The sequence below is a fragment of the Mesoplodon bidens genome (assembly GCF_964165515.1).
Source record: "Mesoplodon bidens genome assembly, chromosome: 10".
NCBI classification, from domain to species: domain Eukaryota; kingdom Metazoa; phylum Chordata; class Mammalia; order Artiodactyla; family Ziphiidae; genus Mesoplodon; species Mesoplodon bidens.
Genome location: NC_138172.1, coordinates 20,523,306 through 20,667,484, shown reverse-complemented (window position 1 = coordinate 20,667,484; position 144,179 = coordinate 20,523,306). Strand labels below are relative to the sequence as shown.

General features: G+C 38.5%; 1 protein-coding gene across 2 annotated transcripts; it reads right to left on the bottom strand.

Moving 5' to 3' along the window:
• Positions 1–24,187: 24,187 nt before the first annotated feature.
• MDFIC2 (MyoD family inhibitor domain containing 2) lies at positions 24,188–123,894 on the bottom strand (the record flags this gene model as incomplete). 2 transcript variants are annotated; one of them, XM_081246997.1, is made up of 4 exons in its annotated part: positions 24,188–24,579; positions 36,816–37,037; positions 67,627–67,665; positions 123,807–123,894. In XM_081246997.1, the coding sequence occupies 4 exons, from the start codon at positions 123,892–123,894 to the stop codon at positions 24,320–24,322; spliced, it is 609 nt and encodes a 202-aa protein (XP_081103123.1). In that variant the 3' UTR covers positions 24,188–24,319. The 2 variants fall into 2 exon arrangements, with proteins under 2 accessions (XP_081103123.1, XP_081103124.1); XM_081246998.1 differs by lacking the exon at positions 67,627–67,665.
• Positions 123,895–144,179: the final 20,285 nt, after the last annotated feature.

Genomic DNA, 144,179 nt, shown 5'->3' with positions numbered 1-144,179 from the left:
TAGACCTTGAAATGCAATGAAGCAAATTCAGCTTTTAGAAACATATGGACTCAAGTAAGTTTAAGAAAAATCATTTGAGGGCAGAATTTGGCTCTGTGATATTTTAATGCAGTGAAAGAGTTCCAGAAATAACTGCTTGCTTGCCTGCTGTCCAGAAAACACATGTTAAAAAAAATTCCCTTGTTACCTTTTCTCTCTTCTCTACTTCTCAGAAATGAAAAAGTCTTTTCTTTCAGGCAGCTCTATGAACATCGTAATTTTAGAAGTGGAATTTGTATATCAAAGTGTCAAAGACTATCCTAGGTTTTTCACAAGTGTGCAGAATTGATCACTAGTAAATCTGGGAGTACCTAAGAGTTATGTCTAGAAGGTTAGCTGAAGTTTAACTTCATTGCCATATATTTCTCCTGGAAGATATTGTGAATATAAGTTAAAAAAAAAAACTTTCAGACATATCAAACCCATACTGTTCAGAGCATTTATAGGTTTTGTGTATAATGCTATAAATAAAAATACATTTTCAAAATGTGCACTGTGGAAAATGGAAAATCTGAGTATTATTTTTGGCTGAAATAATTTTGAAAAAGCACCAAAAAACCGGACATTGGTGTAGGTTAAAAGGCACAGTCTTTTGGAAGAGTTTTACTCCCAGGTTTTTACTCAAATATGAATGATCTTCATTAAAAAAAAAAAAAGTATGAGGGATGTTTATATTCCTCTACTGTAACCTCATGTAGTGTGTTTAGAAATTTGTTCCGTAGTCCTTTAAACCTTATCTACTTTTTTCAAAGTACATAATCATTATCCCAGAAAATCAAAATACTAATGAATGGATATTCAAAATGAACAAATCCTCTAATGCCCACCATGGATTCAGGAAGACACCTGGCAGATTAGACAAAGAGAGATACAGAATTAAGTTGAAGAAGCTTCAAGTTGCAGGTTTCTGTATTTTAAGGCTGTGTTGGAAGTGATTTAGTTGTGCTCATAAGTGTTTTGAAAAGAAAGCAGTGACTTAGTTATTTTGTCGCTGGAATGTCATCTGACAAGGAGATACTATCTAAATGACAATAATTTAATCTAGACAGCTGATCTAATCCATTAGACATACGCTTCCCATTACAGAAAACTTTCTATTAAGCTTTGTTCAATTGTTTCATTTTTAAACATATTTTGCCTTTATCCAATAAGTAACCACAGGCCAGGTAAAATATTTTTAAATTCCCTACAGGCTGGTTAGTTATTGGAAACCAGACATATACCCCACCTCCCCAAGTTGTTAGTTTGCTTCATGAGTAGTCTTTTTTTCTTTCTTTCATTTTTTTTTTTTTTTTTTTAGGTGATAGTCTTGTTTTGGCTAGGGGAGTTCTCTGCATCAGACTAGAAAGAGGTTATGGTCCCACCTGCATCTGTGAGAAAGAGAAAACAAAGCTTCATTTTTAAGTCCTTGGAAATTCTGTGTCATTAAGATACTGCTACTGCCAGTTTTTTCGTGTTATTTAAAGGGGTAAAAAGTTTATTGCACTAGTTTGCTTATACGTGCTGGTTTATTTTCATGTAATTTGAAGAGACATCCTATTTCATAATAATAAATTACTTTTAATATGTCAGACCCCTGTTTGGGTTTGGGATGGCTTTTGGCTGCAGGTAAGAAAACTCAAAAAAGAATGGCTTGAACACAGTGGAGGGCTCAGGGCAAAGGCAGTACCTGTAAGACCTGCTCCTTTTAAAGATAACCATATTTTCCCCAAAAGCTCATTGAACAGAACGATTTCTCATGGCCCATTACAGCCAAATGTGAGGCTGGGAAATTCAGGATTTTAGCTGGGCACAAAATCTGAGTTCTTTATTTAAAATGGGAACAATATTAGGGAGATATATTTTCCATAATAGTTATTTGTTTAATAAACATCAGTTCAGGTCACATCTGAGATTTACAACTAAATTATTTTTTCTTTATTAGAAATTTTATTCTCTACGAATGTTCTACCTTAGTTAAGTTTGTCTTATAGCATCTTTATAAATTAATCTCATATTGGTCCTTTCCTACGTAGGGTGTTGAAACCGTCCCCATAAGATGATCCAGTTCTTTGCTGGGATTAGGAATACGTATGAATTATTGCTTGCAAACTTAACCACCAACAGCCTACTGCACTTTTCTTCTCAGATAAATATAAGAGGCCTAAATTTGTACTGATAGACATGTTATTACCCTATCGTATTAATACATTTAATAGATTGTAATACAAGCTACTGTTTCTTCAACTGTTTATTTTTCAGCATGAATTACCTTTCAAATAGCCTCTGTTCTCTTTGTTACCTGGCCTGTGTAGTGCTGCATTGATCAATTCAGTTTAGTTCTTAAAAACATTTATTGAATGCCTACTCTTTGCTGTGGTTTTTCAGAATCCATTTTTGAAAATGGTTTTTGAATATTTTGAGAAATGGTGTAAAATTTGCCCCAATTTTTCACAGCAGTAAAAAGCAAAATCCACTTTAACTAAAAAAGCAAGTGTGTGTCATAACTTGTAAGTCACCTGTTTAGGCATTATATTATCCTGGACACTCCTCCCTCCACCACTACTGTTATATGTGCTTTTAATAAATACTAACATTTGTATATGCTCACACTGGATTATTCTTGCAAAAACTTTAAAAAATACTTTTCTCTGCAATGATTACTTGCAGTGACCATCCATCAAGATGACAAAACTTGATACTTCTTAAAATTTTGCCTACTTTGTTTTCACTATCTTGTTAATCACATTAGCCAAGTTAAAAACTGTATCTCTGTTTAATTTTGTTCTCTGAGGATAATAAAAGGTGTGTTCCCCCCACCCCAATACTCATAAAATTTTCTCCTGGAAGTGGTATTTTCTTTTCAGTATAAAAATAATTTTATACATTGAAATTTATAGGGGAATGATCCAGCTGTATCATAACATGTTATCAAGTTTCACATTTCTGTATCTGGGGAATGCAGAATGGCTGGCAATCAGAATGGCTGATTAAAAAAAAAAAAAAAGACAAAAAGTACGAAACAAAAACAAACTGCCCAGGAAAGTGACTCAGTGTGGGGACTCCTAAATTATACCCTCTCTTTAGTTATTTGGGTGTCTTTTTGAAGAGGCATCCTGTCCCGTTTAATTTCTTACACCTTAACTAGGTGCTGAATGAGGTGCTCTTTTTTTGACTGATTTTCCTATTTTTTGGATGATTGTATTGGTTTGTATTTGTTCTCAGGCTTAAACCCAGGACCCCTACACCCAAGTGTTTAATAAGATGGTTTGGAGCACAGTGAGAATAGAAATTGTTTATGCTAGGAAACTACTGTTTCACCTTTTGGAAAAACTCTAAATGGTACATGTAATCATGTTTTGATCTCTTTTTAAGTCTGTTTTAAAGAGCTTAAGTAGCTGAGTAGAGAAAGAAAGGTGTCAGTTGCTTTATGAAGTGGTTGTATCTGAAACTCAGGCTCAGAGTTGAGCCAAAATAGAATAAACATGAAGGCATGTAGAGGAGAGGCACTGAACAAGATATAATAGTGGAGATAGAGGATCCTGGAAGTGGCCAAAGATATTTATTAGCTCTAGATTTAGGTAAATAGCCTAAATCTAAATAGCCATTAATTATAAGAAGAACAATTATGTGAGTTAGAAGTATTCATGATATCTAAAAAGAATTTTCTTTTCAACTCTTCTCAGTAGTCTATTTTTCTTAAAGGATCTAGTTTTATTGTGTTCATATGCGTACAAATGAAAAATCTAGAAAAGGTTAATCTTCTATCCTTTCAATTATCTACTCAATTAATATCAACACGGTCTAAGATCTTTTAGGCTGCTGTCTATGAAGGGGTCGCCACTGTCCTGGAACCACTTCTAATTATAGACCATAAAGTGGACATTCTAATTTCAGAATCATGAATCAAGCCAATTCCAACATATTTTTGTCTTATAGCTTGTCTCCAAAATTTTAATAAGTACTGCCCCTCACACTCCCATACATATTTTAATGTTTTCAAATTGAACTACATCTTAAAATCAATATGGACAGTCGATGCAGTAGTTTTCCTTTTATATCACAAAAGCGGGTATTTAATTGGCTTAAGTGTAAGGAAATTTATCACACTTAACAGAAGGTCTAGAGTTGAACAGGTTTGCTTTCTAATTGTCATAGTGGTTTAACAATATTAGGGAGCTTAGTTCTTTTCATCTCTTCTCTGCCAGTGATATGAATATAGATACAGCCTTGATTTAATCATGGCCATCAGTTGGCCATCAATAGCAACCAAGACACTTTAGTTCCTTATTTATGCCAAATGAGAATGACAAAGGGCACCTCTCCCCTTAGCCTAATATTTAAGTCTTCCTTTCAATCAGATTGGGTCAGTTTAGGTCACCTGGCCATCCTTGGACCAGTCAGATTCGTTTATTCTCATCAGGCTCTACCCGTGAAGCTTCACCTGTGTCCCATGAATTACATGAGCTATATGAGAGACAGGAGGTGCATGACTAAAATTAGAGGGGTTTTTTTGGTGAGAGAAAGAATAGATCTGGGTAGACAATTCATAGTGTCCGTCTTAGGGAAGTGGATATGTATGAGCTGAGCCCAGTCCAGAAATCTGTGCTAAAAAAAGAAAAAAATAATGATGATGGTCTGTATTGAGACTTCATAGATATCATCCAAGGATTTGGATTTATCCTTCCCATTCCCTCTGCAGTCTCCTCCAGAAACTCTGCCAAATGACTGGATAATAAATTCCTGATGAGATGATAATGGCTTAGAATAACTTCATTTGGTCAGCTTCTCAGGAGTATTGCATTATAACAAGGAACTCTTAGATAAAACTCTCTTTTGATGATGGTAAAAAGTTGGGCTCTGTGACTCCCTAAGAGAAAGCTAGCGGAAAGGTGGGGTATCCTGACCATTCATGGTTGCTCTTTTCACTGGGCCACCAAAACACTTTTCCACATAGTCATTACACTTAATTTTTTATTGTTTGCCATTCAAGAGCACATTTCATCCAGAGATATTTCTGTCCATGCTCCAAGACTTAAATTTACCACACACATAGTATCTCCATGCATTCGGGATTCACAGGTTAGATAAGAATTTGAATTCACCAAATTTACTAAGATACAAGATATAATGTCTGGAAGAGTTCTTCACACAGGTTTTTAAAGAGAGTCTATATGATCTTCGCTTTAAGATCTAAGGCTGAAATTTTAGGCTGTGCATTAAGGAGGTGGTATATGCAAGAAAAATGATGCAGGTCTTTATCAAACATCCACTTGTCCTTCGGCGTTATCCGAAAAGATGAGAGAAAATATGTACATTCATGTATTCTCAGTGAAAGAAAATATCTGAAGAAAATAGTCTTTTTTTTTTTTTAACATTCCTTTGCTTTATCTGGACTTCTTTGTTTAAGAGATCAGCTTTTACTGTGATAATTTACATTTGTACATCTCCCTGATGGGCCAAATCTGACACTTCCCAGTTGCAGATCTTTCTGCATAGGATGTGTCATCTATGAATAATAGTTTGTTCAATCAGTATTTATTGAGCACCTACCATGAACTGTCTCTGATCCACAGGCTGAGAAAACAAAGATGAAAAACACACAGTTCCTGATTTCAAGATGGCCATAGGCTAGTGAGGGGAGAGAGTTGCCATAGGGTAAGTACAATAACAGGCGCGTGCCTGGGATATAGTGAGAAACAGACAAGAGACGTCAAGTTGTTGAAGGCCCTAGATGGGCACTGTATAGTATCTTGCCCTTTGTTTTGACTTCTCTTGATTCTGAAAGAAGTTTGGTGAGCACAACCTGGCTTGGTATCTAGAAGTAATACTGCCAACCTTTGTTGAGAATTTACCTGACACTGGATGATGCGCTAAGTGTTTTACATGCATCATCTCGACTAGTCCTTACAGTTATCCTGTGGGGAAGATCCCAGTATTATTCCCATTTTATAGAAGAGGTCAGGTCACATACGTGGCGAAGGTCAGGCTGGAGTTCAAGTCCACTTTTTTCATCTCCAGAATACATGCTCCAAAGTGTTCACTGTGGTACCTTTTGCAACTTTTTGTGTAAAGAGATCTTTATTTGTTCATGATATAGCTTAAAAATTGTTTGAACATATGGACAATATATGTGCGTGTTTGTATATCTGCAAAATATACAGTTGGATGGTCTCTATATGTACTTGCTGTGAAAAATGTATGGTGTATGTATATATCTATAAACACTCCTGCCCCATATGCTGAGCGTTATAGTTAGCAAGATGAACCAGTTGGCCGTTACACATGCTGGCAGGGCCATCCTAGGAGCAGTTGCTGGGGATGGATAGCACCCCATTCTCCAGGCCGCTTGTCTTATTGTCTTATGAGGGCTCTTCAAAACGGTTCCAGCCTCTTCTCCAATGCCAGCATTTCTGTAGCCAGTGGATATTTTCTGCTCCTCTCTTATGCTGGAGACGTGTGGAGGGGAGGCAGGGGCATTAAAATAATTCTCTGCTCGAGGCTCTGATACACTTAAGACGGCCCTCTTCCTGGAATATATAAATGCCTGCAAATCAGCGTTTCTTAAGATGCAGGATCCTTCCTGGAAATCCTGTTAAAGGACATACCCTGGCTACTTGTCTCAGACTGAATGAGAATATAGTGAGGCTCATGATGTTCACTGCTGAGATATTAGCATAAATCTCCCACTAATGCCCCTCTGCCTGTTAGTGGACAAATTGCTGCAAGAAAATACGTTAAACTGAGAAGGGACGAACGTTTTGCAACTGGGGTGTGGTAGTGGGAAGCCAGCACGTGTGGGGCATTTGCAGCTCGGCAAATACCGCTGGGGAGGCACTGAGGGTCTTCCCGTGTGGGTTATGAGAAATGATTAGATGCTTCTTGAGGAAAAAGGGTTTTTTTTGTGGCTCATGGAGCAATCATAGGACCTTTATAATGGATAGAGCAGTTTTGTCTTATGTTTTTTTCTCTGACATCATACAGCACAACTATCTCATGAAGCCTGAGGCAGGGTAACTGTCCCCGTTTTAAAGATGGGGAAATTGAGACCCAAGAGGTTAAGTGAGTGTGAAACTTAGAATGCCAAGGCTGGAAGGACTGCCATGGTGCTCTGTCTTGTGGGTGCTGTCTGTCTTTTTTCCTTGTTCTTTCTCCTCCTCCCTGCTGAAGCCCCTGCTCCTCCTCTTTTTAGAAGTGAAATTTGTAGCCACTTAAACATTGACGAGAGCATAGTGCTCAATGAATGTATTTTTGGTGTGTGTTGAATGAATGTTCGATGGGTGTCAATGACATCATATCTAGGACCAAAATACCTAAGAGTTACAGTGGCTGCAGGGCAAGAGCAGGCCAGCATCTTGTCCAGTCATCTTCTCTTGGCTGCCACCCTGTCTCCATTGACCCCCCAAAGCAACATATCAAATATACCCATAATGGTGTCCAATATCTCATTTTACTGGGAGTCTTACTTGCTGAAGGCCAGTATCACTAGGATCTTTATTGACAAGCCCCGAGCTTTGCTTCTAAGCAGGTCTTTACTTGTTGATGAGAATGACTGTGTCTAGGGGTTGGAAGAAAACTTAGAGTTTACTTAAGCACCTACTGCGTGTTAGGATACTTCCTGTTATAGCTGAATGGAGCCAGTAAACTTCTCTGTGAGATCTTGGATTATAATGTCAGGCTTGCTATGTCCAGAAGTCTTTAGGGAAAAGTTCAACTCAAAAGGAAGATGTCCTTGTTGAGCAGGTGGATGGATGTGGTGGCAGGTTGTTCATGCACGGTTTCAACTATCCTGTGGCCTTCAGTTTCCTGCTGTTTCTTTTTTTCTCTTACCATGCGATGGGGTTTTGTTGTTCACTTAAGCTTGGGATGTGTGTGTTTGTGTGTGTGTGAAAAAAGAGAAAAATGGATAAAGGGGAGGGGGTTCTGATTTTTTTACTTTGAGTTTTCGAGTGATGAAATTATGAATTGGAAGTCGATTGTCCTTGAGGATAAATGGCTTTGAATAAACTTAGCTTTTAATCTTAGCTCTAAAAGAATCTTGGTCAGATGTCTTAACTGTTCTAAGCCGTAATTCTTCATATGTAAAATGAAGGTATTAATACCTTGGTATGGGTTTTTTTTATGAAGCTTGAACTAAATAATACATATAAATTGTTGAGGCCAGTATCTACCACATAGCAAGTTCTCGGGCCTGTGGGAGCTACTCTAGTAATAACAATAATAACAAAATTATAATAATGACAAAATAGTAATCATGTTGATAGTTACTAATATACATGTATATTATATGTAATATACATACAGTATATATAACACCCATATACATACTAGCATATACGTGTATGGGTGTAATATATATGTATATATAACAGCTAGGCATTAGAAAATAGATCTCTAAGACCTGAAACCTTTTTACAAAGCCAGTGTCTCTTTTATATACCTACGTAGGCAAGAATCTCCTTTAATTGCGTCAGTGTCCAATCAAGCACGTGTTCAAGTCCTTGGCTGAACTTTTAGCTGTGCTATTCCTCATAGAACAGTCAGGGAGTACCAAGGTAGATTGTGCTACCCTGTATCCATTCATTCTTCCACGAAATATTAAATCCGTGCCAACCGTGTACCAGGGAATATACTAGTTATGGGGTGTACAGGGGTATATAAAAGACATACTCCTCCTGTTCTTACTGTGGAGTTACAAATTTAATTATGTAGCATGAAGGAAAAGAAAAGTGCTAAGGGATGATGAAACAAAGGCCTCCTAATTTAAATCTAGGTTTCAGAGGGAAACGGTAAAAACCTGTGACCTGGAGGGCTGACTGAAGCTAGTCAGATGAAGGAACAGCCCACGCAAATGGCCTGAGGTAGAAAAGAGCCCCTTAAGTTGGGGAACTGACTGTTTTTCTGCTAAGGCTGGAAGCTTTGTGCAAGGATCGTGGTGGGGAGCTTGGAATTAATCAGAGAACAATGGGAGATCACTGGAGGAGCAAGGAAGTGACAAGTTTTAGTCCCCGTTCCATTTTTAAGAGACTTCTTTTCACTGTCTCCCTACCAGCAGCTGCCCTCTTCTTGCTCCTTTCCCATCTACAGCAGCCCAGTGATGTTTCTGCCCTCTCTATCTAGTAAAACATGCCCAGAGAAAAGGATCTAATTTTCTCACTCCTGATAAGTTAAAGTGGCTGATGAAGCTGTATATTTTGTCTTGAGAGAACACTTACATCTTAACAGAGATCCAAGTTTAAGCCAAAGGAATGAATCTCTGTGTGTGATTTTCTTTGCATCAACAACTCGATAAGCTGAAAGGGCTTCTTTTTCAGAGGAATGTGGCCTGCCTAACAGTGAGAGCTCAGAGATAAAGAGACCAGGGATCAAGTCCAAGCCCTGCTTCCTAGGAGTGTGACGGGTGACTTAATCTTCTTAACCCTCTGTTTCCTTAACTGTAAATGGGGAAAATAATTCATGGGGTTGTTGAATGAACTGAAAAAATGCATGGGAATCAGTACACCATTGTGGAACTTTTTATCTTTAACACTACTGTGCAGGGTCCGAGAAGCACCTCCCTTCCCCTGAATTCTCCTTCTTTTGAAAACATTATCACAACGTTTCAGGATAATTTCAAATTGACTTTCTCATGATCTGTATCATGTCATCTATGTTTAGACATTTTCACACTTTCATCCGAAAACATTTTGGGTGTTCTTCCTTTAAGAAACATATACTTTCTTCCACACACATTTTTGCATATTACAAACTGTCTCAACGTGTAAATTATTTCCTTGAAATAATTGGCAATTTGGTGTCGGTGATGGGCAGGGGTGATTCAACTGAGAGCTCAAGAGAGAGATTTCAGGGAGGGGGCTGGGGAGGAGGTGGTCTTCGGAGTCCATGGTGATATATGATAGGCTGAAATAAATGTCAAGTAGGCTCAAATGCTCAGAATTCCAGTACTAAGATTGGCTGGAGGTCCTCATTTTGCCTTCAGAGAAGGGACTGGGCAGGAAACAAGTGTCCAATGGTGGTAACAAGTTTTTCAATTCCCATGGCATATGCCCTCCGAAAGCTTGCTTATCTCCCCAACCCCGCCCCATTCCACCAGCCCCCCTTCCAAAGAAAGGGGTAGGGGAGCTGCAAAACACTTGGCACAGGTGCAAGAAAGCTGAAAACGCCTGGCAGAGCTCTCAGGCGTCTTTTTCCACTCCGCACCAAATGTTTTACAGTCTTCGGGAGCCCATATAGATCCTGGCTTCTGCCCAGTCGTTTGTTTGAAACTGTAGGCTCCGAGAAAAGGCTCCACACTGCAGCTGGCCTTTAAACTGTATTTTATGGGGGAGAGCGTTCAGGGTACAGTTGGAATGAGGAGAGCTCGCCTTTGACGTTGGACGTAAAACTAACAGATTGGAGTGGGGTGGAGCTAACGCCCAGGAATTGTTGGTCTGTTCATTTTCCCAGAGAGGACTAAGCTTTTGGAAATTTCACCTCAATCTCAGGGATTTCACGGGCTAATTTATAGGGAGGCCCCCCAAATGTGACTTGAGCCCAGTTTAGCTCAATTTTACCCAAACATGAATCTAATAGTTCCAAGTAATGGAGATGGCAGAATCATTCTTAGGGATGTAAATTTCTCGCTAATTTAGGGCAACTGTGGCTTCGCTCCCACCTACATACAAGTTCATTATGAATGAACAGTTACTAGTTAACGATTCGTCTTTCTCCTTCTCTGTAGCCTTTTTTGCCTCCTTATCATGCTTATGGCTCATGATTTCAAAGGATTAATGACTAATTAGATTTTTTGGTCACTTTATTTTAACGATGCAAAAGAAAAAGACTCCAACAGAAGGGTTAATCCAAAGTGAAATTTGAACATAAAAAGTCCCTCTTACTTAACAATTTAGGGAAAAGTAGGCATTTGCGTCCTCCTCAGACCTTTGGATTTACGTAACTATTCTTTGTTGAATACTGGCTGTGTCAACCACTCTCTTAAAGACAGGTAATGTACTTTTTCACTGTATCTTCACTCTGAGGTCTGAGTTTGATCTCCCTGTTCTAGGTGAGGAAACTGAGGCATAGGAAATTTAAGTGACTTGCCCAAAGAAATGACTATGAATGTACATTATGGACTTATTTGTCTGGTCCTTTTGAAAAGTTTTCAGTAACTATGACGAACAAAATATTCCCAGAATAAATGTTGCACCCACTTCGCTATTGTCAGTGGCTTGTGTGAAATGACTTACCCTGGAATGGAGTTAAAGAAAAATCCAATACTGCAGGAGCAGGGAGTTTCTCAGAGGTCATGACATTTCTTTCTCAAACAGAGGAATCATGGAGTATGCAGCTGAATCTCCGAGTTAACTAATTAGTTAATCTGGAAGTTACAGTTTCTTTATTTTTTGGGGAGCAGCTTTCTCTGAAAGCCAGCAGATACCCCATGTCCCCTGGGGTGCCAGAATTGTGACAAAAAGGTAGACCCTTCTTGAAATAAGCTAGTCATCACATACATGGCGTAATGTGAGTCAGGGCCCCTGACATTGTGATTCTATCCTGTTCTTATGAACGACATCAATAAATAAAGGAGTGTTTTCCCAGTTCTCAAACTGAGAGCAGGTAAAGAAAAAATAATAATAAGAGCATGGATATCTACTTAGAGGGATGGTTAGACAGGGAAGGAGAGAGCACATCGCATACCGTGAAACAAAGAGAAAGATAAGAAGAGAGAGTGTGTCACTGCTTCCCCGTGGCAGAATCAAAATCTTCTTTTGGATGTCATGTTGAAAAGAATCCCAAATCTCAGTTCTGTAAAGCAGATGGATATTCCATGTTGGTGCAGATTCCTGTTTGAAGCAGTGTGGTTACAAAGATGGGGTGGGTCATTTGATTTTCTCTGAAGAAGTCTTGTGCAGCTATCTAAAAGAATTATAATACCCCATGAAGTGCACCATCCATGATGCTTTTAAAAGTGTTAAATAAAGGCTTCAACCAATGTCTCAAATCTATTTGCCCTTATTAATAGACATGATTCTTTGGCTAATATATGTTTGGGAAATGCTGAGTCCAACACATATGTATAGGTGTTTTAACTGCAGGACTTCTCAGAGCCTTTAATCTGCCCTGTGAGTCTCCAAGAAGGAGTAATATTATACCCCTTGATCTTAGAATGCTTATTCCACAAAGTATCTGCTTGAAACCACCGTGGTGCCCAACAGCCTTAGGGAAATGCTGGGATACTGTCACTTTGCTAAAGAAGGGTCTGACCTTTTCATTTTTAGGGTAATTGAGGCTAAGCCCCCATCTACCTAGACATTCATTGTGAATGAGTTTTTCACAGTTAAGTCTTCTTTCTCCCTCTCTTTAGTCCTTTTTGGTTTCTTATCATGCTTGGAGCACATAATTCCTAAGGATTAATAACTAATTAGATTTTCGACAACCATAAATTGAAGATGTAAAAGAAATGAAAGCAGTAGGGTAAGTCAGAACTGAAATTTGGAGTCTTGGCTTTCACTGAATAATTTAGCTGTAAGCCCTTGCTGGAATAACTATGTGTGTTTATGTCAGCTTTGTGGGGAATCCTCGGGAAGAATCCTGAAACGGAGCCCGGGGTACCTCTTGGCACACTGTATTTTACTTCTCAAGTTGTCAGGTGAGACTAATGCATTGTGTACTGAGCTGAAGCATGATGGGCAGTTTGCTTTGCCCTTTTCCTCTAAGAAAGGACTGTCTACACCCAAAGAGAATGCTAGCGTATGCAAATCCCCTGCTGAGGCCCTTTCCCATTAGGTGTGAAGTTGCTTGCCCTGTTGATGTCTAGACCTCCATCGTAGATTGCAGAAACACTTATTCTATTGGATCCCAAACAGAAGCAAATTTTATCTTGAAGCTAATGAAACATACGCTTCCAGGGTCCTCTCTTGTGTGGAGCCCCTTTCAACACATGACTGTGTTTTTATAAAATTGCCCAAGCAAGATATGTTTGCAGTCTTGAGTCTTAAAATGATTCTCCCTAGTATTGAGCACCAAGCCACACAAAACGTGAATTTGCCTCCATTCCAAAGAAAGCCTTAATTGGATTTTCCCACACAAGGAAGGGCCGTATTAAAATTTCATCCATGGTCACATCTAACCTCAGGCATCATAATAAAAAGGCTCAAAACACCCCTTCCGTGTGCTGGAGTGTTCACCTGAAACTTTTGTGCAGGTGCTCAGCTGTAGCTGTGAGTGTCCATTCTGTCTTTTCTCCCCCCAGTTATGGGACTATAGCAGCTTCAGGGCCTAGAACTCTTCAGTGATCAAAGTTTCCCACCAACCTCTGGGCAGAGCGTTGAAAACCTTGCAGAGAATATCTGGACATTGTATAAACTTTACAGGACAGCAGAGAGCATGACTAACCCTTGAGTTGCCTCTGATACTTTTGGAAACTCGTTTTCATGATGAGTAAAAGAATCCAGTTTGCCAGATCCAGAACATACCACCTAAAGCCATCTAACTTCTATTTTAAACTCTTCTGTGGACATTCAAATAGGTCATGCTATAGTCCTGACCCAGCGCTGCCAGGAGCTTGCAGTGTGACCTGCAAGACCCCTTCACTCCATCAGCACCTCAATACTCCCACCTGAAACACAGAAAGATCATTTCCTCATCACATTGTATATTACCCAGAGCATGATAGGCTCTAATAACCAGAGGATTTCTTAAAAGTAGTTTCCCCTACCTTGTGTGACCATATATTCATCCATTGGAAGAGAAAATCAAAGCCTGAAAATGTTCTCCTCATATCCAATGATGGAATTTTTATTTTGGAAAATAATAACAGTGTTATTTTGGAAAAAATTAACAGTTTTGTAATAGTTGGAAGGGGTTTGATTGCAGTAGCGAGTTGGAGGGTGGTTATGCAGAGGATCAGAAACCTAACCGTGTAGACCTTTCTTGGGTGAAATATGACATGATCAACACAGAAGAGCCCCCAAGAAGCTATCATGTTGTGCCTCTATTCCATGGGGTGATGAGAAATAAATGTTAACAGTATGTGTTGACCAAGCAGTACTCATGGAGTGTAGTCATAAAGGCAACTTTATATTTGTCTCTTACCATCTTTATATTTATTCAGCAAACGGAGTCCTTCCCTGGCCCTTGGATGTGAACTTAGGGAGGCCCCATGACATTCTGTTTAGTCTTCAGCAATAGACAGTCTTTACATCATAAACACAACCTCAGTTCATAACTTAGCTTGAGCAATAATAGCCATAGTTCTGAATTTTATTCGGTCAATGTTTTCTTCTGCTCTAGTTGGTGACTGCCATGAGGACTGGCTGCTGGAGGAGAGGGTGTGTGGGTCTTTTCTCTTTCTCCAGCTGCCACTTTTCCTTCTCGACTCGCTTACTTGCTCAGGTTTCTGATCCTCCCAAGGTTGAGCAGGTTGAGGGGAGAGAAGAAGGGTTAGGAGGGTAAAAAACAACTAATTTGATTGATACCCTCATAAGATGGTGTCACCTTTTCTGAAACTGTCATATGTGTAAGATGCCAATTTCATTAATGCTGCCTTTTGTGGGTTCTTCAGAGAACCCATCATGGAGAACGTTCTCCCACTTGCAGTTCCTTTGACCTGGGAAAGTGAACCCTGTTTCCCCAGGTCTTGGTGCTATACACCTAATTGCCTTTCTGCTGAAGTCTCATAGACACTTTGGGTGGCCCTGTGACACAGGATGTGAGGCAGTTCTTGAACCAACTCTCTCCCAGGTACCTCACCAATATGTAATCCATCAGAGGCACCCACACAACTCCTTGCCCACACTCACTCATGTGGGGGGCTTTCTTGGGGTGAAGGCCACTCTCTCTCACTCTGTTGACAAAGCAGCTCACCCTTCTGATTTCCTGGGTGGGAGTCGACACTGTTCACCTCTTCCCAATAAAACAAGGGGAACGCATCAAGCTCTCTGAGTGGTGACTTTGAAGTCCCTCTCACCAGATTAAGGAGGAGGACAGACCCTCCCACTGTCTACCTTTTGAAATTGGCCAATCTGGACTTCAACCATGGTCTTCTTACAGCTTAAGTGGCTAACAACATGTGCTTTGGATTCAAACAGACTCCTGAGTTCAAATCTCCACTCTGCCATCATGTTCCCTTGGCGTGAGACAGTTATTTAAATACTGCAAGCCTCACTTTCCTCTTCAGTAAAATTCCTCAGAGTTCGTTGAGGAGATTCAATGAGATAATATATGAAAGGCCATTCATACAGTGCTTGGCACATAATAAGTGCTTATTAAAGTTATCTATTGTAATGAGTATTATCCTAATCTTGGGGGAAAAGGGTACTGTATCATAAGAGAAGGAAAAATAAAGAGATATGGGAATTAGATACTGTGCTCGTTTCCTGGATAAGTAACCAGGGAATAATGAAAAAGATGTCATATGGCTAAGTCTCAAAAGATTGGTGTGATGTGGGCTGTTACAGAAATAGAGCATAAACATCTCTCGTGTTATGGGAACAAGTGAGCTGCTAATAATAATTAGAGCTGAAAATTTTAATGAATGTACTCTACGTACTAAATCTACACTAAAGATTTTGCTGAATTATCTCTTTTTACCCCTTACAATGACCCATGGGGTAGGTGTTAATAGCCACATTTTACTGATGTGAGACTCAGAGAGGTTTAGTTACTGATTCAATACATTTAGCTAGTAAGCAGTGGAGACAGGGCTGGTACCCACGTCTATCTTTAGACTTCAACCTTCTTATCTACTGTTACATGGCTATTTGAAGTCATTTAATGGAAGATACTTGCATTATAATTGGCCATTCTGGAGCAGGGATGTCCTGACAGCCCAAACACTCCAAGACCAGAAGGGAGGGCCCTTGGGACGGTGAACCTTTGGGACGCTCCTCTAACTGAGTGCCTAGGTAATATTCTGACCCCACCTACAGAAAAGGATCTAAGATCGCTTTAAACCAAAGGATGTCCTCCATCCTCCCAACTCCCTCATCCCCTAGAAGGAAGCTTGAATTACTCATAATTGCTATGTTGGCAACAGATAACACCAGACAAACTGACAGGGATTTTTTTTTTCTGCATCAGTGGTATTAGTTATAAAATTTCTGCTCTCTCTGGGCTTTCACAGGGCATCTTGATCATGGCATAGCTGTCTCCCTCATGCAGAAAGCCCCAGCAAGGGCAGAGAGAACTAAATTTCAAGCATGACTAATAATATATACCCTGGGTTCTAAGCCAATGCAAATGTGCTGAAAGATCATCAGATGAGTTTTCACTGATTATTCCTACAGGACCAATCCAGCTATTGAGAAGTCAGTTTCCATTATCCTTCCCCTTGCGGCAGAACTTGCCAGGGGCCTGGAATACAGTTTAGGCTCTAGTCAGATGGGATTTGCACTTCATCCAACCCTGAAAAGTCACTCCTTGGCTATTATTTTTCACTCTATTGTAAATAGCAAGAGGCAGATGAAAAAGTAAAAAATATGTTGGTTGGAAGATACTTATTCTCGCCTACCTAGGGCAATCAAAGAGGAGACATCAGCTCCAGATTTGGTAAGTAATAACTCACATTTGACTTTAATACACTGTGATAAACTTTGAGGAATATATCTTTTAAAACATAAAATGCTTTACCTCTGATTTAAAGTTTGGGGGATTGGTCCTGTGCCGTCAGCAGGTTAGATTTAGCATCTCTGGAAATTCCAGAGCAATTTTAAACTACTCTTTTTGATCACTTGCTGCAGCTCCAGCTTTCAAAGAGAATGAGATGTTTTGGGAATGAATTGTGATGGACTTATATGAAAATTTATATGACCAAGAATTGGATTTGTTCCCCTGGAATATTATAGATTATGTTTTATGTTGGAATTACATCAGTGTGCCGAGCAGCAGAAGGCTGGCTTAATGTAGCTAAAAATATACCTTGACTTTCCACTTGGAATAAAACTCTCCCCTCCCCAACGGTTCCTTCCCTAATGAAAATAATGGCTTCATGACTCATAGACATGATAGACAGTAGGGAATATTTGAGTCTTAAACTGAGAAGAGTTTGAGAAAGGACTGATGGTCCTTTTCTAATTTCTTTCCCATCCATCTCTTCCATCTTGTTTTTCCTGTCACCATCCTATTTGAGGCCTTCAGCACCCCATGCCTCATTGCAATGGCTCCTTTGTCAGTCTCTAGTGTCTCCTTGCTTTAATTTGTCCCGTACATTGTGTCATGGTCCATCTTCCTCCTACACCACTTTAATCACGTAACTCCCTGCCATTCTTCAGTGGTTTTTCATTTGCCCCTAAGTACATCACAAAGTAACATCCAAGGCCCTTTCTAGATATGAACCTTGCCTCTCCCTCCTTTCCAAGCACTCACTTCCCAACCACCCACCTAGTCCGGGCCTCTACTAAGTCTTACCTGGAGCTGGGCAATAACCTCCCAACCGGTCACCAAATTTCTCTCATTCTTGCTTTCATTGAACCTACTGTTGCCCAGTATAAGTACCATTGGTGGCATGCAGGATGATTTTTGGTGCTACAGACACTTCTATTCTCAAAATTATTTCTAATACCTGGCTAGTACATTATTGTAAAAACGTTACTAGTAGATCAAGACCATGAATTTATGCATATTATTGCTTAGAATGAGAGTCATCAAAAAAGTGAGCTAGGAGGTAACTTCATGAGGTCTGTGGATCTGTTGAGGCCCTTCTTCAGCATTTAGAACCCTATCTCTGCCTCATCTCTCCAGGAGCAGTTCCCCAGACTTGTCCCCTGAGCTAGGTGGTTTACTGCCTTGGCCACATGAGCAGATATTTGATTGTAACAATGGCGGAGTGACAGCATTGGCACGATCCTACCTTCTTGCCTTCCTCCCCCATCGCAGGGGCCTGCACGTCGTATTACAAAGCTGTACAGCCGTGATTTGAAACATTCATGCAGCTTTCTGAAGAGCCTCAATTACAAATGATGAGTAGCTTATCTGCTGGGAGAATCTTGTTCGATATTCTTATTTTTTTTAATATTTACGGGAACTTGATGTTCGGTGAAGACCCTTAGGCAGAAAGTGCTGAAAGAGGAAACAAAGAGGATGTTGGAGAGGGCTGAACCTAGTGAAAGCTCAGAATCCACAAAGTAAGTTGTGGCATTGTAAATTCACTGTAAGTACATTTGAGGGACTATACACCATAAAAGAGGTTACCGTGACCTTGGTTTCTGCATAGCTTTTGAGATAAAAGGTCTCAGAATCAGAATGCATTTGGTTGACATCGCGTTGTTGACTGATTAAAAACAATTCATGCTCTCAGGAATACTGATGAGGGCTGGCCTGGGTGTGTGTGCAGGATATGGACTCTGGAGGTAGAGATCAAAGTTGCTTTGCTAAAATGGAGCACTAAAATGTAAGCCTTCATAACCAGAGATGAATGGGGCACAGCTACTGGCATAAAGATTAAATTGCAATACATTCACTTTGCATTCACATAAAGATTAAATTGCAATACATTCATTTATTACTTATTGGGTACATATCTTAAAAGCATATTTAAAAAAAAGCATATTGAAGATGTTTCAGATTCTCATCATTGCACAGGATAACAACTTGGAAAACATTTACTATCCACGAATGGTTTCTTTGAATAGTGTCATATTTTTCTGATTGCTTTTGCTTTAGAAGTGAATACTTGAACTTTATTTTGATTTGGTCACTTTTCATATGGACAACTTTTAGGCTTAGTGATTAACAGCATAAACTTTGGAATGAACAGACCTGGGTTCAAGCCTTGTGACAATTGCTTATTTGGTATGGACCTTGGGCATGTTACTTCATTTCTTTAGGTCTCTGTTTTCCCTAGGAAAATAGGGATGCTAGTAGAACCTGTGTCATAGGGCTGTTTAGAGAATTGCGATAATGTATATAAAGCACTTAATCAAATATTTTCTTTTCTTTATTTAAACATGTATTTCTTTATTTATTTTTAACAGCAGGTCCTTGTTGGTTATCTATTTTAAATATAGCAGTGTGTCAATCTCAAACTCCCAGTCTATCCTTCTTCCATCTCCCCCCCACCAATATTTTCTATTTGATATTTTTCTCATCTGTAAAATAAATAAGAATAATGTAGTAACGGGAACACTTTCAGGCTCTCTGGTCTCCTCCTAACTATATACTAAGAGTGCGTGGTGAAGTTCAGGTGTTAGTAGATGGTATTGCAGTCCAGGTTTAAGAAATGCCTCAATTTCACCCTCCCACTCACCCTTTTTCCCTTACTGAATTTTGGCAGAGGGAGCTATTGATTATATGGAAAGCAAAACAGCTAGACGGGGAACAGACTCCCTTCTAGCGATGCAAGCACTAATCAGGGCAGGTCTTTCTAGCCAAGACTGAATCAGAAAATATGGTTTAGATGTGAAGGTGTAAGTGAAGGCCTCTGCTTACTACTTCTTGAATCAAGATAGCTCTTGGCTAAGGTGTTTCCTCAGTTGCCAACAGAGATGTGACATGACCAGCTTAGTCCAAGACAGGAACCTTAGACAGGAGGGAAAATGAGAGTGTCCTGTTTTAGAGCTGATCTTTAAACCAGGTTCCCCGACTTAAATTACACCACCAGGTAAAATGTGGCCCAGTGAATGTCCTGGCTTCTGACCAAAGAGGTCAACAATCATTCCTCTCTTGGGGTCAGGGAGGGAGCTGAAGGATCACCATTTCCCTACATTCCTTCTCAAAATGGGGAGTCTGTTGAACTAGGGCTGCTAGACTTAGCAAATAGAAATATAGGGCAACCACTTAAATTTGAATTTCAGATAAACGAGGAATCATTTCATAGTACAAGTGTGTCACATGCAATGTTTGGGACATGCTTATACTAAAATATTTTTGTTACTTATCTGAAATTTAAAGTTAACTGGGCATCCTCTCTTTTACATGGCAAGTCTGTTTCCAACAGTTTTTTTAAGGTCAATTTGGTGATGGTTCATTGAGATGCATAGAAAGGCTCGCAGAGCTCTTTGGGAGGTTATCCTGTGTGTTGTAGGATGTTTATTAGCATTCCTAGCTTCTAATCACTAAAGGCTAATCGCATCCTTCCTCTGTCCATTGTGACAACCAAATATGTCTCCAGACATTGCCAAATGATTGCCAAATCACCCCTAATTGAGAACCACTGCTTTAGAGATAGTGGCAAAAGCGAGGCTGTGAAGCATATCAAGATGGTAGACCTGGATAAAGGTGGTACTTTCATCCAGTCAAGATGGTAGACCAGAAGGTGGCACTTTTATCCAATCAAGATGGTAGGCCAGAAGGAGGCACTTTTATCCAATCAAGATGGTAGGCCAGAAGGAGGCACTTTTATCCAATCAAGATGGTAGGCCAGAAGGAGGCACTTTTATCCAGTGCTGATACAGGTCCTGTCCCTTCCTCCGTTTTCTTCCCTCCCCACATTCTGGACTTCTTCACAGTAATGTAAGGAGCTGTCTAGACATACGTAGAGGATCTCACTAATACAGTTTTGGTCCAGTGTTGATTATGATCACTGGAAAATTATTCTTTATTCACTCTGCCTTTCTAAACAGCTCACGTGAGGCTCTATATGGCAACTCTTCAGATTTTAACTCAGGTATATTTTTCAAAGAACACCCAACAAACTATTAAACCAAAAACGTAAATTTTATAATTTTATCACAGGTCATCAGTTTGTGTACCCTTGGTGAACTTAGCATTTGATGGGCAAAATTCTTATAGTCAAAGTGCCTCTCTTAAGTGTATGTATTATTCTTTTGCTTCATTTTGTAGAGGGAGAAATTTGGAGGCATTGGATAATGAATTCTGTCCTTCAAACGTTTCCACCTTCACATTTATCCTTGAAAAAATGCTGATATGCCTTCATGTGATGTTTCCTATTTGTAAAGGTTCCCTGACTATGTTGTCTTACTTCTTTGGAAAAAACTGAAGCGACTTTTGCTTTATTAACTTTGATTGTCCAGCATTGATAATTAATTTTGTAGGCCTATCAGCTTATGTAGTGGGAAAATTTCATTAGCAAGTTAAATGTAACTTCGTTTTTTCATCGCTTTCCATATTTTGTAGGCTTTTAGAGAAGCAGTGGTTTTATAAAAATCCATTGAGCAAAGCTAAGACAACGTACTTATCTGGTTATATTGCTGTGGGGAAAAAAAAATTCTCTTCTGGCATCCCTATAAAGTTTGTATGTTCTCAGATCTCTCTTATCTAGTGTGCTTCCTTAAATCAGAATATTCTTTTCCCTTAAAAGCCCACCTTAAAGAACAACATTATCTTTATTTGTGATCACCGGCCTTCATCATTGCAGAGAAAAAAGTCTGAGCCTTCTCAGATTCTGATATTTGTATTTAATCAATAACCACATTCCTTTTTCATCTGTCTTACCTCTGCAATTGCATTTTCCCAGCTGCGTATATTTTATTGTGTAAGAATTCAATTGAAAGAGCCATTCATGTTTGCAAAAAGGATGATGTTTTATTATTGGTGATAAAGAGAAGAAATTGCACACTTTGTATAACTGATCCTTTCTGTTAGAGCATGGAGCATGGTGAATTCTGAAAGTGAAGAATAAGTTAACAAACCGTGGTAAGAGAGGCCACAGAAAGATCTTGTAGTATTCTGACCACCGTATAAAATAAGACCTGACAATTCTTTTTTTTTTTTTTTTTTTTTTTTTTGCGGTACATGGGCATCTCACTGTTGTGGCCTCTCCCGTTGCGGAGCACAGGCTCCGGACGCGCAGGCTCGGTGGCCATGGCACACGGGCCCAGCCGCTCCGCGGCACGTGGGATCTTCCCAGACCGGGGCACGAACCCGTGTCCCCTGCATCGGCAGGTGGACTCTCAACCACTGCGCCACCAGGGAAGCCCAAGACCTGACAATTCTTAACGTCTCTAATTGACAAGCGTTCAATTCACATTCGAAATGGACCATCTTTGCCCAATTTGAGGGAATGTAGACTAGAAAGAATAAGGGGATGATGGTCAAAATAAATAACACCGATATGACATGGCCTGATCAATGACACCAGGTACCATATTATTGGGACAGAATCCCAGAGACCCCGTGCAGGTCCAGGTGTTCTTCCTTGACTGGCTGGATCGGGGGGAGGTGGGTGGGTGCTTGGAGAGGGGCCAGGTGGCTGGGGGTACAGGGGGAAGCCCTAAGGAGGTTCACGGTAGCAGTTGTTGATGAGCCAGTCTAGTAGTAGTTTAATATTTGAACGGTTGGAGTAGCTGTACCACTGTGTAGAGCTGGACTAAGAAGTGGAGAATCCTGGGGTGGTACAGTGTCATGAGACAATTAGACCACAGGTTTGAGTTCCCGACACTGCCATTAAATCACTATATGGTCTTGGATAAGTCAGTTCTTGGGGTCCTCTATTTTCTCTTATGAAAAATGAAAATACTGGGTAAGAACAGCTCTAAGTACCCTTCTTAAGAGTTTACAGTTTTCCCTCATAAAGATCTACAAGTTCTATGCATAGAGAATAGAGTTGTCTCTGAGCTTCTGAAAAGCACTGAGACCAGAGTGTTTCATTAGGGGTGGGCAATCACATGCTCTGTACTTTGTGGAAAACATGATAGTCAAACAGGGATGAAGCCTGCATTAACCATGGATGCTCTGTGCTATCAGGAACAAGACAAGAGCAGTTCAATGCCTTTGGATGGGAATTTCAGCATTTTGAGGAAATTACTGCAGAGTAGAAGAATGTGCTAGTTGACTACAGAAACAAAACAAGTGTAGTGGGCTTCCCTGATGGCGCAGTGGTTGGGAGTCCGCCTGCTGATGCAGGGGACACGGGTTCGTGCCCCGGTCCAGGAGGATCCCACATGCTGCGGAGTGGCTGGGCCCGTGAGCCATGGCCGCTGAGCCTGCGCATCCGGAGCCTGTGCTACCACAACGGGAGAGGCCATAGCAGTGAGAGGCCCGTGTACCACAAAAAAAAAAACAAAAAAAAACAAGTGTAGCTTTTGTCCAAAATTACCTAAGTCAGGCAAAGACAGGTATTTTGGAATTTGTTGTTGTTGTTTGCCTAAATCATAAAAAGTTCCCTCAACTCTTCATTTTATTTTTGTGTTCTTTGTCAGTTATTGATATAGTGTGCTTTTTTATATTCAGTGAAGATGTCCATGGGAATATTTAAGCACATGTTTGTGAGCAACACCATGCCTATAGAAAGTAAATTCCAAAGTAACTTCAACCTGCACAAATTATTTTAATTCGTTTGAGTTGGAAGTCACTTTCTACGTTTGTATCACATCTTTAAAAAAAATTTTGTAAGTGTGAGGAAGTGCTCAACATAATTATGAATCCCTTGAATTATCAGAAAAAGAAAAAAAATACGGTTTCTGAAGCACATGCTGTATTAGGAAACTTAGTGCTGAATGAGTACCTGCACATGTATTTCTTTCAGGTGCCTACACAACTCATCGTTCAGTAAAATGAAATGGTTCTGTTTTAATATCCTGCTGCTTATTGTACCTGACAGACAGAAATGAGGAAAATGACAAATTGATGATCTGGGGTCATTTTCTTGAAACTTGCACATAATTCCCATTTCTGCTCATTAGAATAAAGAAAAGCGTTTCTGTAACAAATTAAGAACATGCATAACCTGTTATGACATAGTCATAGACATATAATAATACGGTCTAGAATTACAGTACTCTCTCGAAGTACATCATATTCAAAATTCACTGGATATGTCTTGGAGACATCTGTAGTAATTACAGGAACACGGTTTCTAATTCATTTAATTCCCTTTCCTACCTAAACTGAACATATAAGTGAATTTTAAGAGACTGTACAAATAAATTTTTAATTACAAAATGATGTTATGCAATGCATTATTAATAATAACCAACAATGCATAATGTTTATACATGAGTCCATTAGAAGGACAAGCTAATGTACGTCAGTTCTAAAAGAATGTGCTAATTTGTCCTGAATTTGTGAATGAAGTTGAATCCATGATGCAAGCCAATGAGTGCAATAACAGGATGGTTTCACATGCTGTTTTACAGTTAAGAAACATCTTGTACCTATGGCATTTAAGAGGTATTTAAGATTTGTTCATCACATGTGATCAAGATCTGATTTTTCAGTGAGCCATGCGGTTGGGAAATTTGGAATAAGGCCATTGAGTTGACAATACTAGCTTTTTCCCAGACAGGTGCAGAATAAAATGGTCTGGAGCATCCAAGAAATGTATACAGTCCTTGCATTTTAGCACATAGAAATCACAGTCTCACTGTAATGGAGTTTCCCCCGGGGGCCAAAGGGTCTGCCGGGATGTGGTTCCTTTGTCATGCTAGTGGTTACAGATTTCTGAAATCTCCATGGCCAGCTCCAGACACTCACTGGTCTCCTGGCAAGAGTCAAAAAGGCTGCAGTCTATGTCACAGTTGCAGTTGCAGTCATTCCGGGAGTGGCTTTCATCTGAGGTGTGGCGATACCTGTGAGAGGGGCAGCACAAATTGGTACACACCGTTTCACACGTATCCGGGAGCATCAGGAGACAATCCAAAAACTGGCAAAACAGACAGGTGAGGATGAGGGAGGCACAGTCCTCTGTTTAAAGAAGAAGAAAGACAATTACAGGTGGCCCCTCTGGGGGCGCCTATGAAGAGGAGGCATGTGCAGTGGTGTGCTTGATAACTTTATAGCCAGCTCTTAATTATTTATCCGTATGAGGGACGATGTACACCCGTTATCCTCTCAAGCTCCCCCTCCCCCATCCAGTCCTCACTCTACTTAATTAATTGCTTCATTAGCTTCCTGAGCATTTCCTATTGATTCCACATAGTCTGGTTATTTAAAGTACTGTCACTTTTCTAAACTCCTTTATTTACGTTGCCTGCAGAGGTGCTGGGAAGCCGCACAATTAGCTGCCTATCTGGAAGCCTTGCTGTGGTCTGAAAAACAGCAAGTCCTCCCCAAGTGCAGGGAGCTTGCAGCAGCAGTTAGATTTGGGGACAATGAGAGATCATACACATTTCTGGGTTCTCGTCACAAGGCTTTCTTATTTGTTTGATGTGGATTCCAGTAAATCTGCCACACCCGTATTCAAATGTGAGTGAAAAGCACATTTCAAAACGTAACATAAATGATTTTTTAAATAATCATAGTTGTTTCGGGTTGTATTTTATTTTTAATCCCTGTCTTCTTTTTCCTCCAGTTATGTAAAGCCTTGATTTTATATCAATTTAAATGAAATATGTCATCGTGTACACCTAAAATGGTATAAATCTTATCAATCCTCTTTAAGAAAATTGGTTTAAAAATTTACTATGCAGACTTGTAAAAATGTGAAAAGTATCTCTAAGGCATTGAAGGTAATTGGTAATTCTAGCCAAACAGCTGCGATGGGTTATAGATTATTGTATTTTTTGTTTCCATAAAGGGAATTAGTTAGAAGATGTAGCAGTTCTCTTGTTAAATTATAACTTCTTAACATCTTCCTTCCTTCCTTCCTCCCTCCCTCCCTCCCTCCCTCCCTCCGTTCCTTCCTTCATTTCTTTTTTTTAACATCTTGATTGGAGTATAATTGCTTTACATTGTGGTCTTAGTTTCTGCTGTATAACAAAATGAATCAGCTATACGTATACATATATCCCCATATCCCCTCCCTCTTGCGTCTCCCTCCCACCCTCCCTATCCCACCCCTCTAGGTGGTCACAAAGCACCGAGCTGATCTCCCTGTGCTATGTGGCTACTTCTCACTAGCTATCTGTTTTACATTTGGTAGTGTGTATATGTCCATGCCACTCTCTCACTTCGTCCCAGCTTACCCTTCCCCCTCCCTGTGTCCTCAAATCCATTCTCTACATCTGTGTCTTTATTCCTCTCCTGCCCCTAGGTTCTTCAGGACTTTTTTTTTTTCTTTTAGATTCCATATATATGTGTTAGCATACGGTATTTGTTTTTCTCCTTCTGACTTACTTCACTCTGTATGACAGATTCTAGGTCCATCCACCTCACTACAAATAACTCAATTTGGTTTCCTTCTACGGCTGATTAATATTCCATTCTGTATATGTGCCACATCTTCTTTATCCATTCATCTGTTGATGGACACTTAGGTTGCTTCCACGTCCTGTCTATTGTAAATAGTGCTGCAGTGAACATTGTGGTACGTGACTCTTTTTGAATTACGGTTTCCTCAGGGTATATGCGCAGTAGTGAGATTGCTGGGTCATATAGTAGTTCTATTTTTAGTTTTTTAGGGAGCCTCCATACTGTTCTCCATAGTGGCTGTATCAATTTACATTCCTGCCAACAGTGCACGAGGGTTCCCTTTTCTCTGCACCCTCTACAGCATTTATCATTTGTAGACCTTTCGATGATGGCCATTCTGACTGGTGTGAGATGATATCTCATTGTAGTTTTGATTTGCATTTCTCTAATGATTAGTTATGTTGAGCATCCTTTCATGTATTTGTTGGCAATCTGTATACCTTCTTTGGAGAAATGTCTATTTAGGTCTTCTGCCCATTTTTGGATTGGGTTGTTTGTTTTTTTGATATTGAGCTGCATGAGCTGCTTGTATATTTTGGAGATTAATCCTTTGTCAGTTGCTTCATTTGCAAATATTTTCTCCCATCCTGAGGGTTGTCTTTTGGTCTTGTTTATAGTTTCCTTTGCTGTGCAAAAGCTTTTAAGTTTCATTAGGTCCCATTTGTTTATTTTTGTTTTTATTTCCATTTCTCTAGGAGGTGGGTCAAAAAGGATCTTGCTGTGATTTATGTCATAGAGTGTTCTGCCTATGTTTTCCTCTAAGAGATTGATAGTGTCTGGCCTTACATTTAGGTCTTTAATCCATTTTGAGTGTATTTTTGTGTATGGTGTTAAGGAGTGTTCTAATTTCATACTTTTACATGTACCTGTCCAGTTTTCCCAACACCACTTATTGAAGAGGCTGTCTTTTCTCCATTGTATATTCTTGCCTCCTTTATCAAAGATAAGGTGACCATAGGTATGTAGGTTTATCTCTGGGCTTTCTATCCTGTTGCATTGATCTATATTTCTGTTTTTGTGCCAGTACCATGCTGTCTTGATTACTGTAGCTTTCTAGTATAGTCTAAAGTCAGGGAGCCTGATTCCTCCAGCTCCATTTTTCTTTCTCAAGATTGCTTTGGCTATTAGGGGCCTTTTGTGTTTCCATACAAATTGTGAAATTTTTTGTTCTAATTCTGTGAAAAATGCCATTGGTAGTTTGATAGGGATTGCGTTGAATCTGTAGATTGCTTTGGGTAGTATAGTCATTTTCACTCTGTTGATTCTTCCAGTCCAAGAACATGGTGTATCTCTTCATCTGTTTGTATCATCTTTAATTTCTTTCATTAGTGTCTTATAGTTTTCTGCATACAGGTCTTTTGTCTCCTTAGGTAGGTTTATTCCTAGGTATTTTATTCTTTTTGTTGCAGTGGTAAATAGGAGTGTTTCCTTAATTTCTCTTTCAGTTTTTCATCATAAGTGTACAGGACTGCCAGAGATTTCTGTGCATTAATTTTGTATCCTGCTACTTTACCAGATTCATTGATTAGCTCTAGTAGTTTTCTGGTAGCATCTTTAGGATTCTCTGTGTATGGTATCACGTCATCTGCAAACAGAGACACTTTTACTACTTCTTTTCCAATTTGGATTCCTTTTATTTCTTTTTCTTCTCTGATTGCTGTGGCTAAAACTTCCAAAACTATGTTGAATAACAGTGGTGAGATTGGGCAACCTTGTCTTGTTCCTGATCTTAGTGGAAATGGTTTCAGTTTATCACCATTGAGAACGATGTTGGCTGTGGGTTTGTCATATATGGCCTTTATTATTATGTTGAGGTAAGTTCCCTCTATGCCTACTTTCTGGAGAGTTTTTGTCATAAATGGGTGTTGAAGTTTGTCAAAAGCTTTTTCTGCATCTGTTGAGATGATCCTATGGTTTTTCTCCTTCAGTTTGTTAATATGGTGTATCATGTTGATTGATTTGTGTATATTGAAGAATCCTTGCATTCTGGGGTAAACCCCACTTGATCATGGTGTTTGATCCTTTTAATGTGCTGCTGGATTCTGTTTGCTGGTTTCTGTTTCCTTTCTTTCTTTTTCTTTCTTTTTCCTTCCTTCCCTCCTCCCTCCCTCCTTTCTCTCTTTCTCTCCCTCCCTCCCTCCCTCCCTTCCTTCCTTCCTTTCTTCCTTTTTTTAGTTAAGAAAGTCTCAGAAACTTGTGAGGGTTTTGGAAAAGGGTAGGTAGGTGTTCATGTGATATAGCATCTAATTAATTAAAATCAGCGTCCTGAAGACTTGATGGTTGAAAGTAACATTCTAGCATGAATTGGAGAAAAATTCTTTCCTCCTGATGGGCTTATCAATCAATTAACATTAAACTTTTTGTAATCTATTTTTCCCCCATCAAGAATGTCAGTAACCTTTGGTTTTCAGACTTCAGTTGACTGTAACTGTACAAGCCTGCAGGAGGGATTTCACTCTTTGCCTCATCTGTCAGAGTGATCTAAGTGTTCTTAGAGCTCCCTTCATTGATTTCAAACAGTGTTTTCCAGAAAACTTTTTTCTTTTCTTATTCATATACTTCTTAGTGTTTAAGAGAAGGGAGAATGTGGCAACTTGCTCTGAAAGGGAACAAATATTTTAAAGAAAACCATTCTTATTTCTTTTAAAAACATCTATAAAGGTCTCAAGTGAGTTCTGTATATAGGTAAACAGAAATCTGCCTTCATCCCTGTGTTCCTCCCCCTCCCCCCGCCTCTCACCCTCCATTTCTTTCTTCCCCGTAAGACAGTGGTAAAGAACCACACCATGACTTTTATGACGACTTTAATTGCCATATATTGTTGCAGGTGCTGTGGCCATTACTCAGTATTTGTAGTTTAGGCGGACTATTCCATAGTATGTCTGTGGTGTGTGTACTCATCTCTTTGCCAGACTGGGTGTATTTTTATTCACTCAGAGCCAGTTTCTAGCATGTGGCCAACTCACCCGTAACTCATAAGTCACTATAAATCTCCCGCAGAAATTCAGGAGTGAGTGAGCGCCGTACATAGACTCTATTCTGCGTATGCATTTCTGAAGAGGGCGTGTTGGTGGTCAAAGATTTCAGGCATAAAATCTCGTCACGTTTTTTGCAATTCCAAGACTGCTGCTATAGCAGCCCCTGGCAAAGAAGAAGTTCTCAGGAGAAAATATTCCAAGCAAATGCTCCCTGATCTTTTAGGCTAGAGACTCAGGTCCATGACCATATAAAAATGATTTTCCCACTAGGTCCTGTCCTTTGTAGGTGCGAGACTCAAAGTTTGGCTTGGAAGTAAGTCAGGTTGGGTATAGGGTGTTCTGTGGGGATGGGAGCTGGTGTTTCCCATCAGAGTGTGAAAACCTGTTTGTAAAATGGCCTTATAATTTCCTGTGGACGTATAACCGTTTGGTTCAAATCCTCTTGCCAACGTCTCCTCAAATTGGCAGACTCCGGAGGTCTCCGCTTCTGATGTATACTGTAGATTTTATTTATAAAAAAATATATGTTGGCCTAATCCTTTGGTCAAGTTGGCATTTGTTTCCTTCCATCTCTCTATTTTGCACTGGAGAATAGAGCCCATTTTTTTCTGTTTATAAGTCAGTCCTTTTTATTTGGTTGTAAAAGGCAGAGCCTCTTGCCTAGAGAAACACGGCAACATTAATGAATTGAAAACAGATTTTTCCCCATTTTCAAGTGTGTTCCACACTGTTCCTAAAAGACATATTAAATAATTCTATGCGAGCAGGCAAAACTGTTCTGCATATGGCCAGTTTACGTTTGCACAAAAGTAACGTAAGCAGTTCAGAGGAAAATTGACTCCCTGTTTGAAAAGAGAGTTGGACTTCCCATTCTCCTGAATGGGTATATTTTCCTTTGCCTGCCGTATTCCTTGGGACTTTAATGTTTAATAAACTTGATGTTCAGAGTCATAGCCTGTGATTAGTACTCCTCTCGGCCCATCCAAAACATCATTCCTGCATCCAGCTGCCTGCTTCCCATCTCTTCGGCTCTGTGCTCAGAACATCTCACGCTTACCAAGGCCGCATTACGTCATGGGTGTCCCTCTTTCCCACATCCCACAAACCTGTCTCTTCCCTCGTTTTCTCTTGTGAATGGCTCCCGAACACGCAGATGAATTGGCACAAATCTGGGACTCATTCTTGTCATTTTCCTTTTCCTCATCATACCCTTCCCAGCCAGTTGTTTCCTGAGTTCTGCTGATTCTCTCTCAAATTCCTATTTGAAACCCATCAGCCTCTATCCACCATCCTATAGCCTGTAGCCACCATCAGCCATCACCAGGTCAACAGAAACAGCCTCCTGTCCTGACACTGCTTCCACATGAGCCCACCTCAAATTCATCAGCCCCTGTGATACTGTTAATCATTAATTAGAACATCTCACTCTCCCTTTAGAGTCAAGTCCTAAATCCTTGCCATAGCCTGCAAGCTCCTGTGTGATCAGGTTCCTGCCTATTTCTCTGCCTTCCAGTTCTAGTGTCCTCCTAACTCACTGCACTCCAGCCCCACTGGTTAAATTTCAGTTCCTGGGATGCACGTAGCTCAGGGCCTTTGTACATGCTCTGTCTCTGGCCTGTGTTGCACACTCTCGCCTCACAACTTTACCATCTCGTACTCAACCTTTGGCTCTTTAGCTTAAAACACCTTCCCTGTAAATCACATCCTTGCAGAAACTCTCATAGCACCCTGCTTTGTTTTTTTCTTCATAGCACTGACCACAGAATAGTATACTAATTAGTTTATTGATTAGTTTCCCCCCCCCCACTAAAACCTAAGTTACAAGAATGGCTTATCTCTAGTTGAATGAATGAATAAATGAACAATAAGAGATAAACAGCATGGTCCCCACTTTTTAGATGTAAGGACTAAGGCTTAGGGATTGTCACTGACTGTCCTAAAACTTTCACCTGTATGGTGGTGGAGCAAGGAATTAATCTAACTCTGGATCCAAAATCTGTGCTCTCTTTCTCATTGTTAGATGTGTCAGCTGGTTCGTGTAAAGCAAATTTGCAGTCCTGTACACTTTACAAACATCTCACATGGGTCCTGAGATAACTCTCAATTGAGTACTACTACTGTTCTATAGATGAGGAAACTGTGGCTCAGAAAATTTAAGAAATACAGGAAGTGGTGGGGCTGTCATGTGAACCTAGACTGTCTCCTCCAGAGCCCTTAACTCTGAAGCTGACCTGTGCTTCATAACACACACGCTTTCTTTGGTCACGTTCAAGCCTGGCACCAGATGCTCTAGGCCTCCTGGTGACCTGTTCTCCCTTCCATTCCCCTCTCACCCTACTCCGCTCTGTATTCCCAAGACTGGTAAGGTGTGTTTTGCAGGTTCTTCCAGGTGGCTTCTGGCTAGCTCCAGCCAATAGGAGGCAGCTATAGGAAATGGGAGGGTGGGAGAAAGGAAAGCCTGGGGTATATCTCCTTCCTTCTCTCTGCTTTGTATCTCCCCTTTGGTTTTATCTTTTTCTGAATGCCCTTCTCTTTGTGACTTCTGCTAATGCCACTTACTAGTGGTCTGTCTACTAATAGTTAGTTGCTAGTGGCCAATGAGCTAATGCCAGTAGTAGTGATTTACTAGTGCCCTAGAGAGACCAAGGAAAGAGGCGGCAGAGCTTTCCTGTTGTCGGTAATTTCCTCACGTAGCTTTTCACTTCTCCCTATACCTTTGTAACACATTCCCAAGTATTAAATTTCTTTTATTGGACTACCTGGCATCATGGCATAGGCTCTAGTTGCTGCTGTCAGAGTACCCATCTCATTTCCTACTTCTTCCTTCCTTAAACCTGGATTAAAGGAGGTTTAAGATGTATCCAAGACCTGCAGGCCATTCACCTGGAAGTGGTGTTTGCCTTTGAGCAAGAAGCCATGATAAAAACCCTCTCTTAAGTTGGTTTCATTTCCTCTTTACACCCTTAGGGTACATTGAGGATGTGGAGGCTATAACATGCTAAGTGATATCCTTACGACCCTGAAGGACTACTGCAGCTTCTAAAGGTGCTAAATGTTAACTGGATAGTGGCTACTTAAGAGGGAGAATCTGTTTCTGTTTTGTATATACATTCATTTGTATTACTTTTAGATTCCACATATGAATTCTATCATATAGTGTTTGTCTTTCTCTGTCTGATTTACTTCACTAAGCAGAATATTCTCTAGGATCATCCACGTTGCTGCAAGTGGCAGTATTTCATTCTTTTTTACGGCTGAGTAATATTCCCTTGTATATGTATACCACATTTTAATGTGGTTACCAAAGGGGAGATGGAAGGGGGCCACAAATTAGAGGTATGGACTTCACAGGTACAAACTACTATGTATAAAATAGATAAGCAGCAAGAAGATACTGTACAGCATAGAGAATTATACCCATTAACTTGTAATAACCTATAATGGGATATAATCTACAAAAATACTGAATCACTATGCTGTACACCTGAAACTAATACAGTATTGTAAATCAAGTATACTTCAATTTAAAAAAGAACAAAAAAGGGGACAATGGAGGAAGAATCTGCCTCATAAGAATGGATCATGTTTAATCATAGTGGAAAAGGTAACAGTGCGAAGGAGTTTCCACTCATATACCTGAGGTCGGCTCCACATTCACGGTCCTATAATCCCTGAGTTTGTCTTTCCAGCTTTCAGTGTTCTTGCCACCATGATTCCCCGGGGTCAGGAGGAGGGAGGAACAAGAGGTAGCTGTGGCTGCCCTCTGGGGTCCCTGGCGCATTCCTCAACTCCAGAAACATGCTTCCTGCATCTTTGGGAATCATTTTCCAAAGTGGCAAGAACATGGTTCTTCTAGAGGTGACCCCAGATAAACAACAGTCTCCCGTCCTCTCCCCCCAAAACAATGTAAGAGAAAAAAGACAAGGTGAACCTGGTCCACCCCCAGTATTCTCATATGTTAATGGTTAATGTGCTGTCCCTGAGAGAATTTGGCATAATAACAAGATTCATGACACCCTGGCTCCAACTGATCACTAAAAGTTTTTGGTCAAAGGGTATAAAAATTGGGACTTCCCTGGTGGTGCAGTGATTAAGAATCCGCCTGCCAATGCAGGGGACACGGGTTCGATCCCTGGTCTGGGAAGATCCCACATGCCGCGGAGCAACTAAGCCCGTGCGCCACAACTACTGAGCCCACGTTCTGCAATTACTGAAGCCCGTACACCTAGAGCCCGTGCTGCGCAACAAGAGAAGCTGCCACAATGAGAAGCCTGCGCATCGCAAGGAAGAGTAGCCCCGCTCTCTGCAACTAGAGAAAGTCCGCGTGCAACAACAGAGACCCAACGCAGCCAAATGAATGAATGAATGAATGAATGAATGAATGAATGAATAAATAAATAAATAAACCAAAAAAGTATAAAAATTGGTTCCCACTCCCCCAACATTTAGTTCTTTAAAAAAATGTCTGTAATACAGAATGGGAATAAATAAAGTGTGACTGCCTTTCTCTAGCTGGGGTATCATCCCTGATGTTATCAATTTTAATAGCTACTTAAATATGTCAAGATCTATTTAAGTTCAGACAAGCACAACTAACATTCAAGTCAGTTCTTTAGAACTAGAATGACTGGATTTGGGTGATACTTAGTAAATTTTTGCTTATGTTTTTTTCTGAGCAAATGAACTGAAATAATTATAAAATTGAAACATTTTATAAGATGACACTATTCCATTTAATTGTATGAAATTTACAGTGTAGAAAATGTAATCATTTTATTCAGTAGTCCATGGTGTAATTAAGACTGTTCTTTTGAGGTATCTTGTATTTATGATTTTCCCCTTCCACCTGGATGAGACATCTCAAATTCAAAATTATACATCAATTAGGTATATTCTCAGGATTCTTTTTAAGGAGGCTGTTTTCTCATATCATGTGTATCCCTGGTTTTCTCATCCACGGGGATGCTTCTGCAATCCGAACATAGAAGCAGAAGCAGAGACACAGATAGCGCTCTGTACTTTTTCCATTTTCTTCAGGAAAGGGACCACACAGGATGAGGCACAATTTAATGTCGCAGCACATAGTGTGTGATGTGCAGTAAAGATCATTTTAAATTCCCATCAGAGCACACACCATGAACTGTGCTAATGGATGTAACACATTTTACAAAATCTGCATGTGTGAGGCTTCTGCATCCTGTTTTAAGTGGGGCAATGTATATAAATAATAGATATTAGCAATTAAGCATCCATTCCTATGCACTCATTTATATATTTGAAAATAAATTAACCACAAACTACATAAAAGTGGATGCAATCTTCTCTTTTCCCTTCTGTTTCCCCTGCTGTTCCTGAAAGATATTTCTGTATTTATCTCAGTATGAACAGTGACCCCAGCTCTCAATTTCTGCATCCTTAAATTAATTACTATCAAAAATTTCCTAAAATGCAATGAGTCTGACTTAACTCTTTATTTCCTTGATGTTTGCTATCTAGGATAATGAGAGGTTCTTAGCACTATTTGTGGGCCCTAGTCGAGGTGTTTTACTCTCTTTTTTAACCAGGTACCAAAAACTCTTACCTCAGTGGGGGGATTTTTTTTTTTTTTCGCAGTGTGGGAAATGAGGATGAGCTATTACCTTTGTTGTCAGCTTAATACTGGAATTTTCTGGGTCGTAGTAGCCTCTGTCCAGGCCCTAAGAAAACAGTCTAATTCAGTGGTCTTCATGAATCTCCTTTGCTCTTTTGAAGAAAAAGTAGCTGGTTCTTTTCCTACATGAGGCTCCTCAGTATGTGTTGCCATTTTAATGGAGTAGTCATTTTGGTCTTCCCTGAGAATACAAGGGTTCAGATATCATGCTAGCTGCATTGGTCCTTCTCATTCTGCCAGGATACCTGATAAGACAGGTCAGAGTGGTTCCAGAGGGGCACTCTCCTGTATTGTGTGGATACATATTATGGTAATTCGTAATTCTGGGATCATTACAACCAAGATCCGTTACAAGTAAAAATCCATGCATCCCTTATATGATCTGATAAAATAAAATTCTCTATTGTCAAAATGCAGAGAACTCACCTCTGTTGCCTGTTTTCTTTTCTTTTTTTTTTTTTTTTTTGTGGTACGTGGGCCTCTCACTGTTGTGGCCTCTCCCATTGCGGAACACAGGCTCCGGACATGCAGGCTCAGCGGCCATGGCTCACGGGCCCAGCCGCTCCGCGGCATGTGGGACCCTCCCGGACCGGGGCATGAACCCGTGTCCCCTGCATCGGCGGACTCTCAAGCACTGCACCACCAGGGAAACCCTTGCCTGTTTTCTTGATTAGCGTCAAGCTCTAACAAAACCAGAAACTTGGACATCATCTTGGACTCAAGGTCATACCTGGCAGCCTATTGGCCAAAGTTAGCTGAAAGCTGTGTATTGTTGGGAGTGTCTGGGGCTTCATAAAAGAAATAGAACTATTGCCAACACTTAAAAATTGGGAGGTTTCCTGTAACACTCTAGTTCTGGCAGGTCTGAACCTCTTTTTCCTTCTGGCAACAATTAGCTGGAGCTGAGCAGAGGCAGTGTTCTTCTCCTTGCCACAGTCCTCACCCATCCCTGTCATACATCTGGAGGTCCTTCCTTATTCGCATTGTCTCCTGGCAACTTCAGGCAATTGTGTCTTCTAGTCTAAAGCCTCCATGGCAATGTTTTCACGAGATCATATATAACGTGTGTTAGAAACCTCTCCCCTTACTTTTTAAAACCATAATCATAATAAAAGCAGAAGTCGAACATCTGTTCTGTGAGAGGTTCTGTACTGGTTGTTTCACCCATGTTATTTCATTTGATCTTCAAAACACCCTATTGCGTGTTACTAGCTCCATTATATAACTGAGTCTGAGATTTAGAGATGGTAAAAAACTTAATCCAGTCTTACACAGTGAATAAATTTCAGAGCCAGGAATTAAACTGATGTGATTTCAAAGTTCCTGTTATACAAAGTTTATTTCACTTTTTTATGTTATTTTGAAAAAGTAAATATGAATTTAAATATAGACCAGAAACTGTACCTTTTTATATTTTCCTTTGAGAAACTTCAAGGTTTCTTTAAATGCAAATGTCAGTATGGAACATAACACATTTCCTGAATGGTTTATGTCTCCTATGAAGGTCAGTGCAAAGTTAACATGAGTAAAATTCCATATGTCTTGGTGTGGAGTCCATGACCTTGAACTTGACTGTGCTGATCATTTAGCATAAATTCAATTTGAAATTGGTTTTGCAAATGCAACATGCTTCTTATGTCATATATAGAGGTGGTTTGGTGTAGCTTTGCACTGATTCGAATGCCTAGAAGGTGATGTTACCTAGAGGAACCAACCCTTTTCCACAGGCTGCTGGTGTAAGCATCCTTGTATTTTATTGCAGTCTATATTTATACTTTTCCAGCTTTGCAATGCTATTCCACCCTGTCTTCTTCTCCTCTCAGCCTAGAGTCGCAGGTTGAATAGTCCCAGATGCAAGAAGAGAAGAAAATTGGCCATTTTTTAGTCTACTTCATAGCTCCATAGCAAGAATGATTTTACCTCACTCCGGCTATTTAAAACACTTTGCCTCAAACTCCCAGCTTTGAGAGCAAACAACCTGCCAAGCACCTCATAATTGCAAGGTGACCTTGACATGTGTCATTCCTCAGAGTTTTCAAATTGAAGCCTTCCTGTTTAATATTCATAAAGACTTTTTTTTTCTAACAGCATATATGATGGTTTTCCAGGGGCTGGGGTTTGGGGAGCTTTATTTAGAAATGGGTTGATTGTGAGAAACATACCATCAGTGTCTCTTGGATGAACTGAAGGACGAGTTTGGAGGTAGGAAAATTTCGTTTGGCGTTCTTCAAGGGAGGACAGTGATATGCTGGATTCTGACAGTTTTTTCTCACTGGGGGTTTCCTTGGCTGGTCCATCTGTGATTTTGAATTCGGATACTGAATTTATAACAGTGGTATTAATGGCTTTCTCGTCTGCCTGCTTTTCGTTTGTGAGTTGCGTATCTAGATGAAAAAAGAAAACACACATACACAGACCTGCTTATAGTTGACGTGACCTCGCGATCCAAGAAGGGACATTTGCAGAAAAATTCACGTTCTAGACTTTTATAAGATTAAAATCTTATTTAGAAGCATGAAGCGTTATTGGACAGGATTATCTTGAATGAAAATATATGTAGGAATAAAAGTTCAATAATTATAAAATCTTACCCATATTACAAGTTTCACCTCTCCCAGTAATTTGTACCACTTATTTCAAAAACACAGATGGTTTTTATAGTGATGGGTGGGGAGAATCAAGGCATTCATTCACTAGGATTAACAAAATCTCGTAGAATGTTGTCAGCTTATTGTCATAATGTTTTATGGATCTCAGAAGTAGTAGAAGCGTCTTAAATGCTGTTCAGTAATGTATATGATCTCAATCAAGTTGTTTTATTTCTTTGTGTCTACAAACCTCAGTTTCCTCCCCTGTATAAGAAAAGTGGTCACACATAACCATCCTATAAGCTCACTTCTCCATCTGCCCTTAAAGACTCTTACTTTGCCAGTCTTTTCTCTGCCTTGCCGTTTGTTAGATGTCTATGAGGTGATAGTCTTTGTGGCTTTGGGGGTGCACTTCTTGGGAAAAGGCTTTTATTTCCATGTAACCACCTGGCAGGGAACCGAGAGCAAAGTCCTTGACTGAGATTCTGGTTTGGAGAGGTACAGAGAAGGCTGAAAAGACCTAGGTGCTTCGTGTATTTCAGAACTCCCATACTCATTTACTGGTTCCCGCAGAATAATTGAGGGTCTGTTACATAACAAGCACTGGTCTCGAAACTGGGGATTAAGTGCTGACTAAGACAGGCACGGTCCCTGGCTTTCAGAAACATCCAGCCGGGGTAGTGATGCAGGCAGTGTATAGCTCACCTACACCAATTAAATCATCCTAAGATGGAGAGAAGAGTTAACAGAAGGTATTCTCAAACCTGCATCCAGGATGACGCCCAGGGACTTCTTCACACCTAAACAAGCATCAGTCCTGGTGATCTGGCAGCCCCGTTGGGAGACGGTGAAGACGCCTCCTAGAGAATTGCCTTTTCCGTCACGAGCCCAATGCCTGATTCAGCGATGCTCACAGAGTGGCTGAAATCAATAAAGCAGTTGGCAGACTGGTTTAATTTTACTGCACTTAGGCAGCTCCGTGCAGGAAATACAGTCTTGCCAAGTCCGTTTTCATTGTCCTTCCAGAAATTGCTTCTTAGTTTGAGGTAGATGGAAATCTCTGCTTGATCCAGCCTCCCAGGACAGTGGTAGACGTGTCTACAGAGTAGAATCCTCTAGGAAACCTTCTAAAAATTGGGAATTTTTTTAAAGCTCAGGCAATCCCTCCTCCCCCTCAAGAGATTAGATCACATTCCCTGAGGGATTTTTGAAGCTCCCTGAGTGATTCCAACATGCAGAAAAGTTTGGGAACCACTGCCACAGGGGCCTTCTGCTTTTGAGAGTGGAGAAAGGAGAGGACAGCCCACTGATACATACATCAGTGATTTTCAGAAGCTAATCATGAGACAGTTGCTCTCCAAAGGCTCCTAACTGGCACGGGGGCTGACAGTATTGCACGCACAATTGTCTCAGGCCATTTTTGTTGCTTTCTGAGCCTCCAAACAGCTTTGCCTTTCAACAGTGTTTCATTTTTATTCCCTACCTCTTAGGCTGCTAGCTTTCAATCTCTTGGTTGCCGTTTGATTCACCTTAAAAGGGATTGGCAGAAATAGGGGTTCAGAAAAACATCTATTGTTGATAGCAATTCATGTAATATTGAACAGATAGAATTAGTTCAACAGATTGGGAAAGTCTTGGGTTCCTTTAACCCAAGAGAGATTCACCAAATTAATGGTATAGTGATGATAACGATGATGATGACGATGATGACAAAAATAATAGTTTATTTTTCTTGCTTGTATATCAAAGTGTCAAGTAACCAGCTTTAATCACAAATAGTCATTCAAATTATGCCTTCGGTACTTAGAGAAGAACTGATATTTGGGGCCAGATAATTCTTTGTCACAGGGAGATCATAGGATGTTTAGCAGCATCCCTGTCCTCTACCTACTTGATGCCAGTAACACCAGTTGCCCTAGGACATGACAAACAAAAGGTCTTGGATATTGCCACATTTCCTCCATGGGGCAAAATCACCAATTTTGAATATCAACCCACTGCTTTATACACGCACACACACACCCACACACACACCACAGAGTTGTATACCTTGTATGTCAAGTTCTCTGTTACCACTATGTACCTTATTTAATTTAAGCATCACAAAGACTCTAGGAGGTAGATACTATCAGCCTCCCAGGACAGATGGGAAATGTATAAATTGGTACCCCAAGTTAACAGATGAATGATTGTAACCAAGGCTTAGTTTATTTAGATAAGTTCCCTAAGGCTTCCTTGTTAGTAAATGGTAGAGCTGGGATTTGAACCCAGGCTGTTTGGATTCCAAAAGCCTTGCTCTTGTCCCTGTCTCTTTATATTATTCAACATTTTCTCCAGTTTGTTCTTAGCTTTTATCTCTGCTTCCTCACTATTGGGACTGCACATCAGCAAAACCCTCTTCACTCTAAATCCCGTGATGTGTCACCTACCTGAAATCAAGCCTTGCAAGTAACGTTGCTTTACAGACATACCTCAGCAGTCTTTGCAAAGCAAGACTACTTTCTTGCACACTTAGGGAATCCTGCCTCTTTAGTTACAGCTGCTGTATCCCGTACATTAAAGAGCATTTCAGGAAGAGCTGATAGATAACAAAACTTTGATGAGTATAGAGATTACAGCAGCTATTTACTACAGAATTAATTGACAGTCAGTTCAAATTATCACACGTAGTCAGGCTGCATGCAATGTAAATTGCTTTTGCACAAAGTAATTCAGTAACAAAAAAAAAGTTGGATAGAGGTTACTGGAATATAAGAACATGCGGAGAATACAGTATACAGCCAAGTGGTATATGCTTCTCTTTTTAATTTCTCGACACTTTTAAGTATAGCATTTTGAATCTAAGTGGTGTGCTACATTAAGCAACCATTTGGAGACACTGGGCTTGTACTGAGAGAATTTTATGGAGAAGTTAAACTGCCATTCATAAAGTTATTTTAATTCTATAATCTCTGTTTATATTTTTATTTTTTTTTTCATTCCCCACTGGGAGCTATCTGTTACTCATTAGAAAATCATCTGACAAACACACATTTCAGAACCCAGTCTGTTCAACCCAGAATTCTGACATCTGAAATGAGTCACAATTTTTGGGTGAATGTTACTGACATCTTCCATCTTTTATAGATGGAATACTAACAGTAATTTCCCCAGATTCCTTCTTTTGCGGTGTTCTTTGACTTTACCCAAAGTATTATAAAGTAGCATAAGCTAAAAGGAGAAACACATAAAAAGTGGTATCACATCTTCGGCAGAGAAAACTATTTTGGAATTAAATAAGGAACTCGTGAAACTAAATTTGGGATGTTATACATAGTTCTTGACATTAACTTAGAGAAAATAATTTTTTTCAACAGGAAAAAGTCACCAAAATTAGGACAAAAATTAGAAGTTCAACTGTACTTCGTGGGAAAGAAATTAAAGTGTGTACTGAAAGTCAGGGAAATAGAAAATTTCTCTTTGGGCTAGAAGTAATTGCAGAAGCAATGGGCATAAACTTAAGTAACAGAGACGACAGACAGTAAATTAATTTTTTATTACCATTGAGCAAATGCTATTAATTTAATTCAATTAACATTTATTGAGTACCCACATGCAATGGATGAATCAATGTGACAGGAGCTATTAATTTATTTACTTTAAGTCACTAATGAAACATTTGACTGATTTTCATTTTTGCTCACTAAGTGTGACTTTAGAATTTTTGCATTGGTGCATCTTCTGAGTCTGTCTATATATGAATTCAAATCATGAATAAGTAGCATCTCTTCTCCCCGCCGCTCCTCCCATCCTATTCTTGTTTTCCCCCTCCCTTCCCTTCCCATTTCTCTGTCTGGGTTTACTTCTTTGACCTTTCCTATCTTGATTATTGGTTTCTTTTTTCTCTCCCATTCCTTCAATGTAGTTTTTCCTCACACTTTGTTCTCTTGGCTCCTTTCTTTGTTCCTTGGTCTTAAAGTCTGTATTCGTTCACACTCACAACTTATTTTCTTTGTGCACTTGGGCTCCAAATCTCTATGCAGTTAGCCAGCTAGCCACAAAAACTATGTGCCTAGCTGTACTAGGTGCCTGGGAATTCAAAGACTAAGAGCAAATAGTCCTCAAGAGACCCAGAGTCATCACAAATTGCAGTCTCAAACTTGCAACTGACTATTGGATGTTTTATTTGAATTACTGGCTAAATCCTTACAATTACTGTGTCTCTTTCTATTGGCCTCTCATTCTCCTCCTCAAACTTGGTAATCCTGGATATCCCTGGAGAATTCACAGTTCAATTTCTTTTCATAGTATTGTCATTTTGCCAGTTTCATGAGCTTAAAAATATTTGATTTGCCCCATCTCTCCGTTCAATGACCTTCCAGTTTTTCTTTATTATTCCTTCTAAATATCTCACAAGTCCATCTCTGTTTTTTTCATTTAAAACACTACCACTCAGGTTTAATCTTCTGTGCCCTCAAACCTGGACTCCAAGGCATACCTCAGAGATATTGTTGGTTCTGTTGCAGACGGCCACAATAAAGGAAATACTGCGATAAAGCAAGTCACACGAATTTTTTGCTCTCCCAGTGCATATAAAAGTTCTGTTTACACTATAGTGTAGTCTATTAAGTGTGCAACAGCATTATGTCTAAAAACACAAGGTACATACGTTACTTAAAAATGCTTCACTGCTGAAAAATGCTAACCGTCAGTGAGTTGTCTTCTTTTTGCCATAGTCATAGCAAAGATCATTGATCCCAGATCACCATGACAAATACAGTAATAATGAAAAAGTTGGAAATATTGTGAGAATTATCAAAATGTGGCACAGAGACACGAAGTGAGAAAATGCCGTTGGAAGAAATGACTCTGATAGACTTGTTTGATGCAGGGTTGCCACAAGCCATCAATTTATAAAAAACACAATATCTGTGAAGCACTATACAGCAAAGCACAATGAAACAAGGTCAGCCTGTGTTTCAGTAATCATTGATCTCAACTATAATAACAACTCTCCTAAGACATCTTACTCAATGTAATCAAAATGATGTCGTGAGCAGTACTCTTATCATATTACTCATGAAAAAGCAAAACAAAACAAAGCAGACGCACATCATGCATACACACAAAATGTCAGTAGCTCTTTCTTTCCCATTCTCTTATTCTCAATTAACTTATCCATTCTGCTGACAAATTGCCTTGACAAAAGTTGCTTGTTGTTAAGTTTTTCTTGTGAACACTAAACTCCACAAGCCTCTGTGAAAATTATTAGATAAGATGTTAAGGCAGCGTGATTTTAGTTTTAATTCTAGACCAAAACGTTTAAGGTGAGTGTGTATTTCAAATGTTTGGACCATTTTTAAAGCTGTAATGGTGAATTATATTTTCCTTTGGATTTAAACTATACTCTAGCTTAGAATTTAGTACTGTGATTATCTGTGGTTGAAATCAGATCGAAACAGACAAGTGACATTTCAAAGTGTAAGCTACTAAACCATTAATAAATAATTATGGTTAGTAAGCTGACACTGTAGAGGTAAAAAAAAGTTATTTCCTTTGTAGGTAAAGTTTGTAAAGTTCACACAAATGTCAGAAATTATATTTTGTTATTGTTGGACTCTATGGACTTTCTTGTCCACAGCTTGGTAGGTAATGACACAATACACAAAGTAGCGAAAAGCATACAACATGATCACACATGATGAAAATTATTAGAATGAGCTAGAATCATTTTCTTTATGTATAGAGCATTATTTTTCTTACATTGAGTTAAATTTGAGATTTGATACTATGGCTAAAGACAGAACAAAATGAGGACGATAAGGATTCCCTAGTAGTCACAAAAGCATAATAAAAGGTAACTGATACTCAAAGAAGGTGTTTTTAAAAAAAACCCCAAAAAACCCACATTTTCTTTTTTGGAAGCTGAGTGGGGTAATTTTCTCAAGGTGAGGGTTGAAGGCTTCCTAAAATGTTCTCACCTTTTGAAATGAGTGGCAGTAAGTAATTCATGGAGCATTCCAGTGTTACATCCTGTTAGTTAGATTGGACAAAAAATCTTGGGTTCATTACATCTGTGTTTTTGTTTTTTTTTTGCGGTACGCGGGCCTCTCACTGTTGTGGCCTCTCCCGTTGTGGAGCACAGGCTCCAGACACGCAGGCTCAGCGACCATGGCTCACGGGCCCAGCCGCTCTGCGGCATGTGGGATCCTCCTGGACCGGGGCTCAAACCCATGTCCCCTGCCTCGGCAGGCGGACTCTCAACCACTGCGCCACCAGGGAAGCCCTACATCTGTTTTTTCATGGGGGAGGGGTAAATGTACTAAGAATATTATACTGGACCTTCTTTTTCTTTAATTTTTCAAATGCCAGCTCTAGTTAGATGTCCTTTAAAGACATTCAGGTTTTTTGTTTGTTTGTGTTGTTTTTTAAGACATTCAGGTTAAAGCAGCAGTTTTACATATCATTGTTTTGCTTTGTCTTCTGCAGCAATTCAACTGAAACTCTGCTTCAAAAAACATAAGATAAAATGTTTATCAGGGGCCGTGACAAGAGGACATTTTAAGTCTTTTCAGTCAGCCTTAGTAAATCTTTTTTTTTTTATAGAGAAAAAGCAAAAGAATATTATTCCTCTAGATGTCAAAGCAATGAGTGTTCAAGGTAAAAAGGATTCATGGGGAAGAAAGTTCTAAGAGAAAGTTGAACGTGGCCCCCTCCTCAGGCTTCCCTGATACCTGCAAAGCAACTTTAGTCTTTTGGGGCCGAAGTGGGATTTTTGGCCTAATGTTTCTAGATAATTACCTGCGTTTTCTGCTTGCCACTACACTTTGCACCGGTAGGCAGACATAGGCTAAGTGATATACTTTTATAGCTTGATCCTAAACTTTAACAAGGAGCAATTCAGTCCTAGGAAGTGGTTGAATCTTCTTTAGACATGAAAACAGTTTGCAATTATGAGTCTCCATTTCATTTTCATGCAGTTAGCTTCAGTTTAACGTTAGTATAAAGTGTCTCAAGAAATAGAGATTATGTTATCTTAGGAAAAAAATAATTGGTTAGCAGTTTTTATAGCTTGATGCACTTGGATTAGTAATAGGTTAAGAGCTCTGAAAAAAATAAATGAAGCCAATCAGGCTATAAACTCATGTATAATTGGTGTTGTGTATACATTTGATTTCTTTTTTTACTGTTATGTTTGAATATAAATGTTAAAAATTAAATTATAATTATTCACGATCGTCTCTATTATGTTAAAACCATCACAATTTATCATCCCAACTATTTGAATGTCACTGAAAGTCTCTTATTTGCATTATCTCATTTGACGCTCACAACAGTATTGCAAAGTATTATTATCACCATTATATGAATGAGGAAGTAGATGGAGTGTCAGAGATTTTAATGGTTTGCCCAAGATTACCCGGCTGGTAAGGGGCAGGGCTAGTACTTGAACTTATGCCTTCTAATTCCTATGACAGTCAAACTTTCACAAATTGCTTTATGGAACCAGGCACTCTGATATGAGATCAAGACACTTTTCTTAAGTATAACTCCTTTGTCCTTTCTGATTTTCCTTTCTCTAGGCTAAGCGATTTCGCTGGTGTTTGATTAGGAAGCACGTTCTGTGTTTGCTCAAAACCAGAATTCTTACAAATGGTTGCATTTTCCAAACTTATCCCTCAAAGACCATTGCAAGTGTCATCTCCTAGGTGAAGCTTCCTACACTGCCCCCCACTCCAACGGAAATTGTTACCTTTGGGAGCCCCCAGAGACCTGGGTTGGTCCTCATTATAGCCTATACTTCCATTTATTGTACTGTGGCTAATTGTGGATGTATTTCTCTTCCCTTTTCTGTTGTGAGCTCCTTAAAGAAATGTGACCTCCATTCATCTTTGATTTTCCAGCACCTAGCACAGCGTCTGGCAGAAAGCAACCGTTGAGTAAATTTCAGATGACTGATGAACTGACTGACAGATTGAACGTGGGGTGTCTCAGCTTTCAGTTGACAACGGACTCATTTTCCCTGGGACAGGTGTTTCTGAGCACATCTTCCATTGGTCTTCCTCTCCCACTATCGCTATGCCAGTTGATCCTGGTGAAAGTCTAAAACTTCTCTCTTTTGAGCTAAGATCCATGTTGATCTTTATTTTGATGTGAAAGCAACATTTGTATTTGTATCTATAAAACTGTGAAGAATACAAAAAGACACAAAGAAAATGAAATCCCCTGTAATTCTACCATTATTAGCACATTATTTCATTTGTTTCACAAAAAGACAATGGAAAAATCTGGTGTATATATAGCATATATATCTACATATATGTCAGATGTATAATATATAAAATATTAAAATTAGAATATTTATCTAATTTTAATATATTATTATATATGCAGTATATATGTATATATTATATATAGTGTTTCCAAGATGTGCCGCTCACTCTTCTAGGACCTTTGCATGTATTAACTCATTTAATACTCCCAGAAACCTTATGTGTTAAGTACTACTAGTATCATCCCCATTTTTTGGATGAGGACCCAAGAGCACCGGGATATAAAGTAACTTACCCAAGGTCACCCAACTAAAAAGTGACGGAGTTGGGATTATAATTAAGGCAGCCTGGCTACGGGTCTGTGCTTCTAACCATCATGCTATATTGTCTGTCTAGATAGAGGTTTTAAAAGAAAATCAATATTGCAATTTTATTGAATATATTGTATTATGTATGTTACAATTATTTCATGAATATTTCCCTGTATCCTAAAGATTATTTAAAAACATACATCTCAGCTCAAAAGTTACCTCCTCAAAGAAGCCTTCCCTACACTAAATCTAAAGCAATGGTTCTCAATTGGGGCAGATTTTGCTACCGGGGGCACTTGGCAATGGTTGGAGACGTGTTTTCCTGTCATGATTGGGATGAGTGTTTTTAGTGATTAATTGCCAGGGATGCTGCTAAACATCCTGCAATGCACAGGAATCCTCCCTGCCTCTCCCCCCGACAAAAAAAAAAAAAAAAAAAAAAACCTACACAAAGAATATGGTTTCCTCTGAATTTGAGAAATCCTTGTATAAACTAATCTCAAGCCCTCACCACCAGCCATTTCTACTACACCACAATTTCGTTGTCTTCATAGTGCTTTCCATTATTCTGAAAATGTTTTGTTTATGTATTTGTTTACTTGATTACGGAGTATATGTCTCTTCTACCCTTGACTAAAATATCACCTTTATGAAAGCTTTGTCTATATTAATTAATTGCAGTCTCCTAGAAGGGTGCCTGGAACATAATAGGCACTTAATAAATAAGAAGTCAAATAATGCATAACATTTCTTGCATGACATATCATAAATTATTTAACATTCCACCATTCAATAAAACTGTAAATTGTTGCCAATTTTTGCTATTATAAATATTCTTAAACACTATTTTCATGAATCTTTTCATATATCTATTCATTTATGCAGGTTTAATTCATAAGTAAGGACTTAACTGGATTAATGGCCAAATTTCTAAAGCTTTTCGTATAATTTACTAATTGCCTTCCAAAAGGATCATGTCAATTTATACCCACACCAGTAGTGATTGGGGGAAGTTTGCATACTCTTTTCTGGCTGACTCTAGGTTTTACCAATAAAATAATTTATTTTTATCAATTCAAACAGAACTTGGAGCCAAGTCTTCGGTTTTCTATATCTGAAAAGACAGTCTTTCACTATCATGAGAAGTGCGAGGTTTTTTTTTCATATCCACTGCCTTTCTGAAGAATTTTTGCTCCACAACTAGATTCATGGGTAATTCTGAGCTCTGCTGCATTATATGGAATTAGACAGTGAAAGACATTCATTTTGGGTTTATAGATCTATACATTTTTGTTCAAAAATATTTATTGGATGATTGACGTTTGGTTTTTGTTTATTTAGCTGGTTCTTGCTTTTGTGTCCTGAGGGCTCTGAGGTGACATGTCTGTTGACAGACTGTGCAAGATCCCTGTTGGCTTGTAGGTCTTGACAGGTTCATACCCATTCATAACATGCCTATATAAATGTAGGATAGGGATGAGATCTATACAGAGAGCCTGGAGGCTAGAAGTCAAGCCACACTAGGAGGAAGGGCAAGAGGTAACAAGATGGAGTAAGTAGAGAAGCAAAGCACATGCTCATTTACAACTCCTTTGGCCCCTTGTATGGGCCCAGTGTATTATGGCATCTATCAGAAGCCTAACTGGGCTTTATGGTCTATTTTCCTGGTGGCCCATCTGGTGGAAGTTTAGTCCAATGGTCTCCCTCCTAGGGAAGGTACAAGTCTATCCAATGTGGGTTAGAGCAGCTACTGACATTTTTTTTTAAGAAAGTTATCATATAATAGTTATTTGGGTATATTTTATAACATACATAGCAGTTAATGTGGCAACTTATATATCCCTTGCATGCGCACGTGTGTGTGTGTGTGTGTATGTGTGAGTGTGTATATGTGTACGCATACCTACCTAAAGTGGGCCCTGCTCTTTTCCCCCCTTTTTTACTAGTAAAGGTTTACAAGAAAAACTCTGGAGACAGCTGGTCGAAGTAATAGACTGAGGTCAGCCCTCTACATCCCTCTCCACCTGAAGGAAAATCCGTTTTCTTAGGCTTCCTTTTGGTACCGAGGGTGTGGCACACTGGAAGACTGACAGCCACAGCAGCTGCAGTAGTGGCCTGAGTAGACTTTTCCTCTGAGTTTCTATAGTGGTAACAGGATTAACAGACTCTATTCTGGAAGTACTTGGGTGGCATAACACCTCCCAGCAGAACTATTCCTGACAAGGACGTGCAGATGGAAATGCATATTTATGTCACTTAAAGCCTACCAGAGACACAAGGATTTCAGCTATAACAATAAATAGAAAAAAAAATTCTCCAGAGTTTTTGGTAACCCATACTCAAGTGCACTGACGGTGCTTGGCGAAAGACCTACGGTTTGCTCCTTGTCCAAGCGTAAAATATTCAGTATTCCAGCATGTGAAGGTAGACTATTCTGAATATATTTTAGAATACTTAAAGCAGGCTAGCACAAAGTTAGGTTACATTTTCAGGTCTTAAAAATAACAGAACAATTCTATGAAGTGTTTGGACCATTTCAAGGAAAAAACAAAAGTCTCCTTTAAAAAAAAAATCCACTTATTCCATGTATTAATCATGATAGGTTTTAAAAAATTATTTCCACAGGCCAAATAGTCACTGTAGTCACAGCTTCCAAGTTTAAAATATTGTCTTTATAGCAATCCTTGATAGAATTTCTCCTAGCTTCCTTCTTAAACACCTCTGACAATATAGAAAAAGAAAAATGCTCACGTCCACAAAATATGGGCTTGCTTGTTCTGGGAAGAATTAACACAACAAATCTACTCATTAGAATTAAACTAAAGAATCCAATCAGTCTGGCGCTTCGGCTAGCTCAGCTGAGAGGGCAGTGAACAACCTCTGTCTCCCTACCGTGCCCCAACACCTTGCCTGGTCCAGTAATGAATATTCTGTATCATTTGGAAAATTGAGCTGCCCTCTCCTTTGAAGAGCTGTGCTTTTTGATCTGACCAGCGAGCTGTAGTTCTTTGTCACTCTAACCAATCCAGGTATGATTTTTTACAATAAACAGAAAATTTTCAAAGATTGAGATTCTGATTAGATTGCCTGAAGAAATCTGTGAAGAAAAGAGAAGAAAATATTAAGGAGCAAACAAATGGAGGTGAAAAGCCCGTAGGATAGATCCAGAGGGACACAGTGAATTAAGAGATTCTGGGGCTTCCCTGGAGATTCTGGGGCTTCCCTGGTGGCGCAGTGGTTGAGAGTCTGCCTGCCAATGCAGGGGACATGGGTTCCTGCCCCGGTCCGGGGCGATCCCACATGCTGCGGAGCGGTTGGGCCCGTGAGCCATGGCCGCTGAGCCTGTGCGTCCAGAGCCTGTGCTCCTCAACGGGAGAGGCCACAACAGTGAGAGGTCTGCGTACCGCAAAAAAAAAAAAAAAAAAAAAGAGATTCTGAAGAAGTCAAAATTATAATGACAGAATTACAATCTGCATTCTGGGCAGTAAGAGAATTGACCCTACAGAAAATATAAATAGTCAGGTAGAGAGTAAATATGAACAACTTTCCCATAGTTTAAAAGTAAAGGATAAAGGTAAAGGACTGAACTTATGATGACAAAAATGGTGTTAGATACAGAGGTCAGAGCACATAGATCTCACCGAAGAGTTAATAGTTTCCTAAAGAAGAAACTAAAACAATTTAAATATAAGCTTTGTTTAAAGATAATCTTGATGTGTATGTCTTCAGTAGAAACAATTTATGAGTGTGTACCTCACTGTCTAAAATTTAGTAAAAAAGAGACCAATAATCCTACAAAGTATTTTAAATTATAAAAATAAAGATATTTTTCAAGCACCCAGACAAGAAAACTAGATCATATAAGAAAGAATTGTTCTGAGGTTGTCCCCAAATCATTTTTGCCAAAGCTCAGTGCCAAAAAACAGTGGTGCAACATTTCTTAAATTTTGAGGAAAGATTAGGCCTTGACAGTTTTATCCTCAGTCAATTTGTCTTTTCTGTGGGAAGGTCTACTAAGGTATTCTCATAATACATTATCAGAAGAAAATAGTCTACTCTAAAGAAAACTAACAAAACCTTTTTTGAAAACATTATTTAAAGTTATATTTTCACTTCCAGAGAAAGCAAAAGCAAAAGTAGGAAGTCAGGTTTTGAGATGCTGCGGCAAGGAAAGAATGACAGTTGTCTTGAGGAGCGATCCATGGTTATTACAAAATTAAAATTACAATGAAAACATTGAGGTGCATGTCCTTATTCACAACTAACAGTGGAGGTGACAGAGCCAGAAACCAGGAAGTGTGTAGAACTCTTTGGTCTCCTTATCAGATGGTACCTGGGTGTAATTATAAAGCAACCTTTGCAGGATTCTTGTTTTGTTTTGTTTTGTTTTGTCTTTTGTTTTTGCGGTACGCGGTCCTCTCACTGCCACGGCCTCTCCCGCCGCGGAGGACAGGCTCCGGACGCGCAGGCCCAGCGGCCATGGCTCACGGGCCCAGCCGCTCCGCGGCATGTGGGATCTTCCCGGACCGGGGCACGAACCCGTGTCCCCTGCATCGGCAGGCGGACCCTCAACCGCTGCGCCACCAGGGAAGCCCAGGATTCATTTTTATTCTTCATTATGGCAGTTACCTGGAAATTATACGTAAGAAAGATTCTCAGATAAAACTTCCACTCACAAAAGTGTTTTCTGAATTTTCCAAATGCCTGTAACGAGCATGAGTTTTCCAAATTTTCAGAATCTTTCACGTTTTCTTAAATGAGCATTTTGACACAAAAGGCCTTTGTAAAAACTTAAGAAAAATATATTTCTTCATTGAAAAAAAATTCCTTTTCAAAATGACCAATTAAAAATGGGGAACTTTAAAATGAATGCTATAAAATACTGTTGCAACGATATGGATTAGAAACCAAGATAGTCAAGTAGAAACATTAGTGTCTGGAGTGGTCAGGGTGTACAAGTCAATAATTTTATTCTTTGGAAAGTATTAGTATAAGTATTTCCTTTGTTTAATGAAAGGAATGATGAAGGCAAGTATTGTATGTCTTTATTCTTTAGTGATTCTCTAAAATATTTTTATAAAGAAAGGCAGAAGAGAGAATTCAGGCATTTTGGAGAAGATCCTGGCGCTAGTGAATGTTTAGATGAGGAACCCATCTCAGAACCCTATGGGATGCCAAAAAGGTCAGAATCAGGGCAGCGAGCAGCACAGTAGTAATACAGCTATCCGGGACTTTCAGTTCACACAGTGTGTTCAGAGCCACTGTCTCTTTTTTTTATTTTTATTTTTTTCACTGTCTCTTTTGATCTGCAAATCCTTTCCTCCCAACAGCATCCTCTCCACACATAGACATTTGTGACTCCCAATTTTGTGAATGCCCTTTACAAGTGCCATTCTCTCTGCTTAGGGTTCCCTTCCCTCCTTCCCCACCTTACTCAACTCCTCATCCCTCAGACCTGCAGGACATGGTACTTTATTTATTTAACAGCTGTCTGTCATCTGCTCCTGTACTCAGAAACCCTGCCAGATACAGGGAATATGGGGATTAATGAAACCCATTTCCCATCCTCATGGGCATCTCACCTTCTCTGAAGCCTTCCTTGACTTGTGACAAAGGTTCTTTCTGTGCTTCCAAGACATTCTGTTATGTGTGTGTCTTCCTTTTCTGTGAGGAAGGGGGTCCATGCCTTGGTATTCCTGACCTTCGCAGAGCATTTGGCATAAAGATTGAATGAATGTAGATAGGCGTCTGTTTACTAAGTGGTAGGCAGTGAAATGTTTAAATTCTGGTTCCCCTGGCCTCTAGTCTCTTTCTCTTTCCGCTATATTATACTGCATCCAAAAGAGGTACAATAATAGCCAGGACAGGTGACATATTTTCAGGTAAGTTTTCAGATATGAAATTCTTTGGAAACTGAGTCAAATTATAGAATTTTAGATGTTGGATAAATCATAGATGTCAGTTTCATCTTCCAGACACCAATTCATCCATCCATTCATTCACTTAGCACCTGCTGTAATAATGAAAAAAAGGACACCTAACAGTCGTTCCACACTGTGAGAAGCTTTGGCTAAATGCTTTAAATGAATTCTCCTTTAACCCTCACAATAACCCAAATGAGGAGGTTATTATAAGTACAGTTTTCCTAGCGAGGAAAATGCAGTTTAGAGGGGAAGGGGGCTGTGCTTTATTCATTGGTGTGTTCCTAAGCTAGTAAAGATTGGAGTAGGAATTTGAATTTGGGCATTTGGAAGCTACGGTCCTTCCTCTTAACGAAGATGCAGGAGGTACAAAGATGAATGTGGTGTGGTTGTGCCTTTGGGGTCTTTATGGTCTATTTATAGGAGGCAAACTTGTCAACAGATAGATTGCCCACAGGTATCCCTTCTCTGCCATCTGTAACCTGATTTTTGTACCAATGAAATTCCCCTTAATGACTAATAGCTGGTCAGACATCCCCAGTGAGGCCAAGGTTCAAATGAAGGGGCAGAAAGGACAATGTATGATGGAAGATAAGGCAGTTTGGCTTGTGTCCCACTCCCTGGGACTCTGATGCATATGATGATGTTAGGCTGTCATTGTTAAGGAGATCTCCCATATTTACAACACATCACGAAATTAGATGATGAGTGTTGGTTCTCATCCTATCAGTTGGGTAGATTAATCTCCTGATTCTCTTTAAGAGCCTCTATCAATTAGGTTGTCATAGAAGAAGAACCCCTGAGCCTGGCTGAAATCCTCTGTGTCTAGCAGGTGAGTGCTCTGACTCTCACTTAGAAAATAACAATAGTATTAACCATGATGTCATCCACGCTTTATGCTTTAGATTGCTGTAGGTGCTTTTATGGTCCACACACTCTCCCCCAAGTTTACAGGACAAAGAAGCACTGCCGGTCTCTTTCTTTGGAAATCTAAGAACTCAAGTAGGAGAACAGTCATAGCCGTGGAGAGTTGGAGGTTTGGGTAAAATTTGAGTTGTTCTTGGTAATTGGAGATGAAGACTCTTTGAGATTCTAGGTCCTCAGCATCTGAAATGCTTTTGTGTTTCCATAAAGATAAAACTAGGCATTTTAGCTCTTTGTTAAGAGAGCATTGGCATTTGTATTTTTGTCAAATGAGTTATATGAAACTATGCATTTTAAATCACTTTAAAGAATTGATATTTGTGGATTTGTTTGTGTCTGTGTGCTTATAATTTAGTACTTTGGATGGGTAGGCTTTCAACAAAGCAATTCTTTACTACTACTACTACATCTATTTTGGATTAATCTCACTTTAATTGAATGCCAAATACATTTGCAAGAACTCAAAAAGTTGAAAACCGTAACAGAAACTCTAAAGGAATAATACTTAAGGTGGAACCACAGGGCCTCCTGAGTTACGTGAACTTCCTTACAACTTAGCTAATGGGATATTTAAACCTGAAATAAGCCAGCCACACTTTGAGGTTGTCCCTTGGTGATACACAAACAGGTATAAATATACAAGGTATTTCCAATTCAATAATTGTGGCAGACTGGAACGAGGATTTTTTTGTTTCTCTAGGAGAGCTCTGTAAGTCATCAGAAGATACTGCTGATGTTTTAAAGGAAGTACCTTTGCTCTTGTCAAGGTTGCTCTGAAAGGAATACCTTTATAGGTGATCAGCTTGTTGAGTCCAGCTGGTAACTGTGCAATAGTTTATACATCATTTTAGCATGAGCCCACCTAGATCTTGTTTTCTAATACCTAGGAGAGTGGTCTCCAAAATTTTTGTGTAGCTATTATGAGCCCCAAAGCAACTGAAATTCAGAGAGATGAAGCAAATTGTCTAAGGTCACACAGCCAAGACTCAAACTCTGTTCTGATTCCAAAGTCCTCTCTCTTGCTACCATCTATCTCTGCACAGATTCCTTCAGATCAGCTGAGATGAGTGCAGAGCGCCGATAATAAACACTCGCATCCAGTACTTCGGGCACACATATGTTTAAGAAGATGTTTGAGTTAGAATTAGAAATGATTCTCTCTTTTCCTTTCCGAGCAAAAGTTACTTTTCTAGATTACAAAGAGACTAGTTGCCATGCATCAATTAGGAAAGATTGAAATGCTCTTCTAGAAAATGAGTCATCTATTAAATTCTCATACTGTCAGAATGAGACTTAAAGGCCAGTGCCCTGTCCTAGGTTCATCACCAGAACTTAACTCTGAGATATTTATTTTCCCAACCTACTACCCAATTCTAAGAGCATCCTAGGATAGAACCAGGTCAACATGGTTACAGGCAGTCGATTTAATTCACATACAAGTGAGCAAATGACGACGCTGGGCTTCTTTGGTTTCTTTTGGTGTGTTTTTTTTTTTCTTCTCAGAGGTGAATTTACTTTTATCACTTTTTGGGACCCAATCTTTGACCCTCTTTGACTGTGCTCTTTCTGTGGTTAGTCAATCTGACTTTTGTAACTTCTCTCCCCGGCCCCCCTCCCCAGTCCTTGTGGTTTTCTTTCTTTCTTGACTTAGCTGATATGCTCTCTGCATTGGATATGTACAAGAGTGCAATATCTCTAGTCGTTATATATTTCCTCATGTATCTTACTCTTTATTCTTTATCACAACAGACGTTGTAGAAAACACCAGGTTCATGTAAAAGCCAAATCCTCATCTGTATCCTTATCACTAACAAGCAGAGGGAAAATATTGAGTGTGGATGAAATGGGATTAGTAAACTGCAAGAAATAGCCAAAATATGTTTTCTTCTAAGTTTGTAAGTGGACTTTTTGCTTACTGGTTCAATGTCCCTTGAGTTGAATTCTACACGGACCAGATACCCTGCGTTCTTCCTTGGTCTCACGAGTATTTATGATGGTGGATGAATAACCCTGGTACATGTGCAGAAATGACTCTAGCCCTCAATGGCCGAGGTGTTTTGCTTTAATTATGTTCTTCCATCTATTCTGGAGGCCCTTTGGATGGGCTCCAGATGTTTCATAAAAGGTGGCACTTTTTCTAAAGACCAACGCGTAGTTTTCTCATTGGCAGCATTTCATGAGTGTTCTCTGAAGATAGGAAAGCACCCTGCAGAGGACGCATGTAACACAACGCTATGAGTCCCACGATGCTCACTCAGGGTCTGACTTTACAACTGCCCCTTTGCCTTCCCAGTGCCCAAGGCATTAATGGGGTCGGTTAGAGAGCTTCCTTCAACACTTGGGGGTCTTCCCTCTGAGACTTCAGTGGAGATAAACACCAGGAGAAAATTCTTCCCTGTGTTTTTTTTTTTTTTTTCCCATTCATTTAGAGGTTCACTCAGCAAAATGCCATTTCCAATTCTGTTCTCTGTTAAAACACTGCGGTTGCTAACGTCACTGTAATTTTTGTAGTATGTTTTTCCCCTCTTAACCATCCAACAAAGAAAGGAGATGGACGAAAATGTATGTTAAGGGAAAACATAATATTGTATCTTCTTTGACTTTCGCAAAGGGTGTTAAAACAGGTTCATTAGTGCTGCCTACATGTAAGGTTTCCATGAGGATGTTGGATAAGTGACCATGACAGAGTTGATACGTGCGCTCAAGACAATGGAGGTTAAAACTGTTTTGAAAATACATTTCTCTAATATATCTCGCATGGTGAGCAAGTTACAGAATAAATACGTGGTAGATAGTTTTCAATGTAAGAAGAGAATTTTCAAGGCAGGTCTGTCTTTTCATGAGATGCCTTTTGTGCCATGATGAGCTAGCCGACAAAAGAATTGGGGGGGGGGAGGTCAATGAGAGAAAGTAATTTATAATACTGATACGTCAATATGTGTTTCAATAAATTTTTCCCCAGATTTTCTTGAATTCTCGTCATTGTAAGAATTATAATTATATGTCTTCCTCCCACTTTCAAAGTGGCACAAGGCGCCCGTATGCAGTTCTGCTGTCGTCGTCACTAGAATAGAAATGTCAGGACTCAGTTAACAATGCTTTATTATTCACATGGATTTTTTTTTTTTTTACAGTGTTCTTTATCTCAGAAACATTGTAAATCAGATATCTACCTCCCACTCTTTTGTTCGCTTGCAAATTTGTATTATTCTAGTTGAAGAAAGCAATGGTGTGTCAGGAGTCAATGTGTACTGTTTATGTTCTTCCTGCTTCAAAATCCTGCTCTCCATAAAAAGGGAAGACGCCAGAAGCATGCCTAATTCTAACTTCTTTATACATGTTTGTAAGAAAACTTTCTCTTGTGGATCAAAAGAAGTTTGGTGTTTCTGTAATCCATGAAGATGAAACAATGGAAGGAAAATATATTTATCATAGAAAGAAAAAAGTACTTTAGATGTATGTCTTTTAAAAATATGTCATTTGCTTCTATCTCAGTGTCTCCCTTTGGAGCTATGTATGTGGCTTTTACTGCAGCACTGCTGTGTTCAGTTCAAGATGTATGGTGGTGCTTTTATTGAAATAACTTCAAACTGTCCCTTTTAGACAAAAGTTACTAGTGGAAAGAGTGTTGGCCTCCTAGGACTTAAAAATCACGCTATCAAATCTTTGTTTCATCACCAACTATCAAGGTTTTTTTTTTTGATATGAGACTTAACACGATTTAAAACAATTTAAGACGTGTGAAACATAGCACCTTATTCCTGAATTCAGAAGTATGATATTCATGTGGATTAACCACACTGATAAAAAAAAAAAAGATCCCTCAGAAAATATCATGCAATATCCACCTAACAGATGAATTTGAAGCAAGACAACAATCAGTAATTCACTCATTCATCTGTGAAACATTTATGGATTCTTTACGTAGTACTTAGCAGTATGCTTACTGCTGGTAGATACACGAAGGTGAATAAGACCTGGTCCCTGTCTTCTGAGTTTACCCTTCAGTGTGGTGAGAGGCACTCAGATGACTTCAATAGCATATGATAAATGGATAATAAGGTTAGGTGGTACATAGTTCTCTGGGTGTGAAATTCAGGAATTTCTAATAATGCTTGGTGTATTGCAGCAGATAGATGTCTAAAAAGAGATGACGTTCTCACTGGATCTCAAAAAATTAGTATTCAGCTGCCAGGTGGCCACTGATATTCAAGAAAGAAGAAAAAGTTTGTAAAACATGAGAAGTGTGAAAAACAGTACTTAGTAGAGCATGGGGGGAAAAGGGAAAAGAGAGAAGAAGGACTGTGAGAGTTAAGGTGGAGTTTTTTTTATGTATATCTGTGGATTTTAGACGTTAGCCATTGGGGCAGTGGTTCTTGATTTAGGGGGAATGGACCCCAAGGAAGGATATGAACTCTTTCCTTGGAAAAATGCACCATACACAAACATATAATGCAGATTCCTGACCCCTCGCCCCCCAAACACGCAAACTATATCGAAGTTCCCTTGACTCCTGTTTAAGAGCATGAAAGAAATGTTTTAAGCAGAAATAAAACAAGATCATATATTTGTCTTAGAAAGTCCAATATGGAGGATGAACTATAGAGAAAGTAAACTGGAATCCAGGATTCTAGCTATTCTTATTTTATTCCATCACATTACCTGTAAACCAATTACAACCTTTTCCTTACACTATTTTTTCCGGGGCCAAAACTATAAAATCAGTCTCTCTGAATTTTTCTGTGCCTCTTCTTGCCCAAGAGATGAGAACATTTCCAAAAAATGTGTGATTAAAAGGCCAAATGTTGTAAAGAAGGCAAGGATACTTCAGGATGGAAAACAAACCACTGAGTTTGGTAATTTGGTGACAATTTGCTAGAGGAATTTCAATAGGTGGGTGAAGCCAGAAGACAGATTAAAGTAGGATGAATGGGGGAAAACAGAAATAAGAAATTTAGAACAATGGAACATATAGTACTCTCTCAATAAGTAATAATAGCTAAATATTTCTAGAGGCTTTTGTTGTGCCAGAAGATGTTCCAAGACTTCATGTGTAAGCTTATATGATCCTCACCACAACCCTATGGGCTAAGGACTATTACTATCCAGTTTATATATGAGGGGGCTGAGGCACAGATAGGTAATATAAGTTATGAATTGTAATTGCAGGTGAATGGCAGAGCTGGGATTTATACTCAGGAAGTCTGGTTCCAGAAAAGATGATGAGCTTTTAATTATCATGGTGCCCTGCCTATGATAAAGTAGACTTAGTAGGCAAGAAATAACATTCTTAGTATGTATAATATACTAAGAATAATATAATAAGTAATATTATAAGTTATAATAAGTAAGATTGATAATATAATAAGTAATATTATAAGTTATAATAAGTAATATAATAAGTAATATTGATAATATAGTGGTATTATAATGGTAAGAGAATATGCAGTATACATTAAATGCAAAGGAGAAACTTTAATGATATCAGTTTGAATAGGTCACCACAATTATTAGGATTTAGTGTGAAATATTTTAATATTTGGAACTGAATAAGGTGCTAACAGTAGTCTTTACTACCCTTAAGTTTAAGAAGTTTTGTTATAAAGAAAGACATTTTTTAGAGGTGAATATTTATAATAAGATGTAAAATAGACAATAATGCAAAAATCCTGAAGAAAATGTAACACTGTATATTTTCACAGTGAATGAATGGGAAAACCTTGATAAAAAATCTTGTAATCAAAGTGTAATTTGAAAAGTCACCCACCTTTAGCATAAGTATTTTTCTTGTATCTTAGAAGGAACTGTTTGTCTTGTAATTTTATTAGGCTGCCAAAAGAAAAGTTTCACTAAGAGAGATTCAGAGATGGCCTTTTTTTTTTTTTTTTTTTTTACCATAGCATGCAAGTTTTGGGAGAAGGATCTTTGATAGGCTTGTTCTAAGTTGTCCTTTCTCTTCAAGTGATAGTATATGAATACATGAAGGAAAGAAAAATATTTCCAAAGTCAGTTTACTGGAAACTGGTGCAACGTTCAAGATTGTTTACTTTTTAAAAAGTATGGTGTTAAATGTTGAAAATTGAAAAAAAAGATTTTTATACTTTTATAAAGGTAAATGTATATTCCTCCCGTTTATTTTTTTATGACTCATTTATTCTTTGGTAGCACTGAAGTTCCATTTGTATTTTGGTTTTCTTTATTGACTAAGATGTATAGCTGGATTTACCTCGAAATTCCTTAATTCATTCAGTGAATGGTATTGCCTGCTATGTGGTAGATATTATTATACTAGGGGAGGAGAAACTCAGATAAAAGACATAAGTCAGTTTTCAAATCACTTCCAAAGAGCAGATTCTGCTAAGGAGACACTGAGAATTCCATGTAACAAATGCTCTGACAGAAGTTACAGGGATACTGGTGAGGGGCACCCAGCTCAGTCTCCATCATAGAAGAGGTCTTCCCAGAGAAGATGAGTCAAGAGCGGAATCTGAGGAAGAGTAGGAAGAATGCACATTTTCTTTTGTTAAAAAAAGAAAAAGAGGGCTTCCTTGGTGGCGCAGTGGTTGAGAGTCCGCCTGCCGATGCAGGGGACACGGGTTCGTGCCCTGGTCCGGGAGGATCCCACATGCTGCGGAGTGGCTGGGCCCGTGAGCCATGGCCGCTGAGCCTGCGCGTCCGGAGCCTGTGCTCCGCAATGGGAGAGGCCACAGCAGTGAGAGGCCCGCGTACCGCAAAAAAAAAAAAGTAAAACTTTTTATGAAAAATGAGTTCAGTTATCAGCATTCTGGTACATATGTTAGACAGGGAATCAGCAAAGAAGAGTGAGGAGGAATAGTCAGAGGGTAGAAGAAAAACCCAGACACAGCCAAGGAAGGTGAGTGTATAAAAGAATTTAGTGGTCAACAGCGCCAGTGCGTCTAAGAAGGACATTATATATTCAGAAAGCTCCTAATTTGCATAAATTGGCATACGCAGTGCTTCAAATATGGCTAAGGAAACTACTCTCAATTGTACTGACTTTAGCTAATAAAGATTTATGTTGGTGACAGAGACTGGCTGTCTACTGAGCCGAATCTTCTTCTTTCTGGATGCACAGTAAAAGTATGTTTTTTGGCCTCCTTGCATCTAGGTGGGATCATGTACATAGTTCTGTGCAAAGGGATGCGGCCAGAAATAATGTGCCTCACTTCCAGTTTATCCCCTAAAATACGCCCTGTGATTCTCCACATTTTGTTCTTTACTTCTTGGACGGATATAAGCAAAGAATACAGTAGAAAACTCTGAGGGGGCTTCAAGGGATGGCAGAGCCACAAGAGAAAAAATGCTTGGATCCCTGAGTCACCATGTGGTAGGAGACAACTGAGAAGTGTTTATCTGCATTGAACTTTGGGTGGCCACAAGTGAACGTTTATTAAGTTAGGCCATGGAAACTTGGGGGTTGTTTACAGCAGCTACTGTTAATCAATCTGGTTAATAACGTGTTAATTTGGAATACAACTCATAAGTAATCAATAAATATGTGTCAGTAATTATTATAGAATAATAACGATTTACTATTTATAGGGTTGCAGGATTGATACAAAATACAATATATTTATTACTTAATTTTCTCCTATAAGAAATGTACTTAGTAGATACTGTAACAGTGGTACTATGTAGTTGTATAATAGTAGGTACTATTACTGCCATCACACAATAATGGTTAAGAAACTGAGGCTCAGAGAGTTGGAGACATTTTCCTTAAGATCATAGAATCAACAATATCGTGGCCAGGATTTGAATCCATACTGTCAGATATGGGAGCTGTCCTCTTCACTGTATATTGTCTCCCATTGGTAGATACCGTAATACAAATTGAGCAACTAATATCACGTATTATTTCTTTCCTGAAGGGGAACATAGTTTAATGACACCCAGTTCCCTTTATCCTGCAGAATAATGCAGAAGATCCATTTCACCCTTAGGATGACAACAGAAATTCTTTTCACCAGTATGTCCCTTCATAAAAATATGTATTTATTTGTGTGATAGTATCAAAATCTTTATTTTTGACCACTAGAACTATTATTTGGTTCTCAAAATCTCTGTCAACTTGTTACCGTTATGCAAATAATAGATGACTCATATATATATATATATTTTAAACTCTAGCCAAATGGATGTTTGAATGACAACAGAAATCTCTCTAGAAATTGGCTGATAGACGTTCTCTATTGATTATTTATTATTTAATATCTGGTTTCATTTAACGAAACAAACCTGAGCTGTGATCACAGCAAACTATAGTTTATAACTCGAGGATTCTAGTTTTTGGGTGGAAATCTCTTTTAAGTGGAGGTTTATCTATGGAACAATTCATCTTGCTTGAGTTTTAAAGACAGTGCTCCATGGTGAATCCAAGGGCCAAATGTATATTCAAATATAAGGATGCTGCATGCCCACCACCTACCTGGCTTGTGTTATCATCCAAGAGGATCTGAACAAACAAAGGTCTTTATTAAAAAGGTGAACTTCACTATGGAGAACAGTATGGAAGTTCCTTAAAAAACTAAAAATAGAACTACCATACATTCCAGCAATCCCACTCAGGCATATACCCTGAGAAAACCATAATTCAAACAGTCATGTACCTCAATGTTCATTGCAGCACTGTTCACAATAGCCAGGACATGGAAGTAACCTAAGTGTCCATCGACAGATGAATGGATAAAGAAGATGTGGCACATATATACAATGGAATATTACTCAGCCATAAAAAGAAATGAAACTGAGTTATTTGTAGTGAGGTGGATGGACCTAGAGTCTGTCATACAGAGTGAAGTAAGTCAGAAAGAGAGAAACAAATACTGTATGCCAACACATACATATGGAATCTAAAAAAAAAAGGCCTGAAGAACCTAGGGGCAGGACAGGAATAAAGACACAGACTTAGAGAATAGACTTGAGGACACGGGGAGGGGGAAGGGTAAGCTGGGACGAAGTGAGAGAGTGGCATGGACATATATATACACTACCAAATGTAAAATAGATAGCTAGTGGGAAGCAGCCGCATAGCACAGGGAGATCAGCTCGGTGCTTTGTGACCACCTAAAGGGGTGGGATAGGGACGGTGGGAGGGAGACACAAGAGGGAGAAGATATGGGGATATGTGTATATGTATAGCTGATTCACTTTGTTGTAAAGCAGAAACTAACACACCATTGTAAAGCAATTATACTCCAATAAAGATGTTAAAAAGAATTGAGCATTGAGGATGAAATGTAAGATCTTTTTATTTCTTCACGTTTCTGCTCTTATAAGAGTCATCTAAAGTGAGCATTTCTACAAGTCTCCATTCTGACCGGGGCATGCATTCTGGATAATGTCTCTATACATATATCTACAATATAGTTGTATAACTTACTATTGATTTAGCATTTATTTAAATGTAAGCAATAAAGTACTTTAAATTGTTATAGACAAAAGAAAATCAATAAGTAATCACCAAAGAAGAATATCTGTTCTACTCCCTGAAACAATGTATTGTCTATAAAATGTATTTATGTTAGGAAAAAAAAAAGGTGAATTTCAATTTGAATAAAAAGACCACACCCTGATCACATTTTGCTCCTTTTCCCTGCTCTCCGGCAGCTGGATTGACACTTAGGAGGGACCAGCAGCCACGAAGCACAGCAACACTGGTCCATCCTGTCTTGCCATTGCTCTGCATTTGTAACAAATACTTTTCTTTTACCTTTCCTGACAAAACAGCCCTATTGTTATCAACTGTAAATGTATTAAAAGCTCACAAGGGCATTTTAGTAAGTGTATCATGCCTGAAAAATACTATTGCCTGACAGGTTCCCATTGGCAAGTGAAAAGAGGTTTTATTGAAGGAAACAGCAGTAGCAAACAGCGAGCAGTGCACAGGAAGGTAATTGTTCTTTTAATATGGGAGGCGCACGTTCACTTAAGACGAGGGCTCCTACCCGTGCCTCATCCACACCCAGAGGACCCGCCAGACAAGCAGCCCCTCAGCCTCTCTCTGGGATCAAGCTGTCAATGCAAACTTGCATTCTTTCCCTTTTTCTGAGCTAAGTAAGCTCTACCCCCAGAGCTCCCGATGCCTTCCTGAGTGAAAGCTCTGAAAGAGCTCCCTTCTAAATTGCATCACTCGCCCAGCGCTCTTCAAACTGACAGAACAAAAGAGCCAAATTCCAAAAGTCTGGTCTGAGTGACTTGTTAGTTGCGTTGGTTGATTACCTCTTAATGGGCTCTGAGAATGGGCTGTGGTCGTTTTGACGCTGCTTAAGGAAACCTTGCAGAGTTCTTTTCTACTTAGTTCCTAGTTAAGGTCGATTTGCTTAATCAGCAAAACACACACTAAGCAGGGAGAGAGAGAGAGAGAGAGAGACTCCAGAAGGAAGTTCTTACTACCATCCCCCTCCCCTTCCAATCAGTGACAATAAAATTACTTGGACCAGGAGTTACAAAAATAAATTCTCATTGGAAAGGACTAAACAGGACTGTGATGTGTGATGTGTGTATGTGTGTGTGTGTGTGTGTGTATATCTTTTTCCCTTCCAGAGCTGATGCAACACCAAATAGTAGTGTTTCCTTGCCGGCTCTTTAGCGCTGTGAGTTCCCAAAGCCTTATTGTCTGCTCCTTCCGCCTGCTTCCCCCCCACCCCAGCCATTAATGAATACATTCAGCCAGCCAGGGTCACTTTATTATTCTGACATAATGAACTGGGGATGTGATTTCCAAGTTCTGAGGCTGACACTGGCAGGGTGACACTCTCACCTCGAGGTGCCGCAACTGTATACTCGACACACTTGGAAGAATAAATATTGATCTGCTTTCCGAGGATGTGTGGCCATGTGAAATGTTAATGCTTTTAAACGGCTTTGGACATACAAAGCAGCTATTATTACCACTATTATTATAAGGTATAAAATCTCAGAGAGTATCTCATCTTTACCCTTTATCCTCATGATTAGTGCGTCTGTGTTGAGTGCCCACTGTATTCACATCACTACTCATGTGACTGGATACGATGATGACATTCACAGACAAAGACACTAATTTTGAGACGCCCCAATAAGGAAGGTAAGGATGATTCTCAACAGTAATGTGTATACGTATTCCGTGGACTTCCAATGACGAATGTTTATTCCCTCACGGGGCCTCATTTATTATTGGGTTGGAGATTTTCCATTTGTCTTCCCAGGATGATTCATTCTTTTGTATGGAAGGAGGGAAAAGACCATTTAAAACCATAACTGGATATGAAAGTTTGGGGCCCTAAAAAGGTTGGGGTTAATATCTAACCTTTGGTTTGGCAAAAGCACTTCTGGGAAAGTTTAGGTACTAAAAGTGAGATTCCCCCCAAGCCTCCGTGTAGGAGATAGTCATAATGAAACTGCTCTGCATAAGAAAAGGTGAAATTTGTGGTTTGGGTGGTACTGGTGAAGCTTGACAGAAATAAGAGTGCAGCAAGATGGCAGGAGGCAAGGACTCAGCATGGAATAAGGGCCACTGAGAACGGCCAAGTGACGTAGTTAACACTGTGGCTGTCTAATAGCTAATTTTAAATTGCTTGCTGGCTGGTGTTTTGCTGATAAAGCCCTCCTCCCCATTGTTTTCTCACTTTTGTAAAACTTTAGTAAAAATCGATTACGCACATGACCTATTGTTGATGGAATAAAGAGGTTGAAATCATATCCCCTGAAACCAGCTGAGGCCCCATGTAGATCTGAGATGGGAGAAGTATTTGCAGTGAGTGACTTGGGATTGCGTATGAGACGATTCCACCTTTCTCAAGGATTCTAGATACTTGAAGAGAGGGCTGGGCTGCCACCTGAGTTATACATTTGTTTTTTAATTAAGTTATTCATTCAACTAATGTTTGTTGAGTATCCACTGTATGCCAGGGACTCTGATGCAGATTGATTGGGAATACAAAAGAGAGTAGTACTGTTAAGACCCGTGCTTAGTATAGTTTATGGTCGTAAGTAATGGGATGCACATGTATCTACTTTGCAGCAATTTGGAAATTTATAAGGATCCTTTGTCATCTGCCCACATACTAGTGTTTCTATTCTCTTGCCCACTTCTTCCTTCCTTCCTTTATTTTAGGCACATTCATTTCTTTATTGGATCCTAGTTTTTCAGATCTTACTCAAGTTGTTATCACATGTAACCTCCCCCCTAGTCACACCTTGCCAAGTCCTCTTTACAGCCTTGGATATCCTCAGCCTGAAGAAACCTCACATTTTTCTGATTTAATTGGTCTGGAGTTCAGTCGAAGCATCACAGTTTGTAACAACTGCCAAGATGATTCTAGTGTGTAGCCAGGGTCGAGAACCAATGTCTACAAGTGTGCACATAAAATCTTACTGGTACAGTTTCCTATGATTGCATTTTACAGCAGCATTTCTCAGTTCCTTTATATTTTCTTCTATCCCCTATCAGAGGAAAAGAGACCCTCCTCCTTTTAAAGATAACCTTCTGCCTCAGGAGTTTGCGTCTCCTTCTCTTTCTCCATCCATAGGAAGCATCTGTATTCACCATCATCCTCTTTCCCTGTATTTTCACTCTCTCTACTGACTCCATCCTGCCTCTGCGTGCTTGCTTAGGTACCCCATAGCCTGAAAATCCTTCTTAAGCTAATTTTTCCATCACCCAATTCCTCAGAGGAGTCCTTAACGCAAGTGATTTTACCATCTACTTGTTCCTTAATCCTTCACAATTGGCTTCCATCCCCACACAAGTAAAACTGATCTTTCAAAGCCCATGCGGTAATACATGCTGGCTGCTTAATACATATTGGTTGAGTGAATAAATGAATGAATATATGACTTTCTAATCATGAAATCAGTGATCTTGCATCAGTTTCCCTCCTCCTTGATGACATGGCTTAGCAGGCCCATGACTCTGTCCCTGTCTTCTTTAGCATAGAACGCTGTTTTTTGTTTTTTGTTTTCCTATTCTCATGTTTCTTCTATGACCCCTTGGTTGGCCACTTTGCAGCATTACACAGGCTTATGGGTTGTGGTGGTAGATAAACTTGGTGTTCAAATCAAGTCCCTGCCACTTCATAGCTGTATGACTTGGGACACATTGCCCACCTCACTAAGCCTCATGTCTTCATCCATAGAGAGGAGATGATAATGACATTGTTTTAAGGTTGACGTGATGCTTCAATGCCATTGCAAAGTCACGAAGCGTTCAGTTCATGTTAGTGGGCGTGCTCATTCCAGTGGTTATAAGTCCCTGTGGGCAGTCACCATGCCATTTTTTCCACCACTCTATTCTGTCCTCAAAACCTACAGTGTTTGGCTCAGGGTCCTTGAAAAAAATTAGTTGTGAATGAATGAGCCAGTGCATTGCTTCTCTTCTCTTAATGGATGATCCTTCTCAAAGCTTTGCCTTAGGCCCTCTTCACTCTTTCCCTTGCTGACCTCATTTATTCCCTGATGACCTTTTGACCTCATTCATTACTTCACTTCTCGTCTTCATGTAGATGACTGCCACATCTAACCTGAAATCCGACTCTGCTTGTTGTGATCTCCATATCCAGATGTGGTGTCTTTAAGACACTTTGCAAGCAAACATCCCTAAAGGCATTTCTTTGATATCTTAAAATCCCTCATACTCAGAAAAGAACTTGTCTTTCTTCTCTCTCCCTAACTCTTATTATTCATTTATATATATTCATTATTATATATGTTCATTATATGTATTTGGAATAACCTCCTATATAAAATATATTTATTTAGGCTATATATTTGTTTAATTTATATATACATATACACCTACAAAATATATGTATTTATCTATGTAATGACCTCCAAAGAGTTCTACCTGCCTATTTGTTTATTGGCTTGAAGATAATCCCACCTGCCAAATGTTACTCTTCCTAATGTCTTGCTCAGGGTATTGGCTATCTACCCCACTGACAACCAAAGATAACAAGAACATTAATTTTTAAAAGTTCACACTCCTTATCCTGCCAGTGTTATTTCGGTCCTTATTTTGATCAAAAACTTCCTTCTATGTAAACAATATTTATTTATTAGGCAAGCAACATGTAGATAAAATTTTATTGTGGAAAAAAAAGAGCTTAAGTGTTACGGAAGTGTAAAAGCAAAGGAAAATTCCCACCTCGTGCTGCTTGCTTCATTCTTACTACTCTTTATGGAGGTTGTTCCTATTTTCAGTTTGGGATAACTCATTTCTAGACCTTTTATCTACATTAACGAACATATGCATGTCTGATTTTTGCTTAATGTAAATGGGCCGTACTGTATTTGTCAACGTGACATTGGATTTTTTTTTCCCCTCAGTAATGCGTCGTGCTCCTTTAGCCCTGAAGAACTGGAGCACAGTACTGCCTCCTACTGGAGAACCATGACATATTTAGGCAGACTTTCACTGCTGAACGCTTAAAAGCTACCTTGCTATTTATTCCCCATTCTTCTGTGTCATCTTTTCACTAAGCGAGAAAGCACATTTCAACTTTTCTGTCTTGGCCTCTTTGTACATGCCTAACAGTGAAACTTCTACTTATGCCCCCAAACCCAGCTCAGATGTTGATTATACATGGAGTCCTCTTTGCAAATTCCAGCTTCAAGTGATATCTTTGAGAGATTCCTCAGTCCTTAGAGGACAGAGACTGAGGTTTTTGTCATCCCTCAACGCTGAACATAGGGTCCTAAACATAGACTCTGAATCCATGTATTGTATAAATGAGTACATGATTTTTAAACTTCTGTGACCTAACATGTTTGCAGAGATAGGGTGTAAGCACCTTCAAGGTAAGAACTGATTGCAGTATGCCTTGAATAATGCAAATGTGTGATGATATGTGTGCCAGTGCTGTGGCCACTATACTGTGGATGTGGACAAAGATGGAGTCCTTCCCTTATCATATTGCACCAAAAGTACCCATTAGCCAGTATAGGAAGCTATTACAAAGAAATAAAATGAACCTACCTGGGTCTTCCAGAGGATTTTGAATTGAGCTGGATGATCCTAAAAGAAGGGAAATTAAAAATAATTATTTGAGTGGATATCCATTTTTTTGCCTTTCCAGGATCCCTTTACTCCCTTTATCGGGAAAGAGAAACCCACTTTCCAACGGAGGACCTATTCCATGTAGCTTGAGTGGAATGGTCTTGTCCATCAGTGCTCCGTGTACAGAGACATGGTAACCCATGTCCTCTGTTTCCCAGCCATAGAGGTTTGTTGTGGGATGGCTCTAAGAACCAGGCAGTACCAATCAGGTTGCTCCCTGAGACTTGAGATTAGCCTGATGGAAGCGAGGGTTCTCTCCTCCTTTGTGAGGTAGAAAGATAATGTAGGCTTGTGACTGACAGAAGCCATCTTTCCTGCCTTGTGTAAAAAGCCTGAGAATAAAGCCAAATCAGGGAGCCAAAGAGCCAAGAAAAAGTAAAGACAAAGTACTGAATTCATCATTTGGGTCCCTGGATTCACTTACATCTGAAGCTTATCTACTCCTGGACATCCTAGATATGTGAATCTACAAATTCCCTTTACCTATGCTAGTTGGCTTTCTGTGTTCTGTAATGGAAAGAGGCCCACGACATTATATAGGAGGCTTTATTCATTTTAAATATTTTCTTCTGACTTTTGTTTTCCTTCCCATCTCTCTTTAGAGGATGTATGCTGATGAAATTCTCTAAATTCAATTGTTTAATCTCTGCTTTCTAACTCCCAAAACACTCACAGAGTAGAAATGTTAAATTATGTGGAGGTATGCCAAAAATGACCTACAAAAATGGATTAAAATTGGAGGCTGGATCTTATGCTAAAATAACTGGTAAGAAATAAAGAAACTGAGGTGTGGTTTCTGCTAACCTGGTCTTTCAATCAGTTCTGTTCAATTTATATGAGTGAGAAGAGGGGACAAAAATTTATGTGTATTTAGTTTCTACTCAATTTCTTTCATGAAATTTACCCATTTCATGTAGATATTGTGATCCTGACTTGGAAGATTTTTTTTAAATCCAGATGATTTTCAGAGTTTCATTCTTCTCCAAGGTCACTAGTTAGTTAGGTATGGTCGAGTTACGAGTTAAGGTTAGGATCCAGTTGGGTCTGACCTCTGAGCCCTCCCTCTCCACCATCTGGAATGCCATACAATTAGGAAGAATGTTGACCCTTTGATCTCAAAGCATATTTCCAACAAGTCAACTGCTTTGACATTCATGGCTTGGCATTATTGTTTTCAGGAAAATTATGTTCTGGGGAGAAGTGTATTGCTATATAGGGAGTTTGAGATTTGAATTTGGAGACATGAATTCGAGTCCTGTGATTTTTTTCCACTAAAGAGCTCTGGGATTATGCAACTCAATCTTTTTATATCTTAGTTTCCTCCTCTGTCAAATAAAAGATGTGAGGGCTGATCATCTCTCAAGTCTATCCTAGTCCTCTTCTACTGGTAAGCACTTCCCAGAACCCTATACCTCCAATATTAGAGATGGTAACACCTTGTGTTATGATTATATGCTATATGCAGTGATGTCTTGTTTAGTTCAGTATTTCCCAGCAACGAGCCCAGCGTATGGCAAATAATAGATGATGAATAACTACCTGTTGAATAAATAGATGAGGGAAAGAAGTCTATTCACTTTTGTGTACAGAATACTGTGTTTTATATATTTTTTTCAACTGACCAAAAGAGTGATCTTTGAAATTGCAGAAAATACCTCTAATTTTGCTGGTGAGAAGTAAAAATAAGCTAATGGTAGATTTGAGTACTACAATATTCGATCCATCACTGTGGATTTTAAAGAGGACTTTCCTTTAATTCAAAGCTCAAGATAAGCAAAGAGTTAACTGAAATTTTTCAGATGGAGATGTACTTTAAAGTATAGAATGGTCATTCTAGGTGGCCATTGTAATTCAGCTTTTAAGGCTTGGTAACTGAGCCATCTTGGTGAACCTTCTGTGTGAGTGAAGTTTTCCTTAATCGGCTTTTCCTATATTATTTCATCCTGGGAAAGAAAAGCAGTAGCTAAGCCAGAAACAAGCAGGATAACAAAAAAAGGAGTCTGTGGCCAAAGCAACAGAATTACTTTTCTTTTCTTTTCTTTTCTCTCTCTCTTTTTTTTTTTCCTTTCACTTGCGTTTATAAAGGAGAAGTAAGAAACATAATTTTTTGTCTTTGTTTAGACATTGGACAATACAAATCACAAGAACGTTTATTTTTGACATCCTATTTTTTAGGTGTTCTTTGGGATTTGGACCCTAATTAAAAAATATGTGTTTCCTAGCCCTTCTTACTGTGAAAATCCTTGGCAATGTAAACAGATGCACTGGTTGGCTTTTAATTCTGACACCAGACTGTCTGAAATAATAGCTCTAAGAAAGTGTGAATTCTTTCATTCCTCAATCTTTAATTATAAGTACTTAATTTGTTTCTCTTTCTACTGCTGACTGTCATACCAATCTGGTTTATTTTTTATCTGGCTAAACATGGTACACCTTAGAAGCCCCTCATTTTGAAAAGTTTATTCTGCATGGGAAGACAAAAACAAGCCAAAAGTTTGAGTTAGTTTCATATTCCGGGTCACATCACTGTGACAACTAAGATGTTAAGTGGTGTTCTACAATTGTGAGTAATACAGGCCTTTAAGATGACAGAATTAGGATCTTGATAAGCAGTTTGAAAACACTGAATGTTTCTCCTAAAAACTGACTCATCATTTGAAACATGAGCCAAGTTAATAGCTTACTAACTCATCTTGACCGTTCACAGTCGAAGATATTCTTCATCTGTGTGTCCACCATGTTGTACAGCTTACAACCAATTTGCAGTCACATCGTGTTTAGCCATGGGACGGACCGTGGTGATACTGACTTCTGTAATGAGGGGAGGTACCATGTGTGGCACAGTAGCCACAAAGGTCATCAGTTGCTGGAAGTGGGAGCATTTTTGAAGACGTGCTAGGTCTGAGCTTTCTGAATATTGTCGTATTTCCACTTTTAAAACTTCCCTGTGTTGAGATGTGTTTTTATTTTTCTGAGGGCAAAAATAAGATCAAAGAAAGACAGATCCTTGCTGGAACTCATGATAAACATAATGAAGAAAGTCTTGTGTTGTTCCTCCAGTTGGTTTCTTTCCAAGTTTATCTCTACATATGCATTTACATTTTGAGATACTTCCATCAATTATTTTGGAGCCTAATACTGAAGATGTTAAATCCCCATTGTAAATATGATGGAAAGAATGATTATGCTTAAAATGTAATGTGCTTTAGGTTAGGAATTGTTAAGCCGTTTTTATTATGATGTCACTTTCATTCTCGTAACAGTCCTATAAGGTATTATTATTACTATCCTCATTATAGAGGTGAGGAAATGGAGATTTTATCCAAGTTCACAGAGCCAGGAAGCTGTGGAAGCAGGGATTTGAACCCAGGAAGGGTTCCTGCTGCTGCTAGACTTTACTACTATTAATTTACCTAATGTTTTACACACATGGCCCCATTTAATCCTTTCCCAAAACCATTCATATAAGTACTGTTATACACCCATTTTATGGATGGAGAAAGTGAAACTCTGATAACGGAATTTGCTCAGAGTCACTCAGTTTGCCCATCTCACTAAGTAGGAGAGATCAGCTTGGAAGTGAGGTCTGCCTGATTGCAATAAGCCTGTGCTCAAAACCTTTATTCTAAATTGCATAATAATGTTTATCTAGGGCTTCAGAGTTTACTATCTAAATCTAGTAGAAAGCACCAAAAAATTCTTTGGTGTGCAATGATTGAAGTAAACTATTTTAGGTGCCAGAAAGACTTTAAGATAAAGGTAAGGGCCAGTGAAGTAATTGCTGGTTTTGATTTTTTTTTTTTTTTAACAGTGATGAAAAGGAGTCTTGGGGGATACGTATTTCTGGTGGTAAAAGCAGAGGCTGGGGATTTGGGCTCCTGGGTTATCTTCCTAATTCCCTTTCACATGACACATCATTTAATTCATTTGCCTCCAATTTATCTCCCCTAAAATCAAGTTGGTCATGATAACATCTCTTCAGGAACTGTGGGAAAAAAAGATGGTGACGTTCTCTTGACCTTTTTGCGAAAAATGCAGCCACTCTTTTGTCCATGTTTTACTTTTTTCCCATGAGTCAAAAATTTGTTTATGTGGAATTAGAGTTTTGAGAATATGAAGTCTCAGTGGCCCTTGGGTTCATGACCATGCTTTAGGGCAATAGCTTGCACAGCCATGATAGCTTCTAAGTTGTTTCCTGTTTTTCTTGGTCTTACTGCAATCCTTGCCAAAGCTTCCCTTCTCCTCTGCTGCATTAGTAATGCAAAATGAAATTCATTGTGCCCATTATATCTGTTAAATGGTTTCCATTTTAACTTGAGAAAAATGTATTGACGTTCATGTGTTTGGCATGGAAAGTGTGTATATCTATCGAAGATAGCAACTTGTCTGTTGGAATTACAGTGCATTATGTATAATGCTGCTTTTAGCTGTGCATGTACATTTCCTGGAATCTTATTGTGTCAGAGCTTGGAAAGTTTACACAAGCATCGGTAATCTAATTTTTGTCTGGTGGGTGGCTGTGGAAATATGGAGTATTTAAAAAAGCAAATGTCTTGGCCATCTGTGCCAGGCAGGGGTGTCTAGTCAGGTGGGGTAAAAGCACTCATCAAAAAAAAGGTTTTGAAAATATTGCCCCAGGTCTAACCTAAATATTAATTTCCCAAGAGCAGAGAGATATAACAGTTACTGTAACACGGTTTTGAGCATATTTCTGGTTATTCTTTTTAGGCGTTCTAATTGTAAGGTGGAGGAATCTGTTTTATCTTTCTCCTGCCTCTTAACAATAATCCTTCTCTAGACTATATTGTTTCCTATGTCTTTTGTCTTCTGCAGACATGAGTCTTTGGCTCATGAACATCTTGTTAAGGTCTGTTGAGGATTAGGGGCTGTGATGTAATTTTCTTGCGGAGTCTTTTGATTGGAGATTTTTCAGTTGGTTTGTCTTGGAGGTCTTTGAAATGTCTCCTCTCAAGCCATGATTTTCATTTTTCTTTGTTCTCCTCAAAATTGGGGTTGTATTTTGCTCCACTGTTCCTGGGGTCTAGGTAAATGAATTGTATTATTTAATAGGCGAGTGTGAAATCCCGTGTGCAGTCCCTGGACTGCTCTCTGCCTCTCAGAGTTGCTAAAATCCTGCTCACTGCACTGCTGCTGTACTGTGATGTAGGTTTTGTTTTTTAGCTTTACGTGTATTTCAGTCAGCCATCTAAAGCCGGGTTTCTTAACTTCGGCACTATTGTCATTTGGGGTGGGTAGCTCTTTGTCGTGGAGGTTGTCTTGTGCACAGTGGGGTGAGTAGCAGCGTAGCTGGCCTCTACTCACCAGGTGTTAGTAACACCTTCCCCCAATGTCTGCAGGTATTCCTGATGTCCCCTGGGGGGCGTGAAATCACCCCATTTGAGAATCACTGATCTAAAGCAAGGTTGAAAGACAAGGCTGGCGTGATGTAAAGGAATTTCCATAAAAAGCACTGAACTCCGGCAATGCAATGACAATGCTGAGAGAGCTTTGTGTCTTGGAGGATATGTGGAGAAACTGTATCACACATCCCTGGAGAAAATACTGTAATAATTGTCTATAGTTTCTTAGACTGAGTAACAGAGGAGGTAAGGGTCACCTTTTAAACTGCTTTGCTTCTGATCTGCTAATTATCTCCTCACCCTGTGATGCCTTTTATCTCCTCTCTAAGCAACTTGACTCACACAAGGAAGATTATAATTCTTTGCAGATTTTCACCTTAACTACTTTTCTACCCTAACCTCCCTGCTCTTCTGTTTCCCCCACTGGTTTTCTTTGGCTCCAGTGGGAACATGGTGCCCATTTATTTCTTCAATCCACTTCACCATCTAATAGTACATTCTCTTCTGAGGATGAATTTTAACAAGATGCTTTTTACTCCATAATACACTCCAGTAAAGAACTAATGTTTACCGCGATGAGTATCCTCTATTCCAACTGAAAAGCGGAGATGCCGCTGACCACTGCCGCTGTTCACTTTCTCCCATTTAACTTTTTCTCAATGCCGCTTTGAGTGAGTTACATCTGTTATATTTAATGGCAATCTTATGGGCTTGTCCAAAGGGCATCTATTTGCTACTGAAATAACACTGAAGATAACACGCAAACGAATGAAGTCATCAGATGTATCTGATGATAATATCGAGGTTATTTTTTATTTTTTTAAATGCTGTGAAAGCTGTGGAGGGATGCTAACAAATCTATTTGATCAATATATGGGATGTAAAAAAGAAGAGGAGACAAGATTGACTGATGAATAAAACGAAACTGACACAAACAGGCTGACAGCCAGCTGTAAGTCTCTTTAGGGCAAATGCAATTAACTTAGAATAATAGACTCAAATTTGATGGTTAGAAATGCATTTTTATTAACAATCACAGGCTGAATCATTATGCTCTTATGAATAAAATGGTACTTATATTTCATGCATGTGTGTGCATGCATATATAAATATATATACATATGTCTCTCTATGTATATATCCATGCCTCTCACATTCCTGTGTGCTCTGCTTACAATTTGGGTGGAAAAGTTGATTTTTAGAATAATGTACTTTAAAAAGGAAATTCATTCATAAATTGTCTCCGGGACTATAAATTCTGAATATTCTCCCAAATTACATATATAAAAATCATGCTACTTATCTGGTGCTATTAGACATAAAGCCAGTGAGCCCTGGTCCCAGAACTGCTGGTCCTTTGGGGATTTGGAATTGCAATCAGGGATTTACAGATTTCATTTTGAAGAGGAGAAGTCATTACTAGAAACCTAAGCTCATTTCCTCTCCTTTAATAGCTATTTTAAATCATTCATTTAGAAAATACATTAACTATTTAGGGTACTTGCAATGCGTTTCTCTTGGCATTGTCTGCATTTTTTAAAGAGTTTTTTTTTTTCTAAAATTATTTCAAAAAAAGATGAGAATTAGAAGAAAAAGACCAAATGACTTTTGGGTGATATAAAATTACTTTTGCATAATATTTCCCTCTCTCATTTCGCAAGAGGAAACAACTTAAAACTTTAACAAAATATTAGAATATTATAAGCAAACTTTTTAATGCCATAGAGATAAAATAGGTGTGTGATCCTTGGAAACTTACAGACTGGACTTTAAATTTGGTTAAGGAATGGCATATGGTTGATGGCCTCTTTAAATGAATTTGTTCATTTAAATCAAAAACAGTTTTAATTCTGTACTACTTGCTTAATATTGATTCCCACCTTAACTAGGAAGTGGATAAAAAAAGGATATGAGATTACAGGAAAAAATAAGGGACTTTAATTTCTACGAAGAATTCAGAATGTGGAGTCTTGCATAACCCTGCAAACTCCTTTAGATACATATTTTTTCAAATGCAAAATAAAGCTCCCTGAGTTATGTAATTGCTATTCTTCAAAAGGACATCATGAAGGTTGACAATTTAAAATGTACTCTTCCTGTCACCATCCAATTTTGTAAAATGTCTACTGATGGTGTAAAAAACAATCTCTGCAGAAGAGGGCTGCCACTGCCAGTTTAGGACACTGGCTTTGTTATTAGCGTAGGCATATTAGATCATCCTCTTGCTCTTCCTGCCTGCTTTGTTCTTTTGATATGGCAGGGAACTGAAATTGACAACAGCCTACATTTATATAACAATAACTTGCATTGTTAAATATATATGTGTAGATAGACAGATAGAGAGTTCTTTTATTCCCCAAAGATATCAAAGTTCACTACACACCACGAAGAAAACCACAGAAATATGCAGATGCTTCTGGGGTGAACCATGGCAACTATTTAAAAGCATAAAGTATTGACAGCCTCAAGATTCTGGAATAGTTCATAGTCTTTTTTAATTTCGGCTATTTTTACCCCTTTAGAAAATTTCTGTTTTCTTCAGGAGAAGAGAAGGATAAAGGTCACATTTTGTTACTTGTGTGATAAACCAGAAATAGTTTAGGAAAGTGAGCTGGGAACTCAGCTGTCCAAGCCTGCAGGCTTGAGAAGCAATGTTGTGGTAAACACAAGGCCGAGGAGACTGCTTTGTATCTCAGTCACTGTGTGGTCCACTGTGTTCGTTAAGACCACATACAGTGCACTCAAAGTGGGGTGTCTGAGGATTGGATGGGCACCCCTATAAATAGGGTTACCATGTTAAATTAAAAAATACCAAATAAAAATACAGGATGGCCAGTGAAATTTGCATTTCTGGTAGATGAAGCAAAAGTTTTAGGAGAAGGAGGTCCCACGCAATATGTGGGACATACTTAATACTAAAAACTTACGCATCATTTAGCTGAAATTTAAACTTAACTAGGCATCCTGCATTTAATCTGGCTATCTTCACCATAAAAGCAAGGCTTCGTGTATTGTTTAGAAAGTAGATTATAATTGGGGAAAGAAGGTTTTAGAGAAAAGCCAGTAGAACTTTAACTTTTTCTTATCCTTACAACAACCTTACCATCGTAAAGATTGTAAATCTCTTTCCTCCTCACAGAATAGTAATGCACAATATTATGTTGAGACATGACTCTCCGCTCAAAAATTTATAATTATAGGTCCTGGACAGAATATTCTTGAACAATGTAAGGCTTAGGTCCTATCATAATAATTGGTGTCTGTCTGTTTCCCTAACTGCCATAAAGGATAGATAATTGTTTTTAAATGTGTTTTCCTGGGTACTGAATTTGGAGTCAAGCAAATGGTAGGAGTTTAATCCACACTGCTTGAATGAATTTATTCCCTCACCATTGAATTGATTTTCTCTTTCCTTCTAACTTTTTGTCATTTCCCTCCTTTTTCAGACATAATGATAATATTTCCTCTATAGTTGAATTTCCATTTTGAGATATCCTTTAGCCTGCGTAGGATGAAATGTCATACCATCTTAGCAGTAGGGTATAGGCAATATTTCTTACAAGGATGGAACTAGATTAGATCTGGAAGGTTGAGGGTGACTTTCATGGTGATGGGGAGACTTAGTGAAGTAATTTTTTAAGGCCACCAGGAAAGTTGTATTATAGAAACATTTAAGTTCAGATATTGAACTATACTCTTGAGCACTTCATACGTATTCTTTTTTTTTTTTTTTTTTTTTTTTGCGGTACACGGGCCTCTCACTGTTGTGGCCTCTCCCGGACGCTCAGGCTCAGCGGCCATGGCTCACGGGCCCAGCCGATCCACGGCATGTGGGATCTTCCCGGACCAGGGCACGAACCCGTGTCCCCTGCATTGGCAGGTGGACTCTCAACCACTGCGCCACCAGGGAAGCCCCATATGTATTCTTTATTACGTAAAGTATATTATCTATTGCATGAATGAATGAAGAATTTTCTTAGAGGACTTTTTTTAAGATTTTTTTTTTGACGTGGACCACTTTTAAAGTCTTTATTGAATTTGTTACAATATCGCTTCTGTTTTATGTGTTTTGTTTTCTTGGCCACAAGGCATCTTAGCTCCTCGACCAGGGATGGAACCCACACCCCCTGCATTGGAAAGCGAAGGCTTAACCACTGGACCTCCAGGGAAGTCCCTCTTAGGGGACTTTAAATATATAGAATTTTTATCTTAGGCACTGTACCAAGTTCTGAACCACAGACCCAAGCAGCAACTCCATTGTATTAGAATTTTGATATATAACATTATGTCTCTTTTAAAACTCAGAATTTTGTGACTCTTTAATAGCAAAAGGTGAATCTTTTTATCCCCATCATCATTATCATTGGTTTTGTTCCTATTATATACACGCTATGGGCTCTTGCCAAGGAAGTATAAAGTGAGGGAAGTGTGGGGTGAGGGAAGCAAGAAGTAGAATGAGGTAGAGCCTTAAGAAAGACTCAAGGTTACAAGCGTGCAGAATGGAATTATGGTCATCAAGAAAACAGAAATGGAAGTTCAGCAGGAACAAAAATAACACCCGAGGGCCTCCCTGGTGGCGCAGTGGTTGAGAGTCCGCCTGCCGATGCAGGGGATACGGGTTCGTGCCCCGGTCTGGGAGGATCCCATATGCCGCGGAGCGGCTGGGCCCGTGAGCCATGGCCGCTGGGCCTGCGCGTCCGGAGCCTGTGCTCCGCAACGGGAGAGGCCACAGCAGTGAGAGGCCCACATACCACAAAAATAAAAAAAAATAAAAAAAAAAATAAAAAATAACACCCGCGTTTCTTTTTTCTTAAATGTAAGTTTCCATCTATTTTCTGTGATAAAGAGATGCTTACTCGTCTTTTAGATTAGGTTAGACATTACATTAACAAAGTAGAATTTTCAGTTAACTTCATCAAAATAAAAGTCCCAACAAGCCAGTTTAATCCATCTTTATACTATTTGAAGGGTAGGGAGGAGAGTGCTAGAGGACATAGGCTAACATTTACTAACATCTCCTGCATGCAGGAACTGTGCCAGGCAGTGGGCATGCTAAACCATAATCTCTGACCTCAGGACTCTTTGACTCATGATCTAGCAGGAGAGATACACAAGGAAGTGAATGATTGCAATGCACTGTAATTAAGTGCTATAAAGACAGAGTATATTGTACAGACATGGTCCCGTGTAGAATCTTATCAACCTTCTAAAGCAATTGCAGGAATGTCTTCACTGGGGAGATAATGCTTGAGATGGGTTCTGAAGAATTACCAACTGGCCAAAAAAAGTGAAAAGACATTTTATGTAGAGGACGCAACAGTTGCCAAAGTGTTGAGTCTGAAGCAGCATTAGAAGCAGTCTGGTTTCACTGGAGTATAGAAGTAATTCCAGGAAATGAGACTTAAGAAATAGGCATAACTCAGTACTTGGAGGCCCCATAAAGTTTAATATGGTCAAATTTAGAAAGAGAATGCTGGCCGCAGATTGGAAGAGACAAGGCTAGGTTAGAAGAGCAGTGTTTGAGCTCTTGCAGTCAGTAGTTCAGGTGAGAGGTAATGAAGGCTTAAACAAGATGTCAGTTTCTAACTGGAGATGCACAAGATGTAACAAGCCAAAGAACTAAACAGCTGCACATTCTGAGAAGTGGAGATAACCCTGGTCAGCATCGAACAGGATTACATTGAATAAGGCTGCCATAGGTGATAAGTGTGCTGATGGTGGCCTATATGACTCAGAGGAAATGATACCAAGAGAAGGAAAGTGAGTCTACTTTGCTGATGGTAAAATCAGTCACCTTTAAAGGAAACGGGATAGGTAGCTTTACATGCATTATTCTAAGTGACAACTTCACAGCCATCTTCCCCACCTCCTATGGAGTTTTATCCCATGTGGCTGAAGAAGAACCTGAAGCTCAGAGATGTTAGATGTAATATTGTAAATTCACAGAGCTAGGAAATGATGGTGTGGAGCTCCCTGCTCAAGTCCACCCAATCACAAAGTCCCTGATCTCTCCTTTAAATTGCAGAGCCTCGGGTTGACTTCAGAGTGATGCATGTGTTTGGAACACGTTGTCTCTACATCAGAGACACTTTAAGTAATCTCTGCAGGAGTTTGAAGTGGTTTCAAGAGGTTTGTGTCTTTACTATTTCCTAACCAGTTTGAGAGGCCAGAAATGGATTCATTCATTCTTTCACTCAATATTTATTGAGTGCCTACTTTCTTATTTTTAGTCATAATTTGGAGCTACCTCAGGCTTTAGTGTCTAAGGGAAGGAACTGCTCATACTGTGCAAATATGAGCATTGGTTTGGATACAGTTGAGGAGATGCCACCATTGTTGTGACCCCCAAGTTCCAGGAGAAAAGGGAACAGAAAATCATTACATTTCAAATTTTCCCTTCGTATCTTTCTTTTTGGATGAATCGTCCTTTTCCCCTCCCTCTTTCATGACTGCCCCTTTAGGTCTTGGTGAATTTTTCCCTAAAATATAGTATTGTAGGTGCCCCCTGCTGTGAAAATGTAAAGAAATGTAGTGTTTTGGGCCATGGGAGAGTTGCCAAGTCCAGAGTACCAGCCCGGTGAGAGTCATCCTCTGTTGATTTCCCCCTTTGCCTTTTTTGGATGGTGATGAGACACTCGTGTGGCATGAAGCCTGTTTGCTCCTTGCTGTATTTATTTTGTTAAGATTAGAGTTGCTAAGCTACGGTAGTCATTTCAAATTGTAACTGCTGATGCCAGTGGTCATAAGATAAAGAACTAAAATTCCTTTATTTGCTAAGCCTAATAAAAAACATTCTTGAGGGGGTGAAGGCGTTTTCTGGCAAAAAAGTGAGCAGTATGCCAAGTGGCCTAAGTTTTAGCACAGAAAATTAGATCTGCTAGAGTCCAGCTGATGTTGAGCTATTTCAGTCAGAAATCAAGAGCGAACTGCTGCCTTCGAGTTGTTTATGAAATTACTGTTTTTAAACAAAGGAATGGTCAGGTTGTGCACATTTTGTGTCCCCTCTTCTATTTAGTGGTTTAAGCCAAGGGATGTCTTTTTCAGTCTGTTGCTAGTTATTCCTCTCTGTTCAATAAATATTTTGAGGAATTTGAAGTTTCAACATTTTCTCGCAACTTCTTGAGTGGGGCCCCTTAATTCTTCTCATTTTGTGTAGCTAACGCCCTGAATCGCTCTTATTGTATTTATTAATTCTACTCTCGTAGTACATAATTTATAAGTCACTTGTAGCTTTATTGTTCTCAATGACACTATTTAAGTAGCTGAGAAGTTACCACACCCTGTGTTTCAGATGTAATCATTATTGACAAGAAAGCACTCTGTGTTTTTCTTCATAATGAATAATTTTTTTAAAAACTCAGAATGTTTTCCAACCAAATCCAGTCAATTCTGGGACATTCCTCTGAGCTTCTAGGTAAATATTTTCAACTAATACTTAAAAGAAAAACCATTAAACTATTTGGGTGGAAAAATAGTCTCAGAGAAGCCAGTTTGGCAAGGTTTATTCTATGAATGTGTGTAATTTCAAATTACTGTGTGTTTTTATTTCACAAAAATGTCCAGCTTCCCCAGAACACTTCAAATGCTAATATCCAGAGTTTCCACTGGCAATCCTTTGTTTGTCCTGGAAGCATCTTGCAATTTGGGACCAAGAAAATACTGTGTTCCCTTTGGATTTATAGACATAAACATATGTATTTCCTCTTCAGCACACAGTTCTTTTCAGGGGAAGCCAGGTTTAATGGGCAGGTTGTCAAATAATAAGGATTCACCAAAACTACAGAGCACGTTTGGCTGAAAAAGTGAACTTTGATAAAATTTAATCTATTTAGAGAAAGATAAACTATAAAATAGTGACTCATCCTGATGTGATTTGATTAAAAGTAATATTTTGTGAAATCACCATTTAAATGCCTTTCCAGAGAGACCTAGAAACTGTGTTGTATACTGTGGAATTGTATTCATTAAGCCGAACTTCTAATACCCAGTGGAGCCTTATTCCACAACAAGCCTGTGGTTAATTGTAATTCCATTAGAGAAATTGCAGAAAGGTGGTTTCTGCCCACATCTTTGGAGACGGACTGACTCTTCCGGTTCTGTGGTTATTGCTGTCTCAGGATTTTGAGATGCCAGCCCTTTGTAGTTTCAGTTCTAACATCTGAGTTCTTAGAACTTAATGTCCTGAAGGTAAAGTCGTTTACCACAGTCTTCAGCCTTCATATTCTACGTTGGTAGCTCATCTTTGCCATAATAAGGGCACCATCTGAAATTTTATTTTACCTATGTATACTGAGGTCTCAGATTATAGACATACCGTGTCTCTACTTTCATATAATAGTGGGTGTATTTAGATTGATTTACTGGTCTAAAATTTTCACTCCCCTAAAAAAGTATTTTACCTGCAGAACATTGCTCTGGCTCATGATGGGTGGTGGAGTGTACATCGAAAGTTTAGTACTGTGACTTGACTGGGCAAAGATAAGGAATGAGATGTGAGCAGCGTGCTTGCAAATGCGGGCTCCTGCCGTTTGCATTGAGAATAACATGCCTAAAAGTTGCCAGTCCACGAATGATGAGAGACGCGGGGCAAAACGGGACCCAGCCTACAGCTTTGAGCTAAGCCCTACTGTACCCAGCCTACATTAGCCAAACTGTAGCTGACTCATAGATACACAAGCAAGAAATAAATGCTCATTGACATTCATCACTGATATGTGGGGTAGTTTGTTACATAGTATTATTATGGCAGTGTCTGACTGAGACACTATGTCGGATTATAGTTCCTTAACCTGTGTCTTCGAAACAACATTCTGCATAGGTGAGCAGGTGAAGGAAGACATCTACTCTTTTCTTAAGTCTTTTGGTTCTGTGCTACCTTTAAAGCTGTTTGACTTCAGCTCCATACAGATTTGAAACATTTCAGTAAATTTATGAGTTGTGTGTAAGTGATCAATGCCCAAACCTCTTTCTTGGTGAAATAGAACAAAATAGGAGATTTTTACAAGCTCGAAATAATTTTTGAAATGGAGCTACACACAGTCTGGGTGTAATTCTTACCCAGTATATCACGTAGGTTTAAAGTATATGCTGTAATTGTCCACTGGATTACGGTGGCACATACCAGTGGTCCATAAGCCTTTCACAGATGCTGCTACTTCATTTGCATCAATGTATGACCTTTTTTTTTAATGGGTAGTAGAGGAGGGGACAAGTCTTAACTGAGGGTATAAGCTACTATAGTAATAGCTGGCAAATGGATTATTGAACTAAGTAGTTCACTTAAGGTAGATTAGAGAGTAATAGGTTAGAAGTATAATTCAAGTGTTTCAATCTCAAAACTTAAGCAAAGACAGGCAGAGAACATAAATCAATAAAGTGGGCCAGGTGATAGGAATGGGACATGACTGGTAAACTGGAGAACATGTACCCCATTTATAGGAGGTGGGTATTTGGCTCTAACTAGTTTTGTCATGCAGGCACTGCATTGTCTTTGAACACCGACTATGTGTCAAAACTATTCTAGATTCTACAGATACAACAGTAAACAAAACAAACAGAAATCTTCGTGGGATTAATATTCTGGTTCATGAAACAGACCATAAAAAATTAAATAAGTAAAATGAAAAATATTTTAGATGGGTATAAGTGCTAAGGGGAAAAAAAAAAAAACCAGCAGAAAAGTGAGGTTCCGTAAAACATCCAACAACACTATGCCATAACCCATTTTAGAGAAATTTGAAATTCTCGCATCAAATAAACCTAAAAGGAAACATTCTGTTCCATGAGATGAAAATATTTAAATATATTAAAATGCACAATCACATCTGAAAACAAAACAAAATCCAGAAGCTTTTCTGTTTTGCTCATTGGTAAAATTGAGCTAGTTCAGTAGAATTAAAGAAGAGGGTTAACAAATACAGAGGTAAGATTAATTATGAATCTGTATAGTTTTATTCAAATAGCAAGAATTTAGTAGGCATGTTTATATTTTTAATATTCTTTTCAGAACATTAAAATTTTTGGTAATTGTACATAACAAAACCTAGTTCCAGTTACACACAAAAAATTGTATGCTAAATAGTAATGATAAAACATAAGTGTCAGTTGCATGATTTTAACAGCTGTAATGCCTGCTTTTGAATTCTCTTGGATTTAATGGATAAATTAAAGTCATATTTTAAGACTACTTAAAAGAATCTTTTTTAAAAAAGCTCAACCCCAAACATTCAAAAATTGCTTATTTTTATTCAGTCTGTGCAATTATTCTCAATTATTATTTTGTTTTATACAAGTTTTACATTATTATAAACAGATGTGAGTATGATCTGAAATAATATAATCCATCTTAGATACAAAGGATACAGAACAAAAATAAACTCTTTTGGGGCTTTCCTTCTGTTAAACATTGGAGAAAATGAATTTTCACGTAGAAGTCTTTGGAACAATAAATACAAGTCTATTTTCCCCAATGGTGAAGTGGCAAAGGTAGTTGCACTTAAAAACCAAAATGTGGAAAGCAATTTTCTTCTATGAAATCAGTTAATTACGAAGAAGTTCATTACTTAAGTTTATCACAGTGATAGAAAAAGATATTCTTTTTCTTGAGATTACAAAGTGAAAATTAGAAGTCCTATCATCACTCAATCACTCTACCCCAATGGAGATGTTCAGTCACTTCCCGCCCCATAGTAGTTAAATTGTGGGCCATTTCTTGTGTTTTTCTTTACATGATTTCCGCATATATAGCACTTCCCATTTTTATTTTATTTTATTATTTATTTATTTTTAAATTTTAAAAAATAAATTTATTTATTTATTTATTTTGGGCTGTGTTGGGTCTTTGTTGCTGTGTGCGGGCTTTTCTCTAGTTGCGGTGAGCAGGGGCTACTCTTCGTTTCAGTACATGGACTTCTTGTTGCGGTGGCTTCTCTTGTTGCGGAGCACAGGCTCTAGGTACACGCGGGCTTCAGTAGTTGTGGCTCGCGGGCTCTAGAGTACAGGCTTAGTAGTTGTGGCACACAAGCTTAGTTGCTTCGCGGCATGTGGGATCTTCCCGGAACAGGGCTCGAACCCGTGTGCCCTGCATCGGCAGGCGGATTCTCAACCACTGCGCCACCAGGGAAGCTCTCATTTTTATTTTAAAAGTGAGAGCTGGGCTTCCCTGGTGGCGCAGTGGTTGAGAGTCCGCCTGCCGATGCAGGGGACACGGGTTCGTGCCCCGGTCTGGGAAGATCCCACATGCCGTGGAGCGGCCAGGCCCGTGAGCCATGGCCGCTGAGCCTGCGCGTCCGGAGCCTGTGCTCCGCAACGGGAGAGGCCACGGCAGTGAGAGGCCCGCGTACCGCAAAAAAAAAAAAAAAAAAAAAAAAAAGTGAGAGCTTATTATATACAGTGGTCTTTATTTTACCCTTTTTCTACTTTAACATTTTCTTTAATGATTTTATAGTATTCCTCTGCATTTGACCAGTAATATGGCATTTAGCTTGTTTCCTATAGTTTTATAATACAGTCAGCCCTCTGTATTTATGAGTTTCGCATCTTTGGACTCAAACAGCCGTGAGTTGGAAATATGTGGAAAAAGAAATTCCAGAACTTTCAAAAAGCAAAACTTGAATTATGTAGTGTTTACACTGTATTTACAACTATTTACACAACATTTACATTGTGTTAGGTATTATAAGTAATCTAGATATGATTTAAAGTATATGGGAGGATGTACATAGGTTATATGCAAATACTATGCCATTTTATATAAGGGACATTAGCATTGGCAGATTTTGGTGTCTGCTGGGTCCGTGAAACCAATCCCCTATTAATACTGAGGGAGGACTGTAGTAATTTTTGGAATGATTGGGGAACCAGCTCGAAGAAGAAAGAAGTGCAGATGAAAGTAGTGGGCCAATTAAAGGTAAATAGTTCAATTAAAAAAATAGTAAACTGGTTCTTAAACCATGCTGCGTCTTTGGTATCAAGGAAGTTATTTTGAGATATGTCATTATAAGAAAAGTAAAAGAAATTTAAAAATTTTAGTAAACTACAGGATAAAGAGTAGATTATACTAATGACTGATACAGTTTTTTATAAAACAAAACTATGAAAAATACTTTGTGATTTTATGGGTGTCACCAGGCACACAAATAGAAGGGCCATAGATGAGTCTAAGCTGTTCTTGACATTTGGTTCATAATAAGCAGATATGGAACAAGTGTGTTGGTTCTGTGATTTAGGAGTAAACAAGCAGTCCTATTCCTCAACTTGCCTTAGGTACCCTCTGAACACTGGGAACTGGGACAAACACACACCAATTGACGGAAGCCTCTGTCGCTTTGGGAATTGCTTTAACTCCTTGGTTATGTGTAAATTGTGGATCCTGAACATGTTGTGGAAAAAAAATCTTAATTACATGGAGAATTAGAAAAAATTGTAAATATGTGATTTAAAATCAGGATCTAACCCCTTCTCTCCCCATTAGAATTGAACCAATTTACAGGTAATAATACCACCTGGAATTCATTTTTAGTGCAAATAGTAATGAGAATTCAGGGTTCTAGGTGATGGGGCAAGAACCAACAAGGTCAAAGAATTTTATTCGTTTCCCCTAGTGTAATGAACAACTTTTTGAGGCGGGTCCTTGTAATTCAGATGGCAATGTTAAAGCAATTATAAACTGTTTGCTGCTGGTAAAAATAAAGCCATTTTCTGGGAATCAAGATAACATGTGTCAAGGAGGCAAGAATATACAATGGAGAAAAGACAGTTTCTTCCATAAGTGGTGCTGGGAAAACTGGACAGTTACGTGTAAAGGAATGAAATTAGAACAGTCCCTAACACCATACACGAAAATAAACTCAATATGGATTCAAGACCTAAGTGTAAGACCGGGCACTATCAAACTCTTAGAGCAAAACACAGGAAGAATGCTCTTTGACATAAATCACAGCAAGATCTTTTTTGACCCACCTCCTAGAGTCATGGAAATAAAAACAAAAATAAACAAATGGGACCTAATGAAACTTAAAAGCTTTTGCACAGCAAAGGAAATCATAAACAAGATGAAAAGACAACCCTCAGAATGGGAGAAAATATTTGCAAACAAATCAATGGACAAAGGATTAATCTCCAAAATACATAAACAGCTCATGCAGCTCAATATTAAAAAAACAAACAACCCAGTCCAAAAATGGACAGAAGACCTAAATAGACATTTCACCAAGGAAGACATACAGATGGCCAAGAAGCTCATGAAAAGCTGCTCAACATCACTAATTATTAGAGAAACGCAAATCAAAACTACAATGAGGTATCGCCTCACACCAGTTAGAATGGGCATCATCAGAAAGTCTACAAACAACAAATGCTGGAGAGGGTATGGAGAAAAGGGAACCCTCTTGCACTCTTGGTGAGAATGTAAGTTGATACAGCCACTGTGGAGAACAGTATGGAGATTCCTTAAAAAACTAAAAATAGCATTACTATATGACCCAGCAATCCCACTATTGGGCATATACCCAGAGAAAGCAATAATTCAAAAGACACATGCACCCCAATGTTCATTGCAGCACTATTTACAATAGCCAGGTCATGGAAGCAACCTAAATGCCCATCGACAGACAAATGGGTAAAGATGTGGTACATACATACAATGGAATATTACTCAGCCATAAAATGGAACGAAATTGGGTCCTTTGTAGAGACGTGGATGGACATACAGACTGTCATACAGAGTGAAGTAAGTCAGAAAGAGAAAAACAAATATCATATATTAACGCATATATGTGGAATCTAGAAAAGTGGTACAGAGGAACCAGTTTGCAAGGCAGAAATAGAGACACAGATGCAGAGAGCAAATGTGTGGACACCAAGGGGGGAAAGCAGCCGGAGGGGGATGGGAGTGGTGGTGGGATGAATTGGGAGATTAGGATTGACATATATACACTAATATGTATAAAATAGATAACTAATAAGAACCTGCTGTATAAAAAAATAAATGAAATTCAAAAAGAAAAAAGGATAACGTGTATCTCTGTTACAGATTCTCTGAGTCATATAGAAATGTGCTCATCATTTGAGAGACGTGGTCTGGCCTTCTTATTAACCCTCCCTATAATGATCCAGTGTATAAACTAACCTCTAAGGTTTTTTTAAGATAGGATACTGGACTTCCCTGGTGGCGCAGTGGTGAAGAATCTGCTTGCCAATGCAGGGGAAACGGGTTCAAGCCCTGGTCCGGGAAGATCCCACATGCCTCAGAGCAGCTAAGCCCATGCACCACAACTACTGAGCCTGCGCTCTAGAGCCCACGAGCCACAACTACTGAGCCTGCGTGCCACAACTACTGAAGCCCGTGAACCTAGAGCCCGTGCTCCACAACAAGAGAAGCCACTACAATGAGAAGCCCACGCACCGCAACGAAGAGTAGTTCCTGCTCGCCGCAACTAGAGAAAGCCTGTGTGCAGCAACGAAGACCCAACGCAGCCAAAAAAAATTAATAAATTTATTTTTAAAAAAAAGATAGGATGCTGACGGTAAAATGTAACTATTAAAAGCTTGTAATCCCAATTCTAATTTAGGGCAGTATACTCACTCTTTGAGGGTCTCAGGACCCCATTGTTCAATTCTTCTAAATGTTGGAATCCTAGTGACTAATGAAATTAATATAACATTGGAAAATTGCTGCCATTGTCTGTTCCATCAGTAAAGTAAATAATGCATTATTCAGTAGGGCCTAAAGTTGTGAAATATGTCCCTCCTTTTCCAGGAGTAGGGGGAAGCAATGGAAAGGGTGGAATGATATTATTGGTATTGGTCCTCTAGTTTATTCTGACTGTGAGAAATTCCCCTATTAATCACTTCCTTTCAAGTTGAGAGCTTCTAAACATGTTTTATCACACTGACACTGCAATTCAGAGTAGATAGGCTATTTCCCCTATGTTGGCAGCTAGAAACTTAAATGAACTTCTGTAGATGGACACTTGGAATTTAGCAGATGCTTTCAGTTCCTTGGGAAATGGATTAAAGTTTGTCCCCACTGTGGAGCCCCAGGAAAAGCCAGACTTTGTGACTAAGCAAATGAGAGAAGGACACGGCCAGTGGTGGGGAGAATATCTGGTCAGTATTATAAAATTCACAGATAATGATGGTAAAAAATCAACATTAGAGCGTAGAATGAAAAAGGAAAGAGAATATTTGTAGTGTTTATGGAAGGGTAAACCAGCACAACTTTCCTAGAAGGTAATTTGATAACATACGTTATGATTACTGTTAGGAATTGGTTAACTCTGCTTCTTGTCTTCCGAATACCCCTCCCCCTGTGCCCCCACCCACTCAGTATTGGAAAGGGGTTTCCTTGGCAAACTCTTCCTTATCTCTTAAAACCTGTTGCGTTTTTTTACTCAGGGCAGTTCAAGAATAGACTTCCTGGGGAATTTCTTGATGGAATCAACAGGGAAGAATCTTTTCCTTTGGGACCATGAGCTTTAAGGAATTAGGTTTAGGAATGCCAGTGGCCATTTTCCCTCCTAGAGAGAACCTGTTTGTGGCAGGAGAGAGTATCGCTAAGAGGAAAAAGGAATCGTAGACAAGCTGTAAAATGGAGGTAGGGAGGTAGAGGCAGAGGGAGAGGGAGAGAGAAGGAAGGAGTGGAGAGAGAGAAAGAATTGGAAAATGAATTTGAAGAAAATACCACTTACAGTAGCATCAAAAACCATAAAATACTGAGGAATGAATTTAAGGACATATGTGTGCATGACCTGTACACTAAAATCTACAAAACAATAGATTTTTGTTAATAATTTTAGACTATCAAAACAATCTGTTGTTTTGATAATCTAAACAATAGATTTTAGTTCAACTTCTGAGAAGTAGACTTAGGAATTTGAGCTTTGGTTCTCATTTCTAAGCATTCTTTTTCAAACGATTAAATTCTCAGTGTCTGTCCCGGCTCCTTTGCAGCCAATTGAAAAAAAAAGTTATTGATTCTAGTAACTCCTTTAGAGAAGTATCTCAATGTAGTATCCACTTTACATGTGATAATTTGCTTCAGAAATGTTTTTCTCTCATTTACCAAAGAAATTAAGGTATTATTACCAAATTTTTGGTATCAATGGATTTATAAACTCTCAATATATGAGAATTATGAATTATTTTTTTCTGAAGCACATATCATATATGCCTACTATTAATAATTTACAATGGAAGTGATTAAAACATGGTGCTCTCTTTTGAACCAGAAGACTTCAGCTTCCTATATATTACAAAGCTCAAAGATAAAGAGAAATTGAGAAAAATACTTTTTTTGTGTGTGTGTGGTACGCGGGCCTCTCACTGTTGTGGCCTCTCCCGTTGCAGAGCAGAGGCTCCAGATGCGCAGGCTCAGCGGCCATGGCTCACGGGCCCAGCTGCTCTGCGGCATGTGGGATCTTCCCGGACCGGGGCACGAACCCGTGTCCCCTGCATCGGCAGGCGGACTCTCAGCCACTGCGCCACCAGGGAAGCCCGAAAAATACTTTTATAGTAGGAGATCTTAATATCCTTTTATCAGTCTGTCAGAGGTTAAAAAATACATATATTTTTGCATAAAAAGGAAATAAACAGTGGAGTAATAAAACTTACGTATTCTTTTTAAACATTTGTGGAATATTTGTTTGAAATATCCACATTCAGTATTTCAAAAAATTAAAAGGTGGTCCCCTATCACATGGTAGGTCATAAGAAAATACCAATAAATTCCTCAAGTAGAAAATGTACAGGTCATATTTTACTATAGTGAAATAAAATTAGAAATTAATGACAATTTTAAAAAGATATGCCTAGCCAACTGGAAGTTTAAATACTATTCTCCAAATTGTTATTAGGACAAAGAAGAAATCAAAACACAATTATACTGTGTTTAGAAACAAAGGCAGTGATACTAAATAACCAAGTTTAAAGCATGAGTCAAACATAAACTTAAGGAAAATTACTACTCTTAAGTGACAGTTACTTATGTAAGTATTCAACTCAAGAAAATTTAAAAAGAAAACGATCCTAAGGGAAGGAGAAGAAAGGGGAAACAGGTTGAATGAGAAATAAGAATTGGACAAGAATGCAAGGATAAATGAATCAGAGAGTTTATTTTTCCGCCAGGGAAGGAAAGCCACCGAGAACACAAAGTTCTGAGAAATATAGTAATGCAAACCACACAGTTATACAAATAAATTAGAAATTTTAGATTATTTTAAAATTTGGAAAACGTAGACAAACAGAATAGACTAAGAGCTTTGGAAAAAGTGGTTGAAGTCTCAACTGTTAGTTGATTTTAAGGATGATTCCTTTCACATTTCTAAGGTACAACTATTAATTCCAGCGCTTTATAAAATATTTAAAGCAGGGAAAATAAATAAGAACAGCTTATAATAATTTTATAAAGAATATATAGTCCTGAACCCCAAATGATAAATTAAACAAGCAAACAAACCAAAAAAAGAAAAACGCAGAGCAGTCCCATATAAATGCAGGATCTGTTTCAGGGCTAAATGTTTGTTTCAGTCACTAGTAGATCTGTGGCTGATTATCATAGTGTAGGTCTTGGGCTATTTTAGTTATTGAAACTTTCTCTGGTACATGTAGGCTGCTACCTTAGTCCTACTCCAGTGTTTGCAAAAGGTTGCCTGGAATTGCACAGCTTGTGAATGTTTTCTCTTTGTGTATACCTGAGTGAGTGGCTTTGCAGGGCTAATTTTTAATACATTGCAATTTAATTCCTGCAATTAGATCATAGGTCATTTCTCAGAGCTGGGAAGTTGTTCACACCTTGAGGGCACCAGTTATTCATCATTAATCTAGCTTAGGATTTCCAAACTCAACATGACCAGGAGACATGAAAAGGGCCTGGGAGAAAGCAAGGCGAACTAGAGAGTATTATGCATGGCTAAATGGAGTTGTGGTTAATCCTTTCCAGCTAACTGGTGCCATTTGGGGTGCAGATTAAGTGCCATCAGATATTTGCTTTTCAAAGAAGCCAGAAGTCTGAAATTTCTATGAAAAGTTTCTGATGTTTAAATATTGGTAATTAATTCAAATATTTAACAAGAATTACACTGCAAAAATTACATTGCACTGGACTTGCAGATTTGATCAAATGTGGCCCATAGCCCATCATTTTGCAAATTCTGGCCTAGTCCATTACCTTCATTTTACAGCTGAGAAAACTGAGACCTGTGTAAGTAACTGACCTATCTAAGGAGGCCTCACAGAGAGTTGGGGGCAGGGGTGACCCTTGAATCTCAGCCTCTTGACTCACACTCGCCAAAGCTGTGTTGTAGTGAAAATCCTATCAAAAGGCACAAAAGAGTGCCATGCTACCTCTGCATGGCATTGGTTAAAATTGTGATTGTTCCATCACATTTTTAAAAGGAATAATGACAATCCCCATCACAAGCCAGGGGTTGTTCAGCACATTTATTTTGGTCAAGTTTGTTTAAGTATAATTTACATATAATACAAGGTACCTCTTCTATGTGTGTGGTGGGATCTTGGCAAATGAAAACACCGACATGATCAAGATGCAGAACATTTCCATCTCCCCCAAAGCTCTCCCATTCCCCTTTGTAGTTACCATGCCCCCCACCAGCCAGCCCCAGGGAACCACTAATCTGTTTTCTGTCCCTCTAGATTAAATCTGCCTTTTCCTGAACTTAATGTAAGTGGAGCCATACAGTGTGTACTCTTTTGTGTCTGTTTTCTTTTGCTCACCATAATGTTTCTGAGATTGATGCATTTTGCTGAGTTCATTCATTTGTAATGCTGAGGTGTGTAGTCCGTTGTATGAATAAACCACAATTCATTTATCTATTCTACTCTGATGGTCACTTGAATGTTTCCTCTTTGGAGCTAAAATGAAGAAAGTTACTGTGAACACTCATGTGCAGGCCTTTCTGTGGGCATATATCTTCATTTCTTCTCTTGGGTAAATACCTAGGGGTGGAATTGCTGGGTTGTATGATAAGTTTATGTTCAACTTTGTAAAAAACTTCTCAGCACATTGTGAGTCTAGATAGACTATGTAGCAATGCTGAAATACCAAAACCCTCTTCTCCTTCCTCTAAATTCTTCCACGCTTTCCTCCAGGTTTTCATTGAAAAGCACAAATGAATGTTTCCTGGGTCACTGGGTTAGAATTTTCTTTCAGCAAGATTTTGGGAAGGAAAGGAGATGGAAAAGAGATCAGAGGAGATCACTCAAATAACTAAGAGAGACAGCCAGCAGGTAACATTCTGCAATAGCTCTCCAAAGAGCCCTTCCTGGTCATGTGCCTTCTAGTTGGTGCCATTAAGGCCTCCGTCCAGGTCACATAATAACCTCCCTCCTCATTTAACTTCATAGATTCTTTGTCACACTCCTGACTACCTTTTGCCAAAGGGAGTCCAGCCTGAGTTTCGCCTGAGAAAGGTTATGTGTAAAAGGAAGATGAATAAGATCCTAAGAGGACTGCCAAATCTAGGATTTACCCCAGTGATCAGGGAGACATGAAAGGTATGCATGAGGTTTCACGCAGATGTGAATGCTTGTCCCAGAGGTAGAATAACAAGTGTGCTAAACCCAGCGAGTTCATTAAAACTTACTCGACTCCACAATTTCTCTGAAGATTACTCTCAAGAAAATATGTGTTTATATAGTACTCATCACCTCGCTTTTCTTCTTAAAGATGAGATGCTAAGACCTTTAATCCGAAGGGAAGTCTTAAAAGCCTCAGGATGAGATCACAGAATTGTTTCTCTTCAGGAGTATTTTAGGATGATTGCCATCACCCGGGAGATGCTCCAGAAAAATCCTCCCTAAAACAGTAAACTCCAGATAATACAATAGTATCATCTAATTGGGAAAAAGTCAATCCTTGTGTAAAGTCTGTGTTATGAGGATCTTTTTTTAAAAAAAAGAAGTGAGGTGTCTTGTTTTTGGTTATAAGAGCATTTTGCTAGTGTCAGAGGAGGAGAAAGGCAAGCCTTAGAAATACTTGGCACACATATGTTGCCATTCTCCATCTATTGTGCCAATGGCAGGCATTACGAATTGATCATAGTTTTTTTTTTTTTTTTGATCATAGTTTTTTAAAGGGTAGCTTTTTCAGAGTTGGTTAGTAGTCACATTTACAGAGAGGTCCAGAATTTGCTTTTTGATACCAAAATTTATTGGCCTTTTCAGAGCAAGAGGTTGGTATAAATATTATAATTAAAATGAAGAAATAGCTGCATGTGGGGTGTGTGTTTGTGTGTAGTGAGAGAGAGAGAGAGCTGATTATTTGAATCTCAGGGAGTTCAATTAGGCAATTCAGGTTATAATATTTTGGTGCTTTTGATTGCAGATAAATTATGATCGATGAAAATGAAACAAGGTTTGGAGTCATCATATTCAACAAAATAAACTTAACTCTTGGAAAACAGAGTGAATATCTGACAGAAATGAGCATTGATATATAATTTTTCAATGACATTATTCATCAGCTTGGTGTTATAAGATACATTTGCAAAGTATTTTCTGGAAATAATGTTAAACTAAGTAAAGAACTTAGGAACTTCCAAATTGAATATGCATTAAGGAATGTTATAAAAATTATTAGATGTTGCTAGTGATTTAACTTTAAAACCCAATTATTTTTTACTATTCCTCCTGTAAGCTCTGGGTTAGTTTTGTTCAAGATTTTTGCCTGTTTTGCAATATAAGTTATATAAAAAGGGAGAATAAAATCTATTACCATTTGTCTGTAAGGAGGAAGATTCTCAGTACTTTGTCTTCCAAAGCAAACTGCAAAAATAAGCTGCCTCTTCAGGGTGATATATAAGTCTGCAGCTATCACTCATAACTTCCAAACAAAAATTCCCATAGTTAACAGAAATGCCTCCTCATCATTCTAACTGATCTTATAATTATATCAATGTTAGAAATTTTAACTTACAAAGAAAGTGGATATTAAAAAAAATTATTACCTATTTTATATATTGTGCTTCCAAATAGTATTCATGATGATGAAAACTACACGCCTTGGAATGGTACAGCCTGCTTTTAAACCCTGGCCTTGCCATTGGTTAGCTTTGTGACCTTGGGTAAGTCACTTACCCCACCTCCCATACCTCAGTATCCTCATCTGTCAATTAGGGATAATAATAATACTTACCTCATAGGGTTGTTACAAGGATTAAATAAGTTTATATTTGTGAAGTACTTAGAGCAGTGTCTAGCATAAGATATGTATGTATATGTGTGTGTATATATACATATATGTACACGCTATATGAGGGCTTGGTGAATAAAATAAATTTCATTCAAAATAGGTAGTTTTTTGCTAAAAAATTCTGAAAGTCATGTCTTACCCCATCAGTGTTTAATTAGGCGATAATTACTTAAAATCAGGTTATTTATTGTTGATACCATTCATGTTAAGTAATCAACTTTGTTTAGTATTCTTAATCAAAATGTCGTAGATAAAATTACTCAGGAGTTTATTCCCCGACAATTAATTTTTTAAAATATTTTGATGAAGAACATTTAAAACTTAAATATATTATATGTACTTTTTTTTGATAGTACAACCATACTTATTTAAGATAATATGTCCTCTATGTGGACAGGATTTTTGCTGGTTTTGTTCCTCCTGTATTTCAGTGTCTAGAATAGTGTTTGGTATATAGTAGGTGTTCAATAAATATTTATTTAATGAAAAATACGTTTTCCTAATAATGAATTAGAAAAGTGGCTGGTGAATGAATTATATGGAATTTTAAGGCTTATGATTCATTCAATATTTATTTAGTAAATATTTACCAAATATCTAATTTGTGCTCTTCTCAACACCCACTTGGAGATACTGTGGTGAATAAAGCAGGTTTAACCCTATGACAGGGATCTTACGGTCTAGTGCAGAGGTTGGTAAACTATGGACCAGGGGTCAAATGCAGCCTCTCTCTTTTTTTTTAATAAAGTTTTATTGGAACATGGTGACACTATATATTGTCTATGCTGTCACACTATAATGGCAATTGAATAGCTGTGACATAGACCATATGGTCTGCAAATTTGAAAATATTGACTGTCTGGCCCATTACAGAAAAATTTCACCAACCCCTGATCCGGTAGATGGTAATTTTGTCAAATTATCCTCCAGAAAGTTTATGTCCTCAACTGTAAACCAGAAGTTCTCACATTAACAAGCTAAACATAGCTTGGTTTTTACTGGACTTATTTATTCTTTCTTAAGAAACTCCTTAGAAGCAAGTCATTTTGAGCCTAGCATGCATGAATAATCACCAAATCTGAAATTTAGTGGAATCAGAAATAGTGAAATTTACTTTAAGTGAGATGTGAGAAATATTGGCTGAGCCAGTGTGACTGACTGAGCCCTCAGCAGTTTTATTGAACTTCCCTTCTGTCCTCATAAGGCCTGAGAAGGCTTCAACAACTTAAGTAGCCCATATCTTCAGCTGCCTGGAAATAAGATTTTTAAAAATACTGGAGTTGTTGAAAGCAGTAGTATATGACTTTACATATGAAATCCATTTTGTTTATTCCGAAACTAACCAAAATTACCTTAATGACTTATGTAAACGAGAATATCAGTTATTTGACTTTTTTCCTTCAGTCCTGGCCTCACACAAGCTCGCTGATGATTATTTGTCAGATTGCTTACATGGTATGAAGGCTTTTTAGACACTGTAATGGCGGCTCTTGATTCACTTGATAATATGTAGAATGAGCCGTAAGAGCTGATCTCGGAACGAACAGACTAGACCACTTTTATCAGCTTTTAGTGCTATTACTGCTGTCGTAAGTGGAAAATTGGCCTCATGCAAGCAATACTGCCGTGTCATACTGCAAAACTGCTGCTTGGTTTTATGGTTTATTTCTTCTAATGAAGGTATGGCCGGGTTTGGGGATTGGTCCCACCACCTCCTGAGCTGCAGAGCCTGATGCCACCACAGTCTGTGGTTTACCTGAGGAACGGAGAGGGATGTACTTAATGGTGGGTGGGAACTTACCTATTGCCCTAGGCATGTGCCCATTTGTTACATAAATGCTTGTTGAGTTCTACTACTGTGTGCCAGGTGTAGGGGATGAAAGGGTGAGACAGATCTGATTAATGTAGAACTGGTTTTGATCAGAGGTTGATGATTGAGGGCCTGCTGGCTAGTTTCATTGGCCTCCTTAATGTTTTAAATTAAATTTTCATTGAGATATAACTTATATAGAATAAAGTACACAAATCTTTTTTTTTTTTTTGCGGTACGCGGGCCTCTCACTGCTGTGGCCTCTCCCGTTGAGGAGCACAGGCTCTGGACACGCAGGCCCAGCGGCCATGGCTCACAGGCCCAGCCGCTCCGCGGCACGTGGGATCCCCCCAGAGCGGGGCACGAACCCATGTCCCCTGCATCGGCAGGCGGACTCACAACCACTGCGCCACCGGGGAAGCCCAAGTACACAAATCTTAAGTGTACAGATTATTTTAAGTTTTCATGTACACCCATGTAACCACTGTCCATCAAGATAAAGAACACTTTCAGCACCCTAGACAGTTCCCATGTGACCCACTCCCTGTTGGCACCTTTGCCCCCAAGAGTAACTGCTATCCTGACTTCTGTCACCATAGATTACTTTTGCCTGTTCTACCTATAAATGGGATTATGTGATGTATATTCTTCTATACCTAACTTTATTTGCTCACCATCCTGTTTGGCAAGATTCATTCATGTTTTTATGTGTACAAGTGGTTCATTCTTTTTGCTGATGTGTAGTGTTCCATTGCAGGACTACACCAGAATTTATTTACCCATGTTATTGTTGGGGGACTTGGAGGCTCTTCCAAGTGATAGGTTGTTTTGAATAAAGCTGCTTTGAACGCTCTTGTGTATTATTTTGGTGGACGTAAACACTCAGTTCTCCTGGTTATAAATCTAGGAGTAGAGTTGCTACGTTGTAGAATGAGCATATTTTTAGCTTTAGGTAAATAAAGCTTAGCAGTTTTCCTAAAATAGTTCCAGTTTGTACATCCGTCAGCGGCATATGAGAATGCTAGTTGCTCTGTGTTGTTGTCAGTACTTGATATTGTCAGTTGCAACATTTTAATAGATGTGAATGCCTTTATGTGCTGCATGTGTAGAAAATTCAAGAAAAAATATACTTGGCTTGGGAATATGTTTTCTAAGTATACTTGAGCATGTGTGCGGAATATCATGGGGCATGGGGGAGGTGGTAAGAACACCAGTTTTGGGATCAGAGGAATTTAGGTTGACATCTTTGTCTCTACCTATTTATAAATGAGTGGCTGGGGTAAAATAACTTATGTTCCCTATGCCTCGGATTTCTTTTTTTGTAAAGCATAGCAAAACACCCTAAATCAAAGGGTTGTCATGAAGACAAGTGAAATAACACATGTAAAGTAGTGAGACAGTGCCCGACACGTAGCCGGGATTCAATGAATAGTTCCCTTTCCCCTCTTCTTAGTGGTCTGGGTGGTCAAGCAAAACAGTGAAGCTGCTCCAGAAAGATCCATCTATATATAGCTGCCTGTCAGCTTCTCATTTTCTACCTTGTCAAGCTTTCTCTCCTCCTTAATATCCTCAGTTGCCCAAGCCAGACTCCTGAATGTCTCCTCCTCTATTCATTCCTCTGCCTCACGCACTCCATGCACTAATGACAAACGAGCACCCTTCCACTTTTTAATTTACCAAGTGCTTTGTGCCAAACCCTGTGATAAATGCTTTACACATATTGCTTCATTAGAACCTTGCATAGTGCGTATTATTCTTTCCATTTCACAGATGGGAAGAGACTGAGAGTTTGAAAGATCAAAGTATCCTTAATAATTTGAGTAGGTGGTAGATAATTTGAGTAGGTGGTAGAACTAGGATTTGAAACCGTATCTCCTTGACTCAGCTGCTCATTTGATTAACGACAATTCAGCATAGCAAACGAGTTAGAAAGTCCTCTTGACCGTATCTACAATACATCCCCGAATATGTAATTTCATCTTTATACCCCTTATCACGTGCAGATTTTGTACACATTCTCAGCCTCCCTTGACAATGTTCTTCTTGCCAAATGAGTCACCCTGCCGTCACCTTTACTGGCACCGCCTGCTGAGCTCCCAGTTCAGACAGAACCAGAGTTGAAGGCTGAGATTTGCATGGGTCTCTTGCACCGCATGCTGAGTCCTGTTTACATTAAGCAACTCTTCTGTTTCTGCATTTACATGAAATGCACACCATGAGGTGTGGAATGGGGTTTTCCAAATAGTTGTCAACGGGCTGGATTATGCATACAGGCAGATAAATTCCTCACCCTTTGTCCTTTAGCGGACTGCTCTGGAGTATCGTTTCTCCTTGTATACCTTCTCCAGAAGTCCCCTGGGCTGCAATGGCAACCCACCTGTTACAACATGATGTGGTTGTTTGTGAAGTGGTGACCAGCATGGTAAGGCATCGTAATACATCACATTGCCTTGCATCCTTTCTTCCCTTGCTTACCGGATTAGTTTCTTGGGGCTGCTATAACAAATTACAACCTCGGTGGCTTAAAACCGCAGAAGTTTATTCCCTCCTAGTTCTTGAGGCCAGAAGTCTGAAATCAGTTTCACTGCAACAGAGTTGGGTCAGCATGGTTTTACTCCCTCTGGAGGCTCTAGGGGAGCATCAGTTTATTGCCTCTTTCAGCTTGTGGTGGCTGACTGTAGCCCTTAACTTGTGGCTGCTTCACTCCCATCTCTGTCTCTGTGGTTGCATCCCCTCCTTCTCTTCGGCATGTGTCACATCTCCCTCTGCCTGTCTCTTATAAAGACACTTATGATTGAGTTTAGGGCCCACTCATGTAATCCAAGATAGTCTCTACTGGTTACTATCCTTAACTTAGTCACATCTGAAAATATCCTTTTTTCCTTACAAGGTAACATTTAAAATGTTTCAGGGATTAGGATCTGATATCTTTGGGTGGTCATTATTCAGTCTCCTACACTTACCTTATTTCTTCACCTTCACCATCATAGGTATGCACCTCTCAAGTAAGCCATCAGCACTTTACCCTTGCCTCAAGCTCTGATTTCTAGAGCAGTTGAGTGAAGGCATTATCTTTGCCATTAACTTGATTCCAGCCATTACTACTTCTTGCTGCCAAAAATCACATGCTAAAACTCACATCTGATTACATCATTCCCTTGCATAAATTTCTTCAGGGCAACCCCCCATGGACTTTGTGTCAACATTCAAACACTTTGGCTTATTATACAAAGGCATTCCAGGACCTCCTGATCTGTTCTATTATCTCTCATACTTTGTTATTTGACTCTCCCCAGTCTAATGGCTAAGATCACAGGCTTCAGTTAAACATCATTTGCCTCAATTCTGCCTTTACCATTTACTAACTGAGTAATCTTGAATAGGTCCGTTTGTTTCTCTGGTTCTCACTTTCCTTAAAGTTCCTTTCATGGTGATTGGGGTCATAAAATGAGATCACATATATGCCTGGCGCAGGATAAATGTTGAAAAAAAGTTGCTTTGGTTATGTCGTATTGCATATGGGAATCTAAAAGTCAGATATTTTATGTATCTAGGTATTTATTCATAATGGTTTCTCTCCCTGAGGGATCCTCACCACCATTGCTCTCTGCCCCTCCCCCATAAGTTAACTCTTTCTTGTTTTTGGAACTCAGTTCAAGAATCATCTTCTCTGCCAAGCTTTCCCTGACTCCATTAGCTTTCCAAAATTCTCGTATATGTAAGCCACTAGGGTACCTTGTTTAAAATGCAGATTCTTTAGCCTTGGCCACAGAAATTCTGGTTCATCATCTCTGAGCTAGCCTCATGGAATCTTGCATGCTTATAAAGCACTTTGGTTGATTTCACCGTGTGTGGCTCCTTGACCTACTTTAACACCCTGTGTACCACACATGGTGAGTCCCAGCTTGCATGGAAGCCCTTTTGGACAGACACCATTCAAGAAGATGTGTCCAACCCCATGGAATCTGTTATGTTCTCCCACCAAATTCCGAAATGCCCACATCCTATCCTGACAACCGAAGTTTTATAAGTCAGATCATGATACTTATACATACTAATGATTACTCATTCCTTTTGAGCTAAAATTTAAAGGCTGCTATGATCTGACCTCTGATCCTCTCTGACCTTAGCTCTTAACACTCAGCCTGGCTCATCCTACTTCACTGGCCTTGAACACGTTGAGAATTCTCTTAACTCAGAGACTTTGCACTTGTTACTTACCATGATGGAAATTCTTTTCCTCCAGATACAAATGTGGCTCTTGCCCTCATTTCATTCTGGTCCCTGCTGGGGTGTTACCTAATCAGAGAGTCCTTCCTTGACTACTCTATTTATACCCTACCTGCTTCTACTCCTTAACCATTTTATCACCAGAAATACCATATACCTGTTTGCTTACTGTCTGCCATTCTCCACTAAGATACAAACATCATGACTATTTTGTTCTCTCCTTCCACAGTGCCTAGCATAGTGTCAGGTAAATGGAGGTGTTCAGTAAATATTTGTAAAATAAATGAACCTGCCAACATTTTCTCACCAGTACCATATAGGGAAAGGGAGAATTAGAAGATGAGTCTTATAACAATTGTGTGTTCAGGACAGGCCTGTTGACAAGACTAATTCTGGTAACAAGACAGAATGGAGCGAGAGATGGAAGAAACAGTTGAATATATCCTGATTATCAAAGCTTTTGAGGTTCATGGCTTGGGAACCTCGGTAGAATTCTCTCCACCAGTGGCTTTTGGGGTGATTAATAATCAAGCAATAGAATCCATTTCTCTTGGCACAGAGAGTAGCACTAGATGGCTGGGAGCATAAGTGATCCTGTGGCAGGAGATGCCCATGAATCCCAGCTTTATTAAGGAAGGAAGACACTGGAATAGATTTGCAGAAGCCTTGTAAAATCAGCAGTGCTCTGACTGATTCTCTTTCGGTTGGCCTGCGTTTTTAATCCACTGTGCCTGGAGCATAGTAAATGCTCAATAACGACAGTGTAAATAGGCCTAGATTTGGCAGAAGCTGGGACGGAATGGTTACTGTTGAGACTGATGGATATCATTATTATTCCTGGGAACTGTAGACACATGCAAAGAATAGGGACCTTGAAGACAGTCAGAGCTCAGTTCACATCCCACATGTGTCACTTACTAGCTAGCAGATCTCAGTCTCTCCTATTGCTGGTTACCTCTTCTGTATGACAGACATGATTGTGTCACCCAACTCCATGGTGTTTGCACAGGATTGATGCTTGGGTTAGACCTTTTGTAGCTATGATCATAATAAAAGTTAGGGTTTGAATGTCTGAATCTCCAGGGGGATTCAAGTTAGAATCCTGATTTCATACAGAGTAAGAGAGATTAAAGAGTATGTGGTACTTAGTTTTTAAAAGAAAAAAAGAAAAAGGATCTGAGGCAAAGATGGCCATATGTTAACATCTGTTCAATCTGGGTGGTGAGTAAATAATATCTTTTTAAAAGAATGTGTAAAATGTCAAAAATCAAGTAGTTAATATACGTCTGTTAATAATCTTACATGATGATTCCAGGATTAACAACTCTGCTTCTGATCCCTGATCTGTAGTCTTCATACCCTCATACAAAAGGCTTTTACATGTTTTTGGGTGGCAGTGATACTGGCTAGTGGCTTTTTAAAATCCTGAATAAAACTTGGATTTAAAGCCCAATTAGACTGGTTTTCATGAGTCTGACTCTTAAAACTGTTACCTTGTTCTTGTTAAAGTTCCATGAAAGCTAGAGTCATGTTGTGCTTCATTTATAGTTTTTATTTCATTAGACAGGCTTAATGAACATTAAGCAGCAGGAAAAGTGACAAGGCCAGGATATCTGTACTTGTTAATCCCTGTGATTTATTTCTGTAATCCTGCCCTACAATTTTATAGAATTTTATAGAATTGTATTTGGAATTTGCAATTCCAGTTGGTAAACTATCAGAATCGGTATTTGACTCTTCGTATGTTTCCTTGCAAAACTCTGTTAACCTATGTGAAAACAAAGCAAAAACAAACAAAAAAAGAATTCCTTGAAGAGTGACAAACATCAAGAGTTAATGAATTGGTATAGCTGATCCATGTTTTTGAAGTTTCATTGACAATGTTATGTGGGTTAAACTTAAATCACTGTGGTTCCAAATTACTTGCTTCTTACTAAGGAAAAGAATATTCTTAAAGTAATTTTACTTATCTCTGGAGGAAACACACCCAGTGCAAAAAAAAAAAAAGTATTTTTCACATATTTTAATGGGTAGCATCTTGGGCTCTGGACCATGTGAGGTTTGCACTCCAGTTCCCTACCTACCATGTATTGATCTTGGGCAAGTTAATTATATTATCTAGAGTTCAGTTTTCTCAACTGTTTCTCAGTTTTTTGCGGATAATAATAGCAGCCATCTCACATGAATTTTGAGAGAATTTCGTGACTTAAGACATGTAAGTAATTAGTACAGTGCTGGACAGATTGTTAGCTTGCAATATATTACACTGTTATTGTTATTATAACTAATAAATCAAGTTACTAATAACTGCAGGCAGAACTCCTATCTCCCTTCTCTGGACTGACCTAGAATCTTGAACATAGATCTGTTCCTGCACTTGTCACAGTGTCCTGTGCTTTTTCTCTTTCTTCGAGCTTATCTCCTGCTACACTCTGAGATTCTCCTGAGACAGGACAGTTCCCTTAGCACAGTATCACAACATCAAGAGCCAGGAATGGCAAATCGTTGGCAAGCATCCTGTCATTCTCCCCTCCGGTACTCAGTACAGCGTTGCTACCCTTACCCCACTCAGAATGCTCTTCAGCACAGCCCTCCTAGGAGTTACTGACAGCCGATTAGAACCAAAGAGTTCAAGATCAATGTATTTGTTACTCGTATAGTAGATGCTCATCAGATAGTAAATAATACGTAATATTTCCCTTGTCTATTTATTTATTCATTGTTTATTGTGGAAAAAAATGTAAAGAGAATTTTTTAGAGCAGTTTTAGGTTTACAACAAAATTGAGAGGGCGCACAGAGATTTCCCGCCTACGCCTGTCCCTCCGCAGGCATAGCTTGCTCCGTTACAAACCTCACTCACTAGAATAGTACCTTTTTTCTGTTTTTTAACGGAAGGTGAATGTAACCTTCTTCCAAAATGTACAGTCGGCAGATCTTGTCTTTGGCTTCCTAGCAGAACGTAGGAGTGTTAATACTTTGTGTTCTCCCATTCTTTACCTCTTAAATTTTGTCCAGTGATTTATTTTTATTGTCATTCACTTAAGTTTTACCTATCACATACAAGACATGATGGTTTCAAAGCTGAATAAATAATCAGTCTTCCCTCAGAAAGCTAAACACCACTGTAATATAAAGCTATTACTCTACAATTAAATTTGTATGTTTCAACCTCTCCTGTTACACTTGTATCTCTGTGGCCCCCTTTTGACATGGGGAAAGTTACTCCACGTCTCTGAATTTAAGCTTCTTTTCATGAAACGAAGATAATAATAACCTACCTCACAGAGTTGTTTTAAGAATTAAGTGAGATAATACACAATATGATTTTCCTTCATAATATTAACAATTGTATTTAACCGATTATTTACATTATATAATATCTGCCTTACTAAACCAGTGTCTCTCAGTGTAGTTACTCTGCCTGCCTTGTTTCCTTTTATAGCTACAGTTTCAACTAGTGTGCCTGACACCTTGTAAATGCAATTACTCTTACTTTACTGTTCATCACTATTAACCATAATAAGGGTGAATCTGGAAGCAATTGCAGAGTTGGAGTTCAAGCTGTGTTTGTCTGGCTCCTTTAATTTGAGAGATATTGAGAAAAGAAAGTTCACAAACTCGTGATTTCTTTTTTATGTAGGAGTCTTTCATATCTATTATGTATTTTTATGTATTTTTTATGTAGGAATATCTTGTATTGGGATGAATTTTCTTCTCTTTGAGCAATAGCACTTTTAAACCACCTTAAAATTTGACAAAATCAAAATTCATTTCCAGTATTTTCGCCTATGAAATGTCCTCTTTAATGATGTGCAAACGTTTAAAAGTACATATTTGATGATGTATATACTACATATATATCTACATATAGATATATGTGTTATTTATCTATAATTTGCAGGTAAAAAACAATTACTTTCCTTTCCGTGGTTACACATTGGAATTGTAATTTAAAAATAGAAGTTTGGGGCTTCCCTGGTGGCGCAGTGGTTGAGAGTCCACCTGCCGATGCAGGGGACACGGGTTCGTGCCCCGGTCCGGGAAGATCCCACATGCTGCAGAGCGGCTTGGCCCGTGAGCCATGGCCTCTGAGCCTGCGCGTTCGGAGCCTGTGCTCCGCAACGGAAGAGGCCACAACAGTGAGAGGCCCGTGTACCGCAATAAATAAATAGATAGATAGATAGAATTTTTGTTCAAAAATTTTCTTTTGAAGGTAGAATTACCCTGGTGGGTATAAGTCTGATATAATTAACTTTTCCAAAATAAGCTTAGAATATTTTTGATTCAAAATTATCAAACATATGCAGGAGAAACATATGCACAATTGATTTCTGAAAATTTAAGAATTTATCTTTTTGAAAGAAGTGAAAGCTGTTTGTGGAAAGTGTAATCGACTTTGATTTTTGTTGTTTGAGAAGAAATAAGTAGCATATTGTATGATGGGAGGGGCAGAGGTTCAGTCTTAGCTGATTCTGCTTCCACCCCCTTTAGTTTTTAGATTTCTGGAAGTGTTCTGCTCATTTGCATTTCCTTAGTTCAGGGGTCCTTAACATTTTTTTTTGAGCCATGGAAGTCTGGTGAAGGCTATAAACCACTTCTCAGAGTCATGTTTTAAATGCATAAAAATAAAATCCATAGGATTATAAGGAAACCAATTACATATAGTTATCAAAATATTTAAAAATTGTTGACATAGTAATAGATGTGCATCTTTATCACATAAATTCAGTAAGTACAGAAATTGAACATCTAATGATGGGATAAAAATAAACAACATTTTGAGATATCAGTTACAATTGTAAGGTGATGTGAGAATATCCATGATTTCTGTTGTTCACATAATCACAGTTGTTGCCAATTATTGTGATGTTGCCTTTATGATTGAAGGGAATTGAAAGTTTAGTTAGAGGTCAGTGAAAACAAAACACTTCTGCTTTAGTTGGATGTTACAGTGATATAAAACTGTGTTAGCTTGGGATTTGTCCCCAGATAAGATTTTTTTGGTACAACACTAGACTTCACTAGAAGTTAACAGGATTTCTTTTTTTATGACATTAATATTCATCCAGAAAACCTTAAGGAAGAAAAAAAGGTGAATGAATATCTGACTCTTACTGAAAAGAGAGGGAAAAAAGGCCTCCTTATGAGCTTGCTTATATTTGCTACTTGGTAAAATTAACTGTGCTGTTTTCTATTTCGTCACTTTATTTACTTTTGTGTTACACATTGAGGCCTAAAGAGACTCTTGGAGCCAGAAAGAAAGAGTGGAGTTATCTGATGAAAGAGGGAGCATAAAAATATAAAAAGCACAAGCTATCACTCAGGAATATGAATATAAGATCAAGGGTGGTACTTTGGGCAACAGTTGAATGAATTTTTAATATTTATCAATTTTTATTAAGAGTACGGCTTGGTTTTACAAAGACATTGTCATGTTTTAAGTTTTCTCATCTGAGTCTCTTTTTCTCAGTGCTTTAGAAATGTCACTTGTTCAAAATAGTATTGCTCTAGCATTTGAAACTTGGTTCATGGAAATTTATATTTCTCTTTAGAATGAAAAATATATCATTCTTTAGAATAAAAAGTACATTGATTTTTCTCATACTATTCTTTATAAAATACACCCTCTTTTGCTAATGAAATCTGTCTACTCTAGTTCATTAATAGACTTTACAGTACAATGTGTGAAAATGCTTTGATTCAATTCTGTTTCATTTTGACAATATTTGTAAGCACTTACTGTTGATAAAACACTGTTGTAGGTATGTAGGGGAATATAGAAAGGAATAAGAAACCACACATTCCCTGATGGTTTCCATAGAGTCAAGAAAAGGGAGAAAAAGACCTAAAAAGTGACTATGAGAAAAAAAGGTTAAAGTAATAATGACAGTAGTTATTATTGGGTGCTCAGTACTTTTCATTCATTATTATTCATTCTGCAAAGTAGCCTTCAGCCACAAATAACAGAAAATTCCAACTAAAACTTGCCTAAAAAAAAAGGTCATTTATTTCTCACATGTCAATTTCAGAGGTAGGTTGGCTCAAGGGCTGATTACATTAACTGCTTGACAACACTCGTAAGATTTTTGTTTCCTTTTCTTCCCCTGTGTTAATTTATTAGGTCAGACGCATGACTTTATTATTAGGCTGACTTCCCTTTAGGACCATAAGGTGGCTTCCCACTTTCAGGCGTCACATAAAGACTGGACAGCATCCAATGGAAAGAACCTTTCTTGTAAACTTCCTTCGGGTCCCCCAAAACCTAAAACCTGAACACAACTGAATAAATAAACAAATAAACAAAGCAAATCAACTCACCTTTCCTCATACAAAATAAAACAAAACAAAAACCTCTACCAAAAGTCTCCAGCAGATTCACGTCTCATTGTCCTGAATTATTTCACAAACTTGTCTAAAACGATTACCGGTAAGGGCATTGGGACCACCATGATTGGGTTACACCAATCAGAATTCATTTCACACCTAGGACTGTTGATGGAGCCAGCCTCCCTGGAAATGCCAGGCTGTGATGAAATAGGTGGGTTTCTGAACAAAATTGAGGTTCCTTAGAACAAGGGGAAAACGGATGTTGGGTAGGCAATCCACTGTGTATGCAGCCTTTATTATTTTTGATTTATAGCTTTGGAAACTGAAGCTCAAGGATGTTAAGTGATTTGACTAAGATTACTGTTTAATTAGGAGTAGAACCAGATTTTAAATACAGGTCAGTGTGGTTCCAAAGACTCGGCTCTTGACAGCGTCATTCCCAATGGTATAAATACTGCAATGGAAATATTTCAAAGTGCTGTATTTTTGATCCATGATACCTCTTGATTCATGTTGAATATCTCAGTTGCTGCATTTTTGTTGTTGATACGGGCCTTACTTAATGAAACTAAGTATGGTTTGATAAAAAAAAACACATGCCCCCTATTTATTTTCTCTTTGCTGCTCATACCTGCTCCTTATATTCTTTCATCTTAATGGAAACAACAAAGGTAAATTATGTGTAAAAATAGAAACAAGCTTGATTTGCAAACCTCACAGCCTCTGTGTACCCCATTTAAGACTGTGTTTAATGTGTGAATCACCTTGTTAAAGACATCAACAGAATTCTACATTTGTTTTACATCTTAGATTTCATTCCAAGCAGCAGTATTTTTACTGATGGGGAAAGGGTGAAAGCCTTGTTTATCAAAACATTTTCTTCACTTTGTAATAAGGTGAAGAGAAAATGAATGAGTAGTTTATACCTACTACAACCTTAGATTTCCTTTTGCCATAAGCCCCCGAACAACTTGAAATTTAAAACATAAAAGGCCATGAAGCTTCACTTAAACCCTATGCTTGTTTTCCCTCTCCAGATCTTCAGCTTATTGTCTCCCTAAGAGACTGAAAGAACTCTAAACATGCTGCTTCCTCCCTATTAACTTCTGCACCCAGAGCCCGCCAGAAAATATGATGGAATTCATGTTAGTTAACTGAAGTCCAAGAAATAGTCAACTCCAATTTCTAGATCCCAACACTTCTAACACCTGGACATTGGTTGACATACTTCTTCAATTAAGCTAATTAACAAAAAACCAAACCCATTTAGTTATGTAACTCACAGCAAGTGAAGGATACACTACAGTTCCTGTGTTTCCAACTGAGCAAAGAGCTTGGTAGTTGACCCAGCAACTTGCATTCTGTCTTTGACGTCTGTCTCCTTCATCCCCAGAACCAAGTTACCAGGAAGTCCTGACAATTGTCATTTTCAACGAATCCTCATATTTTCTCTTCTCATTCATATTGTCGTTTAAAAAATTTCTACTTCGGCTACAGCAGAACCCTTCTATCTGCTTTCCGCCTCTCCCGACCACACTGCTGCCAGAGTGGTCTTTAAAAAAGGCAAATCTAATAATGGTCTCTCTGTGTTTAAGGCTGTTTAATATTTTCCATTGCCCTTCAAGTAACTTCTTTCACATAGTTAATAAGTACACTGTGATCTGCCTCTCTGGTCTAGCCTATTGCCAGGCTTTGGTCCAATACCCTCCTCTCCAACCCCTACCCCCAGTATATTATGGTTTTGCCAATGGTTTTTGATTGACTAATTAGTGTATATATTATTCCTTATGGAAATCTGAAATGACACAAACCTATTTCTCTCTGATTTCTGCTTATTTTTAAAAAGAGGACAAATAAAATTTACATTTAAGCACAATTCTCTCCTTGTTGAATTTAATATTGGACAATTTTAATAATTGTGCAAATTATTTTGTCTGAGTAATTGGTTATTGTAAAATGAGTCCTTACAGAAACAAAGCAAAAGAACCAAAGATCCAACCTGTTTACTTGAATATGCTAGGCAAAGTTTAGATAAAGGTTGTAAGAAAATTGCTTCAGACCACAGAGACTAGAGGTCTTGGTGAAAATGAACAGTTTAGATATTTGAGCCACTAGAGGGCTGTAATTAGACTCTACTTCTGTTTAACCCTCAAGTTATTCATTTAGCTTCTCTTATTACTAATGCCAATTTCATATAATCACTGTAGTTTCAATTGGTTAGACAGAAATAAGAATGCTTTTCATTGCGCATGTCTGGGTGCCTTGTGGAGCAGTAAGTGTATTTGTGTAATCAGAATTCTTTGAGTTGCATTAAACTTCTTAGAGGGTGGGAAAATATTTGACTCACTTTCCTCCATTATGTGAAATGAGAAATTAAAATTCTCCCCTAAGCATTTTGTTATTGTTGTTGTTTTACGTTGGTGGGGTAGATGGTAAGAATTCAGGTAATTTGTTAAGTGTCATTTGATTACCTAAAAAAATAGCTTTATTTATAATTTTAACTAAAAATATTATTATTGTAAACTAGCAGGCTTCTGATCACCAAAGTACAATGGAATTTAATTTATGGTTGAAAAATACAATGGATGAAGTATCCATCATGTCTGCAGTACATTGTGTTTGTTTCTGGCTTCAAGCTTTTACAGAATGGTGTCTTTTATTCTTTGCTAAATCCTACTATTTAAAGATTTAAGGGGACAAATTTTTAAAAATTCTGAATATAACAAGGAAAATTAAGGTCACATCTAAGGTTGACTGTGGGATGCTACTTGCTGAATATGAGAAAGCAGGGCTATGTGTAATGTAATTTTCTTGCTGGAGAGATGGTAAGACCAGATAAGGATATTTGAAAATTAAAGTTAGATTTGGCATCCAAATATCCTTAGGTCTGCAGGTTTTTGATCTGTTTATTAGCCATGCAAAAATATATTGCTGTTTCTTAATCTGATCATGGTTGATTCTGCCGCTGGAGTTATTTTTCCCCCACACTTTGATGTGATATGTTTTATTTTCAAGTGCTCGTTTCAGAAAGATCAGCAAACAAAATAAGATTTCCACTTCCCTCCTCCATCAGCCATATTTTTTCTTTAGTTAGCCAACATCAGTGGGAAGATATTAACATGATTAACTCTCTTGTGTCTTAAATGACTGGATATTATGGGAACTGAACTCCAACTTTTATCTCTTAAATATGAATGCAGCAATATTACAGTGTTGTAATTCATTCTGAACTATTTAATCACTACAGTCTGTAGATAAGTTGGCTTCTGAATCTTTGCCTAATGTCATAACTAAGTCCTCTTTCCCATTTAAATCACCATGTCTTTGCTAAAGACAGGTGTTTAGAGAATCCAACTAAATGAATTAGAGGTTTAAAGATGCATTATTGGGCTTCCCTGGTGGCACAGTGGTTAAGAATCTGCCTGCCAACTCAGGAGACACGGGTTTGATCCCTGACCCAGGAAGATCCCACATGCCATGGAACAACTAAGCCCATGTGCCACAACTACTGAGCCTGCGCTCTAGAGCCCGTGAGCCACAATTACTGAGCCTGTATGCCACAACTACTGAAGCCCACGCGCCTAGAGCCTGTGCTCCACAGCAAGAGAAGCCACGGCAGTGAGAAGCCCATGCCCCACAACAAAGAGTAGCCCCCGCTCACCGTAACTAGAGAAAGCCCTCGCACAGCAAAGACCCAACGCAGCCAAAAATAATCTACCTTCAAGTATATTTCAGAGCAGAGTCTATGGTGAACAGACACTGGATTTAGGATCAGCATGCCTGGCTTGAGATCTGGTTCTGTGATCTGTTACTTGTGTGACTTTAGACCTCATTTTTCAAATTTCTCTGACCTTTACTTTCTTCCTGAGCATGGCTGTTACGAACATAAAGTGAAGCACTGATGTGCAGTACGTTGCATACGGTTCCCTGACAACCAAAGATAAGGTGTGAGGATGCTCAAGGTGCTGCTGGTTAATCCGTTTAAAAGGAAATCGCAATAGATGCTATAGTGTATTCTTTTGAGATTTCAAAGCAAGAAATTGGAAACAACCTAAATATCCGAAAGTAAGGAAATGTTGACATATATTTTTTGACTTCAGTAATGGAGTACTATGTGTATAGCCATTGACATGGTGCTATAAATCTGTATTTGTTAACCTGAAAAGGTATTGACATTCATTTATGAGTAAGAAAAGCACAATATTAATTATATTGCATAATCAAATTTCATTAAATTTACTAGTGTGTGTATATACACTTTGGTACACATATAAAACATATAAGGAAAGATGTACAGTGGCTACCCCTAGGTGTTAAGATTTGGAGTAATCTTTTGCCATTTGCGTTTTCTAATTTTTCTGAAACAGATTACTTACATAAGGGGACACACACACACACACACACACACACACAGAGGCAATCCAGTTTCAACCCTGAGGTTTTCTAGAATCTCTGACAACTCCTCCTTCTCTTACCCTCTAACATCTAGTCCATGGCCAAGGCATTGGGACCAGCACTCTCTTGGGTGCCAGCCGCTTTGTTCCCATTGTCCTGGCAACCAGTAGCCCAGTGCAGAAGTCATTCTTTCTCATCTGTGGATGCAACACTCTGTTTCTACCCTTCCCCTCAAGTTATATGCTTCTATTCCATTTAAATAAAGATGCTCAAATCACAAATGTTTTCTAAAGCACAGAGTTTTCTGCCATCTTTAGGTCCTGTCAGCCTTCCCAACCCCCAGCCCAGATACATTTGATAGCTTCTCTTTGTCCTAGAACTTTCCAAATATGCTCTTCAGCCTAGTATTAAAAGTCCTTCACGATAGAGCCAATGTTTATTTCCTACTGTCACACACATACCCTTTACCCAGGAAAACATAACTACTGTTCTCTGAACACCCCAGACTTTCCTGTCTCCACTTTAGACCATAGTATTCCATCAGTTTGTAATGCTACTGCCTACTCTACTTATGATTTATAGCCCAGCCACATCCCCGATTTTTCTGAATTGTAGATGTGTTCTTTCTTATATCATATATCACTTCTGAGTATCATATCGTCTTTGGAATTTACTTATGTATTCTTTCATTTATGCATATCACTTTTGAGCATCTGCTCTGTTCCAGGGGCTATCTGGATGCTCAAATATAGAAGTAAATAAGCTGGATACACCCACGCCCTTGAGCAATTAGCAATCTAATACTTAACATTTCTGCTTTATTAAATCTGTTGGCTTATGGTGCAGTTTCCTTAACTACTACCGGCCTCTGCGATATCACATATACACTGATTGCGGGCACCTAGAGTGTTATTTATGTCTGATTCTCTCCTAAGAAGCTACTATGTTGTCTTACAAAGAGAAGATAGTCAATAAATATATTGTTAGAAGGCCAGAGAGAAGGATGGAATAAAATATTTTGTTCCATATACATATGTATTATATATAACTATGTATATTATATGTATGTAATATATAATTATATATATAATTCTTAACCATGTAACTTTTCCCTGTTCAGTGTTTTTACAAATTAAATTCGATTTCCAGTTAGCACTGTTAACCTGTGAAGTGATGAGAACAAGTTATTTCTCCTAGCTGCTAGGGGACTACAAGACAAGACTGATGTCCTTAAGTAAAACTGAAGCAACGAGTACATTCTTCTATTAGAGAGGAAGTGATGAATTGAGTTTAGAACTCAGACTTCGTAATTTGTCCTAGAATCCAGAGGCCTGAGGGTAGCTTCTTAATTAATGGTTGTTGGCCTACAGAATTTAGAGGTTTAACAGTGTATTGGACACCCCAGTGCATTCATGACCTATGAATATATTTTGCCTCCAAGTTGTGTTGTTATTTTTTCTTTTTAAGTCCTTAATGCAGTTTTCCCTCTTCACTAAATAAGTCATTCACATTAGAATTTCCCTTGGAAAAGTGAACTCCCTTACTATTTATTAAGTATCTTTATCTCTTCATGTTATAGTTTTTCCTCATTTTAAAATGTGGACATCAGTTGTTTTTCTTTTCTTTTTTCTTTTACGAAAAAAGGCTGGGTAATAAATTGAAGAATATTTACAAAAAGTTCTTTTCTTTTAAGAGACTATGTAAGAAATCTAAGTTAATATTTTTAAATGAATCCTGTTTTCAAGGGAATCTTTAGTGCAGTTGTTTTAGCCGAAATCTGCTAAATCCATTAAATATATAGCAAACCAACAAGCTCTGTTTTAATCTTAAGAGAAATCTTTATCTGAGGAATTAGGTATACCCGTATGGTTTGGTGTGTGAGAGAATGATACTGAAAAGTTCCATCCAAATTGGTTGTGCACATTGTACTGTATTTCATATAAAGTTGAAAAGCTTGCTCTTGTCTGAATCCTGGCACACAGGATATGTTGTTGATATTTTGTTTCTCCAACTGAATTATAAGTTCCTTGGGCCCAAGAATCATGACATATTATTTGTGTTAAGTCATTGCGTTGCAGGAAATCAAAACATTCGTTGATTTGGTCTACTTAATTGTATATTATTTTGCAAAACAAATGCCTCTTTTATGGTATGAATACTTTGTCTTATCAATCTGAGTTTTCATATAGTGGTCTAAGAAATTAGTTTTAAGACACGTGTATAGAGTGGAATCTTTCTTTTATTTATTGAACGTAGATGGAATATAATTTTTGATGAATTTTTTCTTCAGAAGTTTATTTATAGAAACTTTACATATTTTAATGAAATTTACATTCAGGATGTTTTAGTGTTGACATATATCTTTTGTCAACTCTGGGAGAAATTTGGTTTCCAGTCTATAATGCTGAATATTCTAAATATAATAAAGAAAATAAAATCAGCAAATGAAGGGGCTAAAATGCAGATTTTCCGCTCCTATTGTCAGTTGTTTGAGATTAGACATCATGAAGCACCTTTCTTACCTTCTGCAAGGTAGCTGTGTCTTTTCAAATCCATACTAGTGTGGAAATTCAGCTCAAGAGGAGAAATTGCCTGATGTCTTATTTAATACTACGCCTCTAGGAGTTATCCCTTCTCTTTTTTTCTTGAAGTTATACGCTGGCAAAACTATGTCATTGCCCTTGCTTTTTGTCTTTGCTGCACATTTACATTTCGACAGGCTTAAATAATGGCTAAAATGGTTGAAGTGATTTATGTCTGTAGACTGATGTCTTCATTTGCTCTCTTCACATTCCTTTTTGTACTAATAGTCTGGTGCACACCTAGCGCAGGTACGTTTTATTAGAGAGTATATTCCCTCTACATGCTGTTCCTAAGCTGAAAGAAATGGGCCATAATCATATACAAATAAAGTATCTCTTTGTGGAATTTACAAGAAATGGAATGTCCTTATTCCTGAGCCATAGAACATAGGGGACTGTTTCTCTCCCTATAAGATTGCTCTTTATACTAATGTTGATTAAGTGAATCACACCAACAGCTGTTGTGACATAGAGGAAAATGAGTCTCCTGAAAAATCTCAGTTGAAACGAGTAAATCTCTTGAAGTTTCTAGTTAGCTACAACTTTCATTTTCCTGTTGAGACAGGAAAGATTGGTTCCCAGTTTCTACAGATGGCTTCATTCCGAGTTCATAAAATTGCAGTTAATAATGGTGAGCTAAGATCATTCTGGATTTGATGTACTGCCCTATCATCATTGAAAGAGAGTGTTTAAATCTGCTGTTTAACAACTTATAGGGACTTTGCACTGATTAATTCATCTGGTCATAGTCTCAAGGCTGACATGGCATCTTCTAGGCCTTCCATTCCGTTGGGATCAACATCATCATTTTATAAGAAATGAACTTACCACTTTATAGGCCTAGTTGGAAAGAAATTTCAACCATCAGCTGTAGGATGTGCCATGTGAATTTAATTTGTTGACCTATGAGAACACAGATCTCATCTTTTACTGGACTTTCTCAACATAAAATAAGGTTATCAGAGAAACAAAATGATTCTGACATTTGAACTTCGGTAGAAGACCAATACATTTAAAGTAAATACGCTACTTCCTGAAATGTTCAGTGTTCCATCAGCAGCACATGTCAGGTTCTTAAGAAAATATTATCCCTTGTGGAGCAAAGCACTGAAAATCGTGGGTGCTGTCTCTTAGAGTAGACATTATTTGGAAGCCACACAGCATCTGTTCTCCTTTCATTCTGGTGCTAGCATACTGAATTTCCTCTGAAGAAACATCTCTCCCCCATTATGCGTAGCCTTGTGGCGCTGTCAGTCACGGTTTCCTGCCCTGCCTAGCCAGGATGGGGACTCATGGACAAATCTGTTGAGCTTTCTTCCTTGAGATTTGGAGTCTTGAGTACAGGGGGATGAGAGGACAGAAAAAGTGTGTGGAGCTAATGTTTTAGGAATGGTGACCTGAATATATTGTTAAATCTTGCTATCTGGATCACCAGAGCTAGATTACTTCCTGTCCATCCTGGACCTGAATTTGCCATGTAGACTGCAAACTGACTCCCAGCTTTCCAATAAATACTGCTCTTCATTAATTTAACTAGAAAAAGTATCTGTTACTTTCCTCTCAAAAACGATGTGATGATTAATTTTATGTGTCAAGTTGGCTGGGCTAAGGGATACCCAGGGAGCTGGTAAAACATTATTTCTGGGTGTGTACATGAAGTTATTTCAGGGAATAGATTGGCACTTGAATTGATAGTCTGATTAGAGAAAATCTCTTTCCAGAGTAGGTTAAGGGATAAATAGAACAAAAAGAAAGAGGAAGGGCATATTTTCTGTCTCCACTGGAGCTAGGACGTCCATCTCCTGCCCGTAGACATCAGAACCCCTACTTCTCAGAACTCCTTACTTGGACCAGGATTTACACCACTGGCTCTCAGAACTTGGGGCTTGGCCTGGAGCTACTCCACCTGCTTTCCTGAGCCTCCAGCTTCCAGACAGCAGATCGTGGGACTGCTCAGCCTCCATAATTGTATAAACAAGTGCCTCATAATAAATCCTTTATTATCTATCTATCCATCCATTCATCTATCTTCTATCTATCTATCTGTCTATCTACCTACCTATCCTATTGGTTCTGATTCTCTGGAGAACTAATACAAACTATTAAAGCTTCATTTTATCATTGTTAGATCTTGAAAGTAGTATGTTATCCTTCCATAGTCCTTTACCTAGTTTTCTTTTGAGAATAAAATGCAGTGGGTTATATTTTACTACAAGATAAAATATATCTCTAGTAGGCATTTCCAGGGTAGAGAGTTCATTGGAATCCAAGATGCTGACTGACCAAGGTCTCTGAAAGGCTTGAGGCTTGGTTCCTGGGCAAACTCCCCGCACTCATCAAATGCCAGCCTTCCTTTGGGTCAAGATGCTCCAGCCCTTCTTGTTTTTGTTCACTTCATGGAACATGCCATGTTCTTTCCTGCCTTGAAAGAAATTGCATTTCTACTTGAAATTGTATTTCATTTCCTGTGCCCTCCCGTCAGTAGATGCTTTCTCAATCTTCGGGTCTGAAGCAAAATCTCTAGCCAGCTTTCCCTGTCAGCGTTACTTAAACTGGGCACTGATCTCATATATCCTGTTGCCCAATTGATAATCTTCACAGGGATTATCTTCAGCATTTCACACTTAACCTGACCCACCCAGATCTTCTGATTCTCCCATCTCCTGCCAGTTTTTCTCTTATTCTTTTTTTTTTTTTTTTTTTTTCCGGTAGGTGGGCCTCTCACTGCTGTGGCCTCTCCCGTTGCGGAGCACAGGCTCCGGACACACAGGCTCAGCGGCCGTGGCTCACGGGCCCAGCGGCTCCGCGGCATGTGGGATCTTCCCAGACCGGGGCACAAACCCGTGTCCCCTGCATCGGCAGACGGACTCTCAACCACTGCGCCACCAGGGAAGCCCTCTCTTATTCTTCATGCAGCATTACCATCATGCAGTGTCTCAAGCCAGGAGTCAGCCTTGCCTCCTTTCTTTCTGTTGGCCCACACCAGGGCACCAGCCAATTAAGTTGGCTCTACCTCCAAAATAGGTCCTGAATCCTATTCTACCTCTTTCACCTTCACAGTTTTATCCTATCCCACTTACCATCTTTTGCTTGGTTAACTGCAGTGTCTTCTGTTTTATTTCCGAGTACGCTCTTTACCACCTCCAGTATAAATGAGTCCTTTTATTCCCCTGCTTAGAATCTGCAGTGCCTTCTAATTCAAATTAAGGAAAAACACCTAAATTCCTGACTGTGACCAGCAAGGTTCTACATTATTTGCAACTTGAGCCCTTTTCTTCCCCTTTCCCTTCCTTACTCCCTCATTTCCTTTTTTTCCTCCTTCCCTTTCTTCCTCCTTCCTTCCTTCTCATCCAGCCAGTCTGAGCCATACTGTCTTTAAACAGGATCGTTTTCCTGTTGGAATGGTCTTCCCAGATTTTTGCAGAGCTGGCTTCTTCTTGTCATTTACGTCTCCACTCAAATCTCTCTCCTTCAGAACTTCTCTGACCACCGATTCTCAAGGACAGTTCCCCACACGAATTTCTATCACATTATCTTGTCTTAAAGCTTCAAAACAATTACCCTGTGAAATGACCTTGTGCTTATTTTACTTCTTTGTGTGACTTGCAAGGACATATTTTCACATATAATTTCTCCCTTCAGCTCTGGTTAAAAACAGCACAACATTCTATTTGACTATTGCCTTCTTCTTACCTGTATTTTGGTTATTAGGTAACAAGTTCCTGGAGACCTCAGAAACAAGAGCTAATGATTCTGTTTCCTGTGTGTACATAGTAAAAGGAAGCTAAGATATGCTATTGGTGGAAATTAACAATTGAAAATAGGCGTTAGTGTGGCTTAATTTTTAAGCTAGACACACAAAAGTAGCCCTTTTAAAAATGAAAATCATCTGAATAAGCGAATTAGCATGCATTAATATTTAGTCATTATAATAAAGCACTGAAATACATGAGTTCCTTGAGGGCCAAACCTGTGGTGTTTTCATTTTTTTGACATCTTTGTTTCTTCGCCTAATATGTTGTTATCTGTGAATTCAAGAGGAGCTTCATCAAATGCTTGTGGAATTGCATAAAGTATGCATTTTGGAATTGTCTTAATGCTCAAGATCTGAAATTATTTTTCTGAGCAAACAAAGTGAACTGTCTTCACTTAGAATCAAGGGAAGTTGAGTGAATTTATGAATGTCAATAAATGTAAGATTTATACTTTCTCTATCTCATTTGCAAACAAACCTTAATCAAGAATGAGCTGGGGGGACTTCCCTGGTGGTCCAGTGGCTAAGACTCCGAGCTCCCAATGCGGGGGGCCTGGGTTTAATCCCTGGTCAAGGGAGCTAAACCCCACATGCCGCAACTAAAGATCCCACATGCCGCAACTAGGACCTGGCATAGCCAAATAAGTAAATATTAAAAAAAAACACTGAACAACTATTCCTAGAATTGAAAAAAAAAAAACTAAAAAAAAAGAATGAGCTGGGATTTTTGTGTTATGGATTTGAGGTTTTGCATTATATTGAGAAGGAAATTTGTGTAACATGGCTTTTTGGACCTCTTGGATGTTTTCCAGTATCTTGGAATATTAGTCTCTAATACTCCTGAATTTTGATTAAATAATAACCACTGTATTCAAGATGCCAACTCATTGGTGACTTGACTCCTCTACATCAATACTAAATAAGTTTAGGGAAGTCTCCTTTAAAATGTCTCTAAATAATAATTTTGAAATCACCAAAGACAGTAGTCACCATGTGACTGCTTACGGAAAAGGATCTGTAGTTTGTTCTGAGTTACTACAGAATTCTCAACTCCCAGGCTCTTTTCTTCCTGACCTTTTTGGAAAGTGAGAGAAAGCTTATTCATTGCCCTCTCCCTGTCCCCACCCCCTGGCCATTTTTTAAAAATCAAGTATTTTCTCTAATATGAATTTTCCCTCTGGGGCCCACCCAGTGTAGCAGGTATGGGACCGAGTCAGCATCAGGTTAGAAGATTATAAAACTATGCTTCGTACATTGAGGGCACACTTGTAACTTGGGATAATTTTATTCTTCCCTCTATTTATTACACTCATAAAGAGACTGCTCCACTAAAACCGTTACAGAGAGCTAGTCTTCTGAAGGACAAACGGTTTTATTTCGATCTGCTTAACTTCACACTTTTTAGGTCACACCATTGTTTTGACTTTGTGTGTATATATATATATATATATATATATATATATATATATATATATATATTTATGGAAAACCAGTTTTTAGGAAATTGTACTAGATTTTGTTAAGAGATACAAGCTCTTAGAACAGAAGTTACACACTGGTAGCCCATGGGCTGAAATAGACTCACAGAACCTGGTTTCATTTGTTCTGCATGGCCCTTTCTTGTAATTGTTGTTTGTTGTTGTTAATTGTTATTATTTAACCTTTAGAAATCAGGAGATTTCATATAGAAATCCACTTTCTCCTGAAAAATCGGGAGACACTCTAAGAAAGCGTGTGCAGTTCAAACACTGGTGATGCTGTGATTTTAAACTGCAGATGGCAACAATTTAAAGGTTTCCATCCCTTCATTCTGATGTTTCTCTTCCCTATCAAATAGTGTAAGGAACGAGCACTGAAATGCTTACCCAGAATGCTCCCTGGTTTAATGGGGTGTTACATGCCATCTTATTCCACCTGTAATTCCCCCCCCCCCAATTTCTATGTTATATCAATTTTTCCTTTGTAACCTTTTTCACGTTTGGGCCTATTTTCTTCTCCTTGTTATGACTTTCATGCTGGTCGTGTTGTCCTCACTTCAGGGCTACTGAATGCATTGCTGTCTTAGCCATCAACATCCCCCTTGCCTTAAAGTTTCCTCTGCCTGCCTAATCCCACTTTGCACTCCAGTTACAGATTTAAATGACGCTTCAGTATATTAGTCCCTGACCTCAGACCTGCAGTGACAACTTAGAACCCATGTCCAACTAACGACTTAACCTATAGTTGGAACTCAGTCTTTCTGGCCTCCTTGTTTTGTGTTAATCCATACGCAGGTAACTAGTCCAAATGCCCATTTCCCTAGTGCCAAAGCGGGCATCATGCAGCCTGTGATTTGCACCCAGCATTACTCCTCTTCACCTGTGCCAATAGAGGATGACCACCTTCAAGACTGGCCTTTCTAGACCACTTTGGTCCACAGTTACACAGTACAGTTCATCTTGCCTGATGCATATTTCACAATCATATTTTGTTTCTCTGATTTTCTTAAAACAGGGTTTCCCCAGGTATGGTCCCTGAACATGTTACTTCATGTTACTTGCTCTTAAGCATTTATCTGGGCTCCACCTATATCCTCCTGAATTCCTTAAGTTGGGACCCAGGAATTTGATCAATCTAAAATTTGAGAAGTCAGGAATTTAAAGGCAAGATGATGAATAATGGTACAAGATTGCCAGGTAGTTTGATAGAAGGTAAAATAGGATTCAGTTAACTTGACTCCGGGTGCATTTTCAGGTTTATTGGTGTGTTTCTTAAACACTATTTACCCTAATTGTTAATAAAAGCTCTGGATGTTGCTTTAAGCAGCTCTTTGACACCATTGCCGAGGCCATCAGGCCCATGGTCCATAGGAGAGAAAGTAGAAGGCAAATAAGAACCTCTTCACCTTTCAGGGGAAAGCAGAACAATTAGATAAAATTCTTGAGTGCAGGGCTGTGTTTCTTTCCTTCTTTCATATTTTAAAATTGTTCTCTGTTATGCTCATGCCTTGTCTCCAGTGATACCGCTGTTAATAAATGTTGACTCGAATTGGATAAATTGACTGAATGTTTGAAGGTGAGAAGTTAGAGTATCAGTACTCAGGTTGACAGTGGTGGTGCTAACTCCTGTTGGTCCCATGCTCACTCTGAGGTCAGGTACTGTGCTCAGTGGTTTATGTAGATTATGCCAGCGAGTGCTTGCTGCAACCCTAATAGGGCAGAGCTGTGATTCCCTATGTTTTAAACGTGGCCAGTATTCAGCTGGAATTGCAGAGGGAGGCAAGAGGCACTGTGACGGGAGAAGCAATTACTTTTGCTCGTCATGCAAAAAACTTTTGAACCACTTTCCAGTCTCTTCAGTCAGTCCTTCCTGTCTGTGGGTTCTGCAACTGTGGATACAGAGGGCTGACTGTACCATGCCATTTTGTGTAAGAGACTTGAGCATCCTTGGATTTTGGTATCTGCAAAAGGTCCTGGAACCAATTCTCCTGCAGATACCGAGGGATGACTGTATTTCTTTTTCTTTTTTAAGGGGGAGGGGGTTTGATAAATTTCAAATACTGATAACTGTTGGAGAAGGCATTGTGACAAAGTGGTTTAAGGCAAAGAACAGAATTTGGAAGATTTGGGTTCAAGATTCAGTTTGCCACTTAACAGCTCTGTGAGTTTGAGCAAGATCTAGTTTCTCTGAGCCTCGGTCTTTTAATCTGTAAAATGGGACAATACTACTGCACACCAAATGGTTGTAGGGACCACGGGAAGGAATTTATGTAAAATGCTGTGAGAGAAACAATGGCAGGAATGACTGAAGCGTCAAGAAGGACCTCTGTGTTTGCTGTCCATGCTGAACTTTGGCTGAACACTCAAAAATAAAGCTGCTGAATAGTTGCTGAATTGCCAAAAGGAAACAATAATGCTGAGAACTGGACTTTCTTTGGACTAGGAAACCCTACCTTTCCCTAGTAAGGGATGAGACGTGCTTGATAACCCAGTTGTATATATGGAACAAATTTACCCTCCAATCCAAATCACTGTTTTAAACAACTTGTCTAAGCCTGCATGAACTTCCTCCTTTTTTCCATAAAACCACCTGCCCGTTTTCCTCTGTTGAGACACTATTCTGGATTCCTCCGGGATCTGTGATTCCCCAAATTGCAATTCTAAGATCCCAAATAAACTGCCTCTTTGCATCTTTATAGAGGTCCTTTCTGTTGACAAAGCTATTAAAATATACAGTGCTGGTACTAGTGCAGATTGTTCGAAGTGTGAACCAGGATCTCAAAAAAACATTATATTATTTTGAATCATGCTTTAAAGAGGAAAGAAAGACACAAAAGTAATAAGATCTCTCCCCCATAATTTCACAAAGTAGGTGTTCTAGTCCTTGGCTAAGGAATCTGAAGCTCAGAGAGGTTAAGCAACATGGCACAGCCAAACAGCTAGTAAACAGCCGAGCTGAAAACTTAAACCTTCACCTGCCTGACTTTAAATCCTCTGCTCTTCCCATTGCACCAGCTTGCTTTAAAAAGAAAAGAAAAAGAAAAAAAAAGCCAACATAGATCCTTTTTCTTAACATTAAAAAAAAAAAAAGACATTTATGTTCAAAAACTAACTCATCCTGGTAATTCCCAATTAAGATGTTGTCATCTTGCATCTGGCTCGAATCCCTTTTATGATACAGTAAAAATAATTTGAGTGTAGCTTAAGTGAAGTGTCCAAATGGGCTAAAACAGGTCACCTAGGAAGTTAGATTTTGTAGATTATAAGAATTTAATCCTAAATTGTACTTAATGGAGACAATTTTTTAAAATGGAAATTCTTCAGGAAACAAATGACTGGTATATCAATTTTTGTCATTATTTCTCTAGGAGACATCTATAGCATGGGCAATTGAAGCAAAAGAAATAAGATAAACTACACTATAAGTCACAGTGAAGAACTTCTCTGTCTTTGCGGGCTTGGTCTTCTCAAGAAAAACACAGAGGGATCTTTAGCCTGAGTTCAGTTTTTTTACTTCTATATTGTTCTTTTTAAGATTCTATTTAAAAGATTGTTTAATAAAAAGAAGTGAGAGAATTTCTTAGCTCTGTGGCTTTTTGAAGGGAATGATTCTGGGAATACATATCTGTACCCACTTTTATCCTGAAATAAAGTCTTCACTGGAGATGAGTTCCAGCTATTAAATTTGATTATGGGGCCCTGGGGCAAAAGGATAATCTTTTTTTAAAAAAGTAAACAGTTAAAAAATGAGGATGGGGTAAAGCAGGATTAAGAATAAGAGTGGATGGAAGAGTACGTGTGAAGGTGGAGGTGTTGATTTAAACACTGTAGGAAAACTTTCTGAGCACAGATCATGTCCTGACAAGTAACTTAAACATCTTTTCTATGAAACACTGTGTAAGGTGGTAGTTCAACTTATATGCTATGGAGTCACACAGTCTGGGATCAAATCCCCGCTCTGTTACTTCCTAATTTTGTAATTTTAGGCAATTGACTTAAACTCTTTGAGACTCCATTTTCTTACCTGAATAACAGGAGCGATTAATGCTTCCTAGGGTTGTTGTGATGATTCAGCATAATCATTAATACACATTGTCATCGTGTTTGATGTCATGATGATGATTATTATTGGTGTTGTAGAACTTACTTGACATATATATTAAAGTCTCCTGTTACCTTAGAAAACAATTTGGAGGCATGGCAACAACTTAAGAGCTGTCTTTTAACAACAGAATAGATTCGGGAAATGAGGTAAAAGACGCAACTTATCTATTTAGATAGAATATCAAGTTGGTTTCCTTTTAAAGATGTTCATAAAAAGATTAAAGACATTAAAGATGTTCATAAAAAGAAAAGATTATGAAACCAAACCTTCTAGTAAATAATCATGAGTTTATATGTATTTTCGAAGTGCACATATCTGTACTTCTCCTAGGAGGACGTATCGATTTGTGTGTGTATTTCAAGCAAGCATCTTACGCACGTCGTGCTTGTGGCTGACAGTGCTCTCCCGGGGGAGGGTGGCTTCTGTAATTGCAGTGAATGGCAATTCTATTTGTAGACCTGACTTCCTACAGCCTGCACTCCTTTCTGTGATTATTATTTAAAAAATACTTGTCCTCAAATTATTTCATCTTCCTGGCTACAAGGGAGAAAATTCTCCAGCACAACAAGAACCTCACAGGTAACATGTATTTGAATTGAAAATGTATATCCTCTTACCCATAAAATCATCTGAGTGACCTCTGCAGTCTAAGGAATACAAAAAACATTTCAATACTAAACACCCTCAAACTACCACTTGGGCCAAAAAAAAAAGAAAGAAAGAAAATCAGAAGTATTAATGTCATTTGAAATGCTGGGACATTTTTCTTCCTTCTTCCACACTCTTTTTTGCTTATAAACAAAAGCACAATTCTCACATTGATAGAAAATCAACAGCAAGAGGACTTACCTTCCTTCAACCAAGAAATGTTATTTTTGTCATTTTCAAAATGCTCAGCTGTTCTGACTTTTATCTTTTCCAGCTCAGTTTCTGACATCTAAGTGGAAACAGAATTGGTTATATAAAAAATTCATTAAGAACCCAAATTTATAACACGGAGCCTTATATTTAGAGACGACTATCATAATATAGGAACATTTTATCTCTGTAGTTTTTCAGCTCCCTGTCTAGCGTTAAGTCTTACATTTTATCCATGTATAGTATTTTACAACACTGACATTGAAAACGAAACTTTAGATGATATTTCACTTTTCAGCAGTCAAGATTGCTGTAAGCTCTGATTTCTGAACACGAAAGAAAAACAGATGAACAAGTAGCCCCAGATTTGTCAAAACCCAAACATTCAGTGACTGTTCTAATGCATTTCTTAATAGCCTAGAGAAAAGCATGCTGCAAAGTGACGTGCAAAGCTAGAAAGACTAATAAACACCAAAGGACTTTTCAGCAATGTGCTGGGTAGGAGAACCTTACGACCTCAGCCAGGCCAAGCTGAGCTTCCTGAAGGTGTTGAGACCTATTAGGCATTCTCAGTACATTGCACTTGACTTCCTCCATGGCTTGATCGCAGTGAGCTAGGATGCCCCACTTGCATCAGCAGCTCGGTGTACTTACCTGTTTGTTCCTAAGGGAGGAGGCCCAAGGCGTGGGACGGGGGAGCAGCGTGCCGATGCTCTGGGCAGCCTCCCTTCTTGTCTCTCAATGTCCAGCATTCCTCTGCCCTGCTAGAAGTGAGCGAAGAAGCAAATACGCTCCCTCCCTGGGTGGTGCTAGATTTGTATTGCTGCCAGAAGCATCCAACTTGCGGCTGAGAGGTTTTTTTTTTTTTTTTTTTAAGGTAATGTAAAGCCTGTGGTTCAAAACAATAAAAACCTTCTCCAGGCCAGCACTTATTTAAAATGACACTCTGCAAAACAGGGTGAAAAGAAGGAACTCTTTTCAAATGGACGGAGTTTCTCCAGTCTCCTTCTTTCCACACCCGCCATTCATCACTTACAGTTAATATTAAGGATGTAGAAAGAAGAGATTGAAAAATATACGTAGGCTATTTGGGTTAAGAGAAAAGGAAGAGAAACCTCTCAGGGTTTATTTTCTAGAAGTTCACCCTGCAGCTGCTGTTTCAAAAGGCAAGTTTTTCTAACATTTTATAGACAACAAGAAAACATTTCACATTCTTTTGAGAGTCTGCAGGTATTCCCAAAAGAATTTGGAATCACATTCCAAAGAGGATTTGTCATTAGATTCTTAGGCAAAGATAGTACTGTTTTCAACAGAAGGTTAACAGCAGACAGCATAACCCATAACCCTTAGAGATGCATGATAATAAATAGTCCAACATTCCTAAATGTTGTTGTTGGTTTTATTTTATTTTTATTGGAGTACAGTTGCTTTACAATGTTGTGTTAGTTTCTACTGTCCAGCCAAGTGAATCAGCTATACCTATATACATATCCCCTCTTTTCATCATAAAAAATAATCTTTATTTTTTAACCCAAAGTGGTTTGCCTCCTCCAGTGTCTTTACCTGGAAACTCTCTGTTATCTGATGGACTTGTATCCATTTCACCTCTTTTCCCAACTTCATTCCTTCTTCTACTTTGCTTCCAGTTTTGCGTGAAAATTGACTGATCAACATAGTTTTTAAAAACAATAAAACTGGGAGCAAAAGATAAATTTCAGATTCCTTACATAGCCAAGGAAGACCTTGACCGGTCAGAGTCTATAACATCATTTTCAAACTGTGGCTTAAAGTTTTAAGATTTCTCCGAGGTGCCTATCCTTTCCCTTTAACCTAATTGCAATGCTGCTGTTCTTGAACTCACCTGCTTTTGTTATGAACATTTCAGAATGTTGCCTCAAAAGCCCACCTCCACCCCCATCTTGAAGCCTTCTTGATGTCTAGAAACAGTCATTCCCTTCTCTGATCCCCCTTGGGACTCCTGGCATCATCATCTCCATTGTGGTCTTCTGTAAACCTGTCTTATCTTCCTGACAAGGTTAGAAACACCTCCACCCCAACCCCCCAGGGCTCAACCTCTGTCTCTGCATTTTATGCATCTTGCTCAGCATAGGACATGATCACCTATAGATTAACAATGGTTGGATAAACAAAACCAGCATATCAAAAACACCAGTGGTGTTTTCCTTGTCCCAAAGTCATAGGAAACACCTGATTACGATGTTTCTCTAGGTTGTCTCTTTTCTCTAGTTATAGCACTTTATGTCCCTTCATCATAAATTGGAGACTTAATCTAATGCCCTTAATAGTTCGGGCATTGTCCTTTGGAAAAGCAAATTATCTAAATTTTATGTATTCTTAGGGTCAGAAAGATGTTTGGTAAATGACAATCACAGTGATCTTAAAACAATAGAGACATCATTGGAGCTAAAGAAACCTAAGATGCAAACACTGTCCAGATGAGAAGAAATAGTCAGGTGTTCAGGCGAGAATGAGTGAGCTGAAACACTGCTGATCACATTATTCCTCCTAGTTTATTTTCAGTTGTATTTTAATCATAGACCATATGAGTATCCATGTTATTCCTCAACAGAAACTATTTTTTTTAAGATTCAAAATGGTTTTAGATCTCTGTAAGTTTACAAATTGTATAACCTCTTCTTCCGTGCAATTTCTAAGGCAGAGAATCCATTCCTACCTTGAGTGTGTGATGATGAAGCCTCTCCTTGGATTCTGTGATTATGTTTACATATTTTACTTATGTTCAACTAAACTAGTTTCTAATTATCTGTCCCCAGAGCAACATATAACTCAAATCCTGTCCACATTTCTTACTTTGAAGGTTATGGTTTACTCTTGATTTTTCTTTAGATTTTTCTTGATTTATGCTTTGATTTTTCTTGATTTATACATATTTTTCAATTTGTTTTATACATATCTTTCCACTTGTTTTACTTTTGCAATTACTGTGATACAATTATTTGTATTTGTTAAGTAAATTGCAAACTTTAAAATCCTTTGGAAGAATAGTTCTGAGGAGGGAATTTTTATGAAGATAACATTCATTTCTAATTTGGAAATATTATCCAGTTTTGACTGATATATTTTATTTTATTTTATTTATATATATATATTTGTTTATTTATTTTACATCTTTATTGGAGTATAATTGCTTTACAATGGTGTGTTAGTTTCTGCTTTATAACAAAGTGAATCAGTTATACATATACATACGTTCCCATATCTCTTCCCTCTTGCATCTCCCTCCCTCCCACCCTCCCTATCCCACCCCTCTAGGCGGTCACAAAGCACCGAGCTGATCTCCCCGTGCTATGCGGCTGCTTTCCACTAGCTATCTATTTTACGTTTGGTAGTGTATATATGTCCATGCCACTCTCTCACTTTGTCACAGCTTACCCTTCCCCCTCCCCATATCCTCAAGTCCATTCTCTAGTAGGTCTGTGTCTTTATTCCCGTCTTACCCCTAGGTTCTTCATGACCTTTTTTTTTTTTCTTAGATTCCATATATATGTGTTAGCGTATGGTATTTGTCTTTCTCCTTCTGACTTACTTCACTCTGTATGACAGACTCTAGGTCCATCCACCTCACTACAAATAACTCAATTTCGTTTCTTTTTATGGCTGAGTAATATTCCATTGTATATATGTGCCACATCTTCTTTATCCATTCATCTGATGATGGACAATTAGGTTGCTTCCATCTCCGGGCTATTGTAAATAGAGCTGCAATGAACATTTTGGTACATGACTCTTTTTGAATTATGGTTTTCTCAGGGTATATGTCCAGTAGTGGGATTGCTGGGTCATATGGTACTTCTATTTGTAGTGTTTTAAGGAACCTCCATACTGTTCTCCATAGTGGCTGTACCAATTCACATTCCCACCAGCAGTGCAAGAGTGTTCCCTTTTCTCCACACCCTCCCAGCATTTATTGTTTGTAGATTTTTTTTTTTTTTTTGCGGTACACGGGCCTCTCACTGTTGTGGCCTCTCCCGCTGCAGAGCACAGGCTCCGGACGCACAGGCTCAGCGGCCATGGCTCACGGGCCCAGCCGCTCCGCGGCATGTGGGATCTTCCCGGACCGGGGCACAAACTCGCGTCCCCTGCAGCGGCAGGCAGACTCTCAACCACTGCGCCACCAGGGAAGCCCTGTTTGTAGATTTTTTGATGATGGCCATTCTGACCGGTGTGAGATGATATCTCATTGTAGTTTCTTTTTTTTTTTGCGGTACACGGGCCTCTCACTTTTGTGGCCTCTTCCGTTGTGGAGAACAGGCTCCAGACGCGCAGGCTCAGCAGCCATGGCTCACAGGCCCAGCCGCTCGGCGGCATGTGGGATCTTCCTGGACTGGGGCACGAACCCGTGTCCCCTGCATCGGCAGGCGGACTCTCAACCACTGCGCCACCAGGGAAGCCCCTCATTGTAGTTTTGATTTGCATTTCTCTAATGATTAATGATGTTGAGCATTCTTTCATGTGTTTGTTGGCAATCTGTATATCTTCTTTGGAGACTGACTGATATATTTTAAACATGTCCTAACAGTTAAAAAATTTTCTGTTGTCCTATTTTATCATTTTTCTCTGCTTAGACTTTCACTGCCCTTTGATTTCACTTTTGCTCTTTGAATTGGCTTTTGTCTTGAAGAGTGGGTGACGTTATTTGAATTTTCTATGTGGAATTTTTATTTTCATTTTGAAGATGCCATTTTTTGAAGTTAGCTCATTTTAAATTCCTTTCCTGTCTTTGTTTTAGCAATCATTTAAAATGAGAACTGTAGACATTAATAAGCATGGTATTTAATTTTTTGCATCTACTTCATCAGGAAAGATGATAAAAGTAAGCATCAAGTACTCTATCCTGAACCAGTTGTATATCACTAGTGTCCCTGTTGGTTGGACATTGCATTAGGGTATTCCATACTGATGCCAACCTTTAAATCATTCATTCACCCACCTAGAGCTGTACTTGGGTCACAGAATTCTCCATATGGGTGATGGAGTGTGATTTGGACTGGGTTTTAGTCTCTTGAGCTAGACTGGGCCTTGGGATGAATAAGATAAACCACAGTGGATGATAGAAAGTAAAAAGGAGTTAAGTCCAGTGGGTCCCAGGCAGAGCAGACTTGGAAATAGATGGTCCAACATGAAACCCAGAAGTGACTGGCCAGCCTCAGAGGTCAGACTGGTTTGACTAAGCTCCAAGGAGAATAAACATGTTATTGAAAGGATCCCCTGTCCAAATTATGTTTGTTGTGCTCATTTCAAATAATGAGCTAAATAATTCAGACCCAGGAGTGTGGTCTCCAGGCTCAAGTTTTCTTGTTAAATTCTTTTTTTTTTTTGTTTTCTCTTCTGAAAGGAGATAATTTGAATTATCCATTTCCCTTTATTTTGACTCATGCAGCAGTATTTCTAGTTCCTAATCAAAATCCGATCCAGAAATAGAATCTTTAAGGGCACACTATCCAGCATAAAGCTATCTTTGCCAAAAAAAAAAAAAAAATCCCTGCAAGATCGTCATATGTTTCATCTTCTTGTTTCTTTTAAAATAAAATTGAATGTGTGAAGCTAGAGCCTTCTTTAACAAATAATTATGTGCTATCATATTAGTCTTTTGTGATTGTCTTCAAAATCATTGCATTGTCCCTTGCCATTGTTTGTATAACAGTGACATTATATATATAATGCACAAAATGATATTAATCAGTGTGTAGAGAAGTCAGCAACTTAGATTATTGGATTTGAGGACTCTTGTAGAGTCTTTCTGAAGGATTGGTGGATTGGGTCCAGATGGAAACAGTATAGGATGGGTGCTTACCCTTCGAAAGTATGTTTTCTGCTACAGAATGGACTCTCTATATTACTTAGTATAGTTAATGAAAAAGTTTTCAGTAGCCATTCTAATGACCAATGTATGCCATCACGTTTTACATTTTAAAATTCTCTTTGAGATTATGTGGCCTTGATACAAAAATACACATGGAGTAACTAAACATTGGTTTAAAGTATCAGTGGTAAAGACAAATAAAACAAGAAGAAAATTCCTTATTTGTAACACACGCTCTCCCAGCAGAAAGTTAGAGTTAACACCACAAGGCATACCAATTCAAGGATTTATTAGATGTTAGATCTCATCAAAAGTTTAGGTTTAAGAAATAACACTCAGGGATATAAAATGCATTAAGTTTTATCCGTGTTTCATGCCAAACCATTAAAAAAGCTGTTTACCTTGACCAAATTATTTTTATGCCTTACAGAGTTTCTGTTACTGACATAGACCTTGGTTGGCACTGAGAAAAGATATAAGAATAAACATGTGAATGACACTTGCTAGTGGGTTATGAAGATTTTTGTTTCCTCAGGATTACAGTATAAATCTTTTAATTTACTACTGTCCTGTTAGTGTAAATATTGTTCCACTTCATGTTAAAAGTAGTAACTTTATAACTATATAATGCAATTAACACACTCTCACCTTTGTACTATTATTTCTATATGCTGTACATTTACAAACGTTATAATCTGATGGGCAGTGTTCCTGTGTGTATGTGTGTGCATGTGTGTGTGGGTGTGTGTATTTAAATAGTCAACTGTCTTTTAAATAAATTAGGAAAAGAAAAAATAGATATTTTAAAAAACGTTTACCCACACAGTTGCCATTTCTGGTTTTCTTCAACTCCTTCTAGTAGACCTGAATTTTCATTTGATTTCATTCCTCTTCAGCGTAAAGAACTTTCTTTACCATTTCTTGAAGTTCGGGTCTGCTGGTGACATACTCTTTCAGCTTTTGTTTATCTAAAAATGTCTTGAGTTCATTCTCCTTAGTAAAGGATATTTACCCTGAGTGTAGAATTCTTGTTTGCTAGTTTCCTTCCCTCCTTCCCTCCTCCTTTCCTCCCTTCCTCCCTCCCTCCCACTGTCCCTCCCTCCATCTCTCCCTCCCTTCCTTCCTTCATTTTAATTTTGACATCCTTCCTGTTATTGTACCCCTATATCTAACATGCCTTTTTCCCTCTCTGATCACTTGAATTTTTTTTTTAATCTTTGATTTTCAGCAGCTTGTCTGTGATGTGTTTAGATGTAGTTTTTTTAAAAAGTTTTTTCTGCTTCAATTTTGCTGAGATTCTGGATTCTGCAAGTTGATGTTTTTCTCCAAGTTCAAGACATTTGGGGCCATCATTTCTTCAAATATCTTTTCTCTTCCCTTCTCTGTCTTCTCTTCCAACAGCATTCCAATTACACATGTGTTAGACCACTTAATATTTTCACAAAGGTCACAGAGGCTATACTTATTTTTTCCCCAGCCTCTTGTCTCTCTTCTTCAGATTGAATACTCTTTGTAGAATTGCTTTTGATGTCACTAGCCTTTTCTTCTATACTCCCCAATCTACTACTACTAAAGCAATCTTGTATATTTTTCATTTTAAACATACTTTAAGTTCTAGAATTTACATTACATTTGGTTCTTTCTAATAGTTCCTACATTTTTGCTGATAATACTCATTTATTATCACCAGTTTTTCCTTTAATTTCTTGATCATATTATTATAGCTAGCTTAAAGTCAGCATTTGGTAACCCCAACATTTGGATCTTCTCTTGACTGCTTGCTTTCTTGGTTATTCAAATGGCTAATAATCTTTTATTGTATATTAAATATTTTGGATGATACGTTTTGGAGATTCTGGACAACACTGCATTCTTTTAAAGGGTAATGAATTTTGTTCTAGCAAACAGTTAAACTACTGGTATATCCTTTGGATCCTGTCAGGCTTGGTTTTATGTTTCGTTAGGGTTGACTCAATTTCAGTTTTTTTCTTAGACTTACGATGTAGCTCCGGCTAAAATATCTGGTTATTAATGGCTGAGACATGTCGTTTTTCAGGGCTCAGTTAAATGCCCAGGTGCTCAGTGAGATATCTCTAGTCTAGTTGGGCCAGAGTGTGCTCTAACACTGTATTAGCCCTCATACATGCATTCATTGCTCAGTCCCGCAGAAGCTAATTTTTGCAAGGTACTTCAAGTCTCATCCTATGCATGCACAACCCAGCCCCTAGCCAGGAATGCTAGGGTGAACTCTGCCCCTTACCTACTTCGTGCAGCTCCCTCTTCTCCAGAGCCCTGCACCGAACATTATAGTCACTTCAGTAGCCCGAACTCCGGTCTCTGCCTCTTCACTTCAACAACTTTGCTACTCTACTTTGGCCCCATCTATTCAGTACTTGCACTTTGGTAGGGAAAGGCTTGCCAAGTCAAGAGCTGGAGCAAATATGTAGCTCGTCTTTTGTCTTTACTTACTCTCAAGAATTATACTACTGTTCTGCTTGTTGTCTGATGCTTAAAAATAGCTTCTTCATTTATTTTGTCAGGTTTTTTAACTATAAATGAAGACATGCAAGTCCAGTATCATTTATTCCATTGAGACCAAAAGTTAAAGAAATTTTGCACATTCCTTTATCCCTATCCTTCCAGTCGATCAGACATCAGAGACAGGTTTCAACATCCCCTGTTGTGGGGCAGATGAGTCTAGAACAAAGGATGACTCCTTTTTGAGATTCAAATTTCATTTTATTTTAAGTTCATAGAAGCATCAGTGGTTTTGAAAGCAAGTCCTTTTTATGATACGTACCAAAGGACTGAGATCACATTTAAACCATAAATCACATGTTAGGTAAGACTACAAAATTGCTTCAAAGTAGTGTTTGAGCTAATCACCCCACCAAATTAAATTTTGACAAGTGAGTAGGAAGGGAATTTGAAGGGGATGTGTGACTGTGGTTTAGGTGCTGGATGTTTGTTAAACAGGAATTTGGTGCATTATTGTTTTAGTTAATTCTTGAAAGATTGGGACAGTAGGATCCCTGGATAATCTGGGGATTACTAGGGCAGAATAGTTCTTTGCCCAGTTTCCTAGAAGTACCTTAGTAGTTTTCAAGACTTAGAGAAAAATGTTTGCATCCAGCATGACATCTAAATATCAATAGCAGATGGAAAGACTAGGTGAAGAGATTTGAGTATTTCCATAATACAGTGTATTCTGAGAACACCTGGGGAGAACTCCAAACTTCGTCCAAGTTTGAGAGAAGTGCTGAGGGCCAGTAAACAGAAACAAGGCTCTTGGTCCCAATAAGAGATGCCATTCATGGGTGCTGCATAGTAGACAATCCAAACTAGCAGCAGTGGAAGGATTATGGATTTTGGGAGAAGAAATCGTGGGGAAAGAGATGATCCCCAAAGACTATCAGGAAGTGTTCTCTCTAAGTGAAGACCAGCAATGACAGAGGATTATCATGTACTAGATTTGCTATCCAAGGGGAAGTTGAGGGGGGATTGTATATAGCCTGAAAGCCTCTCTTTGAAGCTGGAAGAGATTGAATTAGCTTGACTTTGTAAGTTTGTTTTCAACCATGAGTAGGAATGTTGGCACAAATGCTAAGTTAACATCAGTTAAAGAGAAATAAAAACACCATATGTTTTGTTGATCTGAAGACATAGCCTTGCTCTATACTTCCATTCCCACTACTCTCCTGAGATCTCTAAAGATGAGTTCACCAATGTAGGCAACATTTAGAAGTGCTTTTTAGGAGTCTATTTAGAAAGGCTTCCTTCTTAGATAATGGCCACCATCACTCACAGAGGTGGGTCCAGCACCCTATTCCTTGGCCATAACAGGTGGTATCAGAAATAGGTGGTTCAAGCTGGCCAATCCAATATCCTCTCGCCCAAAATTTGGATTTGGGATCCAATCATTAGGGTTTAACACAGGATGGCCTGTTTGGGTTGTGAGAAAGAGGAAAAATTGGGCAATCAGGAGAGCAAAGTGGGCAACTTATTTGTTCCAGTTTCTTCATCTTTAAAGTAGATATAATAATTATGGTATCTACTTTGAAGTTGTTGGGGGTGGTGGTTAAATATTAATGAATGTAAAGAGCTTGGAAAAGAGCCTGAACATACATTAAACACTCAGTAAAGACTTAGAAATTATGTTTATTATGAGTGAATTATTTTTCAACTCCATTGAGGTATAGTTGAAACACAAAAAGTGACACATATTTAAAGCATGTGGTTTGGTCAGATTTGACATGTATATGAACCCATTAAACAATCACTGTAATCAAGATAACAAACATCCCCATCACTCTAAAAGTCTCCTCATCCGTTGGTAATCCAACCTTCTCTCCACCCCCATTCTCAGACAAATACAAATCCTCTTTTTGTTATTCTCCATAGATTAGTTTGCATTTTCTAGAATTAAATCTAAATGGAATCATATACTATGGTTTGGTTTTCTTTTTTTTTTTTTTGGTTTGTTTTGCTAGATTTTTAAATTCAGCACAATGATCCTGAGATTCATCTATATTGTTGTGTCAATAGTGCACTTTTATTGCATTCCATTGTATGGGCATACCACAATTTGTTGATCTGTTCACCTGTTGATGGGTGTTTGAGTAGTTTCCTGTTACAGCTATTACAAATAAAACTGTTGTAAACACTTATGTATCCATACAAGTCTGTGGTTTTACTTTTTGTTTGGTTTTAGTATTTATCAAATTAAAAAATTTTAAGGGGAAAATGAGAAAAAAAACCCAATAAATAAAATTGTGATTAGAAAATACAGTTTTAAACATAGTGTTCATTAGCTTGCAAATTAATTTCACCCTAGAATATACAACTTGACTTTCCAGAGACTAGTTGACATCCAAATGGAGTTTACAACTGTCTCATCTTTATATTTGACCACTGTGAGGTCTTAGTTGAACTACTATCTGCTAGAAAACCTTCCAAAGAGGAAAAAGGTGGCTTATAAGATTCAAGACAGTAAGACCAGACACGGCCCCTTAACCTCTCAAAATTGTATTGTAGAAATGAAGAGGCATGTTGTCTTCCCAGAAATGTGCACTATTGTTTTTTTAAAAGATAACTGAACTTTTCATACAGTTAGAACATGTAGTGCAATTTATTTGAAAAAGAAATTGCAGAAATAGCAACTTTGCTTTCTTACTGGAAACCTAGATATTTTGAAATATTTGGATGATAGCAATTACAGCCATATAGAATGTTGCTTACTGAGTTTGTATTAGAAATTACTTAAAATTATTTATTAATGAGAAGGGATTGATTTATTGGATTCTTACATTACAGTACCTTTTGCTAAATTCTTAATAATTATTTTAAATAATTATGTAAACTAGTGGATATTATTGGTGGAGGTATGATAATGCTTAAAACAAAGTCCTCTTTAATCAGTACATTATGTCATTCAGATGTACTCTTGAAACGTTAACATCTGGAAATGTCTGTCTCTGGGGGAGAGACATTTCTTGACTACATGTAGCTATTTCCCTCCTATTTGAGTCTCGTCATTGTCAAGTTCTTTGTCATCTTCTTGGCTGTGTGTTGGCTTTTGGAGTTCCAAGATCTCCTTTGCCAAGTAGGATGGACAACCGTGATTTCTTTCGTACAGTACTTGGTTTTCTACCTACATCAGTGAGGAATACTGTTTTTTTTTTTTTTAATCCCTGGAGAGAAAGAAAAAAATATTTTATCTTGATCAGTCTTTTCTCCAGACCACCTCTCATGGGTCAGTCTTAAAGCAGGACATTTAAATAAAATGAACTTCAAATACAATCCCAGTTTAATAGGACTTTTGGATTCAAAGAGAAATTCTAACATTTGATCAGCTATTCACAAATGATGTCTTTGTATCCTTTAAAGAACTATAAAGCAAATAAAAAGTTGTAAGCTGTTTTATTTGATGTTATCTGAGATAAAATAATTCTTTGAAGAGCTGTAGAGACTAATTGGAAAAGAATATCAGTATGTCCCTGAATTATGAACTTAATAAAGTTAAAACCACACAGGACCTACATAGGTAAGCCACAGTGATCTAAGAATACACAATTGTTAATGTTCTACAAGTTCTAAGGGGAAAAATGAGTTTTCTTAGAGAAGAGATGAGAAAGTTTTAGTGGACAGAGATTTAAAAAGAGGAATGATTGAAAAAGGGAAAAGAGTAGGGTACAGATAATAAAAGGGGAAATTCTCCTTCCACAACTTAGATGGAATTTATCCAGCTTCTCTGCAGGGTATCTACTTCCTCACAGTTGGAGGTAGTGACAACCAACGCAGTTTCCAATCCAAACTCATGGCTTCCAGCTCAAGCTCATGGGTGTCAGTTTATCCTTTTTATCCTCTGCTTTACATACCTTCTTGTCTTCCTGATAACCTGCTCCACCCACTTGAAACTCCAGCATCAGAAGCAAAACAACAACTTTATAGAGACTAATCGACTTCGCAAATTCTGTAAGTTCAAATCCCTGTAACAGATCCCTTACTATATAAACCTTACTATATAAAAGGTTCTGCTTCTCTGATTGAACTCTGACTGATAAAGTGCTCCATTCACATTGCACCATGTAAATGGCGCCAACTGCTATAGTCCTGTAGCGTACTGCCTAGGGGCCGAATCAGCAGCTCTGAAAGTCTGTATTCCCATAGCCTAAGTGGCTTAAAAACTAGAATCACTTGTTTCTCATATATTGCTCCATTAATAGGTGGGAAAATCGACTTCGTAGCCAAATACATTTGAAAAACATTGAACTCATTCCTCACCACTGTACTGAGATCCTACCACCTTCACACGGTAAAGGCTCTGTAAATCCACGCACTAAAATAATTTGTTCAGTCCATCCTTCTCCAAACTTATTTGACCATGGAATCATTTTCCAAGTAGCTCCTGTTAACACAACCCTGCAAACGGTGGTTACGAAACACACTTTGAGAAATATTGGAATACATTCTGATAAGCTCAGTCATTTACCATTTGATTCTCATCATTTCTAAGTGCTAAGAACAGAATTAATGTAACTTAAAATCCTACTTAGGCAGTCAAAATTCAATGCATCCAGGGGATGTGATCATAAGAATGCAATGAAGAACATTGCCTGCTGATATGCAATGTAACTCCTTCCACCTTTTCAGGAGATCTTGAACCACAGGAGAAAGGCTGGTGGCAGAAAATGCATGCTGGTTTAGGAAAGGCACAGTGCACTGCACCATGACAACGAAAAGAGGTCATAGGGGGAATATTTCTTCTCCTCTCTCCATTCTTTTTCCCTCTTAGTGTTGAGTTAGAAGATGAATATGTGAATGGCAAAAAAGGCAATGAGATAATGAACAGAAGGCATGGAATATTGAAAGCTGGAACCAGGTTAGCCTTGAGTGAAACGGAGGAAAGTCAGGCTCAGAGCAGACCACACACTTCATTTGTATCTTAACAAATGTTTACATGTAGATGAGACATTTCCATGGCACACTAGTTGCTGCAAGGCCAGCAAGGCAAAACTCTAAAATAGACAAGGTTAATTTTTGATGCACTTGTTTTCTCTCGGTGAAGCAAGCAGTGGTTCTCAAAAGGAGTCCTTTGGGTGGCTGCAATGACTAGGGAACATGAGTGGCATATCAAGGACAGGAACCTTGGGTGCTGAACATCCTGTTATGTAAGGAGGATCCCGCACAATAAAGAAATGACCTCCCCAAAATGAGTTGCCTCTCTGTTGAGATACATGGAAAGTACTTCAGCTGGGTCTATTTCCTTTCCTATTTCAGCGATTTCACTATGTGTGTATCTCAACTAGGTGTGGAGATCCACACCTAGCTGATTAGCTGATAAAAGTTACTGCAGGAAGATTGAATAAGAGTCAACTTTCAAGTGTTCATTTACATTTCAAAAGAGGAAATAATCAACTACAGAGAGTCTCTAACTAATTGATGCTGTGAGAGGGAAAAATATATTACAATATTTTATTAGAATAGTAATGTAGTCCTCTTATATGGAGAGAAATTTTGAGACACTTCCTTCCTTTGCAATTTGCTAATTTCAAATTCTACTCTCTCTCTTTATCCTTCTATTCACAATAATCCCTTTCCAAGAAATCATTTGTGAGTGGCTGATATTGCACCTGTACGACATCAACCTTTAACCTTTGTAAATACATGTTTATAAAAGCAAACAGCCAGTACTTGGAGAGAACTGGTAGGTATATCTGATTATAAATCATGTCTCTGTCAAAGTAAAGGAAGTCTTGTCTGAACTATTAAACTCTCTATGAAAAATAGGTAATGAGACCAAGTGGCAGTTTCTGATTTTTCCTTCTTGCCTACGCATGACCAAAACAAAAATATTTCACGTTCTTGCTTGGTTATTGGTGTAATAGTCCCTTTATGCATTATTATTTTATATCTTGGACTAAGAGCTCCAAAGGTAGAAGAATAGGAGTAGCTGATGAGTTACAACACTAGCCGTATGTATCTAAGGAAGCTCTGCACTCTGAAATGTGCCATTATCTCCACCCTAAAGATAAAACCTGAGGCTCAGAAGGCTTAAATATCTACTGCGTTCAATGCTGAGAACTAGTGGAAGTCAGAATTGACTCCAGGTCATCTTAGTATCTAAACTTATACTTTATTACTCTACCCTACAGTGTACAGGTATTTTTAGTTTGCCTTATAGGCTGTCCTACATGAGTATGTATGTTCTAGATAGCTTTGAATATAACGAGTTATTTAAGGGAAGAATATGTAATTTAAGGGAAGGATATGTAATTTAAGGGAAGGATATGTAATTTAAGGGAAGGATATGTAATCTAAGGGAAGTACATGTAATCCCTACCATCAAGGAGGTTTCACTCTAGTTGGAGTGATGTCACATGTAGAGTGACACATACACATGGAAAGGTAGAGACTAAATCGTGGCATGGTATTAACTAGTGCCAGCTGAGATGCACATTCAGTAACTGTAGGATTTTAGCAGGGAAGAACTCACTAGGAACTGAGAGAATCGTGTTTCCATAGTGTCGTGGTTAACACGTTCATCTCACTGAGTTGAGGTAGTCAAGGAGGAAAACAAGGCTGGTTTTCAGACCTGAAGTGTTACTAATAATAGCCATAATATATTCATTAAAAAAAGTGTGATGAGCATTTATTATGTGCAGACCTGAACTAGGCTCTGGGAATACAGTGATGAAAGGGGTGGAAAGAGACCTTGCCTGTCTTGTGACCCCTTTCTCTCCAGGCCCCAACATTTCTTCTGCCTACAGAATCACCTGGGCATCCTGTTGAAATGTAATTTTTGATTCAGGAGGTCTGGAATAGACCTGAGATTCTGTATTTCTAGCAAGGTCCCAGGTAATGGACACGCTGCTGCTCTACAAACCATACTTTCGAGTAGTCAGACTCTAGAGGACAGGGTGGATGAGTGAATGGCGAGCATATAACTTTAGCAAAAATAACTGAAGGTCCACCAAGAGCATGTAACCATCTACTCTAGCTTTCAGGCCCTGTCTCCACAAAAAGACCAGGCTACCATTGCTGCCTTGTCATAGCCTGGATAGGCCTAAAGTATGGGATCAATCACTTTGGTTTACTTTCTTCTAGGTCTATATAGAGATTTTCACTTCTGTTGAATTGTTTTCCCTCACCTATTTACAGTCCAGTTGATTGTAGCACATTTTTTTTCTTTTTTTTTTTTTGTATATCACCTTTTCACTCTTACTTTCCTGGTAACTTTCTCCGTATCCTAGCAAAATTGATTTGATTTCAGCACAACCCTTATATTCTTGGGATCAGTACAGTTGCAGAGCATTTCTGAATTCTGTGAATTTCTAATCTTATTTCTAATGTGTGCTCTCTCTCCTCCCTCCCTCTTTCTTCTTTTCCATCTCCCTCCCTCCCTCCCTTCCATACCTTCTGTTGTTTTTTTCTGTCATTCTGTGTTTCTTATCTACCCTCAGAGTGGAACATTTGCAAATTAGTGGGGATTCTTAATATAGCCCCCAAATGATGAGTTTCACATCCCAGCTATGCCACTTATTACTTATCTGACTTTGGGTAAGTTATTCAACCACTCTATTTTGCACTCTCCTTATCTTTTAACTGGGATTAATAACAGTATCTATCTCACAGTGTCCTTGTGGGTTAAATGATCATTAAATGTTAAGTGCTTAGAAGAGTTACTAGAACTTAGTAAATACTATATACATGTTGGTGACTATTGTTATTGTTATGTAAGCTTCTCTTTCTCCTTGTGGGGCAACAAACTTTCTTTTTATTTGACAGTACCGACGTCCATGGCACTTAGTCACGAAGTTCAGTGCAGTTGTCTCTCATGTTCTGAGGAGACACTTGGAAGGTCTAAAGAGTTGTACCAGAGTTTTTATCCTTCCATTCCTTCTTCCTCATGTCTTATCAAATTTTGAACATTTTTTCCATTTGATATATATTATTTTTCCTTTATTCTCATTATTCAGTTACCCCATAAATGTGTATTTCATGTACATGTAGTTTATGTCATGATGGCAAGACAGTTACGGATGAAAGCTGTTTTACTAATTTTGGGCATCATTGTACATGTTTGATGATGATGATTACCACTAATACTAGTATTATCCCATCAAGTATATTATAAAGGACTTCTGATTCTAGCCATAATGGAATAAGAAGAACCAGATTTACCCTTCTACTTTAAACAGCTGAAAAAAAATTTAGACAAAGGTAAGGAACAACAATTAGACACTGAACAACAGGAAGTGCAGGACAGTGATCCTTGACAGCAGGAAAACAAACAAGATGAGCCTAATGATTGTCCTAGCTTGCTTCTTAGAAGGATTTTAAAAGTTCATTGCAGGGTGAGGAAACCTAAACAGAGCCTGGAAGTCTCTCAGAGTTTAGGAGACAGAGTTCAGAGATGAAGAAAGCCAAAACAGATAGAATGCCTATGGCAGAGTCCTGGGGAGAAGAGAGCTACACACAGAGTGAATGATTCCTGTCAAGAATTCAGCTAAATATGGCTCAGTGCCTACCTGTGAGAAAACCATGAGAGTCCAGGAAGAATTGTCAGAAAGAAACAGGCAGAACAATACCTGGAGCTCACACAGGGCCACAAAGAGTTTATGTTCCCACCAGCCAGAGTAAAAAGACCTAAAACACTGAGCGTCGAGTAAGTCTTCAGCATAACAAAGTGTAGAGGCAAGCCAAAAAAGAATCAAGTTGTTTCCAAATAACTTAGTTGTGTCCGAGAACAAAAATGAAAAATATTTCTAGGAATAAAGAATCCTCCAGCACTCAACAATATAAAAGACAATGTCTGACATCCAATAAAAAATTATCAGGCATGCAAAGGAGCAGGAAAAGACAATTGATAATAAATAGGAAAAAATCAATCATTAGAAATAGACCCAGAATTGCCACAGATAATAGAATTAGTAGACAAGAGCATCAAGACAGCTAGTAAATCTATACTCTCTTGTTCTAAAAGGTAGAGGAAAGCATGCACATAAAAAGAGACAGGGAAGGTCTGAAGAAGAACCAATTTGAACTTTTAGAGATGAAAAAAATTATACTGAATGGGATTAAAAGTATATTAAACACTGAAGAAGAAAAGATTAATGACCCTGAAGACATAGCAATAGATATTATCAAAAATAAAACACAGAGAAAAAAATAACTGGGGAATAAACAACAGAGCATCATTTGAGTTGTGGAACAATTTAATCAGTATAATTTATGTAGAGCTGAGGCTCAGAAAAAGTTGAAAAAGTAGGGAGACAGAAGAAAATACATATTTGAAGAAATATGGCTAGAAATACAATTTTTTGGAAATTGAATTTCCAAATTTGATGAAAAGTATAAACCCATGTGTTGAAGAAGTTCAGTGAATTTCAAGCACGAGAAACAGAAAGAAAAGTACACCAAAGTACATCAAATTACTTAAAACTAGTGTTAAGAGAAAAATCTTAAAAGTGTCTGGGAGAAAAGACACATTAAAAATAGGGTACAGTAGATAAATGACAGCAGACAACAGACATCTAAAATAATGCAGGAGGGAAAACAGTGGTACAACTATTTTAAATATTGAGAGGGGAAAAAATCAACCTCAAATTCTATTCCTAGCAAAAATCTCTTTCAAAAATAAAGGTGAAATAAAGAGTTTTTTCAGACATAAAAAGCTGAGAGAATTCAAGACTGGCAGACCATCATTACACATATGCAAAGCAGCAATGTGCTAAGCATTTTATGTGCTTTTCCTCATCTAATACTTTTCCAAAACTTAAAGATATATACTATTGACATCCTTACTTCATGGAGTAGGGAATTAAGCTTGTGAGATCTCAAAGAAACACAGCCATGGTGTAGCCAGACTATAGAGCTTGCAATAATGTACTTCAAGCCAATATGAAAAGGCTATATATTGTATGATTCCAACTATATGACATTCTTGAAAAGGCAAAACTACAGAGACAGTAAAAAGATCAGCAGTTGTAAGGGGATGGGAGTGGAAACATCAACACGTAGACCACAGAAGATTTTTAGGTCAGTGAAAGTACTCTGTATTATACTATAATGATAAATACATGTGCTTATATATTTGTCCAAAGTCATAGAATGTACAACACTAAGAGTGAACCCTAATGTAAACTATAGATTTTGGATGATTATGTGTCAGTGTAGGTTCATCATTTGCAACAAATATACCACTCTGAAAGGGGATGTTGGTAATAAGGAAGGCTATGCATGTATGGGGGCAGAGGTTATATAGGAAATATCTGTACATTCTCCTCAGTTTTATATATATATATATACATATATATATATATTTTTAATTTTATTTTTTGGCTGCGTTGGGTCTTTGTTGCTGCATGTGGGCTTTCTCTAGTTGCGGTGAGCAGGGGCTACTCTTCGTTGTGGTGCGCAGGCTTCTCATTGCAGTGGCCTCTCTTGTTGTGGAGCATGGGCTCTAGGCGCGTGGGCTTCAGTAGTTGCAGCACGCAGGCTCAGTAGTTGCAACACGCAGGCCCCAGAGGGCACGGGCTTCAGTAGTTGTGGCACATAGGCTCAGTAGTTGTGGCTCACGGGCTCTAGAGAGCAGGCTCAGTAGTTGTGGTGCACGGGCTTAGTTGCTCTGCAGCTTGTGGGATCTTCCCGGACCAGGGACTGAACCCGTGTCGCCTGCATTGGCAGGCGGATTCCCAACCGCTGCATCACCAGGGAAGTCCCCTCCTCAGTTTTAATGTGAACCTAAACCTGCTCTAAAAAATTTCTTTGTATTTGTTTCACTAGACTAAGTCCCAGTCTATAGCTAGGGAATAGTGTTTTTTGGCATTTGGGAGGAGGTGGGTCTGTCTCAATTGAAATCATGTATCCAAGAAATAATTTTGACAATTAAGCTATTAATGTTATTATCATTTTAAAGAGGGATTATACTTACTAATGATGTTTTGTTGCAAGAAAAATTTAAAGAAATTACATTCTTAGTTATATTTTAGGCAGTAAAGGTCCAGTGCAAATTTTAGGCAACACACACAAAATTTTAGATAATCAATTACTTCATATATTCAATCATAGTCGTTCATCTTACTTTAATAATAATAGCAGTAAACTTTCTGAAGTAATTAGAATTAAAGAAGAAAAAGACATAAAAGTCCTTTTTCGGTAGCTTAATAAAAGTGAAGGATTAACCTTATATCTTTGATAAGTTATTAAATTTTAAAGGCTCTATTAACATCTGCCTTTATTTTTTCATTCAAAAAATTCTAAAAATGCTATTTGTGAGCAAGTTAATGGTTAAGCTGTTTTATTGTTATTTTGCTCAATTTTTCTAAAGACTATTGAATTGGGAGTACTTGAGATTTCTAACTCAATTTATGTCTGGCTGTATTAATCAACTGGTAGTAACTTGATTCTACACACTGAATCTCGGTAAAGATTTCTGCAAAATTATTGTTGAAGTATTACATCATAGAAAAAAGCCATGGGCTTATACCACTGAAAATGTAACTTCCGTGCGAAAAGTTTTCTGTTTTAATGACAAATTTTCGAGTGATTCTGATATGCTGGAGAAACTAGAAAACACTGCCTATGAGAAAAAAAATGATAATATGAAATTTAGCATGTTTCATAAAACTCATGTGTAGATGTATTATCTGATATAAAAGGAAAATCACATGATTGAAAGAATTCTAAAGATTTTACTTTATTTAAAATTTTGAAGGAACAAGTAAGATTATTTGCTTACTTGAAGGTTCTCAAAAATTCATTGGAATAAAAGGTTTAATTGAATAACAAGACTTTTTTTGTTTGTTTGTTTGTTTGTTTTTGCGGTACGCGGGCCTCTCACTGTTGTGGCCTCTCCCGTTGCGGAGCACAGGCTCTGGACGCACAGACTTAGTGGCCATGGCTCATGGGTCTGGCCTAGCCGCTCCGTGGGATCTTCCTGGACCGGGGCATGAACCCGTGTCCCCTGCATCGGCGGGTGGACTCTCAACCACTGTGCCACCGGGGAAGCCCCAACA